This window comes from Tasmannia lanceolata, unplaced genomic scaffold, assembly GCF_043159265.1.
Source record: "Tasmannia lanceolata isolate RefF3 unplaced genomic scaffold, GAP_Taslan_0.1 ptg000029l, whole genome shotgun sequence".
Taxonomy (NCBI): domain Eukaryota; kingdom Viridiplantae; phylum Streptophyta; class Magnoliopsida; order Canellales; family Winteraceae; genus Tasmannia; species Tasmannia lanceolata.
In genome coordinates this window covers 2,420,287-2,548,922 of record NW_027518706.1, presented here as the reverse complement: position 1 = coordinate 2,548,922, position 128,636 = coordinate 2,420,287, and the positions used below count along the sequence as shown (strand labels likewise).

At 37.4% G+C, this 128,636-nt stretch overlaps 7 protein-coding genes across 11 annotated transcripts; 3 read left to right on the top strand and 4 right to left on the bottom strand.

Annotated features, from left to right (window-relative positions):
• Positions 1–809: 809 nt before the first annotated feature.
• On the bottom strand, positions 810–1,821 carry LOC143859214 (uncharacterized). The gene has a single exon (XM_077369909.1). The coding sequence runs from the start codon at positions 1,693–1,695 to the stop codon at positions 838–840; it is 858 nt and encodes a 285-aa protein (XP_077226024.1). The 5' UTR covers positions 1,696–1,821; the 3' UTR covers positions 810–837.
• Positions 1,822–14,575: 12,754 nt separating this feature from the next.
• Positions 14,576–45,749, top strand: LOC143859135 (putative LRR receptor-like serine/threonine-protein kinase At1g63430). The gene is made up of 13 exons (XM_077369817.1): positions 14,576–15,043; positions 15,286–15,424; positions 15,508–15,579; positions 15,995–16,138; positions 16,232–16,387; positions 36,046–36,162; positions 36,238–36,305; positions 39,341–39,592; positions 40,199–40,404; positions 41,317–41,449; positions 41,549–41,706; positions 43,752–43,967; positions 45,277–45,749. The coding sequence occupies exons 1-13, from the start codon at positions 14,971–14,973 to the stop codon at positions 45,520–45,522; spliced, it is 1,980 nt and encodes a 659-aa protein (XP_077225932.1). The 5' UTR covers positions 14,576–14,970; the 3' UTR covers positions 45,523–45,749.
• Positions 45,750–52,717: 6,968 nt separating this feature from the next.
• On the bottom strand, positions 52,718–54,100 carry LOC143859180 (actin-depolymerizing factor 1-like). Of its 2 annotated transcripts, XM_077369869.1 has the most exons (3): positions 53,853–54,100; positions 52,814–52,832; positions 52,718–52,768 (listed from the first exon to the last, which is right to left on the bottom strand). In XM_077369869.1, the coding sequence occupies exons 1-3, from the start codon at positions 54,098–54,100 to the stop codon at positions 52,718–52,720; spliced, it is 318 nt and encodes a 105-aa protein (XP_077225984.1). The 2 variants fall into 2 exon arrangements, with proteins under 2 accessions (XP_077225984.1, XP_077225983.1); XM_077369868.1 differs by having other exon boundaries at positions 52,718–52,832.
• An 11,557-nt stretch (positions 54,101–65,657) lies between these two features.
• On the top strand, positions 65,658–125,599 carry LOC143859184 (F-box/kelch-repeat protein At1g57790-like). Of its 3 annotated transcripts, none has more exons than XM_077369874.1 (2): positions 65,658–65,954; positions 124,442–125,599. In XM_077369874.1, exons 1-2 carry the CDS (start codon positions 65,926–65,928, stop codon positions 125,445–125,447), a joined length of 1,035 nt encoding a protein of 344 aa, XP_077225989.1. In that variant the 5' UTR covers positions 65,658–65,925; the 3' UTR covers positions 125,448–125,599. The 3 variants fall into 3 exon arrangements, with proteins under 3 accessions (XP_077225989.1, XP_077225987.1, XP_077225988.1); XM_077369872.1 differs by lacking the exon at positions 65,658–65,954 and adding an exon at positions 123,725–123,916; XM_077369873.1 differs by lacking the exon at positions 65,658–65,954 and adding an exon at positions 123,732–123,843.
• On the bottom strand, positions 98,710–100,510 carry LOC143859081 (actin-depolymerizing factor-like). Its single transcript, XM_077369763.1, has 2 exons — positions 100,217–100,510; positions 98,710–99,159 (listed from the first exon to the last, which is right to left on the bottom strand). The coding sequence occupies exons 1-2, from the start codon at positions 100,462–100,464 to the stop codon at positions 99,009–99,011; spliced, it is 399 nt and encodes a 132-aa protein (XP_077225878.1). The 5' UTR covers positions 100,465–100,510; the 3' UTR covers positions 98,710–99,008.
• Positions 101,951–103,310, top strand: LOC143859079 (LOB domain-containing protein 23-like). Its single transcript, XM_077369762.1, has 2 exons — positions 101,951–102,195; positions 102,925–103,310. The coding sequence occupies exons 1-2, from the start codon at positions 102,004–102,006 to the stop codon at positions 103,246–103,248; spliced, it is 516 nt and encodes a 171-aa protein (XP_077225877.1). The 5' UTR covers positions 101,951–102,003; the 3' UTR covers positions 103,249–103,310.
• Positions 109,388–115,481, bottom strand: LOC143859126 (actin-depolymerizing factor 1-like). 2 transcript variants are annotated; one of them, XM_077369808.1, is made up of 3 exons: positions 115,200–115,481; positions 110,895–111,160; positions 109,388–109,837 (listed from the first exon to the last, which is right to left on the bottom strand). In XM_077369808.1, the coding sequence occupies exons 2-3, from the start codon at positions 111,140–111,142 to the stop codon at positions 109,687–109,689; spliced, it is 399 nt and encodes a 132-aa protein (XP_077225923.1). In that variant the 5' UTR covers positions 111,143–111,160; positions 115,200–115,481; the 3' UTR covers positions 109,388–109,686. The 2 variants fall into 2 exon arrangements, with proteins under 2 accessions (XP_077225923.1, XP_077225922.1); XM_077369807.1 differs by lacking the exon at positions 115,200–115,481 and adding an exon at positions 112,112–112,322.
• Positions 125,600–128,636: the final 3,037 nt, after the last annotated feature.

Genomic DNA, 128,636 nt, shown 5'->3' with positions numbered 1-128,636 from the left:
AAATTTTCAAACGCTTCTGATTTTTCTTTTAGAAAATAAACCCAACATTTTCTAGTAAAATCATCTATGAAAAGTAACATATACCTCTTGTGCTCGAGAGATTCTTCCTCAACTGGTCCACATATGTCTGTGTGAACCAACTCCAGCGGTTGTTTGGCTCTCCGTGATTTTCCGACCGGAAAAGAATCACGGCGATGTTTTCCGAGAAGACATCCTTCACACGGCTGATCTGGAGCGTTGATAAGAGGTAGTTCCGTTACCATATCTTTCTGCACCAAGATCCTCAATCCTCGGAAATTCAGATGACCAAACCAAAGATGCCATAGCCAATTGCTATCTTTCTCCATCACTTGTAAATTCATCTCGGTTCTCGTGTGAAGATTCAACGGGAACATTCGGTTTTTTGTCATCTGCACCTTTGCCATCATACGTTCGCCTTTAGTTTTGATGGTGCACACACCATTTAGGATATGAATATCGTGCCCTTTCTCTGAAAGTTGCCCCATACTCAACAAATTCCAGAACAATGCCGGCACAAAGAATACGTCTGCAATGTTAGTGTCAGTACCATTCTTAGACTGGATTTTTATGTCACCTTTGCCCATCACCGGAATTTTGGATTGATTTCCAAAATTAACTTCACCACGTACCGATTCGTCCAAGCGTGAGAAAAACTCCTTTCTTCCACACATGTGATTACTACACCCGGTATCAAGATACCAGATATTTGTACGCTCGTAATCTAGTTCAACATCGTTGCACGCCAGAACCATGTTTTCTTCAGCTTCAACTATATTTGCATGCTCTGTCTGCTCGTTCGGCATTTGAGTTCGGCATTCAAGTCTGTAGTGCTCGTTCGGCATCGTAGCACTTGACTTTGGACTTGTCATGTGCTCCGGTATAACCACCGCGATCTCCGGAATTATTAATATCACCAGCTTTATATTTACCAGTGATATTATTTCTTCCTTTGCCTAGACTGCGTCCTTGGCCTCGGCTGCCTTGATAGCCACCATGATTTGTCTGAACAAATCTGCTCTGCAATGCATGCTCTATGTTAGAGCTGCCGGCCTTCTGGTTCATCCTTTGCTCGTGGGAGTACAATGAACCCATCAACGGTTCTATCGACATGGTTGATGTGTCTTGCCCTTCTTCAATTGTAGCGACAACATAGTCAAATTTTGTAGTCAAAGATCGCATGATCTTTTCCACAATCCTTTGATCTTCAATTTTTTCACCATTACCCTTTAATTGGTTAACTATGGATTGCACCCGATCAAAGAATTCCGAGATTGATTCCGAGTCGCTCATTTTTAGAGACTCAAATTCACCTCTCAATGTTTGTAGCCGCACTTGCTTGACCCGATCATCGCCTTTATAGGATTTTTGCAAAAGATCCCACGCTGCGTGCGCCGTCTTCGCCGCTGATATTTTTTCAAATACTGATTCGTCTACAGCTTGAAAGATGGCATACAATGCCTTCTTGTCCTTCTTGCGAGTCTCCATCAATAGATCTTTCTCCTCCTTCTTCAATTCTTCAAATGCTGTTGAATCGACTACTTCGGTGTAGCCGCTCTCCACCAGATTCCACAAATCTTGGGACCGAAAAAATACTTTTAACTGGACGGACCAGTTGTCGTAATTTTTCCCCATGAGCTTTGGAAGTTGTAAATGAATCGAATTGGTTGCCGCCATGATTCAACTTACAAACCAGCTCTGATACCAGATGTTGGAACCAGAAACTCTACTCAAATAACTCTCTTTTGAAAAATGATATTTGCACCAGTGTATTTCTTCTACTGGATTAGGAGAAAGCTAGGGGGGGAGGGGAGAGAGAGAGAGATATGTTAAGATTCGTCTGTCTTTTATTTCACACACACCATGCATTATATAGAATGCATGTCATTTTCATGTTACATCACATAACACCTAACACATTCAATACCATAAATACAATACAAAGAAAAAGCAATACTAAAGGATTTTTACGAATCTTATTTGCATGCCTTGATATCTTCGGATTTGCATGCGCCAAAATTTTGACCAACCGCCAAAGATCTACCAATCTCAAGAGTTGTCGACAAACATTAAAATATCGATTTAATTTTCAACACTTGGCTCTTCCCTCTACCCTTCTTCCTTCGTGGAGCAATTTTGAATGAAAGAGGATAGTAGAAAGAGACAAGAATGGAGAGAATGGATGAAAGAAATGTAAAGCACTAGTTTGCTTTGAGGGAAACCTTCCACCAATTGGTATTTTCATTAATAAGATTCAAGACGCCCTCCACATTGCTTGACACAAAACATAAAAAAGAGACTCATAGAGCTAATTTTAGGGGTGCAACTCAGGTCAATTTTTTGGAATTTGGGTTGAGCTTTTACTATAACATCGGGTTGGGTTCGGGTTGATTCCAATTCATTTGTTAGCAAAAGCTCAACCTGACCCAACCCAAGTTGCACCCCTAGCTAATTCCTAAAATCCAGCAACTTAACCCTGGAGCTAAGCAACTAACCACTATTTATTGGACTCCTACTAAGTGGATAAACACCACTTATCATTTAACAATTTATCCCATTTCCCTCCTTTCAACATCTCTAGCAACACCATTGCCAGTTAGACCACCCAGAGTATGTTGGGTCTCTTTTCTTGGACTTCCACTCTGGGTGACAGAAACTGCTAATTGAGTTGGAATTAAGTTTGCAATTTCATTTTGCGTTTTGCCTTTATTATATGCATGATCGATCAGCTGCTTGGGTATTGTTGACCATTTTATGTGTAGAATGGCTGTGTGAACAATTGCTGGCTGAGGAAGCTATTAGATCTACAAGGTTCCTATAAAGCCAAGGCATGCTTAGAATGCTGAAATTTAGACTCGTACAACACAAAGAACCAATGCGTTATGCATCTGTTCAAAGACTAGTCTCTTGATTCTTTAATTGGGAATTTAAAGTTTTTCTTCCAAAGTTTTCGTCTTTGCATGTTCATTCCAACAGATTACTAATAGTAGAAGTGGAGATGAATTTCTTATGCAGAGGGAAATTGCATAAGAAATTCAAACTATGCACTAAGGCAACTCTTGGTCAGGTTTGTTTCAGTTCTGCTATGTTGAAGACCGGTAGATATTAACAGAGGGCGAAGTGGTAGCATCAAGTTTACAATATAAGGAGCAGTGGTGGATCTTTTTGCACATCAGATTTCTCAGAGGATTCCTAGGAGAAGGAACTGTATCCTAAGAGCACCAATTCACAGTTACTTTGACATTGGCTGTGGTTTATTAGTAGCTAGAACAGAGATTGTTAACGCTATGGAGGTCCTTACCCATCCATGCATTTTTGGATGGTCATCATGGGTCTTACAAGTATGGTGGATCAATATATGAAGCATCACCTCCCTCTAACACTAGCTTCACCAAGTGCAGGAGGGCTGCTATCAAGGCTCTCAAAGTCAATGAGTTTAACGTGTAAACACATGAAGTGCACATTGGGATTGTTGGGGGTTCCACGTGAAAGAAAAGATCCCTCATTGGTAAAGTAAAAGATGTGGATGGGCTTTATTAGGACTTGGGCTCCCTCCCCTTAACGGCTAGCTTTTGAGGGTGAGTTCTACCCGGATCGCAACAAGTGGTAACATAGCCGGGGTGTCGTAACCCCGATGGAAGATCTCGTAGTTCCCTCATGTATTAGGACTTGGGCACCCTCCCCTTAACGGCTAGCTTTTGAGGGTGAGTTCTACCCGGGTCCCAATGGGGATTTATTATGTTGGGGCTGAATCGTCTTCTGCTCGGACATGGAATTACGATCCAGTGATGGAAACATTTCTTATAAGACTGAAATTGACAGGAAGTTGGTATAATCGGTTGGATAAGGAATTTGGTTGTCGTGCTCGTGCATACCCATGAGTTCACAGATTGTGCTTCCAGTGAGATACACTGTTCAGAACTTCAGATACAACAGTGGGCATAGATAAAATGCCAATCTCCTTGACCTTCCAAGAGTATAGGGAAGATGACATTTCCAAAAAAAAAAAAAATGCAATTCTTCAAAAAGTGACGAGAAAAGGATTTGCTGATGCAAATGGAAAGCAACCACTGACTAGGGGAAGTTTGTGTGACATAAATTGAGTAGTTTGCTGAATTTTCTGGACTTGTGCACATCAATACAGCCACGAGCTGCAGTTTCACATAACGCCAGCAGGACAGGCATGTGGGCTGATGCAGTGATGCTATTACCGAAAATATTTAACATGGCTGTTTTGCACAGGGGAAAGCTGAAATACGTTCCTTCATCACACATTAAACTGACTTGGGATCGGATTGTTTGGAAAGTTGCATAAATTTTGGGTAGCAACTTAGAGGATTCATGAGCAACTCAAGCTGTAAAGACTCTAGAATTTGGTACTCCCTTTTGTGGCGGCAGGGCTAAGCTTGAGGGCAGGCTCTTTTCTAAGGGGGTGAGTATGATGTAGATAGGGCCAAGCTTTGGCGTGGGGTGAATGTTGATCAATGGCTAAGATTTTGCCAGGCATGGTTTAGAGATGAAGAACCTATGATTTGATTTGGACATAGAAGCTATGATCTGGTTGGGTAGTGGCGAATGTGTGTAATTGTGTATTTAGAAGTGTAAATGTGTAAGTGGGTCATAAGTGTAGGTGTGTGGAGCACTACTATGTGGATCACTTAAAGGGGCTGAAATGTCTATAAATAGGGGGTTTGGGTAGAGATTAGTGAGTTTTAAAAATGTAATTTTTGGAAATTTTAGAGTTTGTAGGGGGGTCGGAGGTAGGGCTGCACACAGTTCGGTCTGATTCGGTTTAGGGAGCTTTTTTTAACCGAACCAATCCCATCGGTTTGGAGAAAATCCAAACCGTAACCGAACCGATGGGGGTATAACCAGACCAAACCGAACCAATTTTGACCGGTTCGGTTCACGGTTTATCCGGTACAGCAGATCCAAATCAAGTAATTAAATACGTTTATCTATCCAAACAAAAGGAGAAGTGGGCTTGATGGTGGTGATCAAGGAGAAGTGGAAGAAGATCAGGGTGATCGGCCGGAGAAGGAGGTGGTCGGAATTAATGGATTTGGGTTCAATGAAGGAGAAGATGGTGGTCGGTGGAAGGGGTTTTAATGGAGGTCGGTCGGAGGGAGAAGGTGAGATTGTGAGGATGAGTTTGAGGAAGAGGGTAGGGTGGAGATGGTCGGAGCTCTGACCAAGTTGCCGGAGAAGGGTCTCTCTCTCTCTCTCTCTCTCTGACGAAAAAAAGGAAAAGACCCCTCTCTAACCCTAATCGATGGCTTATAAAGGGGATGATATATTTGCCTCCCGCCTTTTTCTTCTCTTGGACAGCCCCACTATTCTTTTACACTTCTAAGGGGTGGTCTAAGGGGAAGTGGTGAATGTATCAATGTATCATTACTTTTGATTTTTGAATACAGGGAATTGATATAGGCACACCTCGTCACCTCTCTTGTTTTAATTACCACCATTCTCTTTGCAAATGATATTAACTCACCTTAGATTTGATAATGACACAAAATCAGTTCGTCTTTTCCTCAATTTCTCGGTTCGGTTCGGTCAATTTTCGGATTAAAACTCAAAAATCGTGAACTGAACCGATGGGATCGGTTTGGTAAAATTCTAAACCGTGACCGAACCAATGCCTAGAAAAACCAAACTAAACCAAACCGAAAGGCCGGGTTCGGTTCGGTTTATCGGTTTGGACGGTTTTTTGTGCAGCCCTAATCGGAGGGGTTCTAAGAGAAGAGATGGAGGTTTCATCCGTTAGAGATTTACACCGTCATGAATTGATGTGCCTTTCCTCTTCGGATCGTTGGTTCATCTTGTCGAGTTTAAGATCCGGCACCTTCACTATGAGAAAATCTTGTCGAGTGTAAGATCAAATGAAGTATGTAATTTTCTTTTCCTATCTTAGGAATTCTATCCAATTTTCTCTGCATTATCCTTCTTTACTATTCTTAGATCATATGAATTTCTATGTGACCCTTTAATATCTGCTCATAGATCTCGTTTTCCTTTCGTAGTTTGTTGAAAAATAAATTTTCAGATCTAATTTGGAAATCAATCCTTGAATTCTTGCAAAATCAGTCCTCTTCTCATGAAATGTCATGCACATTTACCCCGTAAATTTCAGATTTGATCTTATATTTCTAAACCTAGATCAAATATGAATTTTTTCCGACCGGTTCCACCACTTGCCCTACGTCAAGATCCCACGGAGCACCATGGTGCGGATCTGTACAAAATAAGAAAAAAGATCCTAACGGCCAACACGGAGCTCCGTGGGTAGCCTCTGTAATAGCCGTTGAGAGCCCAATAACGGCTAGTTGTGGGCTCCCTTGCATATTTAAAGGCCTATAAGCCTCTTAAACCTTTACACACTCTCTAAACCTATTGGAACATATTCTTAAGTTCATAAACTCTTTTTGGCTCTATTTGGTTATATTTGACGAAATTAGAGACATGTTTCAATTGCAAATCCTTTTGAGTGATTGTGGTGAGATTATTGTTGTGTTTGCCTTGTGAAAAGTCTTTGATTTTCATCTTCCTTCATCTTTTTAGTGGCGGAGGGTGCCCGGAAGACTCTTGAAGCAGAGCTTGGGGTTAAAGCTTAGGAGGGTGAATTGAGTTTTTCAAAAACTTTGGTTCCTTTTTAAAAGATGAATTAAACTTAAACAAAGAACAATTGCAATTTAAAACTTAAAAGATAAAAATACAAGTGTTAAGAGAAAGATAAAGAGAAGAGTAAAGATTGCACCCGTATTTTTATAATGGTTCTGTCCAAACCCGGACAATGAAGAAAGATGAAAAAAAAGCCTTCTTCAAACGTAAATAACACAAGAAGCTCAATACAATGGATCTCTCAAGAATATACAAGCTGAACGTTTTTCAATCCCTCTAATAATCTCCAAGAGAGGTACATGGGTGTTAAAACACTCAATAGGGTATTCAATTAGAGTTTGAGAGTGTTTCAATATAGGTAAGGGCTTAGAACTCCTTTCTATAGCCAAATCAACCCAAAACTAGTTAGTTGTGTGCTCAACTAGGCCGTTATGACTTTATAAAAAACACCCAAAACTGGGTTTGGTTGACCGAAGCCGGCAAAGTGGATTTTTTTTATCTTACACCCAATTGGCCTTTGGTCGATCGAGATGGCTTCGGTTGGCCGAGCTTCAGTCTTTTTTGGCATCTTCTATTTTTTCCTTCGCTTTGCAATTTGGGCTTTGTTTCACTTAATTCCCTTTATTTGTTTAACTTGTTTAGGATTATTTTATGTGTTATTTGAGTACCTCTAATGGATCCTAAGAGAGGGAATAGATTTTACATTCTAAAATAAAAAAAGACTTGTTTTAACTCATTGTAATTTCTTTTAGATGCCCCTTGATGCCTCTTATGAAGGCTGTGTTGGATAGGATTTTACATAATAAAGACCTGACTTTTGACTTGATCTTCAATGAGCTTCATTCTTCTTTACTTCAAGTCCTCAACTTGGATCTTCACTTCTTTGCCCTTCGTTGATTCCCCAAGATGATTCCAAAGCCTTGATCAAAGCTTCATTGACTTTGAACCTAAAATAAATTTAAAACTCACGCACAAACATAATTAGTACCAAAGAATCACTCGTGTTTTGGAATCATCAAAACAAGATAGAGGAATGCCAAGGGTTGGATCTTGGGCTTACACCTGATAATTCAAAAAAAATATGAATATTACATGATATTCATAATAATGATCACATATTATTAAAAACCCATGAATATTAGATGATAATCATGAAAAAAACATGAATATTACATGATACTAAAAATAATCATCATCACAAAGATAATACAAAAAAATTATTATAAAACAATAAATAATATTATAAAAACATAATGCATTATTATGATTTACATGAAAAAAGGCATGATAATTACATGAATTTCATTCATTGATTTCATGATAATTAAATTCATTCATTCATTAATAAATTTAAATGACATGATAATAACATTATACTCATTCATTAAAAATGACATAAAATTTTCAAAAAATAATATGAATATTACATCATAGTCATAATAATAATAACATAGTATCATAAACCATGAATATTAGATGATAATCACGAAAAAATAAAAAAATATTGCATCATATTAAAAATAAACATCAATCCCAAATATAACACAAGAAATTAAAAAAAATAATGTAAAACAATACATGATAATACAAAAACATAATTTATTATTATAATTTAAATGAAAAAGGCATGATAATTTCATGAATTTCATTCATTGATTACATGAAAAATGCCATGATAATTACATAAAATTCATTCATTAATAAATTAAAATGGCATGATAATTACATAATATCCATTCATTAAAAATGACTTGATAATTGAAAAAAAATATGAATATTACATCATATTCATGTTAGACTTTATTTAATTTGAAATTAGATGCGGAACTTACCTCCGGCTATGACGATTAGATTTGAAGCTCACGTATCAGTCAAGCTTTGGCAAACCATGAACACGAACCATGATCTTCTCTGCACATGAACAAGAGAAGAGAGATCTTCTAATCTGTTGAAGACCTTAAGGCTCGATCGATGGAATCGCAGGCACAATTTTTCTCTGAGATTAGGGACCCTCTCTATGATGGAACTTTAGCTATATCGTATGAGAATGGTTCCCATCAAACGCAACCTATATTGATAGATTTCGGCACACGCGAATTTGTCCTTCCACACCTCTAACACTCATGTGTTTTAGAGTTTCAAAATATTTAAGTAAGATTTATCCTTAAGACTCCCTTTGTAAATACAACTGTTGCGGAGAAAGAGAATAGAAAAACTAACGTTTTCTTTTGAAGTGGGACCCACCAATGTGGGCCACACAATAAAACGCCAACAATTCATAGTAATAATCACATGTTATTAAAAAAAACCATGAATTTTAGATTGTAATCACACAAAAAAAAAAACTATGAATATTAGATGATAGTCACATACTGTTAAAAATATGAATATAACATTGTATCCATAGTTTCAATCAAAAGGGGAGGCGTACCTTCTCCTCCTCCTCCTCCTTCCCTTCGTAGACGCCAGCGAGTTCGAGAGACCGTTCGAAGAAAGATGCCACTAGCAAGAGTGATACCAGAGGGAGGGAGGGAGGGAGGGAGAGAAAAGAGAAGATGGCGAGTGAGTGAGACCCAGAAAAAAAAAAATAGAGACTGAAAAAAAAGCTCTCGGGTTAGTTCAAGTTGAACTTTATATGACGAAAATTTTTCCTTTGTTATTAGTAATATCTTGTGGCGGTTGTTAGAATCCGTTTCCTAAAATCATGTGATTCCCGTAACACATATTATGGTCGGCAGGTCCTCTTGGCAACTGTTTATGAGTCTATGACAACCGTCGCTTCTCGGAATTTACCTCGACGGTCTTTGTTTTTTCTCCGTCGCGCCAAAATAATAATTAGCGGTAACCTTTGGTGCTAAAGTCAAAAAAAAAAAAAAAATTGCAACGCAACTTGCATTTTACCACAACGGTTTCAAATTTTAGTCTCCCGCAAAATTACAATTGCCTACAACCTTTGGCGCTAAAGTTGAAACTGAAGTCTCGACGGTTCATATCCGTTGGCAATTGAATTTTACCATGATGGGTTTTAATGTCGGTCACCAAAAAGGAAAAATATGGTGGCAACTGTTGGTGCGAAAGTCTGTAATAAGCAGCGAAAAATATGAACGAGGGTAATTGTCTGCGTCGCCAAGTTTAGGTAAAAAAATATTTAAATTTATTTTTTGAGCATCTACTGTGTCGTGTAATCAGTAACTATCCTCCTAAAAATTCATTTAATGATAGTTGAAAATCAACCATTGCTAATTATGAATAATGGCAACGGTAATTTTTACCGTCTCAATTATTACATGGTTTTTGCTAACGGATGCCCTTAGGGCACTTGTTAAGGTGCATTGGGAAAGGAATTTTGCAATCATTTTTCACATCTTTGAGAATTTTATAAACGTATTGAGTCATTTTTATCAAAACATGTGTAAAATTCCTTTCCCAATGCAACTTAACGTGTGCCCTAAGGGCAGGGGCGGAGCTACATGTAGCATAAGGGGGGGCAGTTGCCCCTGTTGAGCTGGGCCAAATCCTTAATAGGCCCAACTCAATTGGGCCCAGCCCCCTTTAAAATTTGAAGGCCTGCCCCCCTTATGTATAAGCCTACATAAGCTTGGCTCCCTTATGCATATATCCTGGCTCCGCCACTGCCTAAGGGCACCCTTCTCGTTAGCAAAACCCTTATTACATTATGGCGACGATTAAATAGCAGCAGAAATATTTCCGTCATTATAGGCTCTTTTTCTTGTAGTGCATTCCAAGAGAAATACTAGATTGTTCAGTTCAATGGTAACATGGAATTTCTAGGTCCCACACAAGCATGTTTGTTTAATCAAGACTGTTGATCTCTTAGAACATTCTTAGACAACCCACATAGACTTGGTCCCATGCCGAATGGACATCCCATGCATTAGATATAGAACAACAAAAATCAATGTTTAGCTTTTCTTGGTGGTAAACTAAATGAAATTGATTAAGGTATTATCAACGGCATTTGGGCAGGCTTATTTTTGCCGTTGTGATGAACGGTCTCAATCACGTACATAGGGCACAAGCAGACTCCAAAAAGTGTGTGTGTGTGAGAGAGAGAGGTTAGGTCTAAAATCGGTAACAGGTTATGGTAGGGCCGGAAAGGCTGATCTGACACAGCACAACTGAAGGGCTGGTGGAGTCCTGCGCTGCACAAGGGCACAGACAAGAAGATAAAGGGTCAGAGGACCGACCCGGAGTGGTGCTCCGGACGGGCGCTTCGACACTCAAGTCAGTATGAGCAGGAGTGCAGAGCAATGTCAGAGCAAAAGCTTAGGGTTTTGATTTTCAAATCCCTCACCTTAGCACAAGTGAAGGCTATTTATAGTGATTCTGAGCCACCTGTCTAGGACAGGTGGTAGTTCTGAGCCACCTGTCCAGGACAGGTGGTGGCCTCTGTATGGACCAGGTCTCATACCTAGGAAAGGTAGGTGGAAGTCCCTGATTGGTCCAGGTGTCACACCTAGTAGGGACAGGTGTTGGCTTCGCAGCGGTCCCTGTGAGGGCCACGTGTCAACAACCAATTGGTTGCTGAGTTCGGACCCCATCAGTGCTGAGTTCAGACCCATCAGTGCTGAATCCGGACCCCATCAAGAACACTACTGAATAATGCAATAAGGAGATGGGGTTGTAGGGAAGGAAGGTTGCAAGGCGTTTGAGGCTTGTACCATTTTTTTGTTTTTCAGCTCTTATAAAAGATATCTACAAGTGTAATATTCTCTTGGTAACCCAACATGCATGTATTCTAAATCCCTATATTATTTATTGAAGTCTTAGGCTTTTATGAGATCTCATCCAGTCTTTTTGTAATGTGAAAGGAGAAGTGACCCATTCTTCCATGCCTCCCAAATCTACATGCATATAAAATTCAATTACTGTATAAAAATTGTTAGAAACTTGTTTAAATTCCCATGTGTTGCATGGAGATACAACTAATATTCTGCAATTTTAAACGTGTAAGACTATGTCGACTCTTGATTTTTCAATAATTAAATGATTATAAAAGTACATGTAACTCTAACAAAAACTTCTTTATTTCAATGCGAAGGGTAACAGTTCATGGCTTAATTACCATGCTTTTATAGTTTTATAGACTAACTCTGCTGAACTTGTCATTTTCCACCCATTTTGCCTAATAATTAAGGCTTAGGGCTATTTCCGGATGATGAGGGGCTTTACTTTCTTTGAAGATCATGGGTAGAAGTGTTGTGTATTTGAATTCTTCAAGTGAAAGGAACAAGATATCTACTCTCTCAGTGGGTGTTTGGATATAGGGAAAAGAAAATTATGAAAAATAAAAATAATAATGTTCATAGAAAAATATTCCCTAGAAACAAGATATCTTGGGTGTTTGGATCCAGGGAAAAGTAAATTATGATAGATAAAGTTAATATTTTTCATAGAGAAAAAAAATTCTAGGGCTTAGTAAGTCTTTTGTGGAAAAAATCAATGAAAAATCAGTTTATCAAACAATGGAAAATTCATTTTCCTTGAAAAAAATTCCAAAAAATATTTTCCCTACATCCAAAGAGCCTCTCTCTCTCTCTCTCTCTCTCTCTCTCTCTCTCTCTCTCTCTCTCGTTAAGAAAAAAAAAATACAAAAAATAACATGATGGGTTTGGTGGGCCTCATTTTATTTGAATGACCGACCAAATGCTTTAGACCTCCATGAAAGCAAAAGGATGCTTCCAAAAGGAGCAGTTTTTGCTTTAAGGAAGCACATGGGTAGTCTTAATAGCAAGTGAAATGAAGAAATGGGCCTTGTTTGGAGTGCCTTTTGAAAAGCTGTAAGCCAGTCTCACTTGTTTTTTTATTAAGACAATTGACAAAGGATCCTATTTCTCTATGCTTTATTTGAAAACTATCTCAATCTTTTCTTCACATTTAAATACTCAAAACCCATGTCAATCACCTTTTCTCACCACCTCCATTTCTTTTCAAATGTTTCACAACGATGCATGGCCACTAAGCAATGTTGTTATCTAAACAACATAATGAAGTTATTTCACTCCCTTTCAGGACCAAGAAGAAAAGAAGAAACAAATTAAACTCAGAAAATTGAAATGCAGCTATCAAACATTTTTTATTTCTTTAAATTTTCAATTTGTTGGGTAGTTATGAGGATCATCAAACTTGTGTCTACTCCTACTCCATGGAGTAGATAAGTTATATACGGCCAAAAATACAGTGGGGCTCACATTGTTTGGGTGATGCAAACCATTCATTCGATGGCCCTTACATATATAAATATACATTTCTATCTAATTAAACAAGGAGTTGGGTCCATTTCTTGATAAAATAAGTGACTCGTTTTATTGACTCGGCCGAGTCTACGTTTGAAATTGCGACACACTCAGTCAGACTCAGACATTAGCCATGATTTGCTTTGGACCCCAAACTCACCTCTAGGAGAAAAAGGAGAAAGAGTACAAAGGTAGCATGTGGGGTTTGGTTGTTCCTTCTCCTAAACATTTAAATAAGAAAAGATAGGTCACAGGCCATGTATGGATTTTCCTTTCAGAACTTTTGGGTGAGTGGAAGAATTCTGAAGATTTTTCCGTTATTTATTTTGAAAGTTTTCCCCAAGTACAAATTCAACTCAAGTAGAAGAAGCTTTAAAGTAGTTTCTTATCTCACACTTCCTTGTTAAGTCGGTTGAAGCTTCAAAAATACTTCGCAGATACTTAAAGCATCAGTAAGCCACTCTTAGACTGTACGAAGAACTAATATTAGAATGCTATAGATGAAAATGATATCAACACACCCAAAGGCGTGGGACCCACTTGAATGAATGATCTAAACCATTCGTTTTTTGGGCCCATTCATTGGCTACAAAAAATAGGGGTCGTTGGATAATCCAAACCCTTTGATTTGCATTTTTGTGGAAAATGACATTAAGATTAGAGCATCACAACACAAATGGATAGAGTGGATGTGATCAGAACCGTTGATCATTTGCCTTGGATTGAACCCAAAGACTATAACCTGCGTTCCTTAGAGTTTTCTTAAGGCTAATCGCTGGAAAGAGTCCATATTGTAGGTCATACTGTGATGATTCATTGTACAAAATTGTACTAATCAAATGATCCTAGCCGTCTATTGAGTAGACTTCAAATAGACAGTAAAAATAGCAAATCGCTGATGTTTAATTAAAACACACAGTTTAATCAAATGGTTATGATCATTCAATTAGTTTTATTTTTTAACAGAGTCTACCGGCGATGGGGCCCGCCATACTATGGGAATTTTTTTTTTCTCATGGAAATGAGTTTCCTAGTATTGGGTAAACTAATTTTAATAGAATTTTTGCCAAAACTGAAAATTTTCCTTATTTTTCAAGGAAAATTGGTAGCCTACTAGTCTCTGGAATTTTTTTTATATAATACTTTTTCCATAAAGAAAAGCTTTTCTACAATTTTCTTTTTACCTAGATCCGAAAGAAAAATTGCAAACCTACTCACATTAGGAGCTGATATAACGTCTAGGAAAGGAAATAATCAATACCAAAACTCTTCTAAGCAATATAAAGCATCCCTTTGGATCAAGGGGCTAAGCTTATCTGTTCATGGTCTTATCAAGATCAACGGACTAGATCATCATTACCTATAAAATTTGTCCAGCTAATTAGAGCTTGCTGTTAATCAAATCATCATTAACTATAAAATTTGTCTCATATTTCTATAATAAAAAATTCCAATTAATAAACCCATTTAATTCAAGGCTACTAATATTGAAAATACAATGTTTTAATAATTGCACTAACTCATATTGTTTTTTTCTGGTTTTAATTGACATTTGAAAGCTTTTTGGGAACTTTAATAACATTTGAGAGCTGTTTAAAAGAGAAAAGTCAAGATGAGTTAGTGCAATTATTAAAACATGGTAATGCGTATATCAGTAACTTAATTCAAAACCCAAAAATCATTCTTCCATAACTTTCTCTCCCACTCCCCCTCTCCTCCCTTTTCTTTCGGCCCCATTCTCTTTATTCGTTTCAAATCCCAACTTGTTCTCTATTGTCTCTTTGTTTTTTTTTAATTTTTGAAGGCTTTTGTCTCTTTGTTCTTTAACCCACATTTTCTGCTCTTCGCTTTCTCTTTTCCCCATCTTTTGACTGCTTTATCTCTCATGGGTTGTTACACAAACAAAGATCCAAACTTGGGTTTGCTCTTTTTTTTCTTATTTCCAAAAACCCATTTCTATTATCCTCTTGATTTCATCTAATCATTTGATTTGATGGGTCTTTCTTCATTTGGGTTTCTGTAAAATCCTCATTCTTTCTAAGAGAATTCAGTGGAAGAATTTAAAGCCTAAAGGATGAGATCACTTTGGTTTTTACTGCTGCTTTCTGTTCTCTTTCTATCTTGTGATTCCCTTATATATGAACAAGGTATATTTTATTTTTTATTTTTACTTGCTTTGATGTTTGATTTTGATTGCATGGAAATATAGGAAAATCCTCCATGGATGTATAGCTAGATGTGACTCTATGTTTAGGTCATGTGATCTAATGTACATTTTATTTATTTATTTTTCGGATCTTTGAAGATTTGCATTGGATTTCTATGGACATTCTTAGTAAAAACATTCATTTTAGATTTTCTTTTGATTGGGTTGTTGAAAAATTTTCAGTTGTGGCATTGAAGGCCTTCAAGAAAGCTATCAAAGAGGACCCTCCTTTGGTTTTGGGGAATTGGAATAGAGACAATATAGATCCTTGTGACTGGTTGGGAATTTACTGCTCACCAGCTCGAGATCATGTCATAACCCTGTAAGGAATGCTTGTCTATTTGATAGCATACTTAACTCTATATTTTTGAGATCTTACTATTATGTTGGATTTGGGTTTTGTAGAAATCTTTCTAGCTCATCTTTGAAGGGATTTATTGCACCAGAACTAGGCCTCCTGACTTCCTTGCAGAAGCTGTATGCTTTCTATTTGATTTGCTTTTATAATTGTTTGTTCTTAAATCTATTAAGGCCCTGTTTGTTTTAGATTACTACAACCGTTTGTCAGTCCCAAACCTATTATTGGACTCGAAATTTAACAAATTGGACTCAAAATTATGTTTAATTTTGTGTTCAATAATTGGTTTTGGACGCATAATCGGTTGTCATAATCTTAAATGAATGGGGCCTTAAGATTATGCCAACTGATTGTGAGTCCAAAACCAATTATTGGACTCAAAATTACGTTTAATTTTGAGTCCAATAATTGGATTTGGACTCACAATCGGTTGTCATAATCTTAAACGAACAGGGCCTAATCAAATAATTAGGCAAAAAGAAATGATTTTGTTGAGGCTTAAATAGCAGAGGTCTATTTCATTTAATTTCACAGAGTTCTTCATAAAAATAGCTTCTTTGGGACAATTCCCATTGAGATTGGCATGTTGAAAAGCCTCACAGTGTTGGATTTGAGCATGAATCAACTCTCAGGGACAATTCCTCGTGAGATCGGATACTTGAACAATGTTAAGGAAATGTAAGTTGTGTTCATTACTAGCTTTAAGTAGTCTTCCCCCCTGGTTGGATCTATTGCTATCCATGGCTTGTCTAAATTCTTTCACTGATTCAGATTCCTTCAATCTAATGGATTGACTGGGAGCATCCCAACTGAGCTTGGTAATTTAATGAACCTTGTGGAACTGCGGTTAGATAGGAATAAGCTTCAAGGAGCTGTTCCTGGCAGTAGCAACTCAATAAGCTTCACATCCGGCCTGCATGGGAAAATGTAAGTGGAACGGCAATGTGTTTCTTACTTTTTTTTTATATAGTTAGCGTCATGGGGAGATTAAAGTTTAGACTTTAGATCTTTCTTATGGTAGTTTTCTAGATGGTGTTCTTTTTTTTTTGAATGGTTCTAGACGGTGTTCTTTTAATAATTCTTACTCAAAAAATTACTTATGGAACACATCTTTTCTTCTTGTTCAAATTCTGGAATTTAATCTAGTTCAAGAATTAAATGCTCCATTTTGAGAACATATTATTCTGTATGGCATGTCTCCATTGAAACATATGTTTCCCAATTAGTATTTGTCTTGGAAGCATAGGTGAAACATGACATAATTTGACTGAGGACCAAAGAAATATGCATTTTTAAAATTTCTAAACACGAAAAATGAGAGTTATTGGAACTTTTAAGAACGGGAACTCAGAATAAGCAAAGAGTTAATATTTTATCCACTATGTTGCATTAGTACAAGTACGAGTGTCAGAATCCAACATGGATACCGAGTGTTGGATTCGTATCCATGTTGGATTCGGCAAACCCCAAAAAGAAAGATTCATGAATTCGCCAAAATATGTTAATCAATTCTCAAATTTTGATTTTTTTACACAATACTCAACTCAACTCAACTCAACAAAGCCTTTGTCCCAAACTAGTTGGGGTCGGCTAAATGAATCCTTTAGAAAAATTTCATGAAGAAGGAATCTACCCGGATCTAATCCTGGCTCTAGTTGGGTACTTTTACGTGGATCATTTTCTTCCATTCTATCCTATCCAAGGTCATGTTCTCTGTTATATTCCTAGCTATCAAGTCTTTCCTCACTTTTCTACCCAAGTTGTTTTCGGTTTGCCCCTACCTCTTTTTACTCCATCAATTTGGCACGAGTCATCTCTTCTCACTGGAGCATCCAAAGGCCTGCGTTGGATATGTCCAAACCATCTTAAGCGGTTCTCTCTCATCTCCTCCTCAATTGGTGCCACCCCGACCTTTTTACAAATGTCTTCATTTTTAATTCTATCTATCCTTGTGTGGCCGCACATACATCTAAGTTTTCACATCTCCGCTACACTCATCTTATGCACGTGCTGCTTCTTGGTGGCCCAATATTCTGAGCCGTACAGCATGGATGGCCTCACAACTGTCTTATAAAACTTTTCCTTCAACTTGGTAGGGATTTTACGGTCGCATAGAACTCCCGAGGCAAGCTTCCACTTCAACCAACCTGCTCTTATTTTATGGTTAACATCCTCTTCAATCCCTCCTTCCTTATGTAGAATTGAACCAAGATAGCGAAAGATATCTCTCTTAGGTACCTCCTGCCCAGTCATATTTACTACATCTTCGTCCCGCCCCCTTACATTACTAAAGTTGCATTCCATATATTCCGTCCTACTTAGTCTAAAACCTTTGGATTCCAAAGTAGTTCTCCATAACTCTAACTTAGCATTTACTCTTGCTTCGGTTTCATCAATGAATACTATGTCATCTGCAAATAACATACCCCACGGCACCTCATCCTGGATACCCTCCGTAAAGCTCATCCATAACTAGTGTAAAAAGATAAGGGCTTAGAGCTGATCCTTAGTGCAGTCCTATTGTAACTGGAAACTCACTAGACATGCCATCCATGGTTCTGACACTAGTTACTGCTCCATCGTACATATCCTTAATCACATCAACATATTTAGTAGGCATTTTTTTACTTTCAAGGCCCACCACATTGTTAGTGTATTTTCAAAATAAAATAGCCTTTGAAAAGTATTTTTAAAGAAAAGTACCTTTGTTTTGTAAAAGTGGTTGCTTTTTAGAAAAGAGAGTAAAGTAGCTTTGGAAAGATAGTTCCACATCGGTTAGGGAAAAAATAAGAGAGGTTTGTATAGCTTTACCCTCTTCTCTCTATTACTTTAATGCACAATGGGTTTTAGCCATTAGGTGGACCCGCGGGACGGTGCAACGCATCGTTCGCGCATTCACACGCGCGGCGTGGGCAATGGGCTATAGGGCGCTAGTGACGTACTCTGCACTTCGCACGACCGCATCGTCATAAGGAGCAATTTGGAGCACTTAATTTTTTTTAGACAATTTCCAAAGCAATTATTCTCTTGAAAAGCCTTTCTAAACTACTGTTTCACAGAAACTTTATAGTTTACTGTTTTCTGCAGAAACAGTAACTAGGGTCTCAAATACTTGTTCTTCTGAAGGTGATTTTTGGGTTTGTTTCCGCTTTGTGCAAAGCGTCAACAGACATCTTGATGGAGATTACACCGGGCTTCATTGTATCTTGGAGGCAAATTCGTGGTACCCCTTGCACACTTACTGGTGGGGGCGAATATTGTCTTAAGGAAAGCGACATCGCGCCTTGAAGCATATCTTTTCTTCTCTATTTTCCCTATCTCCACAACAGAATTTTCCAACAATCTTAAGACAATATTATTTGGAGAACTTCATGGCACAATCAGTGAAGCAGATGACACAAGACTTTGTGAAGTTGAAATACTTCAATAAAGGCAATTTCAAGAGATGGCAAAAGAAGGTTCACTTCATTCTTACCACTCTCAAAGTGGTGTACGTTCTGACTACACCAAAACCGGCAGAAGTGGAAAATGAGACGCTCGCCCAAGCCTGTAGAAGAAGAAAGTGGGATCAAGATGACTACTTGTGTAAAGGCCACATCCTGAATTCTATGACAAACGAACTCTTCGACATCTATCATTATCAAAGCATGGAATCGGCAAGTGCACTTTGCACGGCTTTGGAGGAGAAATATCTTGCGGAAAATGTCGGCGCCAAGAAATTCGTTGTAAGTCATTTTTTAAATTATAAAATGACAGATGATAAGTTGGTAGTGGATCAAATTTATAAGATCCAACATATCATCAGTCAAGTATATCAACAAGGGGTTAACCTTAATGATTCTGTTATCATTCCTTCAATCATTGACAAATTATCACCATTATGGAAAGACTTTAGAAAAAGTTTAAAACATAAAAAAGAGGAAATGACTCTTGAAGATTTGATTCAAACCCTCCAAATTGAGGAAAAATCAAGGCTTCGAGACAACAAAGATGATATTGCTAATATGTCCTCTAAAGCCCATATGGTGGAAGTTGCCAATGTAATAGACCCCCTTACTAAACCTTGGAAAGGTAATCGGAAGAGGAAAATGCATCAAGGCAAAGGTTCTGAAAAGAACAAGAAGCGCAAATGCACTTGTTTCCAGTGTGACAAAATGGCCACTACAAAAAGGACTGTCGATATAAAAAGTCGAACAATCAAGGCAACAAAGATGGAAACAAAGAAAAATTTGTTGCCATGATATCCGAGGTTAATTTCCTCGAAGGAGAAGATGCATGGTGGATTGACTCGGGCGCTACAAAGCATGTCCGTAAAGACAGATGTGCATTTTCGACTTATGTACCGGTCGAAGATGGGAGTGTTCTCTATATTGGAAACTCTCCAACTGCAGAAGTCAAAGGCAAAGGGAAAGTGGAACTTGAATTCACTTTCGGAAAAGTGTTCGCTCTTACCGATGTATACCGTGGACCGAATGTTATGAAGAATCTTGTTTCGGGTAACCTTCTTAACAAGAATGGCTTTAAACTTGTATTTGAGTCCAACAAGTTTGTACTTTCCAAGGGTAGGACATTTGTAGGGAAAGGGTATATGTATGAGAGAATGTTTAAGAAAAACTTCAATAAAGTAAATGTTTCTGTTTACATGGTTGATTCTCTTACTTTATGGCATGATAGATTAGGACATGTTAACTTTGAAAAAATGCATGATATGGTAAAGTTAGAGTTAATTCCTAAATATGATAAAAATACGATAGATAAATGTAAGATTTGCATGCAAACTAAGATGATTACTAAACCATTCCCTAGTGTAGAAAGATCTACCATTTTACTTCAGTTAATACTAGTGACATATTTGATTTGCATGAGACTCCAACAAGAGGAGGCAAAAAGTATTTTGTAACATTTATAGATGATTTTTCAAAGTACTGTTATATTTATTTATTAAGCCATAAAGATGAAGTCTTAGATAAATTTAAGACATACAAACTAGAAGTAGAAAACCAATGTGAGTCTAAGATTAAGTGTCTTAGATCCGATAGGGGTGGTGAATACCAATTTCCCGATTTTTGTGAAAATGAAGATATATTCCATGAATATTTCGCTCCTTATACACCACAACAAAATGGTGTTGCAGAAAGGAAGAATATGACTATAATGGAAATTGTTAATTCCATGTTAGTCAATTCTGGATTAAATAAGGGATTTTGGAGTGAAGCCTTGTTAACGGCTTGTCACATCCTAAATATAATACATAATAAGAAAACTAATGCAACTCCCTATGATTTTTGGAAAAAGAGGAAGCCTAACTTAGGATATCTTAAAGTTTGGGGTTGTAGGGCAATAGTCTAAGTACCCAAACCCAAGAAGAGGAAGTTAAGAGAGAGGTATTGAGTGCATATTCTTAGGATATGCAAATCATAGGAAAGCTTATAGGTTCTTAGTAATAGAACCAAATGACCTAGTAGATATAAATACCATTATCGAGCCTAGGGATGCAATCTTCTTTGAGAATAGGTTCTCTTCTATTCCTAAACTAATGGATTCTAACCCACTTTAGAATTTTCATTAGAACCTCGAAAGGAAAGTAATGAGGAACCTATAGAAATTAGAAGAAGTAAAAGAGAAAAAAAAGATAAAAACTTTGGTCCTGACTTTGTGATATACTTAGTTGAAGGATCAAGAGATAAGATCTTTGAATCTAATATGTTAAGTCTAAACATAGAGACAGATCCTAAAACCTATGAAGAATCCATTAAATCCCAAGATGCAGCATTTTGGAAAAAGGCTATAAATGATGAAATGGATTCAATCATGGGTAATAAAACTTGGAAACTAGTTGATTTACCACCTGGATCCTAACCTATAGGTTGTTAGTGAATCTTCAAGAAGAAGATGAAAGTAGATGGAACCATAGAAAAGCTTAAGGCAAGGTTGGTTGCCAAAGGCTTTACTCAAAAAGCCGAAATAGACTACTTTGATACTTATGCCTCAGATGCTAGGATCTCTACTATTAGAGTTCTAATTGCTCTTGCATCCATATACAAGTTTCACATTCACCAAATGGATGTTAAAACAACATTCTTGAATGGTGAACTTGATGACGAAGTATATATGGAACAACTTGAAGGCTTTATCATACCAGGTCAAGAGCATAAAGTTTGTAAATTAATTAAGTCTTTGTATGGGCTTAGACAAGCCCCTAAACAGTGGCATGATAGATTTGATAAGGTATTAGTGTCAAATGGATTCAAAATACATGAATCAGATAAGTGTATATGTAGTAAGTACAAGAATAGTAAAGGTGTCATTATTTGTCTATATGTAGATGACATGTTAATATTTGGTACTGATATGGATAGTATCACTAGTAATAAAGGATTTTTGTCATCTAGCTTTGACATGAAGGATATAGGTGTAGCAGATGTGATTTTGGGTATAAGAATTATAAGGTAAGATAATAACCTTATTCTTACCCAATCACACTAAATAGAGAAAGTCGTTAGAAAGTTTAATCACTTTGATTGCACACCAATATCGTCACCTTTTGATTCAAATGTAAAACTATATCTTAACACTGGTAGGTCTATTTCTCAGTTAAAGTATGCTAGTGTCATAGGTAGCTTGATGTATGCTATGACATGCACTAGACCTGATATCGCATTCTCAATAGAAAAACTTAGTAGGTTCACTAGTAATCCTAGTTATATACACTCGAATGCTATAAATAGGATACTAAAGTATCTAAAAGGCACTATAGACTATGGATTGTACTATAATGGGTATCCTATGGTATTAGAAGGATACACAGATGCCAGTTAACCAACTGAGCATGATGATTATTCATCAACGAGTGGATGGATATTCACTCTTGGTGGGGGAGTTTTCTCCTGGGCCTCTAAGAAGCAGACTTGCATAACTACTTCTACCATAGAAGCAGAGTTTATTGCATTGGCTTCATGTTGTAAAGAGGCAGAATGGCTAAGGAATTTGCTATTAGAAATTCCGATTTGACCAAAACCTATGCCATCGATTTATGTGCATTGTGATAGTCAGGCCACACTATCAAGGGCATATAATCATGTTTATAATGGTAAGTCCAGGCATATTGAATTTAGACGCAACGTTGTTAGGCAGTTACTTACTGATGGAGTAGTAACTATAGATTCTGTGAAGTCAAGTCAAAACTTGGCTGATCCTTTAACAAAAGGTCTGGCAAGAGATATGGTGTTTAGGACATTTATAGGGATGGGCCAGTAACATATGATAACTAATGATAGAAACTCGACTCAACGCTTAAAGAGACATCAAGTCTTGAGTTCAATGAGCCCAAGTACATCATTTGAAGTGATTGCAAGCATTATATAAATGACATCCCAAGGTAAAGTGCTTGGTACCTGTAATGTGTAACGGAGGAGGTTGAACAGTGGGCTCTTAATAGGCTCGTAGCATAATTGTTAGCGTGCTATAGTTACAGGGGCACTCTTGAGCATACCTACGTGAATGTTAAGGTGGTGCCGCCTTCTATGGGACTTGGCTAGTCTCTAGAGCGCTCATGAAACTGAGATATAGACACAAGGCCACTTCACGTGTCGGTTGATTAGAATCACCTGAAGAAATGAATTTCTTATGTGTGAAATGTATCCGGTTGGCTATATAGAATCGCTAGTTCAAAGACACGTCTACTATGCCGTTCTTGTCAACTTTGATATGTTCTCACTAAGTGAAGGTTCAAATCGTAAGATACCTTCATTTATGCATAAGAGTTCCAAGTATGATGAGATAATACTTTTGATTTTGAAATGGTGGGGGATTGTTAGTGTATTTTCAAAATAAAATAGCCTTTGAAAAGTATTTTCAAAGAAAAGTACCTTTGTTTTGTAAAGGTGGTTGCTTTTTAGAAAAGAGAATAAAGTAGCTTTGGAAAGATAGTTTCACATCGGTTAGGCAAAAAGTAAGAGAGGTTTATATAGCTTTTCCCTCTTCTCTCTATTACTTTAATGCACAATGGGTTTTAGCCATTGGGTGGACCCGCGGGACGGTGCAATGCACCGTTCGCGCACGCACACGCACTATGTGGGCAATGGGCTATAGGGCGCTAGTGGCGCACTTTACACTTCGCACGACCGCATCGTCGAAAGGAGCAATTGGAGCACTTAATTTTTTTTTAAGACAATTTCTAAAGCAATTATTCTCTTGAAAAGCCTCTCTAAACTATTGTTTTACAGAAACTTTTCTAGTTTACTGTTTCTGCAGAAGCAGTAACTAGGGTCTCAAATACTTGTTCTCTGAAGGTGATTCTTGGGTTTGTTTCCGCTTTGTGCGAAGCGTCAACATACATCTTGATGGAGATTACACCAGGCTTCATTGTATCTTGGAGGCAAATTTGTGGTACCCCTTGCACACTTACTGGCGGGGGCGAATATTGTCTTAAGGAAAGCGACATCGCACCTTGAAGCATCTCTTTTCTTCTCTATTTTCCGCATCTCCACAGCATAATTTTCCAACACACATAACACTCCTGGGAACCCTATACGCTTTCTCCAAATCAATGAAAACCATATGAACGTCTTTTTTATTTTCTCTAAATCTCTCCATTAACCGCCTAATCAAGAAGATAGCTTCCATAGTCGATCGTCCGGGCATGAAGCCAAACTGATTCTCTGACACCTTAATCTCTTTTCTTAGTCTATGCTTAATTATCCTCTCCCAAAGCTTCATGGTGTGACTCATTAGCCTAATTCCCCGGTAATTGGTGCAAACTCTGAGTATCCCCTTTATTCTTATAAATAGGTACTAATGTACTCTTCCTCCACTCATCAGGCATCTTCTTAGTCTTCAAAATATTGTTAAATAATATAATTAACCAAACCAAACCCACATCACCCAAGCATCTCCAAGTCTCAATAGGAATATCGTTAACCCCCCTAGCCTTACCTAATTTCATATTTTTCATAGCTACTCTTACCTCTGAAGTTCGGATTCTACGAACAAACCTCCGGTTTGTATCATCGAAAGCGTTTTCAAGTTCTCCCAAATTCGCTACAGGTTCTCCATTAAACAACTTATCGAAGTAACTTCTCCACCTCTCTTTAACCTCATTTTCTTTTACTAACAATCTTTGATTCTCGTCTTTGATGCATTTTATATGATTCAAGTCCCTGCTCTTCCTTTCCCTCATCTTAGCAAGCTTGTAGACGTCTTTTTCACCCTCTTTCGTCCATAACCTGTGGTACAAATCCTCTTATGCCTTGCCTCTAGCTTCCCTTACACAATACTGTGGTAATAAAAAATAACATATTAAAAATTTAAATAGGTTAAGTAAATCTAATAATTTATTTTCATATAAAAACTTATTGATAAAATTGCAAACGTGCGGCAATTGTAAAGTTGCGGTAGTAATATTTAGAGATAAACAAATAAAAGAGATCTAGAAGTGTCGCAAAGAAACCTCAAGTATTGGAATCTGACACGTGTCAAACACAAGTACTTCGCCCTTTCAGAAGAATCCGTGTAACATGCTCTGTACGTCTCTTGGATCTAATGACTTAACAAAAGTATGATGGAATATTTGATTGTTTGATTTAGAGATAAAGATGATTTGATATGCAGAATGGCTTCTAAGGTCAATAGGAAAGGCAATAAAAGGAAACATTGCTATTAGGTTTCTGTCGAGAAGGTAATACTTCCTACTGAAGAATATAATTTAAAGACTGGTTCAAGGGGTTAGAGAAGTCTATGAGGTCTCTGAACCTCGTAGTTCTTAGTATTGCCATTCAATGAGCTTCTACCTTGTTAGTGTCAAGGATTCTAATTAATCTGAGATCCTTGCTCTGTAGTGTGAAGTTAAGCTTTTGGATCCTTCATTTCTTGAATCGTTGGTGGTGCAAAGTGACCTTTTAAAGATTAACCTGTGGGAATTCACTGATGCCTTTGAGGTGTTGGATTATATTGGGGGTCATAGTGTTTATTTCAGGCATGTCTATTGGTAGGCAAATTATGAGGCTTATTCGTTGATGTGTTGTTGTGTCTTCAAAGGTTCTTCGGTTGTGAGATATTATTAGTTTATTATCCATTATAGGATGATGTTTGAGTTGCCATTGTAGCTTTTGGTTGGTTTCTTGTGACCATCTTGTTATTTCTGTTTGTTTCCTTAATAATATTTTTCATCTTTCAAAAGTAATAAATCCATTTAGTGTTCTTATTGTGTTAGAATCTATTAATCGATAATGTTTACTTGATTCCTCCTGGGTGAACCACTTGTAGGTGCAACTTCAACAATCTGTAACCAAAGGTCACTCCAATTGCATTCTGAAGCATCCCAAATATCATTTTCATTGTGTTCATTTGACAAGGTTCAGATTGATATTCAAAACAAATGTAAAAATTATTAGGCAATTAATGGATCTGATAAAGCTGGACCAACAACAAACTGAATGACAGTTTAGGTGTTGTTTTCCTTCGTACAAATAAAAAATAGCATGACAATTTCCTGCTAAAACCATTTTGTTTCTCAAAATGATAAATAATTTGTTAAGAGGCTCAATATTCAAAATCTCAGACTGCAATCAGAGATCACTCGTCTAATTTCTGATTTGGACCTGATCAGTTCAATGCAAAGTTAACAATGTTACAAAAGTTGGTGGAGCCAATCATTAACTTGACCCATTTCGAGTATGAGCTTGGCATGGAGATCTCTACAAAATTGAGTCAAACTCTGGTGAGAGGGCACAAAGCTCAAGAAATTTACCTTAATCCATATTTCCACCATTCATGTGGATCAAATTGGATCTAGTGCTTCATGCTTATGACAGTGCTAATTACTTCCCTAAGCGAAGAATATATATATATATATATATATATATATATATATATATAGAGAGAGAGAGAGAGAGAGAGAGAGAGAGAGAGAGAGGAAACTGCTGGTGCGCTTAAGCTCACCAAACTTATGGTGCGCTTAAGCGCCCAATCACATGGGGGCCCACTTTGTTAGGATGATCCAAAGCATTCATTTGAAAGGCCCTTACATAGATGGGGGGTGTACCAAAAATCAGCTCCATAGAATCATCCTAACCCATACATTTGTGGAGGTCAAAATGGACAGACATTGTTTGTCCACAAATCTGCCCATTTTTGTCCTCCACAAATGGAGGGGTTAGGATGATCCTATGGAGCTGATTTTTGGTACACCCCCTATCTACGATAGGGCCTTGCAAATGAATGGTTTGGATCACCACAGAAAATGTGGGACCTATGTGATTGGGTGCTTAAGCGCACCATAAGCTTGGTGAGCTTAAGCGCACCAACAATTTCCTCATAGAGGAAAATGATTGTGAGCTTGAAGCTCATATAGCTTATATGAGCTTGAGGGCCCAAACACATGTGGGCCCACATTGTTAGGATGATCCAAAGCATTCATTTGAAAGGCCTTCACATAGATAGGGTGTGTATAAAAAATCAGCTCCATAGGATCATCCTAACCCATCCAAAAGTGGAGGGCAAAATGGACAGACACCGTTTGCTACAAGTCTGCCCATTTTTGCCCTCCGCTTTTGGAGTGTTTAGGATGATCCAATGGAGCTGATTTTTGGTACACACCCTATCTATGATGGGGCCTTGCAAATGAATGGTTTGGATCACCACAAAAAATGTGGGACCATGTGTTTGGGCCCTCAAGCTCATATAAGCTATATGAGCTTCAAGCTCACAATCATTTTCCTCATATGAGGAAAATGATTGTGAGCTTGAAGCTCATATAGCTTATATGAGCTTGAGGGCCCAAACACATGGTCCCACATTTTTTGTGGTGATCCAAACCATTCATTTGCAAGGCCCCATCATAGATAGGGTGTGTACCAAAAATCAGCTCCATTGGATCATCCTAACCCCTCCAAAAGCGGAGGGCAAAAATGGGCAGACTTGTAGCAAACGGTGTCTGTCCATTTTGCCCTCCACTTTTGGATGGGTTAGGATGATCCTATGGAGCTGATTTTTTGTACACACCCTATCTATGTAAGGGCCTTTTAAATGAATGCTTTGGACCATCCTAACAATATGGGCCCACATGTATTTGGGCCCTCAAGCTCATATAAGCTATATGAGCTTCAAGCTCACAATCATTTTCCTCATATATATATATATATATATATATATATATATATAGAGGTATATATATATATATATATATATATATAGAGAGAGAGAGAGAGAGAGAGAGAGAGAGAGAGAGAGAGAGAGAGAGAGAGAGAGAGAGAGAGAGAGAAAACTGTTGGTGTGCTTAAGCTCACCATTTTTTTGGTGCGCTTAAGTTGTTATAACGCCTCCCATTCGTTTAAATGTTTGGGTCCTGCTTAAGCGCACCAATGGGAGGCGTTATAACAACTTAAGCGCACCAAAAAAATGGTGCGCTTAAGCTCACCAACAGTTTTCTCACACACACACACACACACACACACACACACACATATATATATATATATATATATATATATATATATATATATATATGAGAAAAGTGTTTCTAGTCCGGCCGACTAGAGATCATTCTCTAGTCCGCCACCCAAAAACGCATGGGTCCCACATATTTGGGTGATGCAAAGCATTCATTTGATGGGCCCTGACATAGAGACGGTGTCCACAAGAAATTAGCTTCATAGGATCATCCCAACCCTATGATTTGTGGAGCTTAAAATAGACGGCTTTGCATCACCCAAATCTGTCCATTTTTTAACTCCACAAATCGAAGGGTTAAGAAGATCCTATGAAGCTGAATTTTTGTAGACATCCTATCTATGATGAGGCCTATCAAATGAATGCTTTAGATCACCCAAATATGTGGGACCCATGTGTTTTTGGGTGGCGGACTAGAGAATGATCTCTAGTTGGCCGGACTAGAAACACTTTTCTCTCTCTCTCTCTCTCTCTCTCTCTATATATATATATATATATATATATATATATATATATATATATATATATGGGAAATAGGTTTATGAGCTCAAGCGCAGATAGCTTATATGCGCTCGAGTGCTGAAAATCATGTGGGCCCACATTGATGGGGTGATCCAAAGCATCCATTTGGAAGGCCCTTCCATAGATAGGGTGTGTACCAAAAATCAGATCCATAGGATCATCCTAACCGATTGAATAGTGGAGGGGAAAATGGACAGACTTTGTTTGTCCACAAATCTGCCCATTTTTCTCCTCCACAAATGGAAGGGTTAGGATGATCCAATGGAGCTAATTTTTTGTGGACACCCGATCTATGATAGGGCCTTCCAAATGAATGCTTTGGATCACCCCAACAATGTGGGCCCACTTTGTTTCTGCACTCGAGCGTAGATAAGCTTTTCTTATCTACGCTCGAGCGCAGGAACAGTAAGCCCTATATATATATGTATATATATATATATATATATATATATATATATATATATATAGAGAGAGAGAGAGAGAGAGAGAGAGAGAGAGAGAGAGAGAGAGGTGTAGCTACACATATGTGTAGCTAACTTAGCTGCACCGATGGCTTAAAATACAGTGGGCCCAAATTGTTTGGGTGATGCAAACCATTCATTTGATAGGCTCTCACATAGATAGGGTGTGCCCAAAAAATCAGCTCCATTGGATGATCCCAACCCTTCAAACTGTGGAGGCAAAAATGGAAAGATTTGTGAAGGTTTTTACACGTCCATTTTTGCCTCCACAAATTGTAGGGTTGGGATGATCCTATGGAGCTGATTTTTTGGGCACACCCTATCTATGTGAGGGCCCATCAAATGAATGGTTTTGAATCACCGAAACAATGTGGGGCCCACTGTATTTTAAGGCGTCGGTGTACCTAAGTTAGCTACACGTTTGTGGACATCCTATCTATGATGAGGCCTATCAAATGAATGCTTTAGATCACCCAAATATGTGGGACCCATGTGTTTTTGGGTGGCGGACTAGAGAATGATCTCTAGTCGGCCGGACTAGAAACACTTTTCTCATATATATATATATATATATATATATATATATATATATATATATATATATATATATATATAGTGTAAAAAAAAGGTTTTAGCAGTGCTTCATGATCATGACAGTGCTAATTGCGTCCTACTATACCTAACACATTCTAAAACATTAGGAACAGTAGTAAACATGTTTTTCATGTGGAGGGTAGTAGTCCTTTGATCATCTCTTCTTCAAACCACACAGGGGGTCTTCGAGGGAGCAACATTTTTTCCTTAAGCATTTTAGAATGAATTATTTCCCATCTTAGTGGTTGGTAGAGTGGGCCTTTAGTGTTAGAGTTCGCATATTTTAGACAATTCATAATTCATACTAATTTCATAACATGTTGCATGTGGAAGAAAAGAAATGATTGAATATTCACAAACGAAGTGACATCGTGGTCGAAGTTATGGACCAATTAGAAGCTTAGAGGATGGGCCACTTCTTCCTTAATTATTTTAGAATGTATTAGGTCTTGCATACTTTGTTGTCAAAGTTATGGGCGAGATTAGGAGCTTGCTCTCCCATATATAATGGTGAAGCAGCTCCTGGGGAAAAAAACTCCCATTTCTGAAGATGAACTCTGTATTCAGCAACCTGAAAATCCTCCTTCAGATGAAGAGCATGAAATCACCATCCTTGAAAAGCAGCAGTTTGCGATTACTGCTGACGAGGGAATGGAGCAGTTCTTTCCTTCCCTTGTCACCTGCAAGCCCTGTCAAAAGGACAGCCCAACCTGGGTAAAAGAGCATTATTTGCAAACGAACTTATCTCCAAAAGATACCAATGCTTCTTTTCCATTAAATGTAGCCCCCAAAGTTCAGAACTCAGCCTTGGCTGAAGGTACCAAATTATTTAATGCTGAGAAGACAAACAAGATGGAGTCAAACCCAGATGAACTCTGTCCTTTGACTGATTCAACCTTGCTGAGCCCAGGATTTTCCTCTCCTCTGTTAAATCCAAACGAGACTCTGCTTTCGGATCAGATTGGAAAAAAGCCCAACTGTAGTCCTTTGCAAATGCAGTCTCCCTTAAATGTGCCGTCCTTGATTCAGGAAGATTTATATCAGAAGTCTACTCCAAATGGGAAAAAGCCTTGCAGAAGTTCAGCTCCCTCAGACAGAACTATTGTGCTGTCAGCTAGGACTTTACCTGAAGGTTTATCCCCGGAAGTTTCCAGCCCAAAGGATTTCGAATTCCAGTCATGTGATCCAAAGGGTCATCTAGTGGGCCCTTCGAACTCCTCCCATTCAACTCTTTCCCGCCCTTTAGAGATTGTAAAGAAAAGCTCAAACTCTCTCCCTCTTCCTGTTAGAACCTCTGATAGAGCTTTTTCTTCTCCCCCCCTTTGCCCAGCTCCAATCGAGAAAGCAGTTCCTTTCTCTTCTGTCGAGAACACTTCAAGCTCAGCAAAGGCTTCTTCTGCTCCTACCCCTTCTCATGTTCCTATCTCTGGTCTTCAAAAAGCTGAAGATGGAGTCGCTGCTTCTTCAGGTCTTGCCTCCTGGAAATTGCTTTTCAACTCTGAGCATTCTGCTCCAGCTCCCACTGCCCTCAAAACCATCTCCCCAGATGCAGAAGAAAAGGCTAAATTGGTACTCTTTTTCCAAGATGAAGAAATCTCTCCTCAAGAGACAAAGTGGGCAAATTGCCTTGTAGGATACTTCTTAGGGAAAAGGCCCTATTTCGTCTCCCTTCGAGATAGTCTCGCTCGAAAATGGAAGTTGAAGGGATTCCTTCAATTGTTCACCCTCGAAATCAGTTTTTTCCTTTTTAAATTCTCATGCCCTGAAGATTGTTCGCGTGTTCTTGAAGACCACAGCCACTCCTATGGAGGCAGACCACTCCTCCTTCAACGATGGGATCCTGAGGCCTCTCTTGAAAAGCCCCCCTCTCTGAAATTCCCATTTGGGTTAGATTGCCCGGACTCCATCTTAAGTTCTGGTCTTCTCACTGTTTGAGTCGTATTGCTAGCTTAATAGGAAAACATCTCTACATGGACACCTACACTGCCGAGGAGACTCGATTAAACTTCGCTAGAATTTGCATTCAAATTAGAGCAGGGCAGCAACTCCCTGATTCCATCAGACTCAAAACTTCCACAGGAGAAATTGATCAAAAGATTATCTATGACTGGAAACCCAATGCTTGTAAGATTTGCCATGATTTCAGCCACGCCACCGAGGTTTGCTCTCATCACCCCAATCCTATTCGTGTTCAGGCCAACATGAAATGGAGGCCGGTTGCCAAGGAAACCAATAATGCCATTCTGGTCAACCCTGTTAATCCAAATTCGATAATTCAAAGCTCCTACCCTGCTCGGAACAGTTCTGGAAAACCTGAAGTGCCTCAAAGTTCTGTTGCAAAATGCGTCAACGCCCTTCAAGACATAGATTCTGATACACCCACGGTGTCCCCTTCTCATATCGCTGCTGAAGATGACTCTTGGCAAGCAGTGCGAAAGAAAAAAGGGAAATCTCCAATACTTCTCCTCCGTCCTTCTCCAACATGCATTCTGCCATCCCTCTCCAATGTCCCGCCTAAATTGGGCTAATGTTGGAGTTTGGGATGCCGAATGGAGCTGGTAGCTTTTTCTTTGGTGTTTTGCTCTTGCTTTGGCATAGCCTGTTCGGCTTGGTGGCCCCTCTGTTGTTAGCTTTGTTTCAGTTCTTGCCGTCCTATCTTTTGTCTTTTGCTTCCCTATTTCATTGGAGTTGTTTTGCCCCCACTATATATCTGGTTGGGGTCCTGCCTAACCCCAGCATACCCATAAAAAAAAAATAAAAAAATACTTCAATACTTAAACCTATGTTACTTGGATTCTTTTGAACGGGCGAAGAGTCCGTGTTGGACACGTCTCGGATTCCAATACTTTAGGATTCATAGAGACACTTCTAGGTCTCTTTTAGTTGTTTTGTTTTTGAAAATACTCCTACAACAACCTTACAATTACTTCATGTTTTCAGTTTCATCCATCCTCATAATAAGTTTTTGGGAAATGCAAAGTTTTGTCTAAATTGTGAATAAAGGGTAGTGATTTGAAAATTATAAAAAAGGTGTTGTCAGGTGAGAGAAGATGACTTATAGGACAAATATACCCCTCCTACCTCTTTTTTCCCTCCACTATTTCACCTATCCCTATACACTATTACCTTCTCACCTACCACCTTCTTCCTCAAGTCATTTCTAACGTGGAAAACTCCATGAGAAGGTTTTGAAGGTTGCCATTTACCTACCACCGTCTTCTTCCTCAAGGCTTCATGGAAGGTTTTTGGAGCTTGCCATTGCCATTGTAGTTTTGGAAAAAAACTCCATTGCCAACGTTTCCAAGCTCCATTGCCAATGTTTCCAAGCTCTATTTATGGTTTTTTCTCCCTATTTATGAGACTCTTTGTTTGGTTGCAATGTTTATCTTGACCTCTCTCTATCTCTCTCTATGTCTACAATCATGTTTGGTTACATGTTAGAATTTAGTGGTTCCGGGGTATAAAATGTGGTTCCGAAGTAGTTCCGAGGTAGAAAATGTGGTTCCCTAGTGGTTCCGAGGTAGAAAATGTGGTTCCCTAGTGGTTCCAGGGTATAAAATGTGGTTCCCTAGTGGTTCCGGGGTACAAAATGTGGTTCCCTAATGGTTCCGGGGTATAAAATGTTGTTCCCTAGTGATTCCGGAGTAGAAAATGTGGTTCCGTAGTAGTTCCGACGTATAAAATGTGGTTCCCTAGTGGTTCCGGGGTATAAAATGTGGTTCCTTAATGGTTCCGAGGTATAAAATGTGGTTCCGTAGTGGTTCCAGGGTAGAAAATCTGGTTCCCTAGTGGTCCCGGGGTATAAAATGTGGTTCCCTAGTGGTTATGAGGTATAAAATGTGGTTCCCTAGTGGTTCCGGAGTATAGAATGTGGTTCCGTAGTGGTTCCGGGGTAGAAAATGTGGTTCCCTAGTGGTTCCGGAGTAGAAAATGTGGTTCCCTAGTGGTTCCGAGGTATAAAATGTGGTTCCGTAGTGGTTCCGACGTATAAAATGTCGTTCCTTAGTGGTTCCGGCATATAAAATGTGGTTCCCTAGTGGTTCCGAGGTATAAAATGTGGTTCCCTAGTGGTTCCGGGGTATAAAATGTGGTTCCCTAGTGGTTCCGAGGTATAAAATGTGGTTCCCTAGTGGTTCCAAGGTATAAAATGTGGTTCCCTAGTGGTTCCAAGGTATAAAATGTGGTTCCCTAGTGGTTCCGGGGTATTAAATGTGGTTTCCTAGTGGTTTCGGAGTAGAAAATGTGGTTCCCTAGTGGTTTCGAGGTATAAAATGTGGTTCCGTAGTGGTTCCGGGGTATAAAATGTGGTTCCCTAGTGGTTCCGGGGTATTAAATGTGGTTCCCTAGTGGTTCCGAGGTATAAAATGTGGTTCCCTAGTGGTTTCGGGGTAGAAAATGTGGTTCCCTAGTGGTTCCGAAGCATAAAATGTGGTTCGGTAGTGGTTCCAGGATAGAAAATGTGGTTCCCTAGTGGTTTCGGGGTATAAAATGTGGTTCCCTAGTGGTTATGAGGTATAAAATGTGGTTCCCTAGTGGTTCCGGAGTATAGAATGTGGTTCCGTAGTGGTTCCGGGGTAGGAAATGTGGTTCCCAAGTGGTTCCGGAGTAGAAAATGTGGTTCCCTAGTGGTTCTGAGGTATAAAATGTGGGTCCGAGGTATAAAATGTGGTTCCATAATGGTTACGGGGTATAAAATGTGGTTCCGGGGTAGAAATTGTGGTTCCCTAGTGGTTCCGGGGTATAAAATGTGGTTCCCTAATGGTTCCGGAGTAGAAAATGTGGTTCCCTAGTGGTTTCGGGGTATAAAATGTGGTTCCCTAGTGGTTCCGAGGTAGAAAATTTGGTTCCCTAGTGGTTCCGGGGTAGAAAATGTAGTTCTCACGCCGGGCCCGTACGTGCCGGGTCGATCCGCGTCTCACCCGGATTTTTGCCGTATTTTTTAAGATGTTTTTGAGAAATGTTATCCGCACTACCGTATTTTGATGAGGACACTCCTCACTTTATTAAAAGTACGGTATGGCCCGTACCATAGGATGATCCAAACCGTCCATTAGATGGGCCACAACCTAAATAGGTTGTGCCCCAAAAAGCATTTCCGTAGGTTTATCCTAACCCTCTGATTAGAATGTTAGAGGTAGATCGGAGGGTTAGGATCAACCTATGGAAATGATTTTTGGGACACAACCAATTTAGGCTGTGGCCCATCTAATTGACGCTTTGGATCATCCTATGGTGGGCCATACCGTACTTTTAATTAAATGAGGAGTGCCCTTATCAAAATACAGTAGTGTGGATAACATTTCCCTTTTTTTGTATGGGAATTTGCTAGCCACCTTTGCCGAGGCAACTTCTCGGCTTGTGGCCCATCATTTGATGCAAAGATTGGCAGAAGTAATATGGGTGCAAAGGTGGCTAGCAAAAGCATAATTGCAAAAAATAGTAATCATTACTTGCAAAAAATAGTAATCATTACGGATTTGTAGCTAAAGTGCTAAGTTTTAAATGAAAAATTACGAAAAAATGGAAGCAAAGTATTAAAATTACGAAAAAAATACCAAAAGGATGCACTAACATATGACAATTACCGAACTACAAAGTTTGACTGTCTTCCGTCGGAAGTCCGAACGTTTGTTCGGAAGTCCGAACAAACCTTCGGACTTCCGAATGGAACCAATATTTTGGTTATGTATACTGGCTTCCATTCGGAAGTCCGAAGTTTTGTTCGGACTTCCGACGGAAGCCAGTAGAATAGGGATAATTCCAAAGTTTTTTATTTTCAAATTGGGTAAAAATTCGAAGGATAATAGGGATATACATTGTGATCATAGTGTCATGCAGGCAACCATAAATTGAAGCTTGATTTTGATGTTTTAGAATAAAAAAATGCAAAGAAAATGGATTTATCTTGAAAATGGGGAAAACAACAAAATTCAATTTTAAGCTCAAAATTCATTTTCTTTGCATTTTGTAACACTCCTTCAATAAGTTTATCATGAATAAACCCTCATGATTACCAAACCCTGTTGTAAATGGCAACCTTCAAAACCCTTCCATGGACTTTTCCACATTAGAAAAGTCTTGAGGAAGAAGAAGGTGGTAGGTGAGAAGGTAATAAGTGCATAGGGATAAGTTCAAAAAGGTGGAGAGAAAAAAGAGGTAGGAGGGGTATATTTGTCCTAAAAGCCTTATTCTCTCACTTGACAACACCTTTTTTATAAATTTCAAATCACTACCCTTTATTCACAATTTCGCATAAACTTTGCATTTTTTTAATGATTTGCCCTAAGTTTTTTATATCTTTTCTATGAAAATAAAACATTATATTTACGCAACCTACTAAAAATTTTAATATATTATTTATTATAATTAAAATATGTTGGCGAATCCATGAATCTTTCATTTGAAGGTTTGCGGAATCCGACACTCGATACCCGTGTTGGATTCTGACACTCATACACGTACTGATGCAACATAGTCTTCAACATATTTCAAATACTTTAAAAGAATATTTTGTTCAAATACTTTTCATATTGATTTCTTAGTGTCTAAGCGCTGCTTCAGGAATGCCCCTCGCCAAAATGCCACGGGCTTCTGTCGGTCACCTCAATTAAAAATTGCAGATTTCTCATACAACTTCTTTGTTGGAGAGATACCTCAATGCCTGAAATATCTTCCAAGGTACCTATCTGATATTTTCATAATCCTTGTAGAATTGCTCTTGTTCCACGCAGCTTCTTATACTTTCTTCTGCAGATCAAGCTTTCAAAGAAACTGTTTGAAAGACAGAGATTCTAACTTGCAGCGTTCTGCTCAGCAATGTGGTGGGTTTCCTACTAACTCTTATTTATTTCAAAGTTTCCCTCTTTAGGATCATGTGTTGGAAAGAAGGCACTTCAAAGAAAAACTGAATTGCTGTTGGATTATATTTTTTTATTTGTGATATTTCTAAACGTCAGGACATCATTTTCTATTTGCATGACATGGGATGCAATTTTTAGTGGAAAACAATACTAAAAATAAGTACAAACAAAAAAAAAGTACAGAAACAAATAAATACTAAACCCTATATTTATCATATAAATATATACTGTATTAATATTTGTCATGCTGTGACTCTCTCTCTCTCTCTCTAGTAAAAATATTGTTTCACTCTTAACAGACCGAGTGCTTCTGTCTTTTTTCGAATTCAATTATGAAATTTGTTGCCTAATTAACTTAAGAGTCCATACTGTGTTATTCAGTGCATAAGTAAGTTGGATGCAACTTTAACAATCGATTATGTAATAATTAGGCTTCAATAACTAAGAATTAAGAAATAAACTGAAAGAAGCAAACCCTTAAGAACTGCGTGAGAAAAAGAAATTAATCATAAAATGCTCAGTGCCATTATTATTTAGTTGTCAAAAGAAAACAATGACAAGTCACAGCTTTCATTACTCGGCTAGATATAACTATATCTGCTAATGCTACTGAAACTGAGTAACTAAGTTATAGTACTTTGAAATATTGAAATCTTTAGTTAAAGCCATCCTAATGAAATTATTACCAGACATTTTACTTTTAATCTGTTAACTTACCAACTTCTCCAAAGCTTAAGCTGTTGGAGAAAGGCGTTATTTATCTTTTTTACTTTAACACCACCCCGCATGTGTGGCCCACTTGGCAAACACGTGGCACATGTGGTCCCACTTTGGGCCGATGAGAAAGGCGTTATTTATCTTTTATACTTTAACACTCCCCCGCACGTTTGGCCCACTTGGCAAACACGTGGCACATGTGGTCCCACTTTGGGCTGACCATCGCATGTGGATTTTTTGCTACCCGGGAGGTTTGAACTCGAGACCTTTGGCTTTGATACCGTGCTAACTTACCAACTTCTCCAAAAGCTTAAGCTTTTGGAGAAGTTGGTAAGTTAGCATAATCAAAATTAAGAGTTAAACAAAATTAAAAATTTTGGTGAGCATTTTTTTAATAAAATGAATCCACTATTATTATGTATTCTTTATTGTTTCCCACTAACCAAATTTATGAAAGAAAATTGTAGCAATGCTACCAAAGATTTTGATAATTGATGTGCCACTCATAAGTTCCACGTAAGCAACCCATATGAACCATGGGAAAAGCTGTTATTCGGACAACACACGTGAGTTGCATGGTGCTATAGCTAGTGCAAAAACCAATCCATGACTAATCGCGCACATTGTGTGGGATGATATTTTAATCCTTGTAATATATCTTTCTTGGGTTATACAGTGATATTTTGGTATTGTGTATCAACTGAGAGTTGGGAGAATAGATCAATGTATGTTATGTGGTCAAAGTTTCTGCTATTCCACCACTGATTGGTTGTATGGGCAGCCGTGCTTCCACTGTATAACACAAGTATTGTTAAATTATTACATTTTCTAATTCTCACTCTTTATTCATTTGTTTGTTCTACTTTATTGTTTCAGACCTTTTTTTAATCAGTCAGAATGGTTATTTGCATCTTTTTGCCCTTGACAGTCAAATATGTGTATACACATATATTTATGTTTATGTACATATCGAATGTGATACTTAATCTTCAAAATTAGGATATATAGAGTTATAGACATGCAAACAATTTATGACTTCCCTTAATTTTCTGACATTCCAATTATTAAATTGGGTCCGTAAAAGAAATCCTGTGATCTTTTCTTTTTATCTTTACCGTGTATTCCTATTATTTTCCAATAATGTTTGTTTGTTCTCTAAACAACAAATTGAAGCTGTTTTCATCCCTGAAACTTATATTATTCATTTTCTAATTATTATAGTTGCGACTTGTCAACACTTTCTTGTTCAAATGCAGGCACATTAACTTATATGTGTCATGCCTTCTTTGACATGCAGAGACATCCAACACGTTTTTGCAACCTTACTTGGCATATGCACAATTACTGTTGATCTAATAAGGATACTCTTGTATTTGTTTGTGTTAAAACAACTGTAAGCATGAACAATTAACGGCTCCCTAAACAGCACTATAAGACTTGACTGACATTATGACAATGCGATTAAACAATCCTATATTGACTTTGTTGTAATATCTAGTTGGAAAACATAAATAGTAAACCTTATCCTACCTCCATGACACTGGTATCTGTGATAGTCAGTGCCATGTGTAGATGTGGTTAATGCTCAATGAGTCTACTTACGAAGATATGGAGGATATGAAACAATATAATATCGATTGAAACTTGTTGAAAATTGTTCGACTGGGCAATGACCTTCGGCAATGGAAAGGTTCACACGTGACTGTCAGAGGCTTTTGGTACTTGATCTTGTTTTTAAACATTGGACTGAATCAAAGACTTGGATATTGTACTTGTCAATGATTTCCTATGTCACTAATATCTCCGATATTTTAAAATATAGCAATTTTATTGTGACATTTTGGTAAAACGACAAAATTCTGAAATAATCCCTAGAATTTTAAAAATATAGCAATATTTTCATTTACCATGATAATAGCGTGATATTTTTACGGTATTTTGACGATATTATTTATTTCATTTTTTTCTTAATTTATATATTTTTAAATAGTTTTATTTTTATCTTTTTTCCCGATATAAACCTGGAAAAATAAAACTAATTTAATATATCCTGAGATTTTCCCTTGACGAGAAATTTCCGAGAAAGATTTTTGTGACTTAGGTGATTTCATCACCTGCTATGACACTAGAAGTAAGCATATTCATCATCTATGCATCAAAATCCTGGTTGCCGGTTCATAAGTTAATCACTTTATCTGGCCATATTGAATGTCACCTTTTGTGTCTCTTTTAAATGGTTATAAAGAAAATTTTATCAGGAATCACTTTTTTTTCTGTAGGTGGTGCTGCACCAGTGAAAAGTCATCAAGCACCCAACCCAGAATATGGGCATGTTGAAGATGTACAAACACACCAGGGGTCATCAAGACCTACATGGCTGCTAGCTTTGGAAATCATTACAGGGACAATCGTTGGTTTCCTTTTACTACTTGCCATTCTCACCGCCTTTAAAAGTTGCAAGGCAAAACCTTCGATCATAATCCCTTGGAAGAGAAAACCAAATGGGAAGGACCACATGGCAATATCTGTAGGTTTGTTCATCAACTTTATTGTTGTCCATCTCTACTACTTAGCTATGTCACAAATATCGGCGAGAAATTGAGAAAATTGTGATATTTTGATTAAACGATAAAAATATGCTTTTTTTTTCTCGCTAGAAGTTGAATTTCTCGTGATTGTATCATGATTTTATCTCGGATTATCGCATAAATTGGGGTGTTGGCTTTAAAAAAATACTTGAACTTCTCATTCACTCTAAAAACTCTCAAACATCCTAAAACCTTCGACCTAACCCAAATTCCGAATTAAAAATGTGTATTTTTTATATTTATATTTGTAAATTAATTTATTTTTACCATTTTTCCTGATATAAACCTGAAAAAAAAATAAAAAATCCTGAGATTTTCCTTTGCGTAGAAATTCACGTGAACGATATTTCTGACATAGCTCCTTAGCTCTGAAGTTGATTGGTTTAATTATAGTCTTACTTCATGCTCTGGTGAAGTGAACTTGGTGGTGCATTTTACACTTTCTGCAGTGATAAATGTAGAGGAACCATAGTTCTTTTACTTTTTTTTCCTTATGTTTTCTTTGCACTCAATCATATTTCTGATTTAGTGTTCTCTTTTTATAAGTAGATGCTGAGTTGCTGAAAACTGTGTTGAGAATAAGGCGCCAGGAGCTTGAAGTAGCCTGTGAAGATTTTAGCAACATTATTGGTACTTCGCCGGACAGTCTAGTCTATAAAGGCACCATGAAAGATGGACCTGAAATTGCAGTGATATCTCTATGCATCTTGGAGGAACAATGGACTAGCTATCATGAGCTTTATTTTCAGAATGAGGTAATTAGTTATTGATCTGGAACTTTCAAACCTTAGTGACAATAGGTTCAATTCTTTTTTTTTTCACCATGATCAATTGAATAACCAATATTGTCTTTTTTTTCACCTTAGCTGCCAGTATTATCTTAAGTAAATGATTGGTTCTGGGAAAATAGCAACTAGCACAGAAACAAAAATAAAAAACTTGTCACTGAAAAGAAAATTTTCAAAGTTGTAAATCTAAAGTTGAAATTTTAAATTCTAAATGCCAACTTAAGGAAATTTTAAAAATTGATATATTGTTTTAATGGAATTAAAAATATTGTATAAATATATAGTAACATGACTACTTTAACATATCTTATGTTTTCTATAGATTTTAGGTTCTAATTCCATATAAATTCAGCCTCCTTGATTGTACCCTAGGAAACTTAATGCCAATTATATTTCGATAACCACAATTGTTAATAGGGGAATGCTAAGTGCAAATACACAAATCCCAGACGTGGTTGGTTTGTCACATTGGAACAACCATGTCGCTAAAAGATGGACCTCTTATGATCAAGGGGTTTCAATGTGCGGAATCAACTTCTTTTGGGATGTGGTCAACCTGGACTTGCATTCATCTTGTTACAAACTTGTAACATTTTCCCCTGACTGGAAACTGATGGTTCAATTCCCAATCCCGTCTCGACCGAGAAAATGGAAAGTTCATTGGTTTTTAAATTCAAATTGATTTCTATAGAAAGTTTTGGTTTGGAGTTACGCTCTGCCGGGTTATCAACAAGTTTCTGAACATTTTAAAATATTGAATTTGCTTCGACTATATGAACTCTAAACTCTCAACAATGTTGTCAAAATTGAAAAGGGGAAACAAAATGTATAATTAGTAAAGAGTAAACTTAAGATTCTTTGCATAATTCCATGCATCAGGTGGCAGATTTGGCAAGATTAAATCATGAAAATACAGGAAAGTTACTTGGCTATTGCAAAGAGAGCAACCCATTTTCGAGGATGCTAGTCTTTGAATATGCATCAAATGGGACACTTTATGAGCACCTTCATTGTGAGTGGATTTTTATTACGTATTCGTATTTATAATGGTTTTTTTTTTGTTTCTACATCTTTCGGGATCTGAAGAACCGACCTCGTAATTGAATTGCAGATGGTGAAGGATGTCAATTATCTTGGATTAGGCGCATGAAAATTGTTATTGGAATTGCTCGTGGCCTAAAGTATCTGCACACTGAACTTCAGCCCCCATTCACGCTATCTGAGTTGAACTCAAGTGCTGTATATCTTACTGAAGATTTTTCTCCCAAGGTATGCTGAATTAATCTCATCTATTGTTAAACCCGGTGATCAATACTTCGCAACTGGTATTTATGTAAAACTCTGACTTCGCGGTTGATACCATTGAGATAAACTGGAAGTATCAAACTTTGGGTCCCTTACAAGGACATGTATGTATAATTGAGACCGTTGATCTTGTTGACCATCGTGGTCTTGTTTGTGGTACCAGGATACAAACATCAACGATTTAGGCTGCAGTTCGCATTTCGCAACCATTCTCTTAATTCCTATTCTAGAATCAAGAATTAGAATGAATTTTTTCAAGTACTCCCTTCCATAGAATTACGTTTGGCAAAGTTACATCCAAGAAATAATTTTCTTGTTTTTAGAGCAGAATGACATTTGGCTGTGATAAAAAAAAATGAATTCTGGATTAATATCAGTTATGGAATATATGTGGATCAGACCAATCAAGTGTGTGACTCTCTGGCGCATTACTAAGAGGCCTGAAATTTAGATAGAGGATCAACACATGCCAGAATATCCTTACATGCACATCAACAAAAAAAAGAAGGGAAAAAACAGAAATTTAAGTTGTGTTGTAGCATACTGTCTAGAAAAACCGATATTCAAAATATGCAAGCAACACACTCATGAAGCCAATATAGATAGACATTTTTTTTAATGGTGCCAAAATAGATAGACATGATTCTATGATTTGATTTTATCCGAATAAGCAGGTAAAGTGGAAAAGTAAAGCACCACGAGTCTAGAGGCTAACTTATTAGGATCCAGAAATATAAATGTCTTTTCTCATGTGACTACTAGGAGTTCATATCATATCATGATTACGTCAGATTTAATGCAAATTAGAAGCAACAAAAACTTAGGAGTGAGCTCTATTAAAGCTAACCTTCAAACTAAAACAGAAACTTAAAGCATACTAGTAGTAGCGCACACATGAACTAGGAGAACTAAAATTTAGAGCATGATGTCACGCAAAACTAGTGTACAACTAGAAAGAGAGAGGATCAACATATACTAGCATATTCCCACAACAAAAATAAAAATCTGAGTTGTATAGTTTTTTTTTTTTTTTTTTTGAAATTTAAAAATAATAATAATAAAAATGAGATGTATAGTTTAAGCTAGTATACTATCTAGAAAAACAGAAATCCAAAATATGCAAGCAACACTCTTGCAAACCAATAGAGACATGAGTCTATGATTTAATTTCATCTAAATCAACATTTGAAATGGAAAATTACAGTACCCACAGGGCGGGAGGCATGGTTTTAAATTCTGTCTGAAAAATTTCGTTTCGGCCCAAATATTTTGATTTCGGCTCCTACCGAAACGAAATCCACTTGGATTTGAAAAAACACCATATTTCCCCTGAAATTTCAGCATCTCTTCTGAAATTTTGGGATTACCTTAGTGTTTCGGTCGAAATATGTGAAACATGCAACTTTTTAGATAAAAAAGCAAGGTTTCTGTCAAAATGTCGACATTTTGACAGAAAACCTGACAAAAATCAACTCTACTTGCAGAAAAGAGAAGAACAACGAGATTCCTTTAAGATATTTCTGGATAAACAACAAAAAATAAAAGGAAAAACAGGTGGTGAAGTATCTTACTTGGATTTCGGTCGTGATTATCTCATCATGGTGGGGTCAGGACTGTGCTTTCCAATCAGATCGACATACGTGATCACATCCACGTCACATTCGAGGCTCAGAAAGTAGCTTTTAGGATAGACCCTAACATCCACCATCTTTTCAACATCTTTATGTATGTGAAGATGGTTTTAGTCCTTAAATATGACCCACCCATGCCTTTAAGATATTAATTGTGGCTAAAGGATCTGTAAGTCCATATTTCAGAAATACTTCCTTTTGCTGTTTTCGTCTATGGTGTTACCTTGAGTTGATTTTATGTGCTTAACTGCAATTCAATTGGTTCTTATTCTAGTCTGTAATCTCGTATGTCATTATATGGATGTATCCCCTTTGAATTATCTCCATCTCTGCTTTTGTAACTAGTTGATTTTTTTTTTTTTTTTTTTTTTTTTGTAGCTGATTGATTTTGAAAGATGGAAAACTGTACTTGCAAAATCAGAAAAAAACTCCGGTTCTATGAACAAGGCGGTTGTTTTTCGTGCTTTTCTGGATTCTCTAGATAGACCCAATTTGGATGTCCAAGGGAACACATTTGCTTTTGGTGTACTTTTACTCGAAATAATAAGTGGGAGACCCCCATATTGCAACGATAGAGGATGCTTGGTGGATTGGGTAAGATATCGTTTTCTTCTTTTCTCCATTTTCTTTTATATTGGAATATGGCCCATCGTCAGTCATAGGCACCAAAACTTTTTCATATGTGCCTTCAGTTGAAAGATTTGATCACAAGTTGCTTTTTCAAAAAAATAAAAATAAATAAATAAATGTCATAAGAACAAGAAAGATCTTTCATTCAGCGACTGAGTTCTTCTCAATTGGTAGATTACTTCACAAATCACAAATATTTAGTAATATGCATTGCTCAGGCACATGGTGTTCACATCTGTTTAGGTACACAACACATTCTATACTAGGGCACTGGGTGTTCTCATCTATTTGGATGCACATTCATACACATTCACATCCTTTTGTTTCTGCGGAAAGAGAAAAACCATCCTCATATAAAATGTCTTTGAATCAGTGTGAAATAAACAAAATGATTACCTATTGTCTCTCCGGGAAACTCTTTGTACAAGTATTGTTGTTTCCTAATCAGAAGCTTTTTTCTTATTTCCAGAATTTATTCTAAAATTCCTTGAGAAAACATAGTAACTCTGCAGCTTTTCATTTTCCTCCACATTTTTTCTTATAATATGTTTTTTCTTATTTCCAGAATTTATTCTAAAATTCCTTGAAGAAACCAGAGAGCTATTGAATCTACAATTTGATTTTAGATGAATAGAACCCAAAATTGCAACATTTGTGGTCTATGAAGACCTAAGTGTATTGCCCATGTATCAACTTAAATAACCGTCAATCTTGTTGCTAATATTCCATGATCTATTTGTGTTTCCTTTCATCTTACATTCCCTAATAAAAAAGATGCGGATTTGCTATAGTTTGTCAACAAACTCGGCAATGGTGCTTCAGTTACAATAAATGTCACAAATATCATCCATAGGGAATAGTCCTGCCCTAAAAATTGGGGTGGGGATACCCTATGTCATCCAAAAAAAAAAAATGTCACAAATATCTCCGATATTTTCAAAATATCATGATTTTATCGCGACATTTTGATAAAATGACAAAATCCTTAAATAATCTCGAGATTTTAAAAATATAGCGATATTTTCACTTTGTATCATTTATGGTGAAAATATCACAATTATATTGTGATATTTTTCTGATATTTTATATTTTATATTTTGTTAAATTACATATTCTTAAATAATTATATTTTATCGTTTTTTCCCTATATAAACCCGAAAGTAATAAAAAAATTATTAATATATCCTGAGATTTTCCCTTGGCGAGAAATTCTAGAGAACGATATTTGTGACTTTGGTTACAATGAAACTGAGCTACTTGTTGTGTCTTGCAGGCAAGGGAGTATCTGGAGCTGCCAGAAGTACTGCCCTATATGGTAGACCCTGAATTGAAATATTTCAGGTATGATGACCTTAGAGTAATATGTGAGGTGGTGAACCTTTGTTTCCAAGCCGACCCGTCCAAGCGGCCATCCATGGAGTCACTAAGTGTCATGCTAGAGAACGGAATTGACACATCAACAGCTGCTGATTTGAAGGAGTCTCCCTTGGCATGGGCAGAACTAGTAATATCATCGTAGCTGTGCTGCCCACATTGTAAATCCAAAATATACGTCCAAATCATGTTTTATTTTCTTTCTCTTTTCTCATTTTATATTTTACTTTTCATTTGTTTCCAAGGAATGCTTTCATGGCGAAGTGAATGTAAATTGTCATGCATGGAAAATTCGGCTCTTTCTGTATACTTTTGGCTGACAAGAAAACTTGAGGTCATTAAAACAAAGAAGGATTTGTGGGTCTTCTTTTATCTTACTTTTGTTTTGGTTTCCATACTCATTGTTCACATTCTGTGTAGAAAAAAAACAGACAAACAACCATTCAAGTTAATCTGGGCATTTAGGTCGTTTAAACAATAGATCAGCAAAATAAGTTCAGAAAAAGATGAGATATGGCTACACCTCTTGGCTCATACGTCTTGTTGGAGATGGCATTATTTAATCTTTATACTTTAACACTCCCCTCATGTGTGGGCCCTCTTTTTAGGGTTGGCCTACACTTGGCGCATGGGGTCCCTCTTTTGGGCCGGCCATTACATGTGGATTTTTAATATGAAGGAGTTTTGAGCTCAGGACCTTTGCTCTGATACATGTCAAACAACCAATTACTCCAAAAGCTTAAGCTGTTGGAGATTGCCTTATTTAATCTTTTATACTTTAACAATACAGGTTCTATGGCCATCAGGTGTAGCCTGATGATATGTAGGGTGAGCTGTGAGGATGCTTAGGTCAAAAGCCTACACGATTAGTTGGTGAAAAGCCGGTGCAGTGTGGACTTTGGTTTGGCCTATGGTCTGAACCATGGGTGTGTGGCTAGGGAATGTGAGGGTCCTCTGTTCTCAGTTTTAGCAACATCTGAAAGCACAACTCATGAACTTGATTCTTTCCTTTCATATTCAAGTAATCATACAATGTACTTGTCAAACAACCAGTTACTCCAAAAGTAACACTCCCCCTCACCTGTGGCCCCTCTTTTGGGTTTGGCCTACACGTGGCACATGTCCCCTCTTTTTGGGTTTAGCCATTGCATGCTATCCAAGAGGTTTGAACCCAGGACCTTTGGCTCTGATACCATGTCAAACAACCAGTTACTCAAAAAGCTTAAGCTGTTGGAGATGGCGTTATTTAATCTTTTATACTTTAACAGCACTCTCCTTCGTACTTTACCTTTTTTCTACATGTGTAGCAGAAGAATCTTGAATATATCTGTTTTCTACACAAATCCAGGGATTGCCTATAGCTCTATCTTTAAATATGTCAATTTGAAAGCACAATAGGGACTGTCTATAGCTTTATCTTTTAATATTTCAACTCGAAAGCACATTAACAGCAATGAGAATGATATGGAATTTGAAGATGGTGATCATAGCTAACTATTCTTTAGAATAACAGGTCAGCTAAGTTGTCAGTTTGCAAGAATTTAATGAAAGATCATGTGAATGCTAATTTACTGTCTTGGGAGACAAGATATCTTCATCATCTTATCTGTTCTTCAATTCACTGCTCTCTTTTTAAATCACATTTATAAATTAGTTTAATCACTTAATGCTGCATTCATGATAATCGTAATCAACAGGCCGCCGCGAAAAAAGTAGCACTAATGAGAATTAGAGTAAGCAAAAAAGAAGTAGCACTAATGACTTTTCAAGAAAAAAGTAGCACTAATGAGAGTTAGAGTAGCTTGACTTCTCGACTCTTGTCGGTGGTTGAATTATCACGCAGGCGTGGCGTGCTCTGTATCAATGGTTCTTGGAGAGGAAGTTTAATGTAGATCACATATGGGTTGCAAATTACAATATCATAGAACTGACCAATTTATTTCATTTTCATTTTAGTAGATATCCATGCTTGAGGAACGAAAGCTTTTAAAAGCTTTGACACTACAACTCAAAGGAGATGGGGAGCTGTGCGACAAAATTGAATGAAATCCATAACTCATGGTCTAAGCCACAAGTTGGGTACTTGAAAGCAACACAGTTCCATGAATAAAACAAACAGGAGAGCTTTTAAAGAGTGAAACATAGCTCCTGGATAAACCAACAATAGCAGGAGGGAGTAAATGAGAGAGCTAGTATAAAATTTAGCAGATTGAGAAAAGATCCCCTCTCCATTAATCCTCTCAAATAAATGGGTGTTCATCAAAGATAAAGGGGAGTTGTAATTTGCTAATTCATGGTCCACCAAAGCTCTTAATGCCTTTAACTCACCTCCAAGTTGTTATCTTTTAGTGCCACTACATAATCCAATTTCCGGCACTGCCTTGAATGGTTTGTATCCCATCCAGCTACACCCTTATTAATTCCCTCATTAAGTATTTATCAGTTATATGGGTCTAAAAAAAATTCAGTTAAGAGTGTGCACAGACATGCATTCCCGTACAGCATATAGATAGTTTCATCAACTGTAAATTTAGAGCTGTGGGGTCAAATAAGGCCTTGGACTTGTTGCTAACTTCATTTTCCCTTCATTGGTAATTAACTATTGTGACAACTTTACCACTTGCAGAAATAAATCCTTATATATCTGCAGCAAGTTTGGATGTTTTTGTGTGTAATTTGGTGATCGGTAGCCTCCCTCGCTCTTGCAGTTTCTATTCGCTTCCAGTCGAATCCTTCAGACAGTGACGGGCGAATAAATCATCCAAGTAGGATCATTTTGGTCTCTATCACCATCTAAAATCTTATAATTTCCCTATTTTTTAAATTATTGCAGAAGGTTCTTGGTTCAGCAGGACTCGAACTATTTCCGAAGGAGATTTATATTAGACAGTCCATCTGAATCAGACCCATGAATACGAGGCCTCGCGTAGCAACGAGGTGTCACTCTACAATGAACGTCCCTTGCGCAGGGTGCAAGCTACTACGCAAGCGCTGCACTAAGGACTGTATCTTTGTGCCTTACTTTCCATCAACAGAGCCAGGGAAGTTTGCCAGTGTGCACCGGATTTTTGGCTCCAGCAATCTCAGCAAACTCCTGCGTGTAATTCTTACTTTGACTCTATTTTTCTGATAGATTATCTTCTCTTCAATAAAAATGTTTCTTGTAACAAGAAATAGGACAAACATTCTAGTACTAATATGTTCGAATTTCATTACAAGTGAATCTCTTCATGAATGAAAAGTTAAATTTTGAAGAAAAAAGACTGACTAAGATCCTGTTTGGATTGCAAGAAATACATTTCTGAAAAAAAATTTCTTTTCAAAAATTAGAGGAAAATGATATGATTATGGTTAATTTAGAGGGATATTATCATAAATTGAAGGTCTCTCTCAGTAAAAATTAAATAGGGTTGGTTCTAGTATCTTTTTTTTCATATGTAAAAAAGGTAGGACAATTTATAAAGGCTATTGATGTTGGCACTACCATGTTTTAATAATTGCACCAACTCATCTTGTCTTTTATTATTTAAACATCTGTCAAACGTAATTTACAGTTCCCAAAAAATTCTCAGAAGGGTTAAAAAAGAAAAGACAAGCTGAGTTTGTGAAAGTATTAAAGCATGGTAGTGCAAATAGCAATAGCCTTTATAAATATTTTTTGTTTTCAAATTTTTGCAATCCAAACAGGGCCTATACTACTACTACTTTGTTTTGCTATGACTGGTCTTTTTCTCAGCTTTGGGGAACTGGACGGTGACCCTTGATGAACTATACTGATGGGTTCTCCTTTTATTTCCTTTTTCTGTCTGTTTAACAGGATATTCCAGTCATTCATAGAGGAGATGCTGTTACTAGCATGGTTTATGAAGCTAATGCTAGGCTCGAAGATCCAGTCTATGGGTGTGTTTCTTCCATTGTTGCTCTTCAAAATCAAGTTTCTCAATTACAGTCTGAACTAGCTAACACCTTAGCAGAAACCATAACATTAAGAGCTCAATTAGCTGAAGTTTTATCTGCATTCACTTGCGTAAACGATCCAACGATGGATAGAGTAGAGGACAATCAGTGTCTCATCTCTTCTCTACTCGGGCAGGATTACTCTCAGGATTCCATGTTTGCTTTTCCACAGTTTCTAAAATAATCTAAACTCTTCTTAGCATATTGGTGTTTTTGTAAAGATGTTTGTTGGTATTGGTGTTGATATTAGTGGCATAAATGTTGTAATTGTATGGTTCTTTATTGCTATTGAGATGAGTTCCAATGTCTCCTTTCTTTGCTTTTCTGAATAATAACTTAAGGCTACTAATATTGGCACTACCATGTTTTGATACCTTGTCTTTTATTATTTAACCAGCTACAGTTCCCAAAAAGCTGTCAAATGCCAATTAAAAAAGAAAAGACAAGGCGAGTTAGTGCAATTATCACAACATGGTAGTGCTAATACCACTAGCTTAAGTTAATTGACCCCAAATGTTGCAACATTTGTTTGAAATTGGATCATTGATCTGGAGGTTCATAGCCTAAAAGTTTTTAATTGGAAGATCCTATGTATTTTTTATTCGATTTTTGTCGATTGAATGGGGGGTTTTTGTTCATATTTTTCTCATCTATCTTTAATATTCTATTTGTAGGTGTTTGATTAAAGATTATGAAGGGATCTTTAAAAGGGTTTAACATTCTCATCTGGAGGTTCATATTTTTCCCCCTTTTTCCACCCAAAAAGGGGGAAAAAAGGCTTAAGAGGCAGACCAAACAAAAAAATGTAATGAGCTATGTGTGAACATTAATCATTTAAAAAATACATGCTTTTATGACTAAATTTTTACTAGGTCAAAAGAATGCAGAGCATTAAAAAGGCAACGAATTTAATAGCTATAAAGAAATTTACATCTCCAAGGTATTTTAATAGCATTATAGAAATTTACATGCATAAGATATTTGATAAGCAAACTATAATCATTTATACAATACATGCTTTTATGACTAAATTTTTATGAGGTAAAAAGAGTGCAGAGCATTAAAAAGATAGAATTTAATAGGTATAAAGAGATGGGAAATGTTATCACTCATCAGCACTACTGTATTTTGTTGATCGTACGCCTCACTTTATTAAAAGTACGGTATGGCCCGCACCATAGGATGATCCAAACCGTCCATTAGATGGGCCACAGCCTAAATAGGTTGTGCCCCAAAAATCATTTCCATAGGTTGATCCTAACCCTCCAATCTATAGAGGGTTAGGATCAACCCATGGAATTGATTTTTGGGGCACAACCTATTTAGGGTGTGGCCCATCTAATGGATGATTTAGATAATCCTATGGTGCGGGCCATACCGTACTTTTAATAAAGTGAGGAGTGCGACCATCAAAATGCAGTAGTGCTGATAACATTTCCCATATGTGTAAACTGAAAAACTACTAAAAGTCCCAAATAAAGGTTTTATACAAGAAATCCTAGAATAGTGCACGTGTACTTTCATGTATGTCTCCTTTTAGAGTAGCATTCCTATCCTTTCAGGGTTGTGTACCTTGATAGGATAAAGGATCTATAGAGTTTTCGATAGATCGGAGGGCAAGGATCATCTTATATACATCATTTTTTGGGCACAACCTATTTACGATGTGGCCCATCAAGTGGACGGTCTGGATCATCCTATGGTGTAAGCGGCCCAATAATTTTTGAAAAAATACTGGAAAACATTGGCTTGCACCATATAAAAACTCATGTTATAGATAGATTACTTTTTGAAAAGGGATTTTCTAGGGTCCATCGCATAAGGCATTTCGCAGCTGATTTGTTGCATGTCAGACCGGCCACCTCGTGAATGGAGACAACAGCTTTTGGCTCCACTCACGAGGTGGGTGGTCTGACATGTGTCAGACCAGCGGTGAAATGCCTTTTGCGATGGACGCTAGCAATTCCCTTTTGAAAAATGCTGTTTTCCCCTCCTCTGCCTCGGGATATTGAAACTTCTTTTTTAACTATCCTTGTTTTTCCTTTCTCTCCTCTGGCCATTTCCTTTCCTCCCCTTCTCTTTTGGGGGAACAGACAAACAAGGGATAGATATCCTTAAAAGTTATCCCCGTGCCTAACAAGGCCAATGTGGAAACTGGGTGCCCTGAGGTTATTTAAAACTTTATAATTAGAAAGTTTTCTTTAAGTGCCATATAAAAGTAAATTCTTTATAGGTATTAAATATCTTTTTACTTTGGTAGGTTAGTATTAAATATCTTATACATGTAAATTTCTATATAGCTATTAAAATACCTATTAAATAACTACGGTTTTTCTTATGTTTTTTTAGAGGAATTCTAGAGTGAAGGGAGCCCTTGCTAAAAAGAGGTGAAAGGGCTCTCCTATTGGCTGATGGTGATGTGCAGCCAATGGGGGAGCCCTTTCACCTCTTTTTCGCAAGGGCTCCCTTCAGTTTAGACTTCCTCGTTTTTTTTATTATGTAATGAAAGAAACAATATTTTGACTTTAAATTTTAATCTCGTAATTATTAAATTTATTATTTACTTTAAATTGCTTGATATCATATAGTGCCTTTTAGTCAACTACTTAGGCTTCCCAACATTGAATTACAAAAATCTACATAAAGTTCTTTTAATCTCCCTAAGAATAGATTCATCATCAGATTCACCGTTGCGGGCTCTCATCAGCTAAGCAAAGCAAAATGGGGTGTCTATGAGAGGATTTTGGGAACAAATATTTAATCTCCCAATGGAATTTTGTGCCTGAATGTGGAGTATCAGTTATAATTTGATCAAAACCACCAAAATGAAGGATCCAGTTCACCATGCACATGCCCAGATTGAGATTTATAAAAACATCATAAACATGCTATTCTTGCGGTATAAATCTATGGTGATAGATTCATCACCTTTTTTACTAGCCAATCTCTCTAGTCATATAATAATTGGAAAATTTACAATGACTAATCATAGAAATGAACTTTGGAGCCTGGACTGGAGTACAAGGCTGAGAAGTAGTACAGTAGTAGCAATAGTACACAATTTAAGCTTGTGATAATATACTTAAAACACAAAAAAGATCACCTTCTGATGAATGATATACATGTCATCTTCAAGAAAACAAAGCCTTATATATCATGTCTACCATGAAAGACAAAAGCTAATTGCAACAAAAATCCTTGGAAGATTTATAACAAGAAGGAATTCATATGGTTTTTGGCACTACTCAGACACATTTTTTCAAAGCAAAAGGACCCAGAAAATGAATCAGAGTAAAAACAAATAGCTTATGGTTGTGGAGGAAGAAATGAGAGAATGGGTGGTATTTTAGAATGCTCTCGCTTTTATGATATCAAGGCTCATCTCACTGGCATCTGTGGCCTGCAACTCCACTTGAAATTCCATCAAGCTCTCTCTTGAATCTGTCTTTCGAGCTTGCATACAACATCTTACTCCTCACCTTTGATGTATCAGGAGACCTGCAAAAATGAAAAAAAAAAAAAAAAAATTGGCAAAACCCCATGAACCCAATTTGTCAAGTTGCAGTTCATCCATAGTCACAAATATTTGCCTCTGGGGATTTCTCAGTAACGTTATATCTCAGGATATTTTAAATTCTTTTGTTAAATTTGGATTTATATCAAGAAAATTGAAAAATAATATAATTAAAACATATGAAAATATAAGTTTAAGAACTGTGAAACAACCAATTACTCCAAAACGTTAAGCTACTAGAGTTAGTGCTAATGATTCATTTATATTTCAACTCCCCTCTCACGAGTGGCCGTTGTTTTTGGGTTAGTTGTACACGAGGCACATGTGGCTCCTCTTTTGGGTCAGTTGAACAAGTGGATTTTTAATATCAAGGAGTTGTTAGGTTTTAAACATTGAGGCAGAGCTCTAATACCTTGTGAAACAACCAATTACTCCAAAAGTGTAAGTGGTTAGTTGGTGTTATTTATTCATTTATACTTCTACAAGAACCAAATTAGGAATTAGGATGACAAATAATATCGTGAATATATCATGATATTTACATGATAAAAATAAAATATAAATATATCTTGATGATTTTCAAAATCTCAGAAATTTTTTGGCATTATGTCATTTTATTAAAAAAATCGCAAAATATTGTGATATTTAAAAAAAGAAAAAGTCAAAGCCATTTGTGATTGTGAATGCATCAAGCAACTCACTCTTTTTAAAAAAAATAAAAGAAAAAAAGCACTCCCCGCATCAATTTTGTGTTTAATAAGTCAATCAAAAACTCCTTTGACTCACCCAAGGCGATGAAAGACCCCACAAAAGTAGTATTTAGGGACTTAGTAGAAATACTTCTTAGAAAGTTGAACTTTTTGTCTAAATCAATAATCTCGAAGATTAATTGATCGTATTTTATAGATTAGAGATTTATAGGTAAAAATCTCTTTATTTTAAGTAATGGTAAGATTAATGATGAATATATGAGCATAGAATAAATGAGTTAATGGGCTTATTACCAAGCAATGAAGAAGATCTTGCTCTTCTGGCAATTTTCCTCTGTAGTGAAATCAAAATCAAAGACGGCGTAGCGGCATTCGTTGGCAGGCAAGCACGCCCTGAAATCCCGGTAGCTTTTGCCAGGCTCGCCGACCTTGTCTACCATCACTTGTTGAATCTTTTCCTCGATCTTGAACACGATGAATCGATACCTCTTCTTTGCCTTCAGTTTCAAGAACTTCAGCTTACATTTGTCGTTCACTGCCATTCCAGATCCAGAATTTGCCTACCCCCCAAAAAAATTAAGAAATAGAAAAAAAATGTATAAACATAATAATAAATGAAAAACACTGTTATCATCTTTCTCATGTTGCGAGTTAGGGATGGTTTTGAGCTTTTATTGTATCATCTCTCTTTATTAGGGGTCCCATTAAACCCCAGTTACCCATAAAAAAACAACAACATTATCATGTGTAATCAAGAAAATCATGATGATAATTATTGATGATGGTAACGATGTTAAAAATAAAAAATAAAAATCATGTGGTATATGCCAAAAGGACATGAGGGGTTGATCTGATCTAACGGCTCAGATTTTTGGTACAGGGACTGCATTGGTGCATGTTTAGATCACTCCCTTCTAACTAATTTAAAATGCACCATGGATGACCCACTAAAAAGCTTTATCATTAGATAATTGCACCATCAAAATTGCAGCAGATTGAAAATTGCTGTTATTAATTTTGTTCACGGGCATTGTAGAATTTGGCAAGCATGGTCTTGGCTTTAAACTAACACCATGTCTAACATTAGATTTTTCCCTTGAAAAATGATACTGTCAAAAAAAACGGAGATTGTATATGTTATGGGGGAGTGTCGATCAGTGTAAATATACAGCCACAAAAAATGCGAAGTGGGTCCTACCCATCTAGATGATCTAAGCATGTGCCCTAAAATATAATCCGATAATCCTAACCCTAATCTACATTTGGGGTAAAATGGATTCAAAAATTTAAAAGAATGGGAGTCTATAAACTTTTGCCAAATGAAGGGTTAGGATCATCCTATGGAGAAGTCTTTTTGAGGTAATGCCTACCCACGGTAGGGACCACCACATGAATGGTTTGATCATACAAATAGTTGGATCCCATTGAATTGACCATTTTTTGAGTTATGTATTCAGGTGGAAATGCATGCCCACGTATCATATAAAATCTCTGAAAATAATACTAGCTATATATATATATATATATATATATATATATATATATATGAGAAAACGGTTCCTACACATATGTGTAGAGAGTTCTCTACACACTAGCTTAAAATACAGTGGGGGCCCACATTGTTTGGGTGATCCAAACCATCCATTTTAAAGGCCCTCACATAGATAGGGTGTCTACAAAAAATCGGATCCATAGGATCATCCCAACCCTACGATTTGTGGAGGTAAAATGGATGTCTTTAAACCTTCACAAATTAGTTCATTTTTTGCCTCCAAAGTTCGAATGGTTAGGATGTTCCTATGCATCTGATTTTTTGTGGACACCTTATCTATGAGAGGGCCTTAAAAATGAATGGTTTGGATCACCCAAACAATGTGGGCCCCCACTGTATTTTAAGCTAGTGTGTAGATAACTTATCTACACATGTGTGTAGGAACCGTTTTCTCTCTCTCTCTATATATATATATATATATATATATATATATATATATATATATATATATATATATATATATATATATATATATATATAGAGAGAGAGAGAGAGAGAGAGAGAGAGAGAGAGAGAGAGAGAGAGAGAGAGATGGATCATCATTTTTCTATTGTTTATAGGTTTTGTACCCAAAACATCATATGTAAAAATTGATATAGTGTATTTATGATTGCTCTTTTACACTAGATTGAGCTGTCCCAAGTAAAAATTGCATTTTTGCTCGAGGTTTTGAGCTTTTTTACTGCAAGTGAAGGACTGAAATCATTATCTTTTTTCCTGTAATTTGTGAATGTAATTTGTGAAGGATTCGTGTACATAGAAAGGAAAAAAAAATTCAAACCATTTATTTGTTGGGCCCTGATGTAGATAGGGTGTGCCCAGAAAATCTTCTCCATAGGATGTTCGTAACCCTTTGATTTGTGGAGGTTTAAAATGGACGGTACAGTATAATAACCTCTACAGATCTGAGGGTTAGGATCATCCTATCGAGGAGATTTTATGGGCCCACCCTTCAGGGCCCAACAAATGAACGGTTTGGATCACCCAAAAAATGCGGGCACCACTTTTTTTTTTTTTTTTTTTTGGGGGGGGGGGGGGGGGGGTGTGCGCACATGCATGCCCACTCTTTGTTGTGAACTAAGAATAGGAGTGTCATTATCGAAAAAAGGGATAGGAGGTTTCATATCAAAGGGAAAAATGCTTTGGTATGGGCGACCTCATTGCAATTCAATGAAGATTGAAGATTAATGCTCACATTACATAGTGGGCCCTAAGATTGAGTGATCCCAACCGCCCACTTAACCGGACTTGTGTTGGAATCTCCAATGGCCTAAAATTACACCAATTGTACAGTCAAAATATCTCATGAGTAAACGCTGAAAAAACAATCATTAGTTAGGTTCTTTCTTAACATATCAGTTTTTGAGCCACACATAGATGTGATTGTGTCAGTTAATCCTCCTTGATTGGATGATCTAGACCCTTGATCTACCGCTAAGGGAAGCCAAATTGTTTATTTTTTGTAAAGGGCCTTAATCTAACAGGAGGCCTGCTAACAAAACAGAAATTCGTCCCGTAAAAATGGAATCCTAACGCTAAGATCCCACTACGATGTTAATTCGAGTGGCGATTTTTAGTTCTAAGATTAAAATCAAGCCCATGAAACGAGATTTTTTTCTATTTTTATCATAATTCCAATGTGAGAAGTATCTAGACCAGCTAGTAAATTTTGGTGACACACAAATTGAGTTACATAAGATGAGTCACGACCCAAACTTGTTTTGAGTTTCGAAAGTCGGGTATTAAATGTGTAATGACTAATTACTACTACATTTCCTTGATCTCTCCTTTTTATTTCCAAAGTTAAGGATTAAGTTTCAATTTAGAATTCTTGAGCAATCAAATTAAGTTGAATGATATATTATTGTAGACACCCCATTTTGACCGAACCCCTTTTATATCTTGTTTACTCATCAAATCAGGGATTTAGGGACCCAAATTTCATCCAAGGATAGGTTAGGGTCCCAGCTAGGTCCCTGCAAAATTTCGTCGAAATCGAAAGATATTTGCCTAATAAGACGAGCCGAATTAGAATTGTAGTGTGAAAGGGGAGTGAAATATCCTGTAAGACGGCCATTTTTTACACTAGAGTAGAAAGAGGGGTGCATTATCCCTGTAATGTCGTCCATGAAGAGTTTTATTTGAAAATACTTCTCATTTAGTTAAAATACAACATATGCAGGAATAGGGGGTTGTCCAAGGTAACTTAAGGGGTGAAAATTTTCTTTTAGTTACTTTTTCATTAAACTTTTTTTCAAATGACCACCTTTTTGCAACCAAAACCAAAGCAAATATTTTGAAAAGGGGTTGTCCTATAAACTAATGGTGGACAAAAATTAAGGAAAAACTCTATAAATATAACATTTGGGCTCTCATTTGAAAAAAAAATTAGGGCTTTTAATCTAATTTTAGAGAGAGGGAGAGAGAGCTTTCTATAGAGAGAAAGGAGATCTAGAAAGAGAAATAAAGGAGATCTAGAGAGAGAAAGAAGGAGATCTGAGAGAGAAAAAAGGAGATCTAGAGAGAGAAAGAAGCTTTCAAAGTAAGATGCAAGAGAAGAGCACAAGGTTAGTAGATTTTGAGTTTTATTTTGAGTTTTCTTTGAAAATCAAGCATAAAATGGGAAATCTAAGTGAAAAATATTTAAAAAATGTTAGATCTAGCAATCTAGGGTTAAAATCTACCGAAATATCTTTAAAAACAAGTCTCATTTGAAGATCTAAAGCAATTCACCTCAAATTTTGAGTTCTAGTTGAATTTTGATGTAAAAATGGAAAAACTAAGTGCTCTCCAGTTGTCAAGTTGCATATGTTATGGGGGAGTGTCGATCATTGTAAATATACAGCCATAAAAATGCGAAGTGGGTCCTACCCATCTAGATGATCTAAGCATGTGCCCTAAAATATAATCCGATAATCCTAACCCTAATCTACATTTGGTGTAAAATGGATTCAAAAATTTAAAAGAATGGGAGTCTATAAACTTTTGCCAAACGAAGGGTTAGGATCATGCAATGGAGAAGTTTTTTTAGGCAATGCCTACCCATGGTAGGGACCACCACACGAATGGTTTGATCATCCAAATAGTTGGATCCCATTGAATTGACCATTTTTTGAGTTATGTATTCAGGTGGAAATGCATGCCCATGTATCATATAAAATCTCTGAAAATAATATTAGCTATAGAGAGAGAGAGATGGATCATCATTTTCTCTATTGTTTATAGGTTTTGTACCCAAAACATCATATGTAAAAATTGATCTAGTATATTTATGATTGCTCTTTTACACTAGATTGAGCTGTCCCAAGTAAAAATTGCATTTTTGTTGGAGGTTTTGAGCTCTTTTACTGCAAGTGAAGGATTGAAGTCATCATCTTTTTTCCTGTAATTTGTGAAGGATTCGTGTACATAGAAAGGAAAAGAAATCCAGACCATTTATTTGTTGGGCCTTGATGTAGATAGGGTGTGCCCAGAAAATCTTCTCCATAGGATGTTCTTAACCCTTTGATTTGTGGAGGTTTAAAATGGACGGTACAGTATAATAACCTCTACAGATCTGAGGGTTTGGATCATACTATCGAGAAGATTTTATGGGCCCACCCTTCAGGGCCAACAAATGAACGGTTTGGATCACCCAAAAAATGGGGGCACCACTTTTTTTTTTTTTTTGGGGTGGGGGGGGGGGGGTGCACATGCATGCCCACTCTTTGTTGTGAACTAAGAATAGGAGTGTCATTATCGAAAAAAAGGGATAGGAGGTTTCATATCAAAGGGAAAAATGATTTGGTATGGGCGACCTCATTGCAATTCAATGAAGATTGAAGATTAATGCTCACATTACATAGTGGGCCCTAAGATTGAGTGATCCCAACCGCCCACTTAACCGGACTTGTGTTTGAATCTCCAATGGCCTAAAATTACACCAATTGTACAGTCAAAATATCTCAAAATATCTAACAGGAGGCCTGCTAACAAAACGGAAATCCGTCCCGTAAAAATGGAATCCTAACGCTAAGATCCCACTACGATGTTAATTCGAGTGGCAATTTTTAGTTCTAAGATTAAAATCAAGCCCATGAAACGAGATTTTTTTCTATTTTTATCATAATTCCGATGTGAGAAGTATCTAGACCAGCCAATAAATTTTGGTGACACAGAAATTGAGTTACATAAGATGAGTCACGACCCAAACTCGTTTTGAGTTTCGAAAGTCGGGTATTAAATGTGTAATGACTAATTACTACTACATTTCCTTGATCTCTCCTTTTTATTTCCAAAGTTAAGGATTAAGTTTCAATTTAGAATTCTTGAGCAATCAAATTAAGTTGAATGATACATTATTGTAGACACCCCATTTTGACCAAACCCCTTTTATATCTTGTTTACTCATCAAATCAAGGATTTAGAGCCCCAAATTTCATCATAGGATAGGTTAGGGTCCCAGTTAGGTCCCTGCAAAATTTCGTCAAAATCGGAAGATACTTGCCTAATAAGACGAGCCGAATTACAATTGTAGTGCGAAAAGGGAGTGAAATATCCTGTAAGGCAGCCAATTTTTACACTTGAGCAGAAAGGGGGGTGCATTATCCCTGTAATGTCCCCCATGAAGAATTTTATTTGAAAATACCACTCATTTAGTTAAAATACAACATATACATGAATAGGGGGTTGTCCAAGGTAACTTAAGGGGTGAAAATGTTCTTTTAGTTACTTTTTCATTAAACTTTTTTTCAAATTGCCACTCTTTTGCAACCAAAACCAAAGCAAATTTTTTGAAAAGGGGTTGTCTTATAAACTAATGGTGGACAAAAATTAAGGAAAAACTCTATAAATAGAGCATTTGGGCTCTCATTTGAAAAAAAATTAGGGCTCTTAATCTAATTTTAGAGAGAGGGAGAGAGAGAGAGCTTTCTAGATAAAGCTTTCTAGAGAGAGAAAAAAAGAGATCTAGAGAGATAAAGAAGGAGATCTAGAGAGAGAAAGAAGCTTTCAAAGTAAGATGCAAGAGAAGAGCACAAGATTAGTAGATTTTGAGTTTTCTTTGAAAATCTAGCATAAAATGGAAAATCTAAGTGAAAAATGCTTAAAAAGGGTTAGATCTAGTAATCTAGGGTTAAAATCTACCAAAATATCTTTAAAAACATGTCTCATTTGAAGATTTAAAGCAATTCACCTCAAATTTTGAATTCTAGTTGAATTTTGATGTAAAAATGGCAAAACTAAGTGCTGTCCAGCCTTGTTTTTGTCATTTTCATCAATTTTTGGTTGGAATTCATGGAAATTTCACATGATAAGGTGTAGTACTCGTTGAGATCTTCGATTTGGAGTATTAATGCCCAAAATTGGCAAAGAAACGAAGAAGTTATGCCCGTTTTAAGATTTCAGCTCAAAATTCGGTGCAAAATGGTGAATCTATGTGTGTTTTTATGAGAATTCCTTAAAGATCTTCAAAACTGAAACTAAACCTAAGCCTGATCAGCATGTATTATCATATATTTGTGTTAAATTCTCATAGATCTTGTGTTTGAATGAAGTTTTGATGTGAAATGTCATCAAATTTTGTTGAATTACATGTTGTTCAGATTTTATTTTTACTTTTTCACTAAAATCCGGTTAGATCTAGTGAAAGTGATACACATATAAGTTGTATATTTTTTCGAGATCTTCGATATGACATCTTCTGAGCCTCATAACGATGAAAAATGAAAAAAAGTTATAAGGATTTTAAGATGTCAGCTAAAAATTCTACATTTTCAGATTTGGACTTGATCGGAAATGGCCGTTTTCCGGCTACTTCCGGCAAGATCCAGCCGAAATTGTCAACAGAGAAAAGTTTATTGGATCAATTTATTAAATATTTGTAGTTGAACTATTTTCTTGAAAATATATTTTTGATCATCTGTTTTGCAAAACCAAATCAGAACTTTTGAAAAGCAAAACTGCATAAATAAAATATGAAATCAGCCCAAAGATGGCCTTTTTCCGACCACTTCCGGCACGATCCAGCCAAAATTGTCAACGGAGAAAAGTTTATTTGATCAATTTTCTAAAACTATGTAGTTGAACACTTTTCTTGAAAATGTATTTTTGATCAGAACTTCTGAAAAGAAAAACTGCAGAATTGAAATCTGAAATTTTCCCGGAGATTGTCATTTTTCGGCCCCTTCCGGCGAGAACCGGCCGAAGTGTATAACTAATCAAATTTTTCCTGATGGGTCCCCTACAATTTGATGTGTACCACGTTTGCTAGTTTTGCCATTTGGATAGTGTAATTTTAAATACAAATTTTCAGCTTCCAAATAGAATGCAACTGTGTGCTTTTGATGCTTAATTGATGCTTAGCCCAAGCCCATGGTTAGGGGACTTGTTTAGTCCGGGAGCTCTCTCTTCTCTCATTTAGAAGACTTGCTAAGTCTTTTAGACTTACTTAAACTATAGAATCCTTCCTTCATTACAAAGGGCGATGAAGGAGTCATCCCAAGCCGGGACTAGCTTAGTCCACATAATATTTTCCTTCTTTAAAAGACTTGTTGAGCCTTTTAGATATGTTTAGACAATATAATCCCTTCCTCATTCCAGAGGCGATGAAGGCGATAGCCCAAGCCCATCTTTAGGGAACTTGCTCGGTCCTAGTAGCACTTCCCCTCTTTTCCTCTTCTATTTTAGTAGACTTACTTAGTGTTTTAGACACTCTTATTGATTAATCCCTCTTCATTGCAAGGGCAATGAAAGAGTTATCTAGAGGCCCACTAGGAGACACACTATGTCTCAATAAGGCGATTCTCCTTTGGAAACAAGCTTTGGTGTTTAGAGCATACCCCTTTGTAGAGATCATCTTAGTCATGTTAGAGAATTTACCCATAGGAGACATGCTTTGTCTCACGAGTGTTAGTGTTTTTTCATTTTTAGGAGAGAAGCTTTGTCTCATTAGAGAGGTCATACATTAGGAGACAAGGTTTGTCTCATTAAAAGAGTCAGCCATAGGAGGCTTGTTTAGCCTTATTTGTAGAAACCTTTCTAACTTGTCCTCCCTCTTTAATGATACATGTTTAGGAGTCTATCTTTTAGAGTCTTGTTAGAACCTGCCTATTTGGGATCTAACTTTTGCAGTGGAGACACTAGTTTACTTGTTGTGCGTCATTACCATTTTTGGGACACAAGTTTGCTTTTTTAGGTTTTTCCCTTTAGCCCTAGAGGTTTAACCTTATGGTGTTTACACTCTTCCGCGATTTGGATTATAGGGTATGTTTTCTTATTTGTTTTCTTTGGCTAAAAGGGATGTATCATTTTAAAATCCAAAAAAAAAATTGGAAATTCAAAATTCAAAAAGCATTCAGAAACTTTAAGATTTAAAAATAGTTGAAATATCTCAAAAATTCAAATCATCTGAAGCTTTAAGATTTTAGGAGTGTATTAGAAAGTTTGTTTCCGAACTATGTTGCCTTGATCCTCTTCCATGAGGTACATAGGTAGCTTGGGAATTTTATCCCAAGTTTAGTCAAATTTTGTAAATAAACTTTGTAAATCTTTCAAAAATCATTCAAACAACTTTAAAACCTTGTTTTCAAAAAGGTCTTTCTCTAGAGTTGGGAGTTTGTCCTAGATAGAGAGTTTTAGAGTTAGGAGTTTGTCTTTGTTGTGTTGTGTGTTTTATTTGTGTTTGTGTTAGAGTTAGGAGTTTGTTACGCCTCCGTCCAGTTAGCTGGCGATTCACATCGCCGACTGATGACTAAGTCTAGGATGCGTTACTAATCCTATTGTTTGCCTTAGGACACACAGCCTAGTTACACATAGGTTGTAGGAACCACCTTCATTAGCTTAAGGCTAACTTGCATTTAGTTAGGGCATATAGGGAGTCCCAAAATTCACAATCCACTTAAATTTAAATAATCACTCAAAAAACTTTAAAAATTAGTCTATTCTTTTAGGTTGAGTCTAGTTTAGTGGTCTAGATGTCTTAGGCATCATAGTTTAGAATAGATGCGAAAAACTACGTTGCTCTGATTCTTGTGGAGGCGGGGATACGTAAGCAGCTTTGGATGGATATCAGACCATCCAAGGAATCGAGGACAACATTAGAGTCTTAGGATTTTGTTGTTAGTATTTTAAGGTTTGTACTTGTGGTGATCATGATTTCTTGTGTTCTCTTTTATAGCGAGATTATTTCTTACTCATACGATTAATAGTTTGCCTGTCTCTTTTATTGATTTGCTTAGTCACATGTTTAGTTGTTGCATTCGTTGTTATCTCCTGATTATATGCTTAGCTGTAGTTTTCACATGCTTAGTTGTAGTTCTTTGTTATTACTTTGCTTACTCACATGCTTAGTTGTATTCCTTTATTGCTGCTAATTTTTACTTTTTCTATCTTTTACTGACGTTTGTTCACTGTGCAGGTTTATATCTTTAGTTATAAATGTGCATGCGATTGTTTACTGTTTTCTTAGATGTGTTGTGTTAGGATTAGATGAATGTTTAGAGATTAGTAACAGGGTTATCTATTATTGGGTTGACATTAGTCTTCACCGCCTCTTTCAGAGACGGTGAATTCTAATGATCATTCCAATGGCAGATGATACTGGTATTATTTCTCTTTAGGTATGGATTGTTAGATGTGAGGTAAGGAGATAGATAGCAGGGTTGTCTAATATTAGATTGGCTCTAGTTCTCTCTGTCACTTTAAGAGACAGTTGATTCCAGTGTTCTCTCTAATGACAAATGATACTGATATTACTTCTCTTTAGGACTTGGATGTTTTTCTTCCTAGTTTTGCCCATCTCCAGGTCATCCATGCTTAGGTAAACGTCTTCTCGGGGATATTCATTCCCATTTCGCATGATTTTGTCCAAAATTCTTTGGAGTTAATAATAAATGGCATAAGAGTCCAGGTGCTAGCACTTAGGTGAGATGGGTGCTTAAAACCTTCCCAAATCGTAATCAAGCACGAACCCATTTATTTCTAGTTATCCATGGTATACAGAGTATATTTTTTTAAGAATCCATGGTCGTATACCATGAATGGCGACTCTGAGTTAGTTTATTTTAGGTACGTCTTGGTTTCGAGCCCTGGCTCCGGATCAAGAGGTATCTCTTTCATTTTATATCGCCACTCATGCTTTGTTATGGGGGTGGGACCTGTTTCGAGAGTTCCTTTGTAGAGCTCTCCTTAACATGGATGATCTAAAAGCACCGACGTGGGACCCGTTCCTTCGCCACCTCCTCCGGATCGGGGTCCACAATTATATATAGATTTGATCTAAGATGAAACTAAGGTTTGAAATTTCAATTTCGGTTTCTGTCACCACGGAAACAGAAACATTTCAGTTAAAGTTGGAAATATCAATGTTAATCTTGTAAAATCAGGAAATTATGCAAATGATGAAATTTTAAGATTTAACCTTAGGAAATGTTAGAAGAAGCATAATGGCACATAGAGAAAATATTACGTAAGGCAGCCATTCATTATGGTTTAATAACTTGGAACATCTAGTAACATGCATTGTCACACTTGTCTGATAATTACGTACACATCACATTTCATATGCATGTCATATAAATATAATTATTCAACATGTATTGATATACATGCTTATTTATTTTTCCTATATCACCTGTTCCATTAATAAACTTTAGGGTTTGATATCTTATACATAAAGACGGGGATTTTCAGTTTCTTTTTCAAATGTTGTGGTGCTTATCTCTCTCTCTCTCTAGTTTTTTTTCTGAACTTTTCATTGATTTCTGTGTAAATTGTAGGTTAGATGCAACTCCCAAAATAATGTTAAGGATCTGGAAGTGAAAAAGTGTAGAAAATCCATGGATAGACTAGAATATAGGTGGGGTGAACTTCCTAAAGAAATCATTGAGCTCATCTTAAACCAGCTAATTCTAGCTGATTATATTCGGTTCGGCGCTGTGTGTGTCTCATGGAGATTGGCTGTTGCAGAGAAACGATATCCTTCGGTGCCTCAACTATCATGGATAATGATATCTGAGGGTTTAAATCGCCAAAAGTGGAGTTTCTATAGTCCCTTCGAGGGTAGAGTGTACAGGCTAAATCTTTCACAGGATCGTGGAGAGAAATGTGTTGGTTCTTATGATTATTGGATGGTCATGTCAAATCATAATGGAAGGAATTACCTCTTAAGCTTGTTTTCAAGAGCTGAAATCCAACTTCCACCCCGCCCTTACAGCTTCCCAGACCAATGGGCCTATCCGCGACACCACATTGAAAAAGCCATTCTATCATCGGCCCCTACTTCTGCTGATTGCATATTTGTGGCCATGACAATTACTGGTGCATTACTATTTTGTAGATTGGGAGATGAAAAATGGTCTGAATTTGAAGACACTTAACCAAATGACTTCGCATTCTATAAGGGAATGTTTTATGCTACTTGTGTTAGAGGGGATCTTGTAGTTCGTTCAGTAGGCCCCCCTCCTAAAACCGACTACATTATTTTTCCTTTCGAAGAAGACTTTGATCAGCCGACTTATTTGGTCAAATCTTGTGGAGAATTGTTGGTAGTCGTAGGATATTGGAAGATGTGTTCTACGGAGGCACATTATAAAGTATTCAAGTTAGATTCAAGTGTTCCCCAATGGGTCGAAGTAAAAAGCTTCGGTGATCATGCTCTATTCTTGAATTCGTTCTGTTGTTACTCTCTTCCGGCTACTGGCTTTCCCAGGTTTAAGAAAAATTGCATTTATTCCATTGCACAGGATACTGAAGATAAGAGCAATTTCTGGGTGTTTTGTTTAGAGGATGGCTGTGTTGGGCAATTTTTTTTGAGGGATCAACTTTCAATCAAGTGTAATGATGTTTGGGTTCCGCCACATTCATTGGTATAGAGAATACTCTATTTTGTTTCTAGGCAAACCTTAACGGTTTGTTCGGGAGATTTAGGGATCCATGTGAGGAGAAAGGAAGCAATGAGAATGAGAGAGAAGAAAAAAGAGCGAATGAGAGAAGAGAGAAAATGAGTTAGGGTTTAAAAATGCAAATCTAGAGTTTATGAAGAAGTTAGGGTTTGATATGTTTGGGGGAAAACAGTAGGTAAAATGATGATGAAGGTAAGGAATGGCGTTTAGATTAGTGAGGTAATATGGCCAGAGAAGATGGAGTTGCCAGAGAAACGGCCGGAGTTTTCACACGCCAAAGATAAAGAAAGTGACCGGAGCTCAAGTAAGGTTTCAAAAACCTATGAAAAACTTAAAGCAATGGCAGATAGAGATAATGAATAGAGGTTTCGAGCTTCAGATGTTATGGAGAAGAAAATGGCTGGCAGAAGTGGCCGGAATCCGGTGAAAATCGACCGGAGATGATGAGAATTGAAATAGGGTTTGAAGAATTTGGGGATTCTTCTCTTCTCAGGTCTCTCTCTCAAAAAATTTCAATGAAAAATGAAATCCCCCTGGTTTTTTTCATCGTTTTTATTTCATATGCAATGAAAAGGCCACTGATATTGGCACCCCCTTATTGATTGGCGCGCGGTTGCGCGATTTTGTTTATAAGCACAAAAACGGCGCCTCGTCCTATTCGGAATAAATTTACCCTTCCCCCTTTCGTTACTCGGAACAATCCCTTTTCTGCAAATTAACACTGTTTTAATCTCACTGTATCACCCCCAAACCGGATAAATCACCCCCTATTTCTACACTATGCTAAAATGTACTACAAATTACGTTCGTTTCTAGGCAAACCTTAACGGATCTTGACGCAATTTTTAGAGGGACCTAAGTGGGATCCTAACCTACTCTAGGGCAAGATTTGGGACTCTAAAACATTAGTCTAATAAGGTTTCTAACCAAAACAAAAGGTAAAGAGGTTCAGTCAAAATGGGGTGTCTACACAGCCCAACCCGACCCGACCGGGTTAGGATCATCCTATGGAAATGAGTTTTTGGGGCACAACCTATTTACGTTGTGCCCAAACAGATGAGCAGTTTGGATCATCAAAAAAAGTGGGCCGTACCTACTTTTTTTAGACTTCACGTGTTTTCACGGCCACCCATCATATAAATTCTCTGTTTTTTCTTATTTCCATAATTTATTCTAAAATTCCTTGAAGAAACCAGAGAGCTATTGAATCTACAATTTGATACTAAGGCCATGACAGTGGTAAATAAGAGCCACAGACCAAATCCAGATCTGAATAAAGAATGGATATATTTGATTGGATTAGATAATGAAACCTTACTAAGGAATAAGCCATAATCTAATAATCAATATATATACGTATATACATATATATATATATATATATACATATATACTAACCATGGGCACCAGTCCTAAGTCTAATATAGCGGAGTCAAGAAAGTCTCAACCCATAACTAACTGATGAGTGTAATAAAAGATGGAGCGAGTAACCACATGTGGCGAATTACTCTCCTACACTACATAGGTCAAGGTTGGTTTCTAACCTAGGCTCACATGTGCTAGGTGCACATGTTCGTCCTACTTCTTTGCGGATATTGTAGATTTATCGATTTTAGGAGAAACATGGTATTTGATATAAAGCATTTTTGCGGTAGAAAGATTTTTTGGAATCTAATAAATCACTATGACGATGGTCAAAGCTTGAATTGGAAGAAGACATGGACAGATGGTTCGGGAGATTTAAGGATCCATGTGAGGAGAAAAGAAGCAATGAGAATGAGAGAGAAGAAAAAAGAGCGAATGAGAGAAGAGAGAAAACGAGTTACGGTTTAAAAATGGAAATCTAGAGTTTATGAAGAAGTTAGGGTTTGATATGTTAGAGGGAAACCAGTAGGTAAAATGATGACGAAGGTAAGGAATGGCGTTTAGATTAGTGAGGTAATATGGCCAGAGAATATGGAGTTGCCAGAGAAACGGCCGGAGTTTTCACACGCCAAAGATAAAGAAACTGACCAGAGCTCAAGTAAGGTTTCAAAAACCTATGAAAAACTTAAAGCAATGGCAGATAGAGATAATGAATAGAGGTTTTGAGCTTCAGATGTTATGGAGAAGAAAATGGCTGGCAGAAGTGGCCGGAATCCGGTGAAAATCGACCGGAGATGATGAGAATTGAAATAGGGTTTAAAGAATTTGGGGATTCTTCTCTTCTCAGATCTCTCTCTCAAAAATTTTCAATGAAAAATGAAATCCCCCTGGTTTTTTCATCGTTTTAATTTTATATGCAATGAAAATGCCACTGATATTGGCACCCCCTTATTGATTGGCGCGCGGTTGCGCGATTTTGTTTATAAGCACAAAAACGGCGCCTCGTCCTATTCGGAATAAATTTAACCTTCCCCCTTTCGTTACTCGGAACAATCCATTTTCTGCAAATTAACACTGTTTTACTCTCACTGTATCACCCCCAAACCGGATAAATCACCCCCCTATTTCTACACTATGCTAAAATGTACTACAAATTACGTTCGTTTCTAGGCAAACCTTAACGGATCTTGATGCAATTTTTAGAGGGACCTAAGTGGGATCCTAACCTACTCTAGGGCAAGATTTGGGACTCTAAAACATTAGTCTAATAAGGTTTCTAACCAAAACAAAAGGTAAAGAGGTTCGGTCAATATGGGGTGTCTACACAGCCCAACCCGACCCGACCGGGTTAGGATCATCCTATGGAAATGATTTTTTGGGGCACAACCTATTTGCGCTGTGCCCAAACAGATGAGCAGTTTGGATCATCAAAAAAAGTGGGTCGTACCTACTTTTTTTAGACTTCACGTGTTTTCACGGCCACCCATCATATAAATTCTCTGTTTTTTCTTATTTCCATAATTTATTCTAAAATTCCTTGAAGAAATCAGATAGCTATTGAATCTACAATTTGATTTTAGATGAATAGAACCCAAAATTGCAACATATGTGGTCTATGAAGACCTAAGTGTAGTGCCCATGTATCAACTTAAATAACCGTCAATCTTGTTGCTAATATTCCATAATCTATTTGTGTTTCCTTTCATCTTACAATCCCTAATAAAGAAGATGCGGATTTGCTGTACTTTGTCAACAAACTCAGCAATGGTGCTTCAGTAACAATAAATGTCACAAATATCATCCATTGGGAATAGTCCTGCCCTAAAAATTGGGGTGGGGATACCCTATGTCATCCAAAAAAAAAAATGCCACAAATATCTCCGAGATTTTCAAAATATCATGATTTTATCGCGACATTTTGATAAAACGACAAAATCCTTAAATAATCTCGAGATTTTAAAAATATAGCGACATTTTCACTTTGTATCATTTATGGTGAAAATATCACAATTATATCGTGATATTTTTCTGATATTTTTTATTTATTATTTTGTTAAATTACATTTTCTTAAATAATTATATTTTATCATTTTTTTCGCTATATAAACCCGAAAATAATAAGAAAATTATTAATATATCCTGAGAGTTTCCCTTGGCGAGAAATTCTTGAGAACGATATTTGTGACTTTAGTTACAATGAAACTGATCTACTTGTGTCATGCAGGCAAGGGAGTATATGGAGCTGCCAGAAGTACTGTCCTATAGGCTGCTTGGGATTCTTATCCCAAATTCAGTCAAATTTTGTAAATAGACTTTTTAAATCTTTCAAAAATCATTCAAACAACTTTAAAACCTTGTTTCAAAAAGCTCTTCATCTATAGTTATGAGTTTGTCCTAGATAGAGAGTTTTAAAGTTAGGAGTTTCTCTTTGTTGTGTTGTGTGTTTTATTTGTGTTTGTGTTAGAGTTAGGAGTTTGTTACGCCTCCGTCTGGTTAGCTGGCAATTCACATCCCCGACTGATGACTAGGTATAGGATGCGTTAGTGATCACATTATTTTCCTTAGGACACACAGCCTAGTTACACATAGGTTATAGGAACCACCTGCATTAGCTTAAGGCTAACTTGCATTTAGTTATGACATATAGGATGTCCTACAATTCACAATCTACTTAAATTTAAATAATCGCTCAAGAAGCTTTAAAAATCAGTCTGGTCTTTTAGGTTGAGTCTAGTTTAGTGGTCTAGATGTCTTAGGCATCATAGTTTAGAATAGGCGCGAAGAACTACGTTGCTCTGATTCTTGTAGAGGCGGGGATATGTAGGCAGCTTTGGATGGATATCAGATCATCTAAGGAATCGAGGACAAAATTAGAGTCTTAGGATTTTGTTGTTAGTATTTTAAGGTTTGTGCTTGTGATGATCATGATTTCTTGTGTTCTCTTTTGTAGCGAGATTATTTCTTACTCATATGATTAATAGTTTGCCTGTCTCTTTTATTGCTTTGCTTAGTAGATTAAGAAGGTGAACCCAACTAAGAGGTAAACCCTTATCTAATAATGAATATGCAGCATAGGAATCAATGATGCAGGATATAATCAAATTTTTATGATCAAAGGATCATAGAATAGACCAAGGCCATGACAGTGGCAAATAAGAGCCACATACCAAATCCAGATCTGAATAAAGAATGGATATATTTGATTGGATTAGATAATGAAACCTTACTAAGGAATAAGCCCTAATCTAATAATCAATATATATACGTATATACATATATATCCTAACCAGGGGCACCACTCCTAAGTCTAATATAGCGGAGTCAAGAAAGTCTCAACCCATAACTAACTGATGAGTGTAATAAAAGATGGAGCGAGTAACCACATGTGGCGAATTACTCTCCTACACTACATAGGTCAAGGTTGGTTTCTAACCTAGGCTCACATGTGCTAGGTGCACATGTTCGTCCTACTTCTTTGCGGATATTGTAGATTTATCGATTTTAGGAGAAACATGGTATTTGATATAAAGCATTTTTGCGGTGGAAAGATTTTTTGGAATCTAATAAATCACTATGACGATGGTCAAAGCTTGAATTGGAAGAAGACATGGACAGATGGTTCGGGAGATTTAGGGATCCATGTGAGTAGAAAAGAAGCAATGAGAATGAGAGAGAAGAAAAAAGTGCGAATGAGAGAAGAGAGAAAACGAGTTAGGGTTTAAAAATGGAAATCTAGAGTTTATGAAGAAGTTAGGGTTTGATATGTTAGAGGGAAACCAGTAGGTAAAATGATGACGAAGGTAAGGAATGGCATTTAGATTAGTGAGGTAATATGGCCAGAGAAGATGGAGTTGCCAGAGAAACAGCCGGAGTTTTCACACGCCAAAGATAAAGAAACTGATCGGAGCTCAAGTAAGGTTTCAAAAACCTATGAAAAACTTAAAGCAATGGCAGATAGAGATAATGAATAGAGTTTTTGAGCTTCAGATGTTATGGAGAAGAAAATGGCTGGCAGAAGTGGCCGGAATCCGGTGAAAATCGACCGGAGATGATGAGAATTGAAATAGGGTTTGAAGAATTTGGGGATTCTTCTCTTCTCAGATCTCTCTCTCAAAAAATTTCAATGAAAAATGAAATCCCCCTGGTTTTTTCATCGTTTTTATTTTATATGCAATGAAAAGGCCACTGATGTTGTTACCCCCTTATTGATTGGCGCGCGGTTGCGCGATTTTGTTTATAAGCACAAAAGCGGCGCCTCGTCCTATTCGGAATAAATTTACCCTTCCCCCTTTCGTTACTCGAAACAATCCCTTTTCTGCAAATTAACACTGTTTTACTCTCACTGGATCACCCCCAAACCGGATAAATCACCACCCTATTTCTACACTATGCTAAAATGTACTACAAATTACGTTCGTTTCTAGGCAAACCTTAACGGATCTTGACGCAATTTTTAGAGGGACCTAAGTGGGATCCTAACCTACTCTAGGGCAAGATTTGGGACTCTAAAACATTAGTCTAATAAGGTTTCTAACCAAAACAAAAGGTAAAGAGGTTCCGTCAAAATGGGGTGTCTACACAGCCCAACCCGACCCGACCGGGTTAGGATCATCCTATGGAAATGATTTTTTGGGGCACAACCTATTTACGCTGTGCCCAAACAGATGAGCAGTTTGGATCATCAAAAAAAGTGGGCCGTACCTACTTTTTTTAGACTTCACGTGTTTTCACGGCCACCCATCATATAAATTCTCTGTTTTTTCTTATTTCCATAATTTATTCTAAAATTCCTTGAAGAAATCAGAGAGCTATTGAATCTACAATTTGATTTTAGATGAATAGAACCCAAAATTGCAACATCTGTGGTCTATGAAGACCTAAGTGTAGTGCCCATGTATCAACTTAAATAACCGTCAGTCTTGTTGCTAATATTCCATAATCTATTTGTGTTTCCTTTCATCTTACAATCCCTAATAAAGAAGATGCGGATTTGCTGTACTTTGTCAACAAACTCAGCAATGGTGCTTCAGTAACAATAAATGTCACAAATATCATCCATAGGGAATAGTCCTGCCCTAAAAATTGGGGTGGGGATACCCTATGTCATCCAAAAAAAAAAATGCCACAAATATCTCCGAGATTTTCAAAATATCATGATTTTATTGCGACATGTTGATAAAACGACAAAATCCCTAAATAATCTCGAGATTTTAAAAATATAGCGACATTTTCACTTTGTATCATTTATGGTGAAAATATCACAATTATATCGTGATATTTTTCTGATATTTTTTATTTATTATTTTGTTAAATTACATTTTCTTCAATAATTATATTTTATCATTTTTTCGCTATATAAACCCGAAAATAATAAGAAAATTATTAATATATCCTGAGAGTTTCCCTTGGCGAGAAATTCTTGAGAACGATATTTGTGACTTTAGTTACAATGAAACTGATCTACTTGTGTCATGCATGCAAGGGAGTATATGGAGCTGCCAGAAGTACTGTCCTATAGGCTGCTTGGGATTCTTATCCCAAGTTCAGTCAAATTTTGTAAATAGACTTTTTAAATCTTTCAAAAATCATTCAAACAACTTTAAAACCTTGTTTTCAAAAAGCTCTTCCTCTATAGTTAGGAGTTTGTCCTAGATAGAGAGTTTTAAAGTTAGGAGTTTCTCTTTGTTGTGTTGTGTGTTTTATTTGTGTTTGTGTTAGAGTTAGGCGTTTGTTACGCCTCCGTCTGGTTAGCTAGCAATTCACATCCCCGACTGATGACTAGGTATAGGATGCGTTAGTGATCACATTATTTTCCTTAGGACACACAGCCTAGTTACACATAGGTTGTACGAACCACCTGCATTAGCTTAAGGATGTCCTACAATTCACAATCCACTTAAATTTAAATAATCGCTCAAGAAGCTTTAAAAATCAGTCTGGTCTTTTAGGTTGAGTCTAGTTTAGTGGTCTAGATGTCTTAGGCATCATAGTTTATAATAGGCGCGAAGAACTACGTTGCTCTGATTCTTGTAGAGGCGGGGATATGTAGGCAGCTTTGGATGGATATCAGATCATCTAAGGAATCGAGGACAAAATTAGAGTCTTAGGATTTTGTTGTTAGTATTTTAAGGTTTGTGCTTGTGGTGATCATGATTTCTTGTGTTCTCTTTTGTAGCGAGATTAGTTCTTACTCATATGATTAATAGTTTGCCTGTCTCTTTTATTGCTTTGCTTAGTAGATTAAGAAGGAGAACCCAACTAAGAGGTAAACCCTTATCTAATAATGAATATGCAGCATAGGAATCAATGATGCAGGATATAATCAAATTTTTATGATCAAAGGATCATAGAATAGATCAAGGCCATGACAGTGGCAAATAAGAGCCACAGACCAAATCCAGATCTGAATAAAGAATGGATATATTTGATTGGATTAGATAATGAAACCTTACTAAGGAATAAGCCCTAATCTAATAATCAATTTATATACGTATATACATATATATATATCCTAACCAGGGGCACCAGTCCTAAGTCTAATATAGCGGAGTCAAGAAAGTCTCAACCTATAACTAACTGATGAGTGTAATAAAAGATGGAGCGAGTAACCACATGTGGCGAATTACTCTCCTACACTACATAGGTCAAGGTTGGTTTCTAACCTAGACTCACATGTGCTAGGTGCACATGTTCGTCCTATATGCATATGATAATGTAAAGTAAGGCCCCAATATATATACTAAATGGGCCAACATGCTGATGCACGACTTAGCCTGTATCTCCCGAATATCTGGAGGAAATACAAGTTATCGCCCTTTTGTTTTGAAGTAGTTTTGATGACTGACCAAGCGATATTTGGTATGATCGTTAAGACTCACTCATCCCTTTTTAATGATATCATTTTGGAAATGGACCAAGCGATATTTGGTCTGATTGTCAGCAACAATCCTTATTCATCGATACAAGTGTGTGTTTGTACTACGATTTAATCCTTTGTGTGATTCGTTTCGTGTTTTACTAAAAGTATGGTTTACCTCTATAAAGAAGGTGTTTTGTGCTTATTTGTTATGATAAAAGTCCTTGTTGACTAATATGGATTGTCGTTATTGTCGAATATAGAGAGAGGCTATCTCATTTACATATCATGATCACTGAGTTAAGAGTAGGTGAGAGGCTATCTCCCCAATGTTTGCAGAGTTTGTGTTTTGTTGAAAAATCATTTTACTAGTTTACCTTTGTAAATACCATTTTAGAGTGAAAACCCTAAAAATTTATTTTCGAGACGATCAAAATGTGTTGTCTGTTCAGCTTTAGCATTTCGCGTGACAAGTACGCTCTGCCAAAGAGGGGCATCTGTAGACACCTCATTTTGGCCGAACAACTTTTATATCTTGTTTAATCATCAAATTAGGGATTTAGGGCTCCAAATTTTGACCTAGGATAGTTTAGGGTCCCAGTTAGGTCCCTGCAAAATTTTGTCAAAATCGGAAGAGATTTACCTAATAAGACGAGCCGAATTACAATTGTAGTGCGAAAGGAGAGTGAAATATCTTGTAAGGCAGCCCATTTTTACACTAGAGCAGAAAGGAGGGTGCATTATCCCTATAATGTCGCCCATGAAGAGTTTTATTTGAAAATACCCTTCATTTAGTTAAAATACAACATATACATGAATAGGGTTTGTCCAAGGTAACTTAAGGAGTGCAAAATTTCTTTTAGTTAATTTTTCATTAAACTTTTTTTCAAATGGCCACCCTTTTGCAACCAAAACCAAAGCAAAAATTTTGAAAGGGGGTTGTCATATAAACTAACGGGGGACAAAAATTAAGGGAAAACTCTATAAATAGAACATTTTGGCTCTAATTTGAAAAAATTAAGGCTCTTAATCTAATTTTAGAGAGAGAGAGGGAGAGAGAGCTTTCTAGAGAGAGAAATAAAGGAGATCTAGAGAGAGAAAGAATGAGATCTAGAGAGAGAAAGAAACTTTCAAAGAGAGATGCAAGAGAAGAGCACAAGGTTTGTAGATTTTGAGTTTTATTTTGAGTTTTCTTTGAAAATCTAGCATAAAATAGAAAATCTAAGTGGAAAATGCTTAAAAAATGTTAGATCTAGCAACTTAGGGTTAAAATCTACCAAAATATGTTTAAAAACATGTCTCATTTGAAGATCTAAAGCAATTCACCTCAAATTTTGAGTACTAGTTGAATTTTGATGTAAAAATGGCAAAACTAAGTTATGTTCATCCACATTTTTGTCATTTTTCATCAATTTTCGGTTGGAATTTGTGAAATTTCTCGTTTGAAGGTGTAGTACTCGTTGAGATCTTAATTTGGCGTATAAATGCCCAAAATTGGCCAAGAAACGAAGAAGTTATGGCCATTTTAAGATTTGAGCTCAAAATTCGGTGAAAATGGTGAATCTATGTGTGTTTTTGTGAAAATTCCTTAAAGATCTTCAAAACTGAAACTAACATGGTTAGATCTAAGCCTAATCAGCATGTATTATCATATATTTGTGTCAAATTCTCATAGATACTGTGTTTGAATGAAGTTTTGATGTGAAATGTCATGAAATTGTATTGAATTACATGCTATTCAGATTTTATTTTCAATTTTTCACTTAAATTCGGTTAGATCTAGAGAAACTGATACACATGGAAGTTGTAGATTTTTTTGAGATCTTCGATATGACATCTTGCGGGCCTCGTAACGATGAAAAATGAAAATGTTATGAGAATTTTAAGATATCAACCAAAAATACTACATTTCCAGATTTGGACTTGATCGGAAATAGCCGTTTTCCGGCTACTTCCAGCAAGATCCAGCCAAAATTGTCAACAGAGAAAAGTTTATTGGATCAATTTATTAAAAATTTGTAGTTGAACACTTTTTTTGAAAATATATTTTTGATCCTCTGTTTTGAAAAACCAAATAAGAACTTTTCAAAAGCAAAACTGCATAAATAAAATCTGAAATCAGCCCAAAGATGAACTTTTTCCGGCCACTTCCGGCACGATCCATCCACAATTGTCAACGGAGAAAAGTTTATTTAATCAATTTTCTAAAACTATGTAGTTGAACATTTTTCTTGAAAATGTATTTTTGATCCTATGTTTTACAGAATCAAATCAGAACTTCTGAAAAGCAAAACTGCAGAATTGAAAACTGAAATTTGCCCGGAGATGGTAATTTTCCGGCCCCTTCTGGCGAGAACCGGCCGAAGTGCATAACTAATCAAATTTTTCCTGATGGGTCCCCTACAATTTGATGTGTATCACGTTTGCTAGTTTTGCCATTTGGAGAGTGTAATTTTAAATAGAAATTTTCAGCTTCCATATAGAATGCAAATGTGTGTTTTTGATGCTTGATTCATACTTAGCCCAGTAGGCGATGAAGCCGTTAGCCCAAGCCCATCTTTAGGAGACTTGTTTAGTCCAACTAGCTCTCTCTTCTCTCATTTAAAAAACTTGCTGCGAAGTCTTTTAGACGTGTTTAAACCATAGAATCATTCCTTCATTGCAAAGGGCGATGAATGAGTCATCCCAAGCCCATCTTTTAGGAGACTAGCTTAGTCCACATGGTATTTCCCTTCTTTAGAAGACTTGTTGAGCCTTTTAGAGATGTTTAGACAATATAATCCCTTCCTCATTGCAGAGGCGATGAAGACGATAGCCCAAGCCCATCTTTAGGGCTTGCTCGGTCCTAGTAGCGCTTCCCCTCTTTTCCTCTTCTATTTTAGTAGACTTACTTAGTCTTTTAGACACTCTTATTGATTAATCCCTCTTCCTTGCAAGGGCAATGAAAGAGTTATCTAGAGCCCCACTAGGAGACACAGTATGTCTCAATAAGGCGATTCTCCTTTGGAGACAAGCTTTGGTGTTTAGAGCCTACCCCTTTGTAAATATCATCTTAGTCATGTTAGAGAGTTTACCCATAGGTGACATGCTTTGTCTCACGAGTGTTATTATTTTTTCCTTTTTAGGAGACCAGCTTTGTCTCATTAGAGAGGCCATACATTAGGAGACAAGTTTTGTCTCATTAAAAGAATCAGCCATAGGAGGCTTGTTTAGCCTTACTTGTAGAAACCTTTCTAACTTGTCCTCCCTCTTTAATGATACATGTTTAGGAGTTTATCTTTTAGAGCCTTGTTAGAACCTGCCTATTTGGGATCTAACTTTTGCAGTGGAGACACTAGTTTACTTGTTGTACGTCCTTACCATTTTTGGGACACAGGTTTGCTTTTTTAGGTTTTTCCCTTTAGCCCTAGAGGTTTTACCTTATGGTGTTTACACTCTTCCGCGATTTGAATTACAGAGTGTGTTTTCTTATTTGTTTCCTTTGGCTAAAAGGGGTGTATCATTTTAAAATTAAAAAAAAATCAGAAATTCAAAATTCAAAAAGCATTCAGAAACTTTAAGATTTAAAAATATTTGAAATATCTTAAAAATTCAAATCATTTGAAGCTTTAAGATTTTAGGAGCGTATTAGGAAAGTTTGTTTCCGAACGACGTTGGCTTGATCCTCTTCCACGTGGTACGTAGGCAGCTTGGGATTCTTATCCCAAGTTCAGTTAAATTTTGTAAATAGATTTTGTAAATCTTTCAAAAATTATTCAAACAACTTTAAAACCTTGTTTTCAAAAAGCACTTCCTCTAGAGTTATGAGTTTGTCCTAGATAGAGAGTTTTAGAGTTAGGAGTTTGTCTTTGTTGTGTTGTGTGTTTTATTTGTATTTGTGTTGGAGTTAGGAGTTTGTTACGCCTCAATTCAGTTAACTGGTGATTCACATCGCCGACTGATGACTAGGTCTAGGATGAATTAGTGATCACATTGTTTTTCTTAGGACACACAGCCTAGTTACACATAGGTTGTAGGAACCACCTGGCTAACTTGCATTTAGTTAGGGCATATAGGGAGTCCTAAAATTCATAATCCACTTAAATTTAAATAATCGCTCAAGAAGATTTAAAAATCAGTCTGGTATTTTAGGTTGAGTCTAGTTTAGTGGTCTCGATGTCTTAGGCATCATAGGCGCGAAGAACTACGTTGCTCTGATTCTTGTGGAGGCGGGGATACGTAGGCAGCCTTGGATGGATATCAGACCATCCAAGAAATCGATGACAACATTAGAGTCTTAGAATTTTGTTCTTAGTATTTTAGGGTTTGTGCTTGTGGTGATCATGATTTCTTGTGTTCTCTTTTGTAGCGAGATTATTTCTTACTCATATGATTAATAGTTTTCTTGTCTCTTTTATTGCTTTGCTTAGTCACATGTTTAGTTGTTGCATTCGTTGCTATCTCCTGATTATATGCTTAGCTGTAGTTTTCACATGCTTAGTTGTAGCTCTTTATTATTACTTTGCTTGCTCACATGCTTAGCTGTATTCCTTTATTGCTGCTAATTTTTACTTTTGCTATCCTTTACTGACGTTTGTTCACTGTCCAGGTTTATATCTTTAGTTATAGATGTGCATGCGATTGTTTATTGTTTTCCTAGATATGTTGTGTTAGGATTAGATGAATGTTTAGAAATTGGTAACAGGGTTATCTGTTATTGGGTTGACATTAGTCTTCTCCGCCTCTTTCAGAGACGGTGAATTCTAATGATCATTCCAATGGCAGATGATACTGGTATTATTTCCCTTTATGTATGGATTGTTAGATGTGATGTATGGAGATAGATAGCAGGGTTGTTGTGGACCCCGATCCGAGGACGGTGCCGAGGGACGCGAGATCCCTCCTGCAATCCTCTAAGATCTCCACAAAGTGAAGGAGAGCTCTGCCAAGGAACTCTCGAAACCGGTGCCACCCTCACAGCATAGCATGAGTGGCGATACAAAACGAATGAGATACATCCTGATCAGGAGCCAGGGCTCGAAACCAAGATGTACCTAAAAATAACTCAGAGTCGCCATCCATGGATCGCCATGGAACCAAAACAAATGCTCTGTTTGCAATGGATAACCAGAGATACAAAAGGTCCGTGCCTGATGACGAATGGAGAAGGTCCGAAGAGCGCCCCCAATTCGCCCGAGTGCGAACACTTGGTCTCTTATGCCATTTTTCATTAACTTCGAAGAAGTTTGGGTAAAAATCATGTGAAATGGGAACAAATATCCCCGAGTGGACGTCTACCTAATCATGCATGACTCGGGGATGCAATAATAAACACACATAAAGTAAGATAAAAGATGTGTCACCTAATGACAACTAGGTTATGAGTGACATGCCTAACAGGTGTCTAAGTTCTGGTGGACGAACACATGCATGCTACAGCTAAAGGTATAGGTCTGCACAAGAAAGTAAGAAAACACAGCAAAATATACAATGACTACACAACAAATCCTAAGACTCTAAATGATTAGCCCGAGTCCTCAGATGGTCTGATGTCCATCCAAAGAAGCCTACGTATCCCCGCCTCCACGAGAATCAAGGCAACGTAGTTCTTCGCGCCTATTCTAAGCTATGATGCCTAAGACACCTAGCCCTCTATCCTAAACTCGATCTAAAAGACCGGACCAATTATTAAAGTTTATTGTACGATTATTTAAATTCCAGTGAATTGTGAATTTTAGGACACCCTATATGCCCTAACTGAATGCAGGTTAGCCCTAAGCTAATGTAGGTGGTTCCTACAACCTACGTGTAACTAGGCTGTATACCCTAAGGAAAACAATAGGATTGCTAACGTATCCAAGACCTAGTCATCAGTCGGCGATGTGAATCGCCAACTGACCGGACGGAGGCGCTCCTAGCTAGGACAAACTCCTAACTCTAACACAAACACACAACAAACACACAACAAAAGACAAACTCCTAACTCTAAAACTCTCTATCAAGGACAAACTCCTAACTCTAGAGGAAGATCTTGTTGAAAACAAAGTTTTAAAGAAAAAGGGTTAAAGCATTTATTTACAAAGTTTGGCTGGACTTGGGATAAGAATCCCAAGCTGCACTACGTACCTCGTGGAAGAGGATCAAGCCAACGTAGTTCGAACGAACTCTCTAACTACACTCAGAACATTTTAAAAACAATTCAAATGTTTCGATATTTTTGGATTATAGGTTTCTGATGTTTTCACCCATTTGGTCAAAGACCGGAGGGAAAATACAAAAAACAACATCCTATGGCCAAATCCTAGGGCTAAAGGGGGAAACTAGGCTATAATAATACCATTATAAGAGCAAATGAGTCAAAGACTCTCTAATAACACCGCAAAGGACAAGTGAGTCAAAGACTCTCTGAAAGAAAAGAAATATGAGTCAAAGACTAACAATACCAACTAAAATGATAAATGAGTCAAGGACTCTCTAAAAGAAATGGAAACACGAGTCAAAGACTCCAATAACACCAACTAAAGAATAGACGAGTCAAAGACTCTCTAAAAGAGAATGAAACACGAGTCAAAGACTCCACTAATACCAACTAAAGGATAGATGAGTCAAAGACTCTCTAAAAGAGAAGGAAACACGAGTCAAAGACTCCACTAACACCAACTAAAGGATAGATGAGTCAAAGACTCTCTAAAAGAAAAGGAAGCACGAGTCAAAGACTCCACTAACACCAACTAAAGGATAGATGAGTCAAAGACTCTCTAAAAGAAAAAGGAACATGAGTCAAAGACTCCACTATCACCAACTAAAAGATAAATGAGTCAAAGACTCTCTAGAAAAACTAATAAGAGAAAGATTGAGTCAAAAACTCTTTAATAACACCACCTGAAAGACAAATGAGTCAAAGACTCTCCTATAACACCACCGAAAAGGCAAATGAGTCAAAGACTCTCCTATAACACCACCTAAAAGGCGAATGAGTCAAAGACTCTCTAATAACACCATCTAAAGGATGAATGAGTCAAAGACTCTCTAAATGAGGCAAGGCATGCCTCCTATAGGTACACCATTTATCAAAAACAAAGCAACCTCCCTGAGGTTAAGCTAAAAAAAGAGGCTTGCCTCCAAAGGAGGATCTCCTAATGAGACAGAATATGCCTCCTAGTACAGGTTCTAGTATCTAAAGAAGTCTAGAAGACTGCGCTAGTCTAACTAAAGAGAGAGGAAAAAGGATACCAGATAATCTCAAACCCATTATATTCTTATAAAAATAAAACAAGTGCTAAGCAAAGAAGAATTTTCAATAAAAAAAATACACAATCTATAACAATCATAAAATGATAAACAACATAAATTAGTTCAGACCAGCCGCTGGATAGCCTAATAAAGCAAAAAACAATATCAAACACTTCTATGCCCAACCACAAACACCACCCCAATATGGGGATGAAATCAGATGATGCTAAAGTAATCATCTGATATCATAATACACATGATAATATTTCTAATCCCGCCTTGAAATCAGACAGTACTCATGTCGATAATATCGAATAGAGTAGTCATCTGATCTCCTTCTTTCCTAAAACAATTTATTTAAATAAAATTTAAACAAATATGATAAGCTTCAAAATAATCTCACCTGAACAGTCCATTCATTATTGTCTTCAAAACCTAACTCAATGCTTAAGATAAGAAGAGTATTAGAAATATCAAAAGATTATGATAATTCCAATTAGTAAAAAATTTCAGTGCATACAGGGGACATCAACTTGTGCAGATCCAAATGCGAAGCGGTGAGCTACAAAGCATAAAGACGGGCTCCAAGTAACCTTATCATTGCCCAGAGAAGGGTTCTAACTAGTTAAATACTCTGAGAGAAGGAAATCCCTTAACCTGCAAAAACTCTAAGGCAGGAAGGGAAGAGGCTGGCTCAAGAAACGTTCCATCGTCGCCTAACCCAAGAGAAGTGTTCCCAAAATCGATGGAATCCTGAAACTCGAAAAGGATCCCGAGGAACGTGCAAAGAATAGTCCCGGAAAGAAAGGAAACCCCTCAAACCCTGTGAACACCCTAAGATGGGGAAAAATGATAAGAAGGGCATGGCGTTGGCTCAAGAGGTTGCCGTCCGTCACAGCCTGAGCCCACAAAGTGTTCCCAAAATTGAGAGAATGTATGAAGCACCCTAGCACATAAATGCCGACTGCTTGAGCACAACTGATCTATTTTAAACATCTACCAATAGAGTAATCAAAATATTCATAATCATGTGGTTTTGGAAAAATGACTAGCAGTGGCAAACTGGATGACATAGCACAGGAAAGCTTTGGATTTGGGTATAATAACTTTTAGAAGTTAAATGATCTAATCAAGCTGACAAAAAATCTCAACAGATGCAGTAGCTAAATGGACCTGATCATTAGCAAAGCAAACCACCCAACATAATTCCTCACACTAAAAAATTCTAGGACCGAATCAGTATAGCCCAAGCTTCATTTTCATCTAAGCTGGCTGCCCAAGCTCATTTTCAACAGGTGCAATAGCTGAATTAGTTTGAAATTAAAGGATGGCGCTTGAAACTAGATATGAAAGCGCATAAATTGAAGCATGCTTTGATCACACATCTAATATCAGCATCATTTTTTTTTTGTAACTAACCAGAAAATCAAGGACAATTATTCCCACAGGAAAGTAGACATGCAGATATTCAAAATCAAAGAAATAAGGAATTTGTATCAGAGTCTAAAGAATAAGGGAGATAATATCAACAGTTCCATGCTCCAATACTTGCATTGACACCCACAAAGGCAAGAGAAAACTGATATGGACACCCTTGCCTCGACAATGGTGTAAAGCCAATTTATCCCTTACAACAGACCATCAAAAAATCTTAAGAGCATGCCAAGGGGAGAGAAAAATCCAATCACGATTGGACAAAATTCCCATGTCCTTACCTTACGCTAAAAACACTAGCTTAAAAAAAATACCCTCCATTAATCCTATTGGGATATTAAAGAACCATTTTATTTTGGAAATCTAAGAGGCCATTATGCAAAAGCTAGCGGGATTTGAAATTCGTAAACCAAATCGTGAAACAAAACCGAGAATCCAATTCTTTTATGCATAATAAGAGAAGCATTGCACAACAAGAGAAGCACACCAAGTATCACAGAGCGAAGAAATAGAAAGTCAGTTCAATCACCTGACTAGTTCAAACGGAGGGCTAGATGCGAATCGCCAATTCGCCTTTTATCTTTCCCAAAATCTTCATCGACACCGTGAAATCTCGGCGGAGGAAAAGATAAAAATGGGTTTGATCGAAGATGGGGTTGGGGCAGACAAGTCGAAGCCGAACCTCTCTCTCTCTCTCTCTCTCTCTCTCTCTCTCGCATGAAGAAACAGAAATAAGGGGAAAATGGCGTGGATGGAGAAGAAAATGGGTTTGGGGGAAATGAGGGTTTGATCGGATTCCGGCAAGCTTGCCGGAATCAATGGAGATGGCGGATTGGGTGGAAATGGAAGGCGTGAGGGTGAAATGGGTTTAATGATGGTGGAGAGATGGGGAAGGTGATAGTTGTGGGCGGCGGTTGGAGGTAGGGAGAGTAGCTAGGGCCAGATTCTTGCCGGAATCCGGCTTGGATGGCCGGAGAAGATGATGCCACCGGTGGTAGCCTCCCTCACTCCCTCTTTCTCCCTCTCCTTACTCTGTTTTTCACGAAAAATGGAGGGTCTGATGGTGGCGATGAAGAGGCTATGGTAGATTTTTGGTTTTTCTCGAAGTGGGTTTTGCTCGAAAATGGGTTTTGCTCGAAAATGGGTTTTGGGTAGATATGGGGGTGGAGAGGATGGTTTTGATGTAGATGGTGGCTGTGGGGGTGGAGGCGATCGGTAAGGGTGGCCGGAGTTGGAAGGGGTGGTGGTCTGTGGTGGATGGCCGGCAAAATCCGCCGGAGAAGAAGGTGGCTGGGTGGAGAAGAAATGGGGGGTTGTGGATGGGGGTTTGGAGAAGATGAAGAGGCCGAGATGGTGGCGGCTTGGCCGGAGAAGATGGAGGTGGGGTACGGTTTTGGAAGAGGCTTGGTGGTGGAAGAAGAAGAAGAAGAAGAAAAAAGAAAGCAAAGAATGGAGGTGGAGGTGGAGAAGTGGTGGCTGGCCGGTGGGTGGCTTGCCGGAGGTGGAGGCGATTCTCTCTCTCTCCCTCTCTTATGCGGCTGCCTCTCCTAAAAAAAAATCCAGCCCCCTTCTAGCCCTAATTCGTTGGGTTATATAGGTAGGTGGAAAATTCGTGCCTTTGTTTTCCTTGGGACAACCCCCTATGCAGTTAATTAACCCCCCCTGCATTTCTTTAATTAAGCTCGAATTAAACCCAAGACATGGGTTGGGGTGCGACTTGGGTCGATTCATAGGTTCGGGTCTCGAAAATTATTTAATTTTGGGAAATTAGGGTCCGGGTCCGGTCAAAATGGGGTGTCTACAGTTGTCTGATATTAGATTGGCTCTAGTTCTCTCTGCCTCTTTAAGAGACAGTGGATTCTAATGTTCTCTTTAATGACAGATGATACTGATATTACTTCTCTTTAGGACTTGAATTTTTTTTTCCTCCTTTTGCCCATCCCCGTGTCATGCATTCTTAGGTAGACGTCTTCTCGGGGATATTCGTTCCCATTTCACATGATTTTGCCCAAAATTCTTTGGAGTTAATAATAAATGGCATAAAAGTCCAGGTGCTAGCACTTGGGCGAGATGGGTGCTTAAAACCTTCCCAAATCGTAATCAAGCACGAACCCATTTATTTCTAGTTATCCATGGTATACAGAGCATATTTTTTTAAGGATCCATGGCTGTATACTATGGATGGCGAGTCTGAGTTAGTTTGTTTTAGGTACGTCTTAGTTTCGAACCCTGGCTCCGGGTCAAGAGGTATCTCTTTCATTTTATATCCCCACTCGTGCTTTGCTATGAGGGTGGCACCTGTTTCGAGAGTTCTTTAGTAGAGCTCTCCTTCACGTGGATGATCCAAAAGGACCGACGTGGGACCCGTTCCTTCGCCGCCTCCTCCGGATCGGGGTCCACAATTATATACAGATTTGATCTAAGCAAAGGTTTTAAATTTCAATTTCGATTTCTGTCACCCGTTCCTTCGCCGCCTCCTCCGGATCGTGTCATGCATTCTTAGGTAGACGTCTTCTCGGGGATATTCGTTCCCATTTCACATGATTTTGCCCAAAATTCTTTGGAGTTAATAATAAATGGCATAAAAGTCCAGGTGCTAGCACTTGGGCGAGATGGGTGCTTAAAACCTTCCCAAATCGTAATCAGGCACGAACCCATTTATTTCTAGTTATCCATGGTATACAGAGCATATTTTTTTAAGGATCCATGGCTGTATACTATGGATGGCGAGTCTGAGTTAGTTTGTTTTAAGTACGTCTTAGTTTCGAGCCCTGGCTCCGGGTCAAGAGGTATCTCTTTCATTTTATATCCCCACTCGTGCTTTGCTATGAGGGTGGCACCTGTTTCGAGAGTTCTTTAGTAGAGCTCTCCTTCACGTGGATGATCCAAAAGGACCGACGTGGGACCCGTTCCTTCGCCGCCTCCTCCGGATCGGGGTCCACAATTATATACAGATTTGATCTAAGCAAAGGTTTTAAATTTCAATTTCGATTTCTGTCACCACGGAAACAGAAACATTTCAGTTAAAGTTGGAAATATAAATGTTAATCTTATAAAATCATGAAATTATGCAAATGATGAGATTTTAAGATTTAACCTTAGGAAATGCTAGAAGAAGCATAATGCCACATAGAGAAAATACGGGCATTCATAATGGTTTAATAACATGAAACATCTAGTAACATGCATTGCCACACTTGTCTGATAATTAAGTACACATCACATTTCATATGCAAGTCATATAAATATAATTATCCAACATGTATTGATATACCTGCTTCTTTATTTTTCCTATATCACATGTTCCATCAATAAACCTGTAAGATACAGGTATATATAAGAAAAAGAAAAAACATTATCTCTCTCTTCAGCACTTATGAGAAATAAGTATGCAAACAAAAACTTACCTAACACTCAGACCCTTGTCTCTAAGAGGAGGTGGTCTGCAATTCAACCAATCGTGACAACTAAACATAAATCTTAGGCCGTTAACAGATTTGTGACAACTTTGCAACCTTATCTTGGGCCGATAGCGATGGTCAAAGCTTGCATTAGAAGAAGACATTGAAGGAGATGAGTATTTCAGAAACAGGACGTTAAATAACGCAGATCGGAACAAATTTAAGAATGAAGGCACAAAGGAAATGCCTCAAAGTACGTTAGGGTTACTCAGAAAGAGCGAGGATGATGAGAAAGACATCTTTGGCTACTTTCATTTATAATCTTATTATTTTCTATTGCTGAATGAAGAGAGAGATCAAAGATGAATTCAGATTTCCCTTTCTCCTGTTTCTCTTTCTTTATCTTCTTCTTTGTAGAAAACCCAAAAGCCTTTCGATATATACGGGACAGATGGTTCAGGAGATTTAGCCAGCTGTTCGATTACCTCTAATCAATGTATCAGAATATTTTTGTTTAAGGAGGATCCATGTGAGGAGAAAATAAGCAATGGGAATGAGAGAGAAGAAAAAAGAGCGAATGGTAGAAAAGCACTTTTTCGTGGGCACGAGCATCAGCTTTTCATTTTCCTCCACCTTTTTTCTTATAATATGTTTTTTCTTATTTCCAGAATTTATTCTAAAATTCATTGAAGAAACCAGAGAGCTATTGAATCTATAATTTGATTTTAGATGAATAGAACCCAAAATTGCAACATATGTGGTCTATGAAGACCTAAGTGTAGTGCCCATGTATCAACTTAAATAACCGTCAATTTTGTTGCTAATATTCTATGATCTATTTGTGTTTCCTTTCATCTTACAATCCCTAATAAAGAAGATGCAGATTTGCTATACTTTGTCAACAAACTCAGCAATGGTGCTTCACTTACAATAAATGTCACAAATATCATCCATAGGGAATAGTCCTGCCCTAAAAATTGGGGTGGGGATACCCTATGTCATCCACAAAAAAAATGTCACAAATATCTCCGACATTTTCATAATGTCATGATTTTATCGGGACATTTTGATAAAACGACAAAATCCTTAAATAATCTCGAGATTTTAAAAATATAGCGATATTTTCACTTTCTATCATTTATGGTGAAAATTTCACAATTATATCATGATATTTTTCTGAAATTTTTTATTTTTTATTTTGTTAAATTACATATTCTTAAATAATTATATTTTATCGTTTTTCCCTATATAAACCCGAAAACAATAAGAAAATTATTAATATATCCTGAGATTTTCCCTTGGTGAGAAATTCTAGAGAACGATATTTGTGACTTTGGTTACAATGAAACTGAGCTACTTGTGTCTTGCAGGCAAGGGAGTATCTGGAGCTGCCAGAAGTACTGTCCTATATGGTAGACCCTAAATTGAAATATTTCAGGTATGATGACCTTAGAGTAATATGTGAGGTGGTGAACCTTTGTTTCCAAGCCGACCCGTCCAAGCGGCCATCCATGGAGTCACTAAGTGTCATGCTAGAGAACGGAATTGACACATCAACAGCTGCTGATTTGAAGGAGTCTCCCTTGGCATGGGCAGAACTAGTAATATCATCGTAGTTGTGCGGCCCACATTGTAAATCCAAAATATACGTCCAAAGCATGTTTTATTTTCTTTTTGTTTTCTCTTTTTATTTTTTACTTTTCATTTGTTTCCAAGGAATGCTTTCATGGCGAAGTGAAAGTAAATTGTCATGCATGGAAAATTCGGCTCTTTCTGTATACTTTTGGCTGACAGGAAAACTTGAGGTCATTAAAACAAAGAAGGATTTGTGGGTCTTCTTTTATCTTACTTTTGTTTTGGTTTCCATACTCATTGTTCGCATTCTGTATAGAAAAAAAAAAAACAGACAAACAACCATTCAAGTTAATCTGGGCATTTAGGTCGTTTAAACCATAGTTGCCAGGCCGTGAAACGGAAACGTGAAACACTTGAAAAAAATCAAAGGAGAAACGTGAAACGCGTTTTCTTGAAACTTTTTCCCTCTTTTTATCAATATATTGACCTAATTTTTTACTTGTAACAGCCCACTTTAGAGTATTTATGGCTCCTCTTTTACACTAGATGGGGTTGTCCCAGCAAACTATTGGGGCTAATACTTTATGCAGGTAAGTGATATATTCACCCCAATTTCTTACTTGGAACAACCCCCTTTAGTGTATTTATGACTCATCTTTTACACTAGATGGGGTTGTCCCCGGTAATTTAGTATCTGCTTAAACCATCTTGTCTTTTTTTGTATTTAAAGAGCTGTCAAAATATGGTTGTGAGGTATTGCCCCTTTTGTTTATTGGGGACAGCCCCTTTTGTTTATTGAAAAAAGTTTAGTGATATATTCACCTGATTTTTTACTTGGAACAGCCCCCTTTAGTGTATTCATGACTCCTCTTTTACACTAGATGGGGCTGTCCCATTAAAAAGAAGTGTGAATACTTTATGTAGGGAAGTTAGATATTCACCCCAGTTTTTACTTGGAACAACCCCTTTAGTGTATTTATGACTCATTTTTTACACTAGATGGGGCTGTCCTCAGTAAACGAAAAGGGCTATACATCACAGCCATATTTTGCTGTCTTTTCTTCTTTAATCGGCTTGTGAGCTGTGAGAGTTTTTTTGGGAAATGTAATAACCTTTTGACTGTTCTTTAGATATTAAAAATATTCGCTCCATTTTTTTACTTGGAACAGCCCCCTTTAGTGCAAATATCAATAGCCTTTATAAATAATTTTTGTTTTCAAATTTTTGCAATCCAAACAGGGCCTAAACCACTACTACTTTGTTTTGCCATGACTGTCTTTTTCTCAGCTTTGGAGAACTGGACAGTGACCCTTGATGAACTATACTGATGGGTTCTCCTTTTATTTCCTTTTTCTGTCTGTTTAACAGGATACTCCAGTCATTCATAGAGGAGATGCTGCTACTAGCATGGTTTATGAAGCTAATGCTAGGCTCGAGGATCCAGTCTATGGGTGTGTCTCTTCCATTGTTACTCTTCAAAACCAAGTTTCTCAATTACAGTCTGAATTAGCTAAAACCTAAGCAGAAACCATAACATTAAGAGCTCAATTAGCTGAAGTTTTATCTGCATTCACTTGCGTAAACGATCCAACGATGGATAGAGTAGAGGACAATCAGTGTCTCATCTCTTCTCTACTCGGGCAGGATTACTCTCAGGTTTCCATGTTTGCTTTTCCACAGTTTCTAAAATAATATAAACTCTTCTTAGCATATTGGTGTTTTTGTAAAGATGTTTGTTGGTATTGGTGTTGATATTAGTGGCATAAATGTTGTAATTGTATGGTTCTTTATTGCTATTGAGATGAGCTCCAATGTCTCCTTTCTTTGCTTTTCTGGATAATAACTTAAGGCTACTAATATTGGCACTACCATGTTTTGATACCTTGTCTTTTATTATTTAACCAGCTACAGTTCCCAAAAAGCTGTCAAATGCCAATTAAAAAAGAAAAGACAAGGCGAGTTAGTGCAATTATCACATGGTAGTGCCAATACCACTGCTTAAATTAATTGACCCCAAATGTTGCAACATTTGTTTGAAATTGGATCATTGATCTGTAGGTTCATAGCCTAAAAAGCATATTGGGGGATTTTTGTTCATATTTTTCTCATCGATCTTTAATATTCTATTTGTAGGTGTTTGGTTAAAGATTATGAAGGGATCTTTAATAGCATGTTGGCAAGCCATGTTTAAATGCGCTATGCACCTAAAAAGGGGGAAAAAAGGCTTAAGAGGCGGACCAAAAAAAAAATGTAATGAGCTACGTGTGAACATTAATCATTTAAAAAATACATGCTTTTATGACTAAATTTTTACTAGGTCAAAAGAGTGCAGAGCATTAAAAAGGCAACGAATTTAATAGCTATAAAGAAATTTACATCTTCAAGGTATTTTAATAGCATTATAGAAATTTACATGCATAAGATATTTGATAAGCAAACTATAATCATTTATAAAATACATGCTTTTATGACTAAATTTTTATGAGGTAAAAAGAGTGCAGAGCATTAAAAAGATAGAATTTAATAGGTAACTCATCAGCTCTATATTTTGTTGATCGCCTCACTTTATTAAAAGTACGGTATGGCCCGCACCATTGGATGATCCAAACCGTCCATTAGATGGGCCACACTCTTAATAGGTTGTTGTGCCTCAAAAATCATTTTCATAGGTTTATCCTAACCCTCCGATCTATAAAGGGACTCAATGATCCTAACCCTTTATAGATTGGAGGGTTAGGATCAACCCATGGAATTGATTTTTGGGGCACAACCTATTTAGGGTGTGACCCATCTAATGGATGGTTTAGATAATCCTATGGTGCGGGCCATACCGTACTTTTAATAACTTTTAAGGATATATATCCCTTGTTTGTGTGTTCCCCCAAAAGAGAAGGGGAGGAAAGGAAAAGGCCAGAGGAGAGAAAGGAAAAACAAGGAAAGTTAAAAAAGAAGTTTCAATATCCCGCAACAGACCAGCTGCGAAATGCCCCTAGCAAATCCCTTTTCAAAAAGCAATCTATCTTTAACAAGAGTTTTTATATGGTTCAAGCCACTGTTTTCCAGTATTTTTCAAAAAGTACTGGGCCGCTTACACCATAGGATGATCCAGACCGTCCATTTGATGGGTCAGCATAAATAGGTTGTGCCCAAAAAATGATGTATATAGGATGATCCTAGCCCTCCGATCTATCAAAAACTCTATAGATCCTTTATCCTATCAAGGTACACAACCCTGAAAGGATAGGCATGCTACTCTAAAAGGAGACATACATGAAAGTACACATGCACTATTCTAGGATTTCTTGTATAAAACCTTTAGGACCAATTACCAATGGGGGACAAAAGAGGTCTTGTCAGTTAAAGCTGGATGAAAATACCCTTTGGCATTTACAACACGTTTTGACCTTATTTTCTCCTTCTTCCCTCTTCTTTTACTTTTCCATTATTACCTTTTTGATTTTTTACCCTACTAGTCATCTTCCTCCTTGTTCAGCCACCACTGTTGCTGGCAAATCTTGAAAACTTGAATGTCGAGTTATTACCATCTATCTCTTTGTATTTAGGTTTTGTTTTTCTTTTCTTTTTTTAGGGTTTTGCACTATTTTTCATTCCTCTGTTTCTTATTTATCTTGTTTAGGGTTTAAGAGATTTGTTTTTTAGGGTGAGTTCTGGAGATAATGCATGGATGGCTTCACTCACTTTTTTGGAAGACAAGTGGTTGTATAAGAAAAAGTTGATGTAATACATGGATGGATGGCTACACATTTTTTGATTTACTTAATTTTTTTTTTTATAATACACAAATTGGGATGTAATACATGACGCACATTTAATGAAAACAACATCCATTTCTTTTGTTATTTCTATCATGAGCAGAATTATAATGCCATTAGAAGAGTTGTTATAGGCAAGGGGTTTTGTAGCAGAAAGGGTTTATCAACTCTCTGGAAGGGGGTTAGTAACTCTCAAAAGTAGGGTTACTAATTTTCGAATGGGCTTATCAAGTGCTTGAAAATTGGCCGAGGGTACTGGAGTTTTGGAAGAGGGTTTTCAAGTCTCTAGGATTGGGGTTATCTAGTATAAAAAATGGGGTCACCAATTTTCGAATGGGGTGATCAAGTCCCTAAAAATTGGCCAAGGATACTAGAGTTTTGGAAGGGGATTTTCAAGTCTCTGGGATTGGGGTTATCTAGTATAAAAAATGAGGTTACCAATTTCTGAATGGGCTTATCAAGTCCTTGAAAATTGGCCGAGCGTACTGGAGTTTTGAAAGGGGGTTTTCAAGTCTCTAGGATTGGGGTTATCAAGTATCAAAATGGGGTTACCAATTTCCGAATAGGCTTATCAAGTCCCTAAAAATTGGCCAAGGGTACTAGAGTTTTGGAAGGGGGTTTTCAAGTATTTGGGATTGGGGTTATCTAGTATCAAAATGGGATTACCAATTTACGAATGGACTTATCAAGTCCTTAAAATTGCCCAAGGGTACTGGAGTTTTGGAAGGGGGTTTTCAAGTCTCTGGGGTTGGGGTTATCCAGTATCAAAATGGGGTTACCAAATTCTGAATGGGCATATCAAGTCCCTTCTGAACACGTTTTTACTTCTTCTTTTTTCACTCGTTCATTTTCACGTTTTTTTCTTTCTACCGTACGATTCATCTTCCTCATCCTCCATTGAAAAGGAGAAGGAGAAATGCAAAACCCTAAAACAAATGAAAAACAAAACCTAGATATTGAGAGAAAGATGGGAATGAACTCACGTTTCAAATTTTCGAGTTTTTCCGTCTCCAATGGTGGCTAAATGATGAAGAAGATGATTGGTAAGGTAAAAAAAAAACAAAGTTGAAAATGAAAAAGTAAAAAAAAAAGTGGGAAAGAAGAGAGAAGAGGGAAAAGTGGAAAAGCAAAACGTGTTGCATAAGAAAAGGACATTTTCGTCCTGCTTTTAATGACAAGACCTCTTTTGTCCCTCATTGATAGTTTCTGAAAAGCATGGGTCCTGTTGATAATTCCACCTAATTTTTGTCCCCCATTAGTAACTGATCCAAACCTTTATTTGGGACTTTTAGTAGTTTTTTAGTTTACACATATGATCAATTTTTTTTTAGTATATTTTGATTTTAATGGATTGCCTAATGTGGTAAGAATTTTTCTATAGATTATGACTATGGTTTTTCTTATGTTTTTTTATTATGTAATGAAAGCAACAATATTTTGACTTTAAATTTTAATCGCGTAGTTATTAAATTTATTATTTACTTTAAATTGCGTGATATCATATAGACATATATATACATGCACACGTTGATGTAAGAAAATTTGTTATTGACACTAGATGCTCACTAGCCAATTTTTTGAAAATGTTGGCAATATAAAATTAAGTAGACAACATTGGAAAGTTTTTAAAATGTTAGGCAATATAAAATTAAGTAGGCTTCCCAGCATTGAATTACATCTCCAAGGTATTTTAATAGCATTATAGAAATTTACATCTCCAAGGTATTTTAATAGCATTATAGAAATTTACATGCATAAGATATTTGATAAGCAAACTATAATCATTTATAAAATACATGCTTTTATGACTAAATTTTTATGAGGTAAAAAGAGTGCAGAGCATTAAAAAGATAGAATTTAATAGGTATAAAGAGATGGGAAATGTTATCACTCATCAGCACTACTGTATTTTGTTGATCGTACGCCTCACTTTATTAAAAGTACGGTATGGCCCGCACCATAGGATGATCCAAACCGTCCATTAGATGGGCCACACTCTTAATAGGTTGTTGTGCCTCAAAAATCATTTTCATAGGTTTATCCTAACCCTCCGATCTGTAAAGGGACTCAATGATCCTAACCCTTTATAGATTGGAGGGTTAGGATCAACCCATGGAATTGATTTTTGGGGCACAACCTATTTAGTGTGTGGCCCATCTAATGGATGGTTTAGATAATCCTATGGTGCGGGCCATACCGTACTTTTAATAACTTCTAAGGATAACTTTTAAGGATATCTATCCCTTGTTTGTCTGTTCCCCCAAAAGAGAAGGGGAGGAAAGGAAAAGGCCAGAGGAGAGAAAGGAAAAACAAGGAAAGTTAAAAAAGAAGTTTCAATATCCCGCAACAGACCAGCTGCGAAATGCCTTATGCGATGGACCCTAGCAAATCCCTTTTCAAAAAGCAATCTATCTTTAACATGAGTTTTTATATGGTTCAAGCCACTGTTTTCCAGTATTTTTCAAAAAGTACTGGGCCGCTTACACCATAGGATGATCCAGACCGTCCATTTGATGGGTCAGCATAAATAGGTTTTGCCCAAAAAATGATGTATATAGGATGATCCTAGCCCTCCGATCTATCAAAAACTCTATAGATCCTTTATCCTATCAAGGTACACAACCCTGAAAGGATAGGCATGCTACTCTAAAAGGAGACATACATGAAAGTACACATGCACTATTCTAGGATTTCTTGTATAAAACCTTTAGGACCAATTACCAATGGGGGACAAAAGAGGTCTCGTCAGTTAAAGCTGGATGAAAATACCCTTTGGCATTTACAACACGTTTTGACCTTATTTTCTCCTTCTTCCCTCTTCTTTTACTTTTCCATTATTACCTTTTTTTATTTTTTACCCTACTAGTCATCTTCCTCCTTGTTCAGCCACCACTGTTGCTGGCAAATCTTGAAAACTTGAATGTCGAGTTATTACCATCTATCTCTTTGTATTTAGGTTTTGTTTTTCTTTTCTTTTTTTAGGGTTTTGCACTATTTTTCATTCCTCTGTTTCTTATTTATCTTGTTTAGGGTTTAAGAGATTTGTTTTTAAGGGTGAGTTCTGGAGATAATGCATGGATGGCTTCACTCACTTTTTTGAAAGACAAGTGGTTGTATAAGAAAAAGTTGATGTAATACATGAATGGATGGCTACACATTTTTTGATTTACTTAATTTTATTTTTTTTGTAATACACAAATTGGGATGTAATACATGAAGCACATTTAATGAAAACAACATTCATTTCTTTTGTTATTTCTATCATGAGCAGAATTATAATGCCATTAGAAGAGTTGCTATAGGCAAGGGGTTTTGTAGCAGAAAGGGTTTATCAACTCTCTGGAAGGGGGTTAGTAACTCTCAAAAGTAGGGTTACTAATTTTCGAATGGACTTATCAAGTGCATGAAAATTGGCCGAGGGTACTGGAGTTTTGGAAGAGGGTTTTCAAGTCTCTAGGATTGGGGTTATCTAGTATAAAAAATGGGGTCACCAATTTTCGAATGGGGTGATCAAGTCCCTAAAAATTGGCCAAGGATACTAGAGTTTTGGAAGGGGATTTTTAAGTCTCTGGGATTGGGGTTATCTAGTATAAAAAATGAGGTTACCAATTTCTGAATGGGCTTATCAAGTCCTTGAAAATTGGCCGAGGGTACTGGAGTTTTGGAAGGGGGTTTTCAAGTCTCTAGGATTGGGGTTATCAAGTATCAAAATGGGGTTACCAATTTCCGAATAGGCTTATCAAGTCCCTAAAAATTGGCCAAGGGTACTAGAGTTTTGGAAGGGGGTTTTCAAGTATTTGGGATTGGGGTTATCTAGTATCAAAATGGGGTTACCAATTTACGAATGGACTTATCAAGTCCCTTAAAATTGCCCAAGGGTACTGGAGTTTTGGAAGGGGGTTTTCAAGTCTCTGGGGTTGGGGTTATCCAGTATCAAAATGGGGTTACCAAATTCAGAAATGGGCATATCAAGTCCCTTCTGAACACGTTTTTACTTCTTCGTTTTTCACTCGTTCATTTTCACGTTTTTTTCTTTCTACCGTACGATTCATCTTCCTCATCCTCCATTGAAAAGGAGAAGGAGAAATGCAAAACCCTAAAACAAATGAAAAACAAAACCTAGATATTGAGAGAAAGATGGGAATGAACTCACGTTTCAAATTTTCGAGTTTTTCCGCCTCCAATGGTGGCTAAATGATGAAGAAGATGACTGGTAAGGTAAAAAAAAAACAAAGTTGAAAATGAAAAGGTAAAAGAAAAAAAAAAGAGGGAAAAAAGAGAGAAGAGGGAAAAGTGGAAAAGCAAAACGTGTTGCATAAGAAAAGGACATTTTTGTCCTGCTTTTAATGACAAGACCTCTTTTGTCCCTCGTTGATAATTCCACCTAATTTTTGTCCTCCAATTGGTAACTGATCCAAACCTTTATTTGGGACTTTTAGTAGTTTTTTAGTTTACACATATGATCAATTTTTTTTTAGTATATTTTGATTTTATTGCCTAATGTGGTAAGAATTTTTCTATAGATTATGACTATGGTTTTTCTTATGTTTTTTTATTATGTAATGAAAGCAACAATATTTTGACTTTAAATTTTAATCGCGTAGTTATTAAATTTATTTTTTTCTTTTTTTCTTTTTTTTTTTTGAAAAGTATTTTTTATTTACTTTAAATTGCTTGATATCATATAGACATATATATACATGCACGCGTTGATGTAAGAAAATTTGTTATTGACACTAGATGCTCGCTAGCCAATTTTTTGAAAATGTTAGGCAATATAAAATTAAGTAGACAACATTGGAAAGTTATAGACCAAACACCTTTTAGTCAACTATTTAGGCTTCCCAGCATTGAATTACAAAAATCTACATAATTTTCTTCTCTCATTGTGAGATAATGATAGTATATTTTTACCTATAAAAAAAAAAATGATAGTATATTTTTAGAATAGGGTTTGGGTCAGTGTTTTTCCTAATCCTTCAATGTTAGAAAGAAATGTAGAAAATTTAATCATCTAAGTCTAGTGAATCGTCACAACTGCACACTAGATATTTTTTTGGTGAAGGGTTAAAATTAATTATGTTTAAGCTCATCTATTACAGTTAAATGGAAAAGATGCTGAAGAGTTCATTGTAGACCGTTGAAAAGTTTCGATGTTGCCTTTTATCTCTACATTATTTGTGTTAATACAAGTTTTCGACTTGATTCTAGGTTGCAAGGAATATATAAGTAATCTATGAACATCTACTGCTCACGTAAGGCGTGGACACTCTCATGGTTCAGGCTTAATTTTCGATTTTGCTCTTTTAAGAGCAATTCTTCTGTCAGAGTCAAATGTGTCCGGCGAATGAGCCACTATTTTTCCTCCGCAATAGCCAAGGTGTGAGAACCCGAGTTTTTATGGGAATTGATTAGAGTCACCACCTAGGGTTTAAGGCCTAGGACCCATGGCCGATTTGACATGACTATGGATTGCCGATTGAGTTACCATAGATCAGATCAGGTAAGATGCCAAGTTAAAAGAATGGAAGGTGTTAGGCACCATTACCTCCATGTAATACCGATATCTAAATCATAGACTTATTGTTTCTTGGAAATATTGATTTAAATGGCCAGAAAGAAATCAATCATTGTTAAAACACTAGGGGTGGGAATGATCTGCATAGAAACTTGTGACAGCAACCTGAGAATTGCGGTCGCAAGTTTCCAGCTGGCAGTTTGGCTCACCATGGCCGATTTGACATGCTTAAATGAAATTAAAGGGGAAAGAAAAGAGGAAGATGCGTTTATTAGTTAACAATGCATAAGCATGATCATAAAAGGAAAATTGATCTACCTAAAGAAGGGAAAGAAGGGTTCAGAGGCTCGGGCTATTGGTGAACGGCCCATTGATTATCTAGTCTAAAACATCGAAAAATAGCTACTTATATTTATTCCATAATCGGAGAGTGCCTGGGGTTTAGGGCTAATCAAGTTCTAAGTCTCGTGGCTTCCCCCCTAATCAACCCTAGTTAGACTTACCATGATACTACCTGCTTTGAAATAAAAGGGAAGGGGAAGATTTACCTACCTTGCGACGAAAGCTCCTGACTTTTGGATCCAAGAAGGTATAGTTCGTGATTGAATCCTTGGGAAAGGTGTCAATCGATTCCTTATCGCCTTCTTCCTCGTTCTTCGGCCTTCTCGTCCTTCAAGGGAGCCCAAAACCTTATGTTTTTAGGGAATTTAGCTCTTTTTTGGGAAAAGTGTCACGGAAACAGTTCTTTGCAAAGCAGGGGTAAGGCTGCTTACATCTAGCCCTGCCCAGACCCCGTAATGGCGGGAGCCTCGTGCACTGGGCTGCCCTTGGGAATTCCCTTGGGGCTTCTCATTCTCGTTGAGATTAAACGATTTTTTAGGCTCGTAGAATGGACCAATTATCTGTCTTGGTCGATGTAGGACTATTCACTTTAGCTAATTTCGGGAAAGGGGGCAGACCCATATGTGGGGGAGCACGCTGACTCGTGCGCATTCCAGTCCGCCAACGGTGCTGCCTCACTGGTTGCTGTGGGAGGCGAGTGATGAGCTTTGGGGCTTGGGTGTTTTTGCTTTGAAAAAAATGTTTTGGTCCTTAAAATGGGGACGATTGCTTCATAGACAAGGTCCATTAACTTCAGTTTATGAATGATGTCCCGGTTGAAATCTGATACCGTTCCACGAGCGTATAAAGTTCTTTTAATCTCCCTAAGAATAGATTCGTCATCAGATTCACCGCTGCGGGCTCTCATCAGCTAAGCAAAGCAAAATGGGGTGTCTGTGGGAGGATTTTGGGGACAAATATTTTATCTTCCAATGGAATTTTGTGCCTGAATGTGGAATTTAGTTATAATTTGATCAAAACCACCAAAATGAAGGATCCAGTTCACCATGCACATGCCCAGATTGAGATTTATAAAAACATCATAAACATGCTATTCTTCCTGTATAAATCTATGGTGATAGATTCATCACCCTTTTTACCAGCCAATCTCTATAGTCATATAATAATTGGAAAATTTACGAATGACTAATCATAGAAATGAACTTTGGAGCCTGGAGTGGAACAAGGCTGAGAAGTAGTACAGTAGCAGCAACAGTACACAATTTAAGCTTGTGATAATGTACTTAAACACAAAAAAGACCACCTTCTGATGAAGGATATACATGTCATCTTCAAGTAAACAAAGCCTTATATATCATGTCTACCATGAAAGGCAAAAGCTAATTGCAACAAAAATCCTTGGAACATTTATAACAAGAAGGAATTCATACGGTTTTAGGCACTACTCAGACACATTTTTTCAAAGCAGAAGGACCCAGAAAATGAATCAGAGTAAAAAAAAATAGCTTATGGTTGTGGAGGAAGAAAAGAATGGGTGGTATTTCAGAATGCTCTCGCTTTTATGATATCAAGGCTTATCTCACTGGCATCTGTGGCCTGCAACTCCACTTGAATTCCATCAAACTCTCTCTTGAATCTGTCTTTGGAGCTTGCATACAACATCTTACTCCTCACCTTTGATGTATCAGGAGACCTGCAAAAACGAAAAAAAAATTGATAAAAACCCATGAACCCAATTTGTCGAGTTGCAGTGCATCCAGTCACAAATGATTGCCTCTGGGGATTTCTCAGTAATGATATATCTCAGGATATTTTAAATTCTTTTGCTAATTTTTTATTTATATCAGGAAAATTTGAAAATAACATAATTAAAACATATAAAAATATAAGTTTAAGAACTGTGAAACAACCGGTTACTCCAAAAGCTTAAGCTGCTAGAGTTAGTGTTATTTATTCATTTATATTTCAACTCCCACCTCACGTGTGGCCCTTTTTTTGGGTTGGTTGTACACGAGGCACATGTGGCCCCTCTTTTGGGTCGGTGTACAGGTGGATTTTAATATCAAGGAGCTGTTAGGTCTTGGACATTGAGGCAGTAGCTCTAATACCGTGTGAAACAACCAATTACTCCAAAAGTGTATGTGGTCAATTATTCATGTATACTTCTACAAGAACCAAACTAGGATAACAAATAATATTGTGAATATATCATGCTATTTTCACAATAAAAAAATAATATAAATGTACCTCGATGATTTTCAAAATATCAGGAATTTTTTCGGATTATGTCGTTTTATTAAAAAGTCGCAAAATATTGTGATATTTTAGAAAAAACTGTTAAAGCCATTTGTGATTGTGAATGCATCAAGCAACTCACTATTTTTTATTATAAAAAACGCCCCGCATCAGTCACTGACTCCCAAGTCGACTCAATTTTGGCATTACTGAGTCAATCAAAAATTCCTTTGACTCACCCGTGTCAATGAAAGACCCACGCATAAGTAGTATTTAGGAACTTAGTAGTAATACTTTTTAGAAAGTTGAATTTTTTGTCTAAATCAATAATCTCGAAGATTAATTGAAATGTATTTTATAGATTAGAGATTTATAGGTAAGAATACTCAACTCAACAAAGCCTTTGTCCAAACTAGTTGGGGAGATTTATAGGTAAGAATCTCTTTATTTTAAGTAATGGTAAGATTAATGATGAATATATAAGCATATAATAAATTAGTTGATGGGGTTATTACCAAGCAATGAAGAACATCTTGCTCTTCTGGCAATTTTCCTCTGTAGTAAAATCATAATCAAAGACGGCATAGCGGCATTCGTTGGCGGGCAAGCAGGCCGTGAAATCCTCATAGCTATCGCCAGGATCGCCAACCTTGTCTACCATCACTTGTTGAATCTTTTCCTCTATCTTGAACACGATGAATCGATATCTCCTCTTTGCCTTCAATTCCAAGAACTTCAACTTACAGTCGTCGTTCACTGCCATTCCAGAAGCAGAATTTGCCTACCCCCAAAAAGGAAGAAATAGAAAAAAAAATGTATAAACATAATAATAAATGAAAAACAAACATTATCATGTGTAATCAAGAAAATCATGGTGATAATTATGATGATGGTAACGATGTTAAAAATAAACATCATGTGGTATATGCCAAAAGGACATGTGTGTGTGTGTTGGGGGGGGGGGGGGGGGGGGGGGGGGGGGGGGGGGGTTGGGGGAGGGATTTGATCTGATCCAACGGCTCAGATTTTTGGTACAGGGACTGCGTTGGTGCATGTTTAGATCACTCCCTTCTAACTAATTTAAAATGCACCATGGATGACCCATTAAAAAGCAATATCATTAGATAATTGCACCATCAAATTTAAGGCAGCAGATTGAAAATTGCTGTTATTTATTTTGTTCATGGGCATTGTATAATTTGGCAAGCATGGTCTTGGTTTTCAAACTAACACCATTTCTAACATTAAAATTTTCCCTTGAAAAATGATATTGTCACAAAAAAAAAAATGGAGATTGTATATGTTATGCGGGAGTGTAGATCAGTATAAATAGACAGCCACAAATGCGAAGTGGGTCCTACCCATCTAGATGATCTAAGCCTGTGCCCCAAAATATATTCCGATGATCCTTACCCTCTTCTATATTTGGTGTAAAATGGAGTACTGCTCATAAAATTTAAAAGAAAGGCAGTTTATAAACCACCACACGAATGGTTTGATCATCCAAATAGTTGGATCCCATTGAATTGACCATTTTTTGAGTTATGTATTCAGGTGGAAATGCATGCCCACGTATCATATAAAATCTATGAAAATAATATTAGCTAGAGAGAGAGAGATAGATCGATTGGATCATCATTTTCTCTATTGTTTATAGGTTTTGTACCCAAAACATCATATGTAAAAAAATAGCTAATAATCAATGGAAATGATATGCCTTTAACTCACCTCCAAGTTGTTATCTTTTAGTGCCACTACATAATCCAATTTCCGGCACTGCCTTGAATGGTTTGTATCCCATCCAGCTACACCCTTATTAATTCCCTCATTAAGTATTTATCAGTTATATGGGTCTAAAAAAAATTCAGTTAAGAGTGTGCACAGACATGCATTCCCGTACAGCATATAGATAGTTTCATCAACTGTAAATTTAGAGCTGTGGGGTCAAATAAGGCCTTGGACTTGTTGCTAACTTCATTTTCCCTTCATTGGTAATTAACTATTGTGACAACTTTACCACTTGCAGAAATAAATCCTTATATATCTGCAGCAAGTTTGGATGTTTTTGTGTGTAATTTGGTGATCGGTAGCCTCCCTCGCTCTTGCAGTTTCTATTCGCTTCCAGTCGAATCCTTCAGACAGTGACGGGCGAATAAATCATCCAAGTAGGATCATTTTGGTCTCTATCACCATCTAAAATCTTATAATTTCTTTTAAATTATTGCAGAAGGTTCTTGGTTCAGCAAGACTCGAACTATTTCCGAAGGAGATTTATATTAGACAGTCCATCTGAATCAGACCCATGAATACGAGGCCTCGCGTAGCAACGAGGTGTCACTCTACAATGAACGTCCCTTGCGCAGGGTGCAAGCTACTACGCAAGCGCTGCACTAAGGACTGTATCTTTGTGCCTTACTTTCCATCAACAGAGCCAGGGAAGTTTGCCAGTGTGCACCGGATTTTTGGCTCCAGCAATCTCAGCAAACTCCTGCGTGTAATTCTTACTTTGACTCTATTTTTCTGATAGATTATCTTCTCTTCAATAAAATGTTTCTTGTAACAAGAAATAGGACAAACATTCTAGTACTAATATGTTCGAGTTTCATTACAAGTGAATCTCTTCATGAATGAAAAGTTAAATTTTGAAGAAAAAAGACTGACTAAGATCCTGTTTGGATTGCAAGAAATACATTTCTGAAAAAAAAATTCTTGGGAATTTTTTTCTTTTCAAAAATTAGAGGAAAATGATATGATTATGGTTAATTTAGAGGGATATTATCATAATTGAAGGTCTCTCTCAGTAAAAATTAAATAGGGTTGGTTCTAGTATCTTTTTTTCATATGTAAAAAAGGTAGGACAATTTATAAAGGCTATTGATGTTGGCACTACCATGTTTTAATAATTGCACCAACTCATCTTGTCTTTTATTATTTAAACATCTGTCAAACGTAATTTACAGTTCCCAAAAAATTCTCAGAAGGGTTAAAAAAGAAAAGACAAGCTGAGTTTGTGAAAGTATTAAAGCATGGTAGTGCAAATAGCAATAGCCTTTATAAATATTTTTTGTTTTCAAATTTTTGCAATCCAAACAGGGCCTATACTACTACTACTTTGTTTTGCTATGACTGGTCTTTTTCTCAGCTTTGGGGAACTGGACGGTGACCCTTGATGAACTATACTGATGGGTTCTCCTTTTATTTCCTTTTTCTGTCTGTTTAACAGGATATTCCAGACATTCATAGAGGAGATGCTGTTACTAGCATGGTTTATGAAGCTAATGCTAGGCTCGAAGATCCAGTCTATGGATGTGTTTCTTCCATTGTTGCTCTTCAAAACCAAGTTTCTCAATTACAGTCTGAACTAGCTAACACCTTAGCAGAAACCATAACATTAAGAGCTCAATTAGCTGAAGTTTTATCTGCATTCACTCGCGTAAACGATCCAACGATGGATAGAGTAGAGGACAATCAGTGTCTCATCTCTTCTCTACTCGGGCAGGATTACTCTCAGGATTCCATGTTTGCTTTTCCACAGTTTCTAAAATAATCTAAACTCTTCTTAGCATATTGGTGTTTTTGTAAAGATGTTTGTTGGTATTGGTGTTGATATTAGTGGCATAAATGTTGTAATTGTATGGTTCTTTATTGCTATTGAGATGAGTTCCAATGTCTCCTTTCTTTGCTTTTCTGGATAATAACTTAAGGCTACTAATATTGGCACTACCATGTTTTGATACCTTGTCTTTTATTATTTAACCAGCTACAGTTCCCAAAAAGCTGTCAAATGCCAATTAAAAAAGAAAAGACAAGGCGAGTTAGTGCAATTATCACAACATGGTAGTGCTAATACCACTAGCTTAAGTTAATTGACCCCAAATGTTGCAACATTTGTTTGAAATTGGATCATTGATCTGGAGGTTCATAGCCTAAAAGTTTTTAATTGGAAGATCCTATGTATTTTTTATTCGATTTTTGTCGATTGAATGGGGGGTTTTTGTTCATATTTTTCTCATCTATCTTTAATATTCTATTTGTAGGTGTTTGATTAAAGATTATGAAGGGATCTTTAAAAGGGTTTAATATTCTCATCTGGAGGTTCATATTTTTCCCCCTTTTTCCACCTAAAATGGGGGAAAAAAGGCTTAAGAGGCAGACCAAACAAAAAAATGTAATGAGCTATGTGTGAACATTAATCATTTAAAAAATACATGCTTTTATGACTAAATTTTTACTAGGTCAAAAGAGTGCAGAGCATTAAAAAGGCAACGAATTTAATAGCTATAAAGAAATTTACATCTCCAAGGTATTTTAATAGCATTATAGAAATTTACATGCATAAGATATTTGATAAGCAAACTATAATCATTTATAAAATACATGCTTTTATGACTAAATTTTTATGAGGTAAAAAGAGTGCAGAGCATTAAAAAGATAGAATTTAATAGGTATAAAGAGATGGGAAATGTTATCACTCATCAGCACTACTGTATTTTGTTGATCGTACGCCTCACTTTATTAAAAGTACGGTATGGCCCGCACCATAGGATGATCCAAACCGTCCATTAGATGGGCCACACTCTTAATAGGTTGTTGTGCCTCAAAAATCATTTTCATAGGTTTATCCTAACCCTCCGATCTGTAAAGGGACTCAATGATCCTAACCCTTTATAGATTGGAGGGTTAGGATCAACCCATGGAATTGATTTTTGGGGCACAACCTATTTAGTGTGTGGCCCATCTAATGGATGGTTTAGATAATCCTATGGTGCGGGCCATACCGTACTTTTAATAACTTCTAAGGATAACTTTTAAGGATATCTATCCCTTGTTTGTCTGTTCCCCCAAAAGAGAAGGGGAGGAAAGGAAAAGGCCAGAGGAGAGAAAGGAAAAACAAGGAAAGTTAAAAAAGAAGTTTCAATATCCCGCAACAGACCAGCTGCGAAATGCCTTATGCGATGGACCCTAGCAAATCCCTTTTCAAAAAGCAATCTATCTTTAACATGAGTTTTTATATGGTTCAAGCCACTGTTTTCCAGTATTTTTCAAAAAGTACTGGGCCGCTTACACCATAGGATGATCCAGACCGTCCATTTGATGGGTCAGCATAAATAGGTTTTGCCCAAAAAATGATGTATATAGGATGATCCTAGCCCTCCGATCTATCAAAAACTCTATAGATCCTTTATCCTATCAAGGTACACAACCCTGAAAGGATAGGCATGCTACTCTAAAAGGAGACATACATGAAAGTACACATGCACTATTCTAGGATTTCTTGTATAAAACCTTTAGGACCAATTACCAATGGGGGACAAAAGAGGTCTCGTCAGTTAAAGCTGGATGAAAATACCCTTTGGCATTTACAACACGTTTTGACCTTATTTTCTCCTTCTTCCCTCTTCTTTTACTTTTCCATTATTACCTTTTTTTATTTTTTACCCTACTAGTCATCTTCCTCCTTGTTCAGCCACCACTGTTGCTGGCAAATCTTGAAAACTTGAATGTCGAGTTATTACCATCTATCTCTTTGTATTTAGGTTTTGTTTTTCTTTTCTTTTTTTAGGGTTTTGCACTATTTTTCATTCCTCTGTTTCTTATTTATCTTGTTTAGGGTTTAAGAGATTTGTTTTTAAGGGTGAGTTCTGGAGATAATGCATGGATGGCTTCACTCACTTTTTTGGAAGACAAGTGGTTGTATAAGAAAAAGTTGATGTAATACATGAATGGATGGCTACACATTTTTTGATTTACTTAATTTTATTTTTTTTGTAATACACAAATTGGGATGTAATACATGAAGCACATTTAATGAAAACAACATTCATTTCTTTTGTTATTTCTATCATGAGCAGAATTATAATGCCATTAGAAGAGTTGCTATAGGCAAGGGGTTTTGTAGCAGAAAGGGTTTATCAACTCTCTGGAAGGGGGTTAGTAACTCTCAAAAGTAGGGTTACTAATTTTCGAATGGACTTATCAAGTGCATGAAAATTGGCCGAGGGTACTGGAGTTTTGGAAGAGGGTTTTCAAGTCTCTAGGATTGGGGTTATCTAGTATAAAAAATGGGGTCACCAATTTTCGAATGGGGTGATCAAGTCCCTAAAAATTGGCCAAGGATACTAGAGTTTTGGAAGGGGATTTTTAAGTCTCTGGGATTGGGGTTATCTAGTATAAAAAATGAGGTTACCAATTTCTGAATGGGCTTATCAAGTCCTTGAAAATTGGCCGAGGGTACTGGAGTTTTGGAAGGGGGTTTTCAAGTCTCTAGGATTGGGGTTATCAAGTATCAAAATGGGGTTACCAATTTCCGAATAGGCTTATCAAGTCCCTAAAAATTGGCCAAGGGTACTAGAGTTTTGGAAGGGGGTTTTCAAGTATTTGGGATTGGGGTTATCTAGTATCAAAATGGGGTTACCAATTTACGAATGGACTTATCAAGTCCCTTAAAATTGCCCAAGGGTACTGGAGTTTTGGAAGGGGGTTTTCAAGTCTCTGGGGTTGGGGTTATCCAGTATCAAAATGGGGTTACCAAATTCAGAAATGGGCATATCAAGTCCCTTCTGAACACGTTTTTACTTCTTCGTTTTTCACTCGTTCATTTTCACGTTTTTTTCTTTCTACCGTACGATTCATCTTCCTCATCCTCCATTGAAAAGGAGAAGGAGAAATGCAAAACCCTAAAACAAATGAAAAACAAAACCTAGATATTGAGAGAAAGATGGGAATGAACTCACGTTTCAAATTTTCGAGTTTTTCCGCCTCCAATGGTGGCTAAATGATGAAGAAGATGACTGGTAAGGTAAAAAAAAAACAAAGTTGAAAATGAAAAGGTAAAAGAAAAAAAAAAGAGGGAAAAAAGAGAGAAGAGGGAAAAGTGGAAAAGCAAAACGTGTTGCATAAGAAAAGGACATTTTTGTCCTGCTTTTAATGACAAGACCTCTTTTGTCCCTCGTTGATAATTCCACCTAATTTTTGTCCTCCAATTGGTAACTGATCCAAACCTTTATTTGGGACTTTTAGTAGTTTTTTAGTTTACACATATGATCAATTTTTTTTTAGTATATTTTGATTTTATTGCCTAATGTGGTAAGAATTTTTCTATAGATTATGACTATGGTTTTTCTTATGTTTTTTTATTATGTAATGAAAGCAACAATATTTTGACTTTAAATTTTAATCGCGTAGTTATTAAATTTATTATTTTCTTTTTTTCTTTTTTTTTTTTGAAAAGTATTTTTTATTTACTTTAAATTGCTTGATATCATATAGACATATATATATACATGCACGCGTTGATGTAAGAAATTTTGTTATTGACACTAGATGCTCGCTAGCCAATTTTTTGAAAATGTTAGGCAATATAAAATTAAGTAGACAACATTGGAAAGTTATAGACCAAACACCTTTTAGTCAACTATTTAGGCTTCCCAGCATTGAATTACAAAAATCTACATAATTTTCTTCTCTCATTGTGAGATAATGATAGTATATTTTTACCTATAAAAAAAAAAATGATAGTATATTTTTAGAATAGGGTTTGGGTCAGTGTTTTTCCTAATCCTTCAATGTTAGAAAGAAATGTAGAAAATTTAATCATCTAAGTCTAGTGAATCGTCACAACTGCACACTAGATATTTTTTTGGTGAAGGGTTAAAATTAATTATGTTTAAGCTCATCTATTACAGTTAAATGGAAAAGATGCTGAAGAGTTCATTGTAGACCGTTGAAAAGTTTCGATGTTGCCTTTTATCTCTACATTATTTGTGTTAATACAAGTTTTCGACTTGATTCTAGGTTGCAAGGAATATATAAGTAATCTATGAACATCTACTGCTCACGTAAGGCGTGGACACTCTCATGGTTCAGGCTTAATTTTCGATTTTGCTCTTTTAAGAGCAATTCTTCTGTCAGAGTCAAATGTGTCCGGCGAATGAGCCACTATTTTTCCTCCGCAATAGCCAAGGTGTGAGAACCCGAGTTTTTATGGGAATTGATTAGAGTCACCACCTAGGGTTTAAGGCCTAGGACCCATGGCCGATTTGACATGACTATGGATTGCCGATTGAGTTACCATAGATCAGATCAGGTAAGATGCCAAGTTAAAAGAATGGAAGGTGTTAGGCACCATTACCTCCATGTAATACCGATATCTAAATCATAGACTTATTGTTTCTTGGAAATATTGATTTAAATGGCCAGAAAGAAATCAATCATTGTTAAAACACTAGGGGTGGGAATGATCTGCATAGAAACTTGTGACAGCAACCTGAGAATTGCGGTCGCAAGTTTCCAGCTGGCAGTTTGGCTCACCATGGCCGATTTGACATGCTTAAATGAAATTAAAGGGGAAAGAAAAGAGGAAGATGCGTTTATTAGTTAACAATGCATAAGCATGATCATAAAAGGAAAATTGATCTACCTAAAGAAGGGAAAGAAGGGTTCAGAGGCTCGGGCTATTGGTGAACGGCCCATTGATTATCTAGTCTAAAACATCGAAAAATAGCTACTTATATTTATTCCATAATCGGAGAGTGCCTGGGGTTTAGGGCTAATCAAGTTCTAAGTCTCGTGGCTTCCCCCCTAATCAACCCTAGTTAGACTTACCATGATACTACCTGCTTTGAAATAAAAGGGAAGGGGAAGATTTACCTACCTTGCGACGAAAGCTCCTGACTTTTGGATCCAAGAAGGTATAGTTCGTGATTGAATCCTTGGGAAAGGTGTCAATCGATTCCTTATCGCCTTCTTCCTCGTTCTTCGGCCTTCTCGTCCTTCAAGGGAGCCCAAAACCTTATGTTTTTAGGGAATTTAGCTCTTTTTTGGGAAAAGTGTCACGGAAACAGTTCTTTGCAAAGCAGGGGTAAGGCTGCTTACATCTAGCCCTGCCCAGACCCCGTAATGGCGGGAGCCTCGTGCACTGGGCTGCCCTTGGGAATTCCCTTGGGGCTTCTCATTCTCGTTGAGATTAAACGATTTTTTAGGCTCGTAGAATGGACCAATTATCTGTCTTGGTCGATGTAGGACTATTCACTTTAGCTAATTTCGGGAAAGGGGGCAGACCCATATGTGGGGGAGCACGCTGACTCGTGCGCATTCCAGTCCGCCAACGGTGCTGCCTCACTGGTTGCTGTGGGAGGCGAGTGATGAGCTTTGGGGCTTGGGTGTTTTTGCTTTGAAAAAAATGTTTTGGTCCTTAAAATGGGGACGATTGCTTCATAGACAAGGTCCATTAACTTCAGTTTATGAATGATGTCCCGGTTGAAATCTGATACCGTTCCACGAGCGTATAAAGTTCTTTTAATCTCCCTAAGAATAGATTCGTCATCAGATTCACCGCTGCGGGCTCTCATCAGCTAAGCAAAGCAAAATGGGGTGTCTGTGGGAGGATTTTGGGGACAAATATTTTATCTTCCAATGGAATTTTGTGCCTGAATGTGGAATTTAGTTATAATTTGATCAAAACCACCAAAATGAAGGATCCAGTTCACCATGCACATGCCCAGATTGAGATTTATAAAAACATCATAAACATGCTATTCTTCCTGTATAAATCTATGGTGATAGATTCATCACCCTTTTTACCAGCCAATCTCTATAGTCATATAATAATTGGAAAATTTACGAATGACTAATCATAGAAATGAACTTTGGAGCCTGGAGTGGAACAAGGCTGAGAAGTAGTACAGTAGCAGCAACAGTACACAATTTAAGCTTGTGATAATGTACTTAAACACAAAAAAGACCACCTTCTGATGAAGGATATACATGTCATCTTCAAGTAAACAAAGCCTTATATATCATGTCTACCATGAAAGGCAAAAGCTAATTGCAACAAAAATCCTTGGAACATTTATAACAAGAAGGAATTCATACGGTTTTAGGCACTACTCAGACACATTTTTTCAAAGCAGAAGGACCCAGAAAATGAATCAGAGTAAAAAAAAATAGCTTATGGTTGTGGAGGAAGAAAAGAATGGGTGGTATTTCAGAATGCTCTCGCTTTTATGATATCAAGGCTTATCTCACTGGCATCTGTGGCCTGCAACTCCACTTGAATTCCATCAAACTCTCTCTTGAATCTGTCTTTGGAGCTTGCATACAACATCTTACTCCTCACCTTTGATGTATCAGGAGACCTGCAAAAACGAAAAAAAAATTGATAAAAACCCATGAACCCAATTTGTCGAGTTGCAGTGCATCCAGTCACAAATGATTGCCTCTGGGGATTTCTCAGTAATGATATATCTCAGGATATTTTAAATTCTTTTGCTAATTTTTTATTTATATCAGGAAAATTTGAAAATAACATAATTAAAACATATAAAAATATAAGTTTAAGAACTGTGAAACAACCGGTTACTCCAAAAGCTTAAGCTGCTAGAGTTAGTGTTATTTATTCATTTATATTTCAACTCCCACCTCACGTGTGGCCCTTTTTTTGGGTTGGTTGTACACGAGGCACATGTGGCCCCTCTTTTGGGTCGGTGTACAGGTGGATTTTAATATCAAGGAGCTGTTAGGTCTTGGACATTGAGGCAGTAGCTCTAATACCGTGTGAAACAACCAATTACTCCAAAAGTGTATGTGGTCAATTATTCATGTATACTTCTACAAGAACCAAATTAGGATAACAAATAATATTGTGAATATATCATGCTATTTTCACAATAAAAATAAAATATAAATGTACCTCGATGATTTTCAAAATATCAGGAATTTTTTCAGATTATGTCGTTTTATTAAAAAGTCGCAAAATATTGTGATATTTTAGAAAAAAATGTTAAAGCCATTTGTGATTGTGAATGCATCAAGCAACTCACTATTTTTTATTATAAAAAACGCCCCGCATCAGTCACTGACTCCCAAGTCGACTCAATTTTGGCATTACTGAGTCAATCAAAAATTCCTTTGACTCACCCGTGTCAATGAAAGACCCACGCATAAGTAGTATTTAGGAACTTAGTAGTAATACTTTTTAGAAAGTTGAATTTTTTGTCTAAATCAATAATCTCGAAGATTAATTGAAATGTATTTTATAGATTAGAGATTTATAGGTAAGAATACTCAACTCAACAAAGCCTTTGTCCAAACTAGTTGGGGAGATTTATAGGTAAGAATCTCTTTATTTTAAGTAATGGTAAGATTAATGATGAATATATGAGCATATAATAAATTAGTTGATGGGGTTATTACCAAGCAATGAAGAACATCTTGCTCTTCTGGCAATTTTCCTCTGTAGTAAAATCATAATCAAAGACGGCATAGCGGCATTCGTTGGCGGGCAAGCAGGCCGTGAAATCCTCATAGCTATCGCCAGGATCGCCAACCTTGTCTACCATCACTTGTTGAATCTTTTCCTCTATCTTGAACACGATGAATCGATATCTCCTCTTTGCCTTCAATTCCAAGAACTTCAACTTACAGTCGTCGTTCACTGCCATTCCAGAAGCAGAATTTGCCTACCCCCAAAAAGGAAGAAATAGAAAAAAAAATGTATAAACATAATAATAAATGAAAAACAAACATTATCATGTGTAATCAAGAAAATCATGGTGATAATTATGATGATGGTAACAATGTTAAAAATAAACATCATGTGGTATATGCCAAAAGGACATGTGTGTGTGTGTGTGTGGGGGGGGGGGGGGGGGGGGGGGTTGGTTGGAGGAGGGATTTGATCTGATCCAACGGCTCAGATTTTTGGTACAGGGACTGCGTTGGTGCATGTTTAGATCACTCCCTTCTAACTAATTTAAAATGCACCATGGATGACCCATTAAAAAGCAATATCATTAGATAATTGCACCATCAAATTTAAGGCAGCAGATTGAAAATTGCTGTTATTTATTTTGTTCATGGGCATTGTGTAATTTGGCAAGCATGGTCTTGGTTTTCAAACTAACACCATTTCTAACATTAAAATTTTCCCTTGAAAAATGATACTGTCACAAAAAAAAAGGGAGATTGTATATGTTATGCGGGAGTGTAGATCAGTATAAATAGACAGCCACAAATGCGAAGTGGGTCCTACCCATCTAGATGATCTAAGCCTGTGCCCCAAAATATATTCCGATGATCCTTACCCTCTTCTATATTTGGTGTAAAATGGAGTACTGCTCATAAAATTTAAAAGAAAGGCAGTTTATAAACCACCACACGAATGGTTTGATCATCCAAATAGTTGGATCCCATTGAATTGACCATTTTTTGAGTTATGTATTCAGGTGGAAATGCATGCCCACGTATCATATAAAATCTATGAAAATAATATTAGCTAGAGAGAGAGAGAGATAGATCGATTGGATCATCATTTTCTCTATTGTTTATAGGTTTTGTACCCAAAACATCATATGTAAAAAAATAGCTAATAATCAATGGAAATGATATGAGAGAGTCTGAGAAAAATTTACCATCTTTTCCACCAGGGAGAAATGGGATCTGTAAATGAGAGAGAGAGAGATCAAGAGAAAATGGAGAATGGGTTATGGAGGATTTTCTAATGAGATGGAGGAGATCCTTGTTTTTTTGGGTGTTTTAGTGGTGGTTTTTTATGGAGGCAAAAGATGTGGGAAATAGAGAGATTTTGAGGGAGAAGATAGGGGTGGGACTAAGGAGCCTTTGATAAAGTCCACACTACACTTTGTAATTGACACGTTTTAGAGTTCCCAACCTTTGTTTTCCCTATTTTTGTGGAAAATGAAGTTTGGTAGTTTCATTCTCTGTTTTTCTATTTTTAGCCTTTGTTTTTTTGTTGACAGGTGATATATTGGCCCCGATTTTTACTAGGGACAGCCCCGCTAGTGTATTTATGATTGCTCTTTTACACTAGATTGAGCTGTCCCAACTAAAAAAGAGGGGTCAATATATCTTTTCCCTTTTTGTTTGGTTCTTGACTTCTTCCTCAACCACAAGAGGGAAGAAAGAGGGTTTTCAGAAATTGCATTTTTGTTGGAGGTTTTGAGCTCTTTTACCGCAAGGGAAGAACTGGAATCATCGTCTTTTTTCCTATAATCTATGAATGTAATTTGTGAATGATTCGTGTACATAGAAAGGAAAAAAAATCCAAACCATTTATTTGTTGGGCCCTGATATAGATAGGGTGTGCCCAGAAAATCTTCTCCATAGAATGTTCTTAACCCTTTGATTTGTGGCGGTTTAAAATGGACGGTACAGTATAATAACCTCTACAGATTGGAGGGTTAGGAGGGTTAGGATCATCCTATCGAGAAGATTTTCTGGGCCCAACAAATGAACGGTTTGGATCACCCAACACATGCATGCCCACTCTTTGTTGTGAACTAAGAATAGGAGTGTCATAATCAAAAAAAGGGATTGGAGGTTTCATATCAAAGGAAAAATGCTTTGGTATGGGCGACCTCATTGCAATTCAATGAAGATTGAAGATTAATGCTCACATTACATAGTGGGCCCTAAGATTGATTGATCCCAACCGCCCACTTAACAGGACTTGTGTTTGAATCTCCAATGGCCTAAAATTACACCAATTGTACAGTCAAAATATCTCATGAGTGAATGCTGAAAAAACAATCATTAGTTAGGTTCTTTCTTAACATATCAGTTTTTGAGCCACTCATGGATGTGATTGTGTCAGTTAATCCTCCTTGATTGGATGATCTAGACCCTTGATCTACCGCTAAGGGAAGCCAAATTGTTTATTTTCTTGTAAAGGGCCTTAATCTAACAGGAGGCCTGCTAACAAAACGGAAATCCGTCCTGTAAAAATGGAAACCTAACGCTAAGATCCCACTCCGATGTTAATTCGAATGGCAATTTTTAGTTCTGAAATTAAAATCAAGCCCATGAAACGAGATTTTTTTCTATTTTTTTCATAATTCCGATTTGAGAAGTATCTAGACCAGCTAGTAAATTTTAGTGACACACAAATTGAGTTACATAAGATGAGTCACGACCCAAACTCGTTTTGAGTTTCGAAAGTCAGGTATTAAATGTGTAATGACTAATTAGTAATTACTAATACATTTTCTTGATCTCTCCTTTTTATTTCCAAAGTTAAGGATTAAGTTTCAATTTAGAATTCTTGGGCAATCAAATTAAGTTGGTCGTCCACCTATTGTGCGTGTCACAACCCAAAAATCTCAACCATTGGTTGCCCCAACCATCCAATTAATGAGATAAAGACATATAAGTGCACATAATTTGACAACAATTTGTCGTATGATAGGCAAACCACTAATCGAATGGCTATGATAATGTGATCTGATATGATTCTAGGATAGCAACCCATTCAACAAAGATGATAATCCAGATCAATGGCTTCGTTCAAACCATGTGGAGGGTGCATCTAGAAATGCGTACCACATGAATTGATAACTTGAAGAGTACAGTCCTTTTCGCCCTCAAGATTACCTTATTTATTTTGTGCATTTAATTATGTTTAGTTGAAGGGGGTTGCCTAATACTGTCTATTTTCTGACCAGACACATGGGGAGTCGATTTAAGATATTTGGGAGTCGACTTAATAAGCAAAATATCGATCATTAGGTAGGATTGTCTTTTGCGAAAAGATGCAAAGAAGAGTTTCTTCATTACATAAAAAGATGTCTATTGCATAATATATTATATACGGATTTGATCTAGGATGAAACAAAGGTTTTAAATTTCGATTTCGGTTTCTGACACCACGGAAACATAAACATTTCAGCTAAAGTTGGAAATATCTATGTTAATCTTGTAAAATCACGAAATTATGCAAATGATGAAATTTTAAGATTTAACCTTAGGAAATGCTAGAATAAGCATAACGGCGCATAGAGAAAATATTACGTAAGGCAGCCATTCATAATGGTTTAATAACATTGAACATCTAGTAACATGCATTGTCACACTTGTCTGATAATTAAGTACACATCAGATTTCATACAAATATAATTATCCAACATGTATTGATATGCCATACCACTTAGGTCCATCACAGATCCCGATCACTAGCACATTAAGGGATCGAGTTAGAAAATTATAATCCCAACAATGAAAATATGAAAGCATTTTAAGGCGCAAAGTGTGCATACACATAGACATGTCCATGCACATGCACTGATGCGCTAGAGTATAATTGGTGAGTCAAGTTGAGTCACCTCGAACGAGTGATTATACCAACCATGAGGTTGCAGGTGAATTGTTGGCGAGTCAACCCGCTCTATGAGTGAGTTGAATCAACTCATTCTACTAAGTTGAGTCAACTAGGACAAGTTTCGAGTTGATCGACTTGATGAGTTATAATACTACAAAACATCAGGCCCATGCGTGTATACGCATCACTACGTAGGGATGCACATGCAAACATTAGGGGCATTAGGGCCGGGTGCAACTTGGGTCGGCTCGGGTTGAGCTTTCGCTAAAAAAAGAATTAGAATTAAATCGAACCCAGACCCATTTCAAAGGTAAAATTATGCTCAACCCGAATTCCAAAAAATCTACCCGAGTTGCACCCAGCCCTATCAAACATATATAGTGTACCTTGATTCAATATTGTATTGGCATTTGGCAATGTACCATTCCCAGTGTATCTTTCAAAAGCTCTTCCTATGGCCGGAAGTAACCGAGCTTGACGAAGGAGAGTGGGTCTAGCATGAAAGACAAGATCCAGCCAGATTAGCCAAGGAGATTGCCTATAGACCAAGAAAGATTTAAACTTAGAAAATCTTTAGAGGATATGTAAAGGCAAGTCATCCTTGGCTGCCTAAGAAAACTCTTGTCTCCACGTAAGACCTCTCCTCCTCTCACCACATCCTGCAATGCCAATGCCAATATCCATTGCACTAAGCCTCTATTTATACCCATCAGGCAAGGGAGGGTAGGATTCAGCTCTCCACATAAATTAATTAGTTCCACATCAAATTGCCTCATCCCCATCAACTATTTTTTTTTTCTGATTCCTCTCATCACACAATTTTCAATCCTATTGAGTGCCCATATAGGAATATATATATTCTTATGATCCATACGGACCACTGTCTCCGTTGATGTTCATCCGGCACTGAAATCTTTCCGGTGATGTTCGACAAGTTGCGTCACACTCCATATATTCTTAGGGTTATGTTTTTCTTATATATTTTTTTTTGTTTTTTCCCGAGGCTAACCCGGATCCACACAACCCGATTTGGAAAAATGGGTTAGACGGGCCAGGTTAGGGTTGAGAGATTTAGAGACGGGATGGGTTACGGTTGACCATCATCGACTCATGGCTTGGGTTGGGTCAGACTTGGTTTGAGGGAAATGCTACCTCAGGTTGTGATAGGGTTGGCCTCAATCCGACCCAACCCGGCCGAGTTGCACCCTATGGTCAAGATCTGACCATCATTAAAGAGGAAGATGCATAAAATTTTCTTGAGACATCTGTTGACTTCTAAAATTTGATGACAGTAACCCTAATGAGAGTAAAACATATACCCTTTCCACTTTAAAGGACACAATTTATTCTATGCCAACCTCACTATTTCCACACTCCCACCCAAATAAAGGCAATGCCTTTTACCACTAACAAAGTTTTGTTCTCCTCCAATGGAGTTTGACTCGTTCCAAATCACATCACTCATTGAAATTATGAATTTCAAACAATAGCACTCTAATCTTTCTTTGACATTATACCAATCTTCTCCATCAAATTAAGAAGCATCAAAACCTGCTTTGATACTTTAGATAGAATAAGTAGATAAGTACTCCCACTTACATATGTGTACAACATTTTGGCTTATTTGAAAAGGTAGGCTTGGCTTTCAGGCCACTTTTAGGGCATGCACTTGTTTTGATAGAATTGATCAGATGTGACTAATTCACAAATATGGTTCTTGGAAATTTCTCGGCAAGAGAAAACCTTGGGATATATATATATATATATATATATATATATATATTTTCTTCGAAATTATACCCGGACAATGATAAAAAAATATTTAAAACAATATAATTTAAGAAAAAATTATTGTAATAATATCACGATATCGCGGTAAATGATTAAAATGAAACTATCGTCTTGGCCAGAAGGAGGACCCTCTGGTCATGATCCGTTGAGATTCCTCATCGGTCCAATCCTTTTGGAGTGAAGTGAGAAAATGAAATACTATTTGTGGTTTTGTACATTGGCGCCTTTGATTCGGATCTAGCATGATCCCATCAGGTTATGTGGCTACATCTATGTCATGATCCGAAATAATTTCAAACCTTAGGATAAGATCCAATGGACGCAGTCGCTTTGCCCAATTTATATCCATTTAACATTCGGATCCTTTGGATCTATCGGACCCTCTCTGAATCCATTAACAAGGTAGTAAAAGTATTGCATCATTTAACAACTTCTCAGAAATTGACATCCTAGAAAGGTCCTAAATTTTTGGGTGTCAATATCAATCTAGCTTCTGTTTCTCCTGTTGGATGATTCGCGCCACTTATAACGTTAACTGTGGGTGCGGCAGACTTTAATTCTTTTAAAGCTTTTTGACGCCAAATCACGCAAGGAGTGCGAATTATCCTACATGGGGTGCGAATTTACCATTACCCATTATCAATTCAACTTTTTAGGGTTTAATTTTGTAGGTTTTTCTTAGTTCTTAGTTTTCTTCTGATTCAAATACCCAGAAAATCCTATTCCAAATAGCTTTAGGGTTTGTTATCTTGTACACAAAGATGGAAATTTTCAGTTTTTTCCAATTTATGATGCTTATATCTTTGTGCAATTTGAATTTTTTTTTAAATCATTCGAGGTTCTTTATATAGTCTAGCTCATATATGCAGGTTTCTTTGTAGTTCTTTTTTTTTTCTGATTCAAATACCCTGAAAACCCTATTCCAAAATAGCTTTAGGGTTTGAAATCTTATACACAAAGATGGTAATTTTCAGTTTTTTTTTCAATTTGTGGTGCTTATATCTTTGTGTCATTTTTTTTTTTTTGAAATCATTCGAGGTTTCTTTATATAGTCTAACTCATATATGCAGGTTTCTTTTTAGTTCTCATCTTTTTTTCTGATTCAAATACCCTGAAAACCCTATTCCAAAATAGCTTTAGGGTTTGAAATCTTATACATAAAGATGGTAATTTTCAGTTTTTACCCAATGTTGTCGTGCTTAAGTCTCTGTGTCTATTTTTATTTTTTTTTGAAATCGTCCAATGTTTCTATATATAGTTCATGTCATATAAATAGTTTTTTTTTTTTTTTTTTTCTGAACTTTTCATAGGTTTCTGTGTATATTGCAGGTTAGATGCAACTCCCAAAAGCATCTTAATGATCTTCAAGTGAAAAACAGTGGAAAATCCATGGCAAGAGTAGAAAATAGGTGGTCTGAACTTCCAAAAGAAATCATTGAGCTCATCTTAAAGCGTCTAATTCTAGCTGATTATATTTGGTTCGGCGCTGTGTGTGTCTCATGGAGATTGGCTGTTACAGAGAAACGATATCCTCCAGCGCCTCAACTATCATGGATAGTGATATCTGAGGATTTAAATTGCCAAAAGTGGAGTTTCTATAGTCCCTCTGAGGGAAGAGTGTACAGGCTAAATCTTTCGCAGGTTTGTGGAGAGAAATGTGTTGGTTCTTATGATTATTGGATGGTCATGTCAAATGATAATGGAAAGAATTACATCTTAAACTTGTTTTCAAGCACTCAAATCCAACTTCCACCCCGCCCTTATAGCCTCCCAGAACAATGGGCCTACCCCCGACACCACATTGAAAAAGCCATTCTATCATCGGCCCCTACTTCTGCTGATTGCATATTTGTGGCCATGACAATTACTGGTGCATTACTATTTTGTAGATTGGGAGATGAAAATTGGTCTGAATTTGAAGACACTTATCCAAATGACTTCGCATTCTATAATGGAATGTTTTATGCTACTTGTGTTAGAGGGGATCTTGTAGTTTGTTCAGTAGGCCCCCCTCCTAAAACCGACTACCTTATTTTTTCTTTCGAAGAAGACCTTGATCAGCCGACTTATTTGGTCCAAAACTTGTGGAGACTTGTTGATAGTTGTAGGATATTGGGAGATGTGTTCTACGGAGACACATTATAAAGTATTCAAGTTAGATTCAAGTGTTCCCCAATGGGTTGAAGTAAAAAGCTTTGGTGATCATGCTATATTCTTGAATTCGTTCTGCTGTTACTCTCTTCCGGCTACTGGCTTTCCCGGGTTTAAGAAAAATTGCATTTATTCCAGTGCAGAGGATACTGAAGATAAGAGCAATTTCTGGGAGTTTTGCTTAGAGAATGGCTGTGTTGGGTAGTTTATTCTGAGGGATCGACTTTCAATCAAGCGTAATGATTCCATTGCAGAGGATAGATGTTTGGGTTCCGCTACATTCATTGGTATAGAGGATACTCTTTTTTGTTTTCTATATTTTGTTTTTGAAGAATCAGTATGATCTAGTATCTTAATTAATTTTACTATCTTCGTGTGCTTTTTCTTTCTGTTCTTAATTGGTTCAATCCATATGATCTGCACTTTTTTCTTGCAGATTTGGTTGTTCTTCTAAAATGGTCTATCTCCCCTGCAGATGACCATGTGATCTGGACCACCCATGTAGTCCCTTTTCATCCCTAGTTAAGTTCAACTGAATGCTTATGATGAGACTGACTTGCTGAACAAGAACTTTATGCCGTATCAATAAGCTTCTTGTAGCAATTTGATGACTTTTTCATGCCGACGCATGTCGATTCGGAAGCATTTTTGACGACCTTCAGATCGGATCAGATCTATAATTTTTTTTTTTTGTATATGATAAGAATCTTGACCGTGTCCAAAACGAGGGGATGTGAGAGATCACTTCAACAACGGGAATCGACGGTAGATGGTCAACCAGAGTAGATGGGAGAAATGGGATAAAAACTAGATTCACTAGCCTACAATTCCCATTTCACAAGAAACAGATGGAGGTAAAAGAGAAGAAGAGAAAAAGGGAAGGAATTCTCTACAGAGTGGGAGACCACCGGCCACTCTGCTTCACAGAGTGGGAGACCAGAAGGCTGAGAAAAAACCCCCAGTGCCGAGAGCTGCACCCTAGAGCCGCCTTACAACACCATTATCAGTTTATCACCTAGGCCGGAAGGAGGACCCTCTGGTCACGATCCGTTGAAATTCCTCATTGGTCCAATCCTTTTGGAGTGATTTTCGGATCTTAATTTCTAAGTTTGGGTCAGAACCCATTTCGAATCGGACCGCCCATCATAGTGTTCTAGGCCCTACTTACCTTGTACACAGTTAATAAAAGCGAGAAAATGAAATACTATTTGTGGTTTTGTACATTGCCGTCTTCGATTCGGATCTAGCATGATCCATCAGGGTATGTGGCTACATCTGTGTCATGATCTGAAATAATTTCAAACCTTAGAATATGGATCCAATGGACGCATTCGCTTTGCCCAATTTCTATCCATTTAACATGCAGATCCTTTGGATCATCCGACCCTCTCTGAATCCATTGACAGGCTAGTAAAAATATGGCAATGCATCATTTAACAACTCCTAGGAAAGTCCTAAATTTTTGGGTGTCAATATCAATCTAGCCCTTGTTTCTTTTACCATAAAATGGTTTGAGATGATTATTCTTGGAGAATTTGCTGTGGAGATGGTGGGAAATAGAGAAGGGAAGAAATGCTTCAAAGGCGCGATGTCGCTTTCCTTAAGACAATATTCGCCCCCCCATCAGTAAGTGTGCAAAGGGTACCACGAATTTGCCTCCAAGATACAATGAAGCCCGGTATAGTCTACACCAAAATGTTTGTTGACGCTTTGCACTAAGCGGAAACAAACCCAAGAATCGCCTTTAGAAGAACAAGAATTTGAGACCCTAGTTACTGTTTTTGCAGAAAACAGTAAACTAGAAAGGTTTCTGTAAAACAATAGCTTTTAGAAAAGACTTTCAAGAGAGTAAAATGGCTTGGAAATCAGTAGTTTGGTAGTCCCAAACTGTATTTTCGTATTCTGTCTACAATGGAACGTTTCTGCTGTTTTTATACAGCTTCTGGCACCCTTTCTGTTTGATTTGCACCCTTACAGAGCATCTATTCAGAGCGGGCACGATTCAGGCTGTTAGATTGCGCCCATCTGCGACTCTATGGTCCAGTTCAATCCTGGAGTGACTGTTGGCTTATGTAAAACCTCCCTCCAGCCCCGTAACCGCTAGATCAATCATCTACGGTGCGGATCGCACCCTCTGGGCTCATGACCGTTGGCACAATGGAACACAATCCAACGGCCATCATCCACTAGGCGTTACACACGATCCGACGACTCGGAACGCACCCGCCCGAGCATTAGCCGTTGCAGCGCACTAGGCCGACCGTTCGGTCATCCCACTGGCCCGAGTTGTAAGGCTGTTCTGACCGAGCTTCTTGACTGACCCAACCCGACCGAGCTATCTGACCGACCCCGATCCGACCGACCTACTCAACTGATCCAATCAACGGTCCAAATCTAATCCAGAAAAAATTAAGTGCTCCAATTGCTCCCTGCGACGATGTGTCATGCGAAGTGCGCCATAAAAAACGCCCTACAGTCCACTACCCACACCGCGCGGGTGCATGTACGAACAATGGATTGCACTATCCCGCGGGTCCACCCATTGTGCCATAAAACAATAGAGAGAGGTGGGAAAAGCTATGTAAACATCTCTCCAACTTTTTGCCTAACCGATGTGGGACTATCTTTCTAAAGACTTTTCACTCTCTTCTCTAAAACTCCCACCTTTACAAAACAAAGGCATTTTTCTTTATAAAATACTTTCGAAAGCTATTTTATTTTGAAAATACATTAACAATTATTTCATCTTTTTATGTCCAAGATACAATGAAGCCCGGTGTAGTCTACACCAAAATGTTTGTTGACGCTTTGCACTAAGCGGAAACAAACCCAAGAATCGCCTTTAGAAGAACAAGTATTTGAGACCCTAGTTACTGTTTCTGCAGAAAACAGTACACTAGAAAGGTTTCTGTGAAACAATAGCTTTTAGAAAAGACTTTCAAGAGAGTAAAATGGCTTGGAAATCAGTAGTTTGGTAGTCCCAAACTGTATTTTCGTATTCTGTCTACAATGGAACGTTTCTGCTGTTTTTATACAGCTTCTGGCACCCTTTCTGTTTGATTTGCACCCTTACAGAGCATCTATTCAGAGCGGGCATGATTCAGGCTGTTAGATTGCGCCCATCTGCGACTCTATGGTCCAGTTTGATCCCGGAGTGACTGTTGGCTTATGTAAAACCTCCCTCCAGCCCCGTAACCACTAGATCAATCATCTACGGTGCGGATTGCACCCTTTGGGCTCATGACCGTTGGCATAATGGAACACAATCCAACGGCCATCATCCACTAGGCGTTACACACGATCTGACGACTCGGAACGCACCCGCCCGAGCATTAGCCGTTGGAGCGCACTAGGCCGACCGTTCGGTCATCCCACTGGTCCGAGTTGTAAGGCCGTTCTGACCGAGCTTCTTGACTGACCCAACCCGACCGAGTTATCTGACCGACCTCGATCCGACCGACCTACTCAACTGATCCAATCAACGGTCCAAATCTAATCCAGAAAAAATTAAGTGCTCCAATTGCTCCCTGCGACGATGTGTCATGCGGAGTGCGCCATGAAAAACGCCCTACAGTCCACTACCCACACCGCGCGGGTGCATGTGTGAACAATGGATTGCACTGTCCCACGGGTCCACCCAATGGCTAAAACCCATTGTGCCATAAAACAATAGAGAGAGGTGTGAAAAGCTATGCAAACCTCTCTCCAACTTTTTGCCTAACCGATGTGGGACTATCTTTCTAAAGACTTTTCACTCTCTTCTCTAAAACTCCCACCTTTACAAAACAAAGGCACTTTTCTTTATAAAATACTTTCGAAAGCTATTTTATTTTGAAAATACATTAACAATTATTTCATCTTTTTATGTCCAAGATACAATGAAGCCCGGTGTAGTCTACACCAAAATGTTTGTTGACGCTTTGCACTAAGCGGAAACAAACCTAAGAATCGCCTTTAGAAGAACAAGTATTTGAGACCCTAGTTACTGTTTCTGCAGAAAATAGTAAACTAGAAAGGTTTCTGTAAAACAATAGCTTTTAGAAAAGACTTTCAAGAGAGTAAAATGGCTTGGAAATCAGTAGTTTGGTAGTCCCAAACTGTATTTTCGTATTCTGTCTACAATTGAACGTTTCTGCTATTTTTATACAGCTTCTGGCACCCTTTCTGTTTGATTTGCACCCTTACAGAGCATCTATTCAGAGCGGGCACGATTCAGGCTGTTAGATTGCGCCCATCTGCGACTCTATGGTCCAGTTTGATCCTGGAGTGACTGTTGGCTTATGTAAAACCTCCCTCCAGCCCCGTAACCGCTAGATCAATCATCTACGGTGCGGATCGCACCCTCTGGGCTCATGACCGTTGGCACAATGGAACACAATCCAACGGCCATCATCCACTAGGCGTTACACACGATCCGACGACTCGGAACGCACCCGCCCGAGCATTAGCCGTTGGAGCGCACTAGGCCGACCGTTCGGTCATCCCACTGGTCCGAGTTGTAAGGCCGTTCTGACCGAGCTTCTTGACTGACCCAACCCGACCGAGTTATCTGACCGACCTCGATCCGACCGACCTACTCAACTGATCCAATCAACGGTCCAAATCTAATCCAGAAAAAATTAAGTGCTCCAATTGCTCCCTGCGACGATGTGTCATGCGGAGTGCGCCATGAAAAACGCCCTACAGTCCACTACCCACACCGCGCGGGTGCATGTGCGAACAATGGATTGCACTGTCCCACGGGTCCACCCAATGGCTAAAACCCATTGTGCCATAAAACAATAGAGAGAGGTGTGAAAAGCTATGCAAACCTCTCTCCAACTTTTTGCCTAACCGATGTGGGAGTATCTTTCTAAAGACTTTTCACTCTCTTCTCTAAAACTCCCACCTTTACAAAACAAATGCACTTTTCTTTATAAAATACTTTTGAAAGCTATTTTATTTTGAAAATACATTAACAATTATTTCATCTCCCCTCGCCCCAGAAGAACAAGGAGATCAAATACCCCCAAAACCCTATTCCAAATACCTTTGGGTTCGATTTCTTATGCATAAGGATGGCGATTTTCAGATTTTTCCAATGTTCCGGTGATTATATCTTTGTGTCTTTTTTTTTTAAATCATCCGAGGCTTCTTTACGTAGTTTAGATCATATATGCAGGTATCTCTCTCTTTGGATTTTAGCTCCTTCGTTGTTGACCCTAGATTATTTGATCTTTTTGGCCGTTTGGATACATGGATTGTGTAATCTAGGATTTTTTTCCAAGATTGCAATATCCTAGATTTTACAAGCTAAAACCTAGATTTTTTAAGCTAGAACCTAGATTTTAAATTCTAAAACCGGGATTTTGAATGAGTAAATAAGCTGTGTTACCACTCTGTCCAATAAAATCCAGGTTTTAGGTCAAAAAATCTAGGTTTTAGTTTGTGAAATCCATGATTTTGCAATCATGGATTATAAAATCCATGTATCCATGTTTGAGAATGCCTAATCCACCCCCTGGAGAATGAACAAGGTGTTCAAAACCCACTTTAGGGTTTGATATCTTATACACAAAGATGGGGATTTTCAGTTTCTTTTCCAATGTTGTGGTGCTTATCTCTCTCTCTCTCTCTCTCTCTCTCTCTCTCTCTCTCTCTAGTTTTTTTTTTCGGAACTTTTCATTGGTTTCTGTGTACATTGCAGGTTAGATGCAACTCCCAAAATAATGTTAAAGATCTGGAAGTGTAAGTGTAGAAAATCCATGGATAGACTAGAAAATACGTGGGGTGAACTTCCTAAAGAAATCATTGAGCTCATCTTAAACCATCTAATTCTAGCTGATTATATTCGGTTTGGCGCTGTGTGTGTCTCATGGAGATTGGCTGTTGCAGAGAAACGATATCCTCCGGCGCCTCAACTATCATGGATAATGATATCCGAGGATTTAAATCGCCAAAAGTGGAGTTTCTATAGTCCCTCCGAGGTTAGAGTGTACAGGCTAAATCTTTCACTGGATCGTGGAGAGAAATGTGTTGGTTCTTATGATTATTGGATGGTCATGTCAAATGATAATGGAAGGAATTACCTCTTAAGCTTGTTTTCAAGAGCTGAAATCCAACTTCCACCCAGCCCTTACAACCTCCCAGACCAATGGGCCTATCCGCGACACCACATTGAAAAAGCCATTCTATCATCGGCCCCTACTTCTGCTGATTGCGTATTTGTGGCCATGACAATTACTGGTGCATTACTATTTTGTAGATTGGGAGATGAAAAATGGTCTGAATTTGAAGACATTTACCCAAATGACTTCGCATTCTATAAGGGAATGTTTTATGCTACTTGTGTTGGAGGGGATCTTGTAGTTTGTTCAGTAGGCCCTCCTCCTAAAACCGACTACATTATTTTTCCTTTCGAAGAAGACTTTGATCAACCGACTTATTTGGTAGAATCTTGTGGGGAGTTGTTGATAGTCGTAGGATATTGGGAGGTGTGTTCTACGGAGGCACATTATAAAGTATTCAAGTTAGATTCAAGTGTTCCCCATTGGGTCGAAGTAAAAAGCTTCGGTGATCATGCTCTATTCTTGAATTCGTTTTGCTGTTACTCTCTTCCGGCTACTGGCTTTCCCGGGTTTAAGAAAAATTGCATTTATTCCATTGCAGAGAGGATACTGAAGATTAGACCAATTTCTGGGTGTTTTGTTTAGAGGATGGCTGTGTTGGGCAATTTCTTTTGAGGGATCAACTTTCAATCAAGTGTAATGATGTTTGGGTTCCGCCACATTCATTGGTATAGAGAATACTCTATTTGGTTTTCTGTACTTTGTTTTCGAAGAATCAGTATGATCTAGTATCTGAATTAATCTTACTATCTTTGTGTGCTTTTTCTTTGTGTTCTAAATTGGTTCAATCCATATGCTGTATCTGCACTTTTTTCTTGCGGATTTGGTTGTTCTTCTACAATGGTCTATCTCCCTTGCATATGACCATGTGATCTGGACCATCCATGTAGTCCCTTTTGGTCCCTAGATAAGTTCAACCGAATGCTTATGATTAGACTGACTTGCTGAACGAGAACTTTATGCCTGCCATATCAATAAGCTTCTTCAAGAATTTGTTGATTTTTTCATGCCAAGTCTGACGCAGGTCAATTTGGAAGCGATCTTCTGATCGGATCAGATCTATAATTTTTTTTCTTGTATTTTTTTGTGTAAGATAAGAATCTTGAGCATGTCCACAAGCGAGGGGACGTGAGAGATCACTTGAAGAGCTTTAATCGAAGGTGGATGGTATTCTTGCATTCAACAAGAGCAGATGGGAGAAATGGGAGAAATGAGAGAAAAACTAGATTCGCTAGCCTACAATTCCCAGTTCACGAGAAACAGATGGAGGTCAAAGAGGAAAAGAGAAAAAGAGTAGGAATTCTCTACAAATTTCAATTCATCAAAATCTACTAATTGAAAGACCATGAGGCTTTATATACACCAGCCCATTACAATATAAGATGACCAAACTGCCCCTAACGAAACTAAAACGACTAATAAGGACGCCACATACAAAAAAATCACAACAAAAGGACTCTTAAAAAAGACAACTAACACTAGAATTTCTCCAACTAATGCAATCCAATGATAACCTGATGCGCTAGGGGATGCTTCCGCATCAACCTCCCCTTCTTGAGAAGAACTCAGCCTCGAGTTCACATCAGCTCCAGTCGAGCGTGTCCTCCTGGATCAAATATGAAGATGATCCAATCTCGCATAAGGAGTAGCAATCCATGAAAGTCTCTCTGTCCCATCCATCTTATCAAGAATGGATAATCCCTGCAAATGTGGCAGCCTGAAGGGGTAGTAGTCCATACCCAAACAAGCATCTGCTGAAAGTTGCAGTGGTATAGTGGTGTGCCATGGCATTTAGCTGTAATCTCACCAAATATCTCATCTGAGTAGGGTGTAGCGGTTATAGCCGATATCATCTCAACATGAATAACATCTGCCATGGCTTCCTTTGCATCTGTGGCAAAGGCAATGTCACCCGTGAGGTCTGCAAGTGTATGTTGCTTATCGACATCAGTTCTCAATATAATCACTGGCTGGGTTATTGGCTCTAGCTCTGCATGCTTTGCAACATCTTCCTCTCCTTGTTTGCTAGCCTCATCATCAGCCTGTAGGGGTAAAGGAGGAGATGTACATGCCTGTGTCTCGAGTCTCTACAGTTGCATGGCAAGGGCATCGAGATCAACCTTCCATTTATAGTGAGCATCCCGTTCTCGGCGATGCTGGGCCGAGAACTCGTCCCATTGGTCCTCATGGGCTCTCTCCTCATCACGCCGTTGCCAATACTCTACAGGAGCATAAATCCTCAACAAGCGATCACGGACCTCCTCCCATCGGCGGAATGGAGGTTTGCCAACTCACGACGCTCTCTTTCCATGAGAATCCACATGGACTCTGCACGTAATCTGAGTCTCTCGGGCACACTATAATGTCTCACGGTGACTAAAACCATAGCACCTATGATATGCCTCAAGGGTGTCAACCCAAATTATGCACTTGGTCTCGATATCACCACAGCCAAAGGTTTGAGGAACAAATGGTGACCCCATAGGTGGTTGTGTGGATCAACACTCAACTCCGGAGTAGAGTGCAAATGACCATGTAGCCAGTGGCGGAGCCAGGATATATACATAAGGGGGGCAGGCTGATACATAATGGGGGGCTGGCTTCAAAATTTAAAGGGGGCTGGGCCCAATTGAGTTGGGCCTATTAAGAAGATTGGCCCAACTCAATAGGGGCAGCTGCCCCCCTTAAGCTACATGTAGCTCCGCCCCTGGTTGTAGCTGAACTGATCTTGTTGGTAATCTAAACTTACAAAGCAGTCCTTAAATTCTGTGTTGACAATTTCATATAGGTGTAATGTTGTGGAATCGTAAATCTGGCTTGCAAGATGAAGCTCTGAGATTACTCTGAGATTACTTTCAAAAGCAACTCAAATTTTAAACTTTCGATCCAAAGGAAGCCTGCAACCTTGAAGATCACTTATAGCCCTTGGATGTATAACTTTCTCAACTTGGACAGATAACTGCAGCCATTTAATTGTGAAACAAATTGATGTGATAGGAACCTGTGGAACAGATCGCGTGCATCAACAACAAGTACATCCTTAAAAGAAAGGTAGCTCACAATGGTAGTAACCCAATAGTCAAGCAAGGATATTACTGTACTGATACCAAATCCTTTACCAAACTAGCTCAATCTGAGGCCTATTTAGAGTTTCCTATCAAACACAAACAATCAAAGCAGGTCCAATAGTCCACTCACATGGAAATCAACATGGAAATCGGGTGATCTGAGTTCTGTTCTAAGGCTAATCACTAAATTCTGCGACAGAACGAACAGAAATAAGGGCATATGACAGTACCCTATTCAATCGGCTACTGTTGGTTGTTTCCAAGATATAAAACTTTGGACTTCAAACTGGAATGTGCATATCCCAACTGCTGTAACAATTAAACCTGACTCCTGTCACTAGTTCACTTGAAAATCTGTTCTGCAATGCAGTTTTCTGGGCATCACTATTGTGAATTGATGAATAGGAAATGAATCAAACTACCACCATCAGAGATTCTGTTTGCAGTAACTTTTAGGGGCTGGTTGGATACGCGGATTTTAGAATCTTGGATTTCCTCAAAATCCTAGATGGGAGACAAGAGAAGAAGGAGACCGTCCGTTTCACTTCTCTTTAGAATCTTGGATTTTAAGAAATTCAGGTTTTAGAAATCTCTCCCCCATCCTGAGATTTCTAAAACCTGGAAACATGGGATGATCTCCTACTCTCTTGCTGACTGAAAGAAGGGCGAGAAATCAGAAAACGACGGCTGATCTCGAATATGGCTA

What these genes read in the sequence shown, in the direction of transcription:
- LOC143859081 (XM_077369763.1), bottom strand. Translation starts at nt 100,464, where the DNA reads ATGGCAGTGAACGACGACTGTAAGTTGAAGTTCTTGGAATTGAAGGCA. An exon ending in AAGATGTTCTTCATTGCTTG is followed by an intron (nt 99,160 to 100,216) that starts GTAATAACCCCA and finishes TCGTTTTTGCAG; the next exon opens with GTCTCCTGATACATCAAAGG.
- LOC143859214 (XM_077369909.1), bottom strand. Translation starts at nt 1,695, where the DNA reads ATGGCGGCAACCAATTCGATTCATTTACAACTTCCAAAGCTCATGGGG.
- LOC143859184 (XM_077369872.1), top strand. Translation starts at nt 123,813, where the DNA reads ATGGCGATTTTCAGATTTTTCCAATGTTCCGGTGATTATATCTTTGTG. An exon ending in AGTTTAGATCATATATGCAG is followed by an intron (nt 123,917 to 124,441) that starts GTATCTCTCTCT and finishes TGTACATTGCAG; the next exon opens with GTTAGATGCAACTCCCAAAA.
- LOC143859135 (XM_077369817.1), top strand. Translation starts at nt 14,971, where the DNA reads ATGAGATCACTTTGGTTTTTACTGCTGCTTTCTGTTCTCTTTCTATCT. An exon ending in TCCGGCCTGCATGGGAAAAT is followed by an intron (nt 16,388 to 36,045) that starts GTAAGTGGAACG and finishes GCGCTGCTTCAG; the next exon opens with GAATGCCCCTCGCCAAAATG. An exon ending in GAGGATGCTTGGTGGATTGG is followed by an intron (nt 43,968 to 45,276) that starts GTAAGATATCGT and finishes TGTGTCTTGCAG; the next exon opens with GCAAGGGAGTATCTGGAGCT.
- LOC143859126 (XM_077369807.1), bottom strand. An exon ending in AAGATGTTCTTCATTGCTTG is followed by an intron (nt 109,838 to 110,894) that starts GTAATAACCCCA and finishes TCGTTTTTGCAG; the next exon opens with GTCTCCTGATACATCAAAGG.
- LOC143859079 (XM_077369762.1), top strand. Translation starts at nt 102,004, where the DNA reads ATGAATACGAGGCCTCGCGTAGCAACGAGGTGTCACTCTACAATGAAC. An exon ending in ATCTCAGCAAACTCCTGCGT is followed by an intron (nt 102,196 to 102,924) that starts GTAATTCTTACT and finishes TCTGTTTAACAG; the next exon opens with GATATTCCAGACATTCATAG.
- LOC143859180 (XM_077369868.1), bottom strand. Translation starts at nt 54,100, where the DNA reads ATGGCAGTGAACGACAAATGTAAGCTGAAGTTCTTGAAACTGAAGGCA. An exon ending in AAGATCTTCTTCATTGCTTG is followed by an intron (nt 52,833 to 53,852) that starts GTAATAAGCCCA and finishes TCATTTTTGCAG; the next exon opens with GTCTCCTGATACATCAAAGG.